The sequence below is a fragment of the Peromyscus eremicus genome, chromosome 14 (genome assembly GCF_949786415.1).
Source record: "Peromyscus eremicus chromosome 14, PerEre_H2_v1, whole genome shotgun sequence".
NCBI classification, from domain to species: domain Eukaryota; kingdom Metazoa; phylum Chordata; class Mammalia; order Rodentia; family Cricetidae; genus Peromyscus; species Peromyscus eremicus.
In genome coordinates this window covers 73,455,693-73,599,871 of record NC_081430.1, presented here as the reverse complement: position 1 = coordinate 73,599,871, position 144,179 = coordinate 73,455,693, and the positions used below count along the sequence as shown (strand labels likewise).

The 144,179-nt window shown below is 43.4% G+C and overlaps 2 protein-coding genes and 2 long non-coding RNA genes across 5 annotated transcripts; 3 read left to right on the top strand and 1 right to left on the bottom strand.

Moving 5' to 3' along the window:
* The first annotated feature begins 1,721 nt into the window (after positions 1-1,721).
* On the top strand, positions 1,722-19,974 carry Sgpp1 (sphingosine-1-phosphate phosphatase 1). The gene is made up of 3 exons (XM_059279710.1): positions 1,722-2,496; positions 13,795-13,884; positions 19,120-19,974. Exons 1-3 carry the CDS (start codon positions 1,840-1,842, stop codon positions 19,669-19,671), a joined length of 1,299 nt encoding a protein of 432 aa, XP_059135693.1. The 5' UTR covers positions 1,722-1,839; the 3' UTR covers positions 19,672-19,974.
* Positions 19,975-27,501: 7,527 nt separating this feature from the next.
* On the top strand, positions 27,502-27,962 carry LOC131924406 (uncharacterized). Its single transcript, XR_009382889.1, has 2 exons — positions 27,502-27,598; positions 27,687-27,962. It is a non-coding gene; the product is annotated as an uncharacterized LOC131924406 (long non-coding RNA).
* Positions 27,963-41,206: 13,244 nt separating this feature from the next.
* LOC131924387 (uncharacterized) lies at positions 41,207-66,763 on the bottom strand. Of its 2 annotated transcripts, XR_009382876.1 has the most exons (4): positions 66,651-66,763; positions 45,647-45,734; positions 45,167-45,273; positions 41,207-42,069 (listed from the first exon to the last, which is right to left on the bottom strand). It is a non-coding gene; the product is annotated as an uncharacterized LOC131924387 (long non-coding RNA). The 2 variants fall into 2 exon arrangements; XR_009382875.1 differs by lacking the exon at positions 41,207-42,069 and having other exon boundaries at positions 44,403-45,273.
* A 375-nt stretch (positions 66,764-67,138) lies between these two features.
* Positions 67,139-111,865, top strand: Wdr89 (WD repeat domain 89). Its single transcript, XM_059279373.1, has 2 exons — positions 67,139-67,207; positions 109,938-111,865. The coding sequence occupies exon 2, from the start codon at positions 109,968-109,970 to the stop codon at positions 111,126-111,128; it is 1,161 nt and encodes a 386-aa protein (XP_059135356.1). The 5' UTR covers positions 67,139-67,207; positions 109,938-109,967; the 3' UTR covers positions 111,129-111,865.
* Positions 111,866-144,179: the final 32,314 nt, after the last annotated feature.

The following is a 144,179-nucleotide window of genomic DNA, read 5'->3' as shown; positions in this document are numbered from 1 at the left end:
AAATGCTAAAGTTTATAATGATGGTCTATATTCTTCAGAAACATCAACACTATTCTCTCTCTCTCTCTCTCTCTCTCTCTCTCTCTCTCTCTCTCTCTCTCTCTCTCTCTCTCTGTGTGTGTGTGTGTGTGTGTGTGTGTGTATGTGTGTGTGTGTCCTGGAACCGAATTCAAGCCTCCTGCTTGCTAGGTAAGCAGTAACACCCTCCGTAAACAGTGGTTACTTTGTACCCTACCCTACAGCCCCAGGATCTCTCTTTTCATACTTTGTCTCCTTTACTGCGCTGTGAACACTTTTACTTACTTGTTTTGATACAGTATCTTGTTATGTAGCCCCAGTTTGCCTCCAACTCCAAATCCTCCCATCTCCACCTCCGAGTGCTGGGATTACAGGTGTGTACCATCACCTCACGCTCCACACTTGCAGCAATTCCAAGGCCAGGGCAATGAGGAATTCCTCTCTCTGTGACTTCAGCAAGCGGAATGGAAGGAGGTGGGAGTAGTCTTTCTCGGGAAATAAAAAGTACAGATGCATGTATATTTATACACACGCACACACACACATTTGGTTTTTGGAGACAGGGTTTCTCTGTGTAGCCCTGGCTATCCTAGAAGTCACTCTGTAGACCTAACTAACCAGTCACTCTATGGCCTCTAACTCAGGGATCTACCTGCCTCTGCCTCTCAAGCGCTGGGAGTAAGGTGTGTGCCACCACCTCCTGGCTTTTTGGCAAATGAAACTATTTCTAATGACTTACCAGCATGGAACATTTTTCAGCCTGTTTCTTGGAAGTAGTTCAGTCTTTAATTATAGGCATTCATTTGCCTTGCCTAAAATAACTTTCTGGAATTAAAACTTTGAAATCTTTTAATAAAATTGGTTCCATCTAGACGTCAAGTTTGTAACTTGCAAGACAGAAAAGTTAAGATTCTAAATTCTAAATAAGCCTCTCCAATTCAAAATTCAAACCTGAAATGGCGACACGTGCCTGTACAAGCTCTTGGGAGGATCAGGAGTTCAGGGCCAGCCTCACCTCCACTGCAAAGTTGAGACCAATCTAGGCTAGACTACACCATGGTTCAAAACAAGAAAAACAATGACAACAAAAAAAGAAAACAAAACGAAAAACCACCCTCAGAATTCCCCATGCTGCATTCCCCCATAAATTATATGCTCTGTGCAATCTTGGTAGGTGTTAGAATTCATTTAGAAAATTTTACACTTAAGTTCACTTAAGGTACATACGTGATGAGTGACGACAGAGAGCCTGGTTTAACTTTGTAGGCGACTGGCTTTTCACTTGCAGACCACAGCTGTATGGGCGATCACATACCCAGGCTGTGTCCTGGATATCTACATCTTTCTAATCTTGCCACCCCTGGTCAATTGGCACGTGGCTTTCCGGACATCAACCATCCGAGACAACTCTGAAATTAGTTGCTAATTAATGACGTGAGTCGGACGATTCCGGTTGCTCGGCGGTTATTTACCTCCATTCATCACGCCCCAGTTGATTCCCGACCAATAAAACCTGCGGCTCCTGGGTCACCAGCCCTGCCTAGGACCGTGCTGATCTACGCACAGCAGCCCGCGGGGAACCCGGGCGGGAGACCGGGAGGCGTGACTTCGGCGAAAGCTCCGGGCTGCGCGCGCCTCCGTGAACGCGCGGGGCGGGGAGCGCGCCAGGGGAGGGGCGCGCGGGGCGCAGGGCGCGCGCGGCGGCCGCTGCGGCCTGTTGGCGCGGTCGCCGGCAGCCTCGAGCGAGTGGCGCTAGGAGCCGTGGCGGCTGTGACTGGCGGGGAGCGCGTGTCCCGATCAATTCCCTAGTGGCCCGCGACCATGTCCCTGGGGCAGCGGCTGGCGCTGCTGGCTGTCCGTCTGCAGGAGCCGCAGCGGGTGGCGAGCTTCCAGCGACTGTGTGGGGTGGAGGCGCCGCTCGGCAGCCCCGCGGAGGGCGAGGATGGGGAGAGCGAGGTTCGCGGGGCCGCGGGGAACCCTCGGCGACGGGGACAGCAGCCGGGCGCGGAGCGCAGCCCCGGCCCCGCCAAGCCTGACTGCCGTGGCGCCCCCAACGGCGTACGCAACGGGCTGCCTGCCGAGCCGGGCCCAGCCGGGCCCCGCCGCGCGGGCTCGCTGCGCCGCAACTCGCTGACGGGTGAGGAGGGCGAGCTGACCAGGGTGAGCAACTGGCCGCTCTACTACCTGTTCTGTTTCGGCACCGAGCTGGGCAACGAGCTCTTCTACATCTTCTTCTTCCCCTTCTGGATCTGGAACCTCGATCCCTTTGTGGGCCGGAGGCTGGTGATCATCTGGGTGCTGGTCATGTACCTGGGCCAGTGCACCAAGGACATCATCCGCTGGCCGCGGCCGGCCTCGCCGCCCGTCGTCAAGCTGGAGATCTTCTACAACTCAGAGTACAGCATGCCCTCCACGCATGCCATGTCCGGCACCGCCATCCCCATCGCCATGGTCCTGCTCACCTACGGCCGCTGGCAGGTACGCTGCGCCCCTCGGCTCAGACCAGTTCCTGGTGCTCTCTGCACTTGTTTTAATTTGCCTCTTCCAATTTGCGAACCCCCGGGTTCGCACAGTACCCACAAGCAGGCCCTGTCAGAGTTCTAGAAAATTAAGTGATGGCGGAAATCTAGGGACTTGACCACTAAACCGTATTAATACAGTTAAATATAGTTTCTTAGCCTCCCCACCCCCAACCCAGGAAACACTTTCCGTGCTGTGCATTTCCTTGAGCTTCGACTGAGTTTTTAAACTTAGTTCGTCTGATGCGTAATAGTGATGCCTTTTTCTTAAAATGAAACACTCGGTAACCAAGACCCAGTCTCGCTGCAAAACATGGTGTTTCAGATGTGAAGTCGTTAACTTACTTAGACAGTGTTTGCAGAACAGTAATGTAATTCCGACACAGGCACATTCCAGCAGTCAAGCACGAGGAGTTAAAGAAAAGCCAAAAGGGAATGGAGCAGAGTCTTGGTGAGTTCGTTCTTTAAAGGATTGGTTGCTGGTTTGTTGAGACACGTACTTCACTTTTCTCTCGGATCTGGAGAGCCGATTGTTAGTTGCTACACTGTTTCTGTGGCGGTAACTGTAACCATGCACCGTTTCGCAGCCAGAGGAGTTGGATTGATTATAATCGTATATGACAGACAGCGGGAGCAACTTGACCATCAAGGTGTTTTTTAACGGTAGTCATTTTTATTTTGCCTGCTTCCTTTGGCTTCCTCATCTTGAGCTCCCTAGGGTGTGCAAGTGATACTTGAGTCTAAAAATCTAATCTTAAACATGGAAGCAAAATATAGACTACTGCCCTCCATTATCTACCTTAAATTGTATTGTTTGTTAGTCTTTCGGACAACTCTCTTAAGAATAAAGTACACAGTTCTGGAGACTCTGGGGAAATTCATTTCCTCTTTTAACCTTTCATCACACGGAATTGGGAAATGCCCACTGTATTGTAAAACTCCTTATAGGCCTGCTTTGCCCACGCTGAGTTTCAGTATGAGTAAATCTTATCTGAAATCCCCGCCTCCCTCTACTGTTCAGAGCATCTCTTTTATAGTAACAGAAATCAGGCATGCACCCAGGAAGAATGACGGATGGAGGAGGGAAGCCTAGCATAGAAAGTTCTTTCCTACTTAACCCCTCCCTGGTGATCCTTAGTCACACTGAGATTGCAAAGCATTGCTGCCTGTTCTGGGTGGAAAAAATATCTAAAAGTCCCCATCGGATCTAAATATTCCAGACAGCAAGATTGGCAATGTGTTTGGCATGCTGTTTACTATGTACATGTGTGCTACTGTTTGTCTTAGTGATCAGGGGACTTTTTACTGCCTCCTCCCTGAGTACTTTTGCTGCTAATACTGCCGAGAGAGAGAGAGAGAGAGAGAGAGAGAGAGAGAGAGAGAGAGAGAGAGAGAGAGAGAGAGAGAGGTGTTGGATTTTGCTCTTCAGTTATTCAGGACACATGCTAATAGGAAGTCTGAAAATAGTACTGCTGAATTGTTTATGAGATATAGCTTTCAATCAAGGCCATTTGAATAATCAGGCTAAGCTTATAGTCTAGTGTGTATTTGTTTGTTTTTAGGCAGGGTCTCACTGTGGCTCTGGCTGGCCTCCAACTCAGAGATCTGCCTGTCTCTGTCTCCCGAGTGCAGTTGGACAGGGTTATAGAAATCATCTAGTCTCAAACAGCTCTAGGCAACTACCATCCCACTGTATGTATATAGGTTTTCCTATTGTGAGCATTTTCATACTAGTGGAAACATACGCTATGTAGCCTGTTGTGACTTTTTTCACTTAGTATTCTTAAGATTCTTTTAACAGTTTCATACATGAGTATACATTTTTTTAACAGTTCACCTCCCCAGCAGCTTTTTTTTTTTCTTTTTTCTTTTTTTCTTGAGACAGAGTTTCTCCGTGTAGTTTTGGTGCCTGTCCTGGATTTCGCTCTGTAGATCAAGCTGGCCTCGAACTCACAGAGATCTGCCTAGCTCTGCCTCTCGAGTGCTGGGACTAAAGGCATGCGCCAGTGCTGCCCAGAATCTCAGCAGCTTTTTAAAGTTCATATTGTGGCATATATCCAGGACTTCTTTTTTATTAGTGAATAATGTTTCATTAGATGCATGTATTGCCTTTACTTATTCTTTCATCAGTTGGAGGCCATTCAGATTTGTTTGTTCACTGATTGATTAATTGCGTAGCCTGACTGGCCTGGAACTCAGTATAGAGGAGGTCACTCCTCAACCTATAATCTTCTTATATTAGCCTCCAAATGCTGTGATTACAGACAGGCATGTGTCACTATATTTGGATGGGTTTATTTATTTTTTTTGATGATTTATTTTATTTTGTGTATGTGTGTGTGTATGTATGTACATGTGTGTATGCAGGTGCCCCTGGTAGTCAGAAAGGGCCATGAGATCCCTTGGAGTTGGAATTGTAGTCATCTGTGAACTATTATGATAAAGGTGCTGGGATCCAAACCCGGGTCCTCTGATAGAGCAATAAGTGCTCTTAACTGCTCAGTCATCTCTCCAGCGCCATTTTTGGTTGTTTTGAGGAACGCTGTTTCTAATAATTTTTATACAAGATTTTGTTTGGATGTCTATTTTCGTTTCCTTGGTCTGTTTATTGGGGTTTGTTTTGGTTTTGAGATGGGATCTTGCTGTCTCTCAGGCTGACTCTGAACTAGACTTGAGCTTCTTCAGTAACTGGGACATGGGGTACACACCACCGTGCCTGGATATTTATTATTATTATTATTACTATTACTATTATTATTATTTTAAGACAAGGTCTTGCAGTGTAGCTCAGGCTGGCCTGGAACTCATGGCCCTACTATCTTAACCTGTTGGGTAAAGGCACCCAGTGACAAACCTGATGATCTGAATTTGTTCCCAGGGCCTGTATGGTGGAAGGAGAGAGCCTATGACCTCCATTTATGCTTTTAACATTTCCTCCCCTCCCCATTGATAAACATAATAAAAATATGGAAAAGTGCAGGGTGATGGTGGCGCATGCCTTTAATCCCACCACTTGGGAGGCAGAGACCAGCAGATCTCTGTGAGTTCGAGGCCAGCCTGGTCTACAAAGCAGGTCCCAGGACAGCTAGGACTGTTACACAGAGAAACCCTGTCTTGAAAAATCAAATATGTATATATTTGTATATGTATATATATATATATATGTATATATATATATATATATAAATAAAACTAAAATCACCATCATTATTGTTATTCTTGGTACTAGGAATTGAGCTATTTAATTTATTTTTCATTGGTTTTATTTGAGAAATGAATCTGGTGTAATTTCTTCCACATAGATAATTGACTGCCCTAGTATCAATTTTGAGTAGCTTATCTTTTTTTCATCTATTTGTAATGCCACATCCATTGCTAATCAAGTTCCTTGATATGTGCGGTTTTGATTCTGGCTTCTCTGTTCTATACAACTGGTGCATTTGTCTACTTCATTATCAGCCCCTTTATCTTACTTCCTTCTATTCTTTTTGACCATATCTTGATACCAATTCAAGTGAAGTATCTTATCGGTCTATCTTTGAGTTTCTCGTTGCTAATTTGAATCTTTGCTTTCCGTTTATTTTGTTTGTTTCATGGTACTGAGTGTTGAAACCAGGGCTGCGTCTATTTAGTGTTGCTTGTGTGAGTGTGTGTGTGTGTGTGTGTGTGTGTGTGTGTGTGTGTGTGTGTGTTTTAGGTCTAATCCTTTTCCATTTTGAGGCAGGATCTTGCTAAGTTGCCCAGTTAGCCTTGAACTCACTCTGTAGCTCAGGCTGGTCTCCAACTTGGAATCCTCCTGTCTCACCCTCCCAAGTCCCTACAATTACAGGTCTGTACCACCATACCCAACTCTTAGTATATATTTTAAAGAATTGCCCCCCAAGATGTTGAACTTTATTGAAGTTGCAATGAAATTGTAAGTTGAAGATTATTGATAGTGTTACACTAGTGAATCTGAGCTATGATGAGCTATGAATAAGGCAGATATACTCATTACTTGTTTTTTTTTTCATTATTTTTTTTTAATAGTTCCCCCCAAAAATTGAGGTTTACTTCTAGTTACTTCTTTTTTTGTTTTGTTTTGTTTCTCTGTGTAGCTTTGAAGCTTTTCCTGGAACTCACTCTGTAGCCCAGGCTGGCCTTAAACTCACTGCTTCTCAGTGCTGGGATTAAAGGTGTGTGCCACCACCACCCGGCCACATTTTTGTTACTATCATGAATGGTATAAAAATATAAGAGATTATATTATACATTAGACTCAGCTACAGTGTCCTTATTGAACTTTCCATTAATTTATTAATTTGTACAGACATTCCCATGTGTTCATTACAGAGGAAATCATGTCAACTGAGTAATGACAAATATATTTCTTTCATTATAATTATATATATTTATTCTCCTGTTCAAGAAAGAGCTCTAATCAAGATAATGCTAGATTTAACAAATAAAAACTTATCAATTTGTCATCACTTCTATGCAGTATGGCAGGCTCTGCACACAGGCCTGGGAGACAACAAATATGATTGTTATATCAAGTGGAGTAGGTTGGTATTTTGGGAAGAATCTTCTGTCTCTAGCCCAGGGAAAGTTCTAGATCACTGGGGACAGGGAAAGCAGCTCACAGAGAAGGTTGTTTTACCAGCTCCAGGGAGAGATGATAGGAATCTGTCTTGCTGTCAGTTCTTCCTAGCAAACAGTGGCCTGCTGCCCGGCTTTGCTCTGTTTTATTTTGGCTTTGATGATATTGGAAATTGAACCCAGGGCCTCATGTGCTAAGCATGAACTTGTGCTGTACCCCAGTTCTGCAGTCTGGTGGTTGTTTTTTTTAATGGCCTGTGAAGTATGAACGGATTTTATGTGTTTAAAGAATTAAGAAGGAAATCCAGGTGGTGGTGGCGCAGCCTTTAATCCGAGCACTTGGAGGCAGAGGCAGGCGGATCTCTGTGAGTTCAAGGCCAGTCTGGGCTACAGAGTGAGTTCCAAGAAAGGCTCCAAAACTACACAGAGAAACCCTGTCTTGATCCCCCCTCCCCCTGGAAAAAAAAAAAAGGAATTCAGAAGGAGCCAAAAGTGTATTTTATGACATGAAAATTGTATGAATCTCAAAATGTTCTTGTCTGTAGCTAAAACTTATAGGAACTGATCACACCCCAAAAAGCCCACAACAACAATAACAACAAAACACCACCACAACAGAAACATCTCGTATTGAGGAGAGGACAGCTGTCACCAAGGAGCTGGAGCCTTTGACATCTTTAACACAGCCACCTGCAGTGATCAAAGAGGCAGTTCTGTCCGTGAAAGATGCGCACGGATTTGGTGCCAGCACTTAACCTACACGTAGAATCACGTGAGTGGAATATTGTCCTGAAAGGACACACAATGAGAAGAATGCAGGGTCCAACCAAATACCTTTTAAGATACCAATATTTAAGGACTCTGTAAAGTGTGTATCAAAAGCAAGAAGGAAAAATGGTCCAGCCATCAAGAGCTCATACTGCTCTTGCAGAGGACCCAACTTATCCCAGCTTCTCCAGTGTAACTCCAGCTCCGGGGGATCTGGCGCCCTCTTCTGGCTCCCAAGAGTACCTGTACTCAGGTGCAAATCCTTTCAGGCAGGCATATGACTAAGAAATACATCTTAAAAAATAAACACCCTGCCGGGCATGATGGGTAAATTCAGCACAAGCAATAATCTCAACACCAGGAAGACAGGCAAGTAGATCTCTAGAACCCCCTGGCCAGCCTGTAAGCCCCTTGGTGAGTGACAGGCCAGTGAGAGCAGTATCTCAACAAAACATAGATGGCTGTCCCGAAAATCAGCGTCCATGGTTGTCCTCTGGGTTTCCCCATGCAGATGCAGATGCACACATACATGGAGAGAGAGAGAGAGAGAGAGAGAGAGAGAGAGAGAGAGAGAGAGAGATCAACATTTAAAGAGTAGATAAAGAAAAAAAGACTCTAAGTGGCCGTCTGAGAGATAAGAAGATATCTTAGGGAGTTGCAGAGATGGCTCAGCATTTACGAGCACTTGCATTATAATTATGAAGACCACAGTTTGGATCCTAGCACGCACAGCAGCCTGGGCATCCTGCGCATGCCTGTAACCCCAAACTCCTAGCGGGAGCAGAGACAGAATTGCTAAGGCTTGCTAGCTTCCACCTTGGCTGAGAAAAACATGAGCCCCAGGTTCAGGGAGAGACCCTGCCTCAAAGAATAGGCAGAGAGTGGTAGAAATTAATGACACCCTCTTCTGTTCTCCATATGCATGTATAGGCACTTGTCCCCACACAGACAAATTCTCTCACACATAAAATAAGTAAAGTCTCTTTGAAAAAGCTGCCTTAGAAATATCTAAGGTAAGGTAGACATGGTGGTACACTTCCTTAATCCCAACACTCAAAAGGCAGAAACAGGCTGATCTCTGTGTATCTGAGGCCAGCCTAGATTATATAGCTCGTTTCAGGCCAACCAGGGGTGCATAAGGGAGTACCTTTCTAAAGAGAGAGAGAAAGTGAGGGGAGGGGGTGTAACTAGGTGTGTGCATGCATGTATATGCAGGGTTCTCATAACAAATGCATCTGGACTAGGTTAAGCAAAAGGAGGAAGTTGATTTTATAGAAACCAAGATCGAGGAAGTGCTGCTGGGCCACTTGAGAGGTTGAGGCCAGGCTGTGGAAGGAGTCTCTGCCTGTACTTGCATGTGTCCGCCTCATCCAGCTCTACATTATTTACAAGTTCTGTCAGACCGCAGACTCTCCAGCCACTAGCTCCACCTAATCGGGGCCAAGCGTCCACACTAGACTCAAATATTGATGGTCAGGGGAGTGGCATGAGCATGCCTCTAGGGCCACACCGTGGGTGTGCAGGGCACAGTTAGATGAGACGGTACTGTGAAAAGAATACGCCACAGACAAAGCCAGAAGTGAAAGCAAGAGAGATGGAGGAGCTAGGAGCATGGGTAAATTCAGTACAAGCGCTGAGACTCACAGGCTGGCAGAGGCTAAGAAAAGATGGCTGACTGCTGGCATGCCTGTTTCCTTAGGATTTGGAAGCGGTTGGGACCATATTGTATATCAAGTTCATGATTCTACATTTAATATCATTAAGACCACATTATATGTCGTGCTTACTGCTTTTGTTCCATAGAATGGGTGATGCTTAGTTTCCTATGTCATTTTGCTATGCCACTGTGTACAGATTTTTGACCAGTGATCTAGATGCTTCTGTAAAGGTACACTTTTAGATAAAATTAATGTTTTTATTTCCAGTAAACTTTCACTAAAGCAGATTATTTTTTATTTATTATTATTATTATTATTATTATTATTATTATTATTATTTTATTATTGTATTTTCTGACAAGGCTCACTTTGTAGCCCAGGCTGACTTCAAACTTACAGAGACCCACCTGCCTCTGCTTTCTGAGAGCTAGGGTTAAAGGTGGGCACCACCACACCCAGTTTCAGATTACATTTTGTGATGGGGCTGGCAAAAGACTGGCTTTTTTTTTTTTTTTTTTTTGGTTTTTCGAGACAGGGTTTTTCTGTGCAGCTTTTGGAGCCTGTCTTAGAACTCACTCTGTAGACCAGGCTGGCCTTGAACTCACAGAGATCCGCCTGCCTCTGCCTCCTGAGTGCTGGGATTAAAGGCGTGTGCCACCACGGCCCGGCAAGACTGATTTTTTTTTAAATTCTTATTTTATTTACTTCTTTTGACAGAGTTTCTCCATATAAACAGCCCTGGCTGTCTTGACACTCACTCTTTAGGCCAGGCTGGCCTCAAACTCAGAGATTCGCCTCCCTCTGCCTCCCAAATGCTGGAATTAAAGGTGTGCACCACCAATGCCCGGGTATTTTATTTATTTATTTATTTATTTATTTATTTATTTATTTATTTATTTATTTTAAGGCAGTGTTTCTCTGTGTAGCCCTGGGTGTCCTAGAACTCACTCTATAGACCAGGCTGGCTTCAAACCCAGAGATCTTCCTGCCTCTCTCTCTTGAGTGCTGGGATTAAAGGCACATACCACCACTGCCTGGCTTATTTTTATTTTTAAATTTATTATTGTTGTTGTTATTTTGTGTTTTTTTTGTGGGGCTTTTGTTTGTTTGTTTGTTTGTTTGCTTTTGAGATAGGCTCTTTCTACATAACTTTGCCTGTCCTGGTACTCACTGTGTAGACCGAGCTGGCCTTAAACTCACAGAGATCCAATTGCCTTTGCCTCCTAAGTGCTTGGATTAAAGGCATATGCCAGTACACCTAGCTAAAAAAATTTTCAAGCATATGTATCTATTAATTTATTCATTTGTTGTGTGTGTGTGTGTGTGTATTAATGTGTGTCTGTGGAAGTCAGAGAACAACTTGGTGGGAGACAGTTCTCTCCATCTGTAGGTTCCAGGTTTTGAACTCAGGAAGTCGGGCTTGCCCTGTAAGAGAGAATTTTGCTACCAGATTCCTTCAAATTTGAGCCACATCTCAGTTCTTCCTTGGATCTGGACTTGTGAGACTCCACAGTAGCTTGAGCTAGCTCCTCAATGTAAATTTCTTTCTATATTGTAATGTATACACATGTTCTATAGGTTATTTCTCTGGAGAACCATGGCTGAAGCATGTCACGAAACTGTTTAATTCCTACACAGTGCTATAGAATGAACCAGACCTCACATGTGCCAGGCAAGCGCTCTACCACTGAGATAACTGTGGCCTTCTCCCCCCCCCCTTTTATTTTAAGGCCTTTTCTTGCTAATTTACTTCCTCTAGCCCAGACTTACTTTGTGCAATCCACCTGCACCAGCTTCCCAAATAAAATATTTTTATATTCCTCAAAGATGATTTTTACACTGTAGGCTTATTTCTGTCCTAAATATTAGATCCCTCCATTTAGACAGGAAAAGCCTGAGATGGAAGAATATGCTGTGGCCACCCCAGGGTCCCACAGCTGAAGAAACAGACGCAGTCAGCCTAGCTCACAGCCCTGTAAAAACCCCTTACCTATCAGGTAGCCCTCTCTTCCCCAGGTCAGCTTGCTCCTGGGCGTGTAAGGACATGGAAGCTGGTCCCTGCACCTGGGAAGAGGCAAACTCAGAAGCCTTCCTCTGCCTTGTGGACTCGAGAGCCCAGAAGCTTGTCTCAGGAAAAAAAGAAAATGCAGCATTTATGTGGGATATGGCTGTGCATACAGCTGGTGTCTCTTCCGAGCGAGGGTTCTCTGGGATACTCTGGGACTTTGCTATAGCTGCTTTTTCTCGTCCAATACAATTTAAGTTGATTTTCGTCGTTCACATTTGAGACTTCCAGTAAATGCATTTTGTAAATGGCAGGCAGTGGGTCTGTGTCTGTGACCAGTGAGTGCTGTTGACACTGTTCCCATATACAGACAAAGATAATGAGCCCCTCTGTGTCTACCACTCCGCAGCATGGTGTAAATCATCTTGTGACAGTTTTGATAAGTGAGTCCTTACCCACATTTCTGTCCTTAGTGTAGACTCCGAGAATTGCCCAGTCATTGTCTGTGAACGTGTGTATTGTGTATGGTCTCTCACATACTGACATGCTTCCCACACAGACTACAACTTTCACTTCATTAGCAGAATACAAGAACAAGAGAAATCTGTCCTTGGTGAGCCACCGTTGCCCTGCTGTGTGATAGGCTGTGTACTTACCAAAACTCAAAACTGTGTTTTTTCCCCCTGCTGTCTGTCTTTGTCCCATACTGCAATTATTCTGAACAAATTAAATTGTATTTAAAAGGGTTGGAGTGTAATTCATCGATAGAACGCTCCCTGGTACTCAGCCGTTGGTTCAATCTCTGGTGTCTCAAAAAAAGAAGTATTTTTAGAGACAGTTTTTGAAATTGCTTTAATTGCAAGTCGTTTTACTGGCTCTTTTCGCTCCCTCCCATGGAAGGCGCCACAGTGTACCAGACAGTTCTGATCATGTGTGATAAGCAGCCAGGAAAGCGTGTCCGGCTGAAGAAAACCATTTTGTAGAATAACTGAAGGAAACGTTCACTTGGGTTTCCTTGTTATCAAGGCCGTGCAATGAAAAAGTTAACAGTGTTGTGAGATGAAAAGGCCCTAAACCAGGCTGGCGGCTCACGCCTGTAATCCCAGTACCTGTTATCGGTCCGTCCACAGTGAGTTTGAGACCAGCCTGGGCTGCATGAGACCTTGTCTCAAGAAAACAAAACCAACCAACCAACAAATGCATCTGGGAGAGCCAGGTGTGGTGGGGCACATGCCCTGCTCGGCCAAGGCCCTGGGGTCTATCCCTAGCCCCGTAAGAAAAATTGTTTAGGGTGTCATAGAATCTTTGGGCACACATCCGTGTGCACTTGGAAATAATGTAAGGGACTTACTAATTTGTACTTTGGTCATCCCCCCTCCCCCTCAGCCCTTTTTAAAGACAGCATCTCACTATGTAGCCCAGGCTAGCTTCAAACTTCAGCAACCCTCCTGCCTCAGCGTTTTGCGTATTGGAATTGAACCCCTTTGCACTCTGCTCCTCCAGCCACTGCTTGTCTTCAGTTTCATTGAGGAACGCGAAGTCATGGGGCACACACACCGCCCAAATACGCTCTTCCCGGGTTAACTCTGCTCCCCGTCATCCCGTCATCCCGTTTCCCTTCCCACAGCCAGCTGATTCCAAGAGCAGCCTGCTCGCCATGTAACCCTGGCTGGTCTGCAACTCACTGTGTAGACCACCAGGTTGGCCTCAAACCGGTGCTGAAATCACAGGCATGTGTCACCATGCTCGATTCCCACCAACATTTTCCTCAATGGGATTGCCATTTGAAATGTAATGGAGAGCACAGAAGTTGAAAACTAATTGGGGAGGGAAAACACCACACTGCAGCTTGTAAATGGCAGCCACTCCTGGGTGGGAGAGAGTGAGAGTGCCAGTCTTCCTCCCAGGGAAGTCAGGGTGCTTATATAGACCGGATTCGGGTGGTGGTTAAGGTGTCTCCTACCTGTCCTCCAGGTCTGGACAGTCAACCAGGATGAGCCACTTCCCACCAAGAGGGATGGGACAACGGGACCTGTCATTGACTTCATTGGCTCAGCCATCCTTGCAAAAGCATTTTGTCAGTGTTGCCGTGGGCCGCGCCTCCTTAGGCACTGGGAACGACAAGGGGGATAGAAAGCCTACAGTATTGATAGGGTTTTATAGCATGGTGGTGGTGTTTTGTTGTTTTTTTTTTTTTTAATTTGCTTGTTTGTATCTGTCTTCACTTCATTTTCTCTCTCTCCTTTAGTACCCTCTTCTGTACGGGCTGATTCTCATTCCCTGCTGGAGTTCTCTGGTTTGCCTGAGCAGAGTCTACATGGGAATGCACTCCATCCTGGTAAGAAAAGAGGCTGTCCTTCATAGTTGTTCTTTTCTGACCCTGGCAGAAGAAAACTTTGCAAACTGAAGACCAATGATGATATGACCTGTTGTCGTACAAAGGAACACACGGACAGAGCAAGAGTACCTTGGCACGGCAATGTCTTTCTGTAAAAAGAGTGTGCCAGAACCCAGACCAGCTGCTGAGAGTTCACTAGGTTTTTATTCTGACCCAGGTGTGGCTGTGTCTCCCCGCACTGGCTGGGGCACCATCTCTGTCTTTCGGCATGGGCTGATCTCAACACTGGTTCAAAGGAAATGGGGGAAGGAGTCAGGCCCTCCAGGCCATCAAGGTCCAGGAACGGGGGAAGGGCTTTGTGTAAACAAGAGTTTTACTGGCTGTGGGAGATTAAAAGATCTACATGAAATTTTTACAAGACAGGCATTAATGGAACCTTGGCTCTTGACGAGCGAGCTGCTTTTGATAGATAGGCAGGAGAAAACATTTCTGACAAAGCCGGAATGAGAAAATACAGCTTGTAAGTAGTCCTCATTTTGTAAAACTATCAGCATAAGGACCTGTGGCGTGCCGATATGTCAGACCTTGTATTTCGCTTTTCCCTGCAATGCTGAGCATGCTTCAGAAGCTTCAGGCATGCGGAACCCTTGGTGGGATGCCTCTCCTGTCTCCTGCCTGCTTCCCTGTCCCATGTGCTCCGCTCTCTGTAGGTGCTCCTCAAAGCCTTTCATACCTCTCCCTTCTCTTTCTCAAGAGCGGTCAGGTGCCTCTTCTCCCCTTCGCCCTGAACTGGACTCCTTCTGCCTTTCGGCCACCCCACAGTGGACTGTCAGTTCTTCAGATCATATCAGTGTGTTTGTCTCTCCACCCTCAGGATCCAATAAGACATTCTAGGGATTTATTGCATATTAGCTTGTAAATGGAGGATCAAATAAAAAGATGGCAAAAGTGAACTAATTTATGAAATCATACATTTTCTGATGGGTTATACTGATTTTTTTTTCTTGTTATTTTTAGAATGGTCCATTTACAGCTCTAGTTGATGTCGTGAACCTGGGGGAGTGGGGCCTAAAATTGAGGCAGATGAGCCTGGCTGGGCTCACGCCTTTAATCCCAGCACTTGAGAGGCAGAGGATCTGAGTTTGAGGCCAGCCTGGTCTACAAAGCGAGTTCCAGGACAGCCAGGATTGTTACACAGAGAAACCCTGTCCCGAAACCCGCCACCCTCAAAAAAAAAAAAAAAAAAAAAGAGGCAGACGAAAGTCTCATGAAGTAGCCAACTTTATTCAGAGGGAGCACCAGAGGGCTAGGAAAGGTCACCTGATTAACATGTTTGGGAGTCCACGCTGTCTCTAAGCAACAAGGACAAGCTAATTGTGTCAGAAACCTGTCTCTCCTTAGAGGCGCGTGAATAGCAACAGCTGAAGTCAGCGCACTCTATCCACCACACCTGGGAGGAGCGCAAACACATTCCAAGAACCATTCCGTGTTTTGAAGCAACTGAGGTCACAAGACTTGTTTTCTCGCAAGCACGTAGAATTCTCACATGGTTCCATTGTTGCTCTGTGTTCTGACAGTGCTCTACTTGTAGCAAGATCTCCGTAGCTTATTTCATGGCTGTAGAAATATTGGTATTCTCCCCACTCTGCCTATTTTATAATCAGACTACACTTGGTTTGTTTGCTTGTTTTGTTTTTGTTTTTTGAGATAGGGTTTCTTTGTGTATGTAGCCTTGGCTGTCCTGGAACTAGGTCTGTAGAACTCACAGAGATCCACCTGCCTCCGCCTCCCCAGTGCTGGGATTACCTGATATTTAGAGTGTTTTTTTGTTTTTGTTCCCCCCCCCCCCCCAAACAAGGTTTCTCTGTGTAGCTTTGCGCCTCTCCTGGAACTCACTTGGTAGCCCAGGCTGGCCTCGAACTCACAGAGATCCGCCTGGCTCTGCCTCCCAAGTGCTGGGATTAAAGACGTGAGCCACCACCGCCCAGCTTAGAGTGTTTTTAATCTTTTTGTTGTACTGAGAGTTGAACTGAGGGTCTTGGACATACCCATCAGGTACTCTACGAACAAAGCGTATCTCCAGCCCGGGTCACACATTTTTTTTTTTTTTTTTGTTTTGTTTTGTTTTGTTTTTTTTTCGAGACAGGGTTTCTCTGTGTAGCTTTGCGCCTTTCCTGGAACTCACTTGGTAGCCCAGGCCGGCCTCGAACTCACAGAGATCCTCCTGGCTCTGCCTCCCGAGTGCTGGGATTAAAGGTGTGCGCCACCACCGCCTGGCTTTTTTTTTTTTTTTTTTTTTAGTGAAGAAAGTGAATTGCTAATATTTCTTAGGGAAAGTTTACTTTTCTCTCTAAATTTATTATCATTCCAAGAGGAATAAATATCTGATTATTGAATATATGATCTCAAAAATACTGTTCTTTAAAATTGAAAATATAGCCATGCGTACATCTTTAATCCTAGCACTCAAGAGATAGAGACAGGAAGATCTCTGTGACCATCCTGGGTCTGCATTGTGAGTTACAGGCCAACCAGGGCTATATGAGGAGACCCTGTCTCAAAAACAAAAATGTTTAGTGATTGATCAAACATTTCTGCTGAGTCCAGTGTACTCTTTATATACCAGATTACATCTATTCTTGAATCATCTGGGGTAAAAATAATATTGCCATTAGTTTTATCTTTTTTAAGATTTACTTTATTTTTTTAATTATGTGTATGTGGGGGGCATGTGTGCGCACATGACTTCAGGAGTCTGCAGAGACCAGAGACCTTAGACCCCTGGAGCTGGAGCTGCAGGCAGTTATGAGACCCCTCCATGGGCTAGGAACTGAACTGGGTCCTCAGCAAACACAGTGCATTCTTTTAACTGCTGAGCCATCTCCACTTTTCAATTCCTGAATCGGCAGGCCTAACTCTTTATGTATTTGATTTTTATGTTACTTTGTTTTTACGTATTTCAGCACCAAGAATTAAACCTAGGGACCTCACATGTAGCCAGGCTAGCTACATGCCAAGACCTTTCTTTTTTTTTTTTTTTTTCTTTTGAGACAGCGTCACAGACAAGTTGTCCAGGCTGACCTTGAACTCCTGTAGCCACAGCTGGCCTTGAACAGTCAGTCCTCCTGCCTTAGCTTACTTAGTCCCCCAAGCAGTTGGAATTGTTTTCCTGTGCTATCATGCCAGGCACCCCTAATTGTTTAATTACTCAATGACCAGTTTGCCCCCAAAGAACATATAACTTGTCTTATTGAAAATAGCTGCAGGGTGGGGTTCCATTATTCAATTCCCAGCACCCACATATCCACTCACAAGTGTCTAACCCCAGTTCCACAGGGTCTGTGGCCCTCTAATGATCTCCAAGGGCTCCTCCTACATATGTGTGGTGCACATGAACTCATGCAAACACATACACACACATACATATAAAGAAGAGTAGCTACAGGGGCCAGCAAGATGGCTCAGTGGGTGGATACTGAAGGCGTATACCACCACGCCTGGCAGTTTTCCTTTTCATAGTAACGTCAGGTATAGCTTTCAAGTATTGCAGATAATAATTCTGTGCAGTAACTATGACTGTCACTACCAGTCAATAATATATTGCTTGATGATATTCAGCAGTTGGCGTTTTGTTTTTGAGACAAGGTTCCACGTAGCTTAAGTTGGTTTTGACCTGTGATGCTCCTGCCTCTGCCTTCTGAGTGCTGGAATTATAGACATGCACTACCATGCCTGGCCCAGTTCTGTAACATTATGAATCTGATAATATTTCTTCAATTTGTACTTCTCATTTATGTTAGTGTTTAAAATAGTTATTGTGTTTTGAATTTTTTTTTATAACAATTGGTGTCTTCACTGTTAACTATGAAACTAGTACGGACTGTAGGTAGAGTGTACCCCACAGACTGCTCTCAGATACTCATATACAACCCTAGGCTGCCCTTAATGTCACTAGCATTAAGGGCATTCTAGTAATGTTCGAGAAACAATTTGTAAGAAATTCTTCATTCAGTGCCTGACATAATTTGTTATCAATATAACTCAAAAAGCAAACACTTTGTTTTTAATATCTATTTCCCCAACTGTCTTTCCTAGTCCTCAAAAAAGATTAGTATATCTGCTTGTTTTTTTTTCAGTCATTACAAAACATAGCTTTCAAAATTCGATTTCTTAATACACTTTTTTTGTTTTGTTTTGTTTTGTTTTGTTTTTTGGTAAAGGTGTATTTGTGTGCGGGGCGGTGCTGGGAACTGAACCTGGGTCTTCTGGAAGAGCAGCGAGTACTCTAGACCACTGAGCCATCTCTCCAGCCTCTTGTTTTAAACCTGTTTGTTTTGTTTTGTTTTGTTTTTTTTTTTTTTGATACAGAGTCTTGCTGTATCTTGCTGTATCTTGCTCTTGAGTGGCCTAGAATTCTCTATGTAGCCTAAACCAGCCTCCAATTCACGGTTTAAAGAAAACACACACAAATCCATTGTGACAGGAGACTTTGATTCTAGTCTTAACATCACTTACAGCTGTCTAAAACTGTAATATTTACAGTTTTTCTTACTAATATTGTTATTTCCAGTCTTCCCCCCAAAACATAAGCTTCACGACAGCACACAGCATCATTTCTTTGAGTAATAAATATAGTCTTCCTTCTGCATGTAAACATCACGATAGCCAACACATTGTTCAGAACCTGACTATAAATATACATACATCGTCCATGTAGTTAATGAAAGAGCAGAACTAGAAAAACCGTCTTTTATTAACAAATCCTTCTTATTGGCCAGGTTGTGCTAGTGCACGCCTTTAATCTCAGCACTCCGGAGGCAGAGGCAGATGGATCTCTGTGAGTTCGAGGCCAGCCTGGTCTACAGAATGAGTTCCAGGACATCCAGAGCTACACAGAGAAATCCTCTCTGAAACAACAAAAACAAAACGAACTAAATAAATAAATCTGATTCCGTGGATATCAGTGATTAGAACTAGAGCAAAAAAGGGAAAAAAAAATTCTGATCTCCTGCCTCTACTTCCTAAGTGCTGGGATTATGGGTGTATACTACTCTGCCTGATTTTTGCAGTGCTGGGGATCAAGCCTAGGCTTCATGCATGCCAAGCAAACACTCTACCCACTGGGCTACATCCCAGCCCAAGTTCTAGTACTATGCCGTGGTTGGTTTGTAAGGTTTATTTTAAAGTTAAACACCCAAAATAGCATTATACTAACTGTACTTTTATCTTTTCTAGGACGTTATTGCTGGGTTCCTCTATACCATTTTAATCTTAGTTATCTTCTACCCACTTGTGGACCTGATTGACAACTTCAACCAGACTTACAAATATGCTCCGCTCATCATCATCGGGCTTCACTTAGCTCTGGGCATCTTTTCCTTCACTCTTGACACCTGGAGCACATCCCGAGGAGACACGGCTGAGATTCTGGGCAGTGGTGCTGGAATTGCGTGTGGCTCTCATGCTGCTTATAACCTGGGTCTATTATTAGACCCTTCTCCACACACATTACCCTTAGCCAGCCCCCCCCTCACCGCAACTCTATTTGGAAAAGCCATATTAAGGGTCGCCATAGGAATGATACTTGTACTGATCATGAGGGATGTAATGAAGAAGATCACCATTCCTTTAGCCTGTAAACTCTTCAGTATTCCGTGTGATGATATCCGCCAAGCGAGGCAGCACATGGAAGTGGAGCTACCGTATCGGTATATCACCTATGGGATGGTTGGTTTCTCCATCACGTGTTTGGTTCCTTACGTGTTTTCCTTCATTGGTATCTCTTGATGGGGAAGTGTTGTTTATTATAAGAAAGGAGGCTACCAGATATACCTAAAACTATTCTCCAGGTAACACTCGGGTCAGAGGCTTTTGCAAGAATTTAACTTAAACAAGTAAATTCTGCAGCCGGTGCATTTTCCCTTGGCACATCCAGACGTTTTGGGTGGGTTGAGCTCTTTCAGCACTGAGAAGTGATATGGCCGTTTAGAATGTTCACAAAATGTTTGGAGAGTTCTGTGCTGTTACAAATTGTAGTTATATATAATATATATTAAGGTATGCAGTGTGCAAATGTGTATCTAGTATGTATTATATATATAATATATATATATAATATATATAATTATTTACCTAAGAACTGTGGGGTGTGTTGAAAAATCAATAACAGTGTGCAGTTGTGCCTGCATTTTGGGGATTAATGCAGGCACGTTGTTATTAACAAATGGGTTTACCGTTTATTTCCTATGGGAGCCATTTCCTAGTTGAATTGATAACTACCAGACAGAATCCATATGCTACCACATACTGATTTACCACCTCTTTTACACTGCCATCCCCTTCCATGTTATCCATGATGTTGAACATGGGAGGCATTTTTAATGGACCAAGTTTTCGGGAAAATTTGTTCTTTGGATTTCTTTTTTTCTTTCTTTTCAAAGTTCTGTACACTGTGTTGAATGTACTTTTTTTTTTCCCCTCAACTGTTTTGGTCATCAGTTTAAGAATTCAGGTACTGGATTTTATTGCTTGCTAACTGTGCCTTTCTTTTGCTGAATTCAGAGACACTATGTATACTGTGATGTAAAAGTAAGACTCTAATTCTATCTTAAGCTACATAATCAGGCAAATATTTTAAAAATATATATCAAACTAACAGATAGAAGTAAATGACCTATAACTCTTCAGTGTTTTTTTTTTTAAAGAAGAAATGTGGAATAGCTAAATTTTCTCACTAATTTATTGGAAAGTTAAATGGATACGTATTTCCACTTTTGTAGGTATTTTTCTGCGTGTTGCAAGTTATAGGAACAATATATATCTTGATTGTTTATAATACAGGTAAATATTTCCTGTGAGTGGAAATGCAACTGAAATTTATAGATGAGACAATGTACACCGTTTCTATGTAAAGAAGCCATTTTTCTAAATTATTTGGCAAGGATTGGGTTTCCCACTGTTAACTTTGAATACCTTCTCTTTAGCAACCCACGGTAGATGATAAAAATCCAAATGTGAAATATCAGTAGTTTAGATTCTATTATTTTCCCAACTTATTATTTTTACAGTGGAAAACTTTAGTGTAATAGTAAACTATTTTTTTTCTGTCTGCCTTTATATTTTGAAGTGTGATTGTAATTAGGTTAACATTACATTTATTTATAGTGAGCTTTTCATAAAGAAGAGAATTAACTTTCCATATAAATGAGCATCAGGTATGGAGTTAATACTTTAGTGCAATATCTCTTGATTATTCAGAAGGAAAATGTTTCTATTTTGGACAACATAAGTATTTGAGCTCATATTTTTATAATCCTGATTGAAAATTTAGGGGCCTGGTAATTTTTACCCAAAAGGAATCTGATCAATGTAAGCAAACCAATTTGGGCCCCTTGGCTCCCGGGAGCAGAAAGTGGGTGCTTAGGAAGCGATCGGTACGCTGGAAGCCTGGAAGCCGGCAGAAGCACAGCTTTCTTGAAAGGTGTACTCAGCGCGTTGAATTATAAGGAGGGTCCCATGCTTTGGGTCTGTTATCCTATTAATTTTTTTGTGTAGCTTAAAAAGAATTTGAAAATAATCTATTTCTTTGTGTGATATTATTTTTTGTTTGATGACAGTTCTATGCTAAATGTATTTTAAAATAAAAGCCAAATTCAAGATTGAAAGGACCTCCATTTTGTTTGCCTTTTGTGTACATGTCTGGGTTTTTGTGGGGTGGGAGGGGAGAGGTGATTCGAGACAGGGTTTCTCTGTGTTGCTCTGGCTGTTCTGGAACTCACTGTGTAGACCAGGCTGGCCTCGAACTCATAGATCTACCTGCCTCTACCTCCTGAGTGCTGGGATTAAAGTTGTGTGCCACTATGCCTGGTGACAAGTGTCTGTAATACCTGGTGAGATTTTAAATAATATTTCTCGGTTTTCACAGCTTTTCCTCTAAAGCATTTTTTCCCCCAAAATTAGTGAATTCTATTGTTTTTAGAAATGAATGACACTGAAGAATTTTTTGTTTGTTTGTTTTTTTGTTTTTCGAGACAGGGTTTCTCTGTGTAGCTTTGCACCTTTCCTAGAACTCACTTGGTAGTCCAGGCTGGCCTCGAACTCACAAAGATCCCCCTGGCGCTGCCTCCCAAGTGCTGGTATTAAAGGCATGCGCCACCATCGCCCAGCCTCGCTGAAGAAATTTTTAAGAGTCAAGCTTTTCCTTAAGTTTCTTATTCATTATGTTTTTGAGGCAGAGTCTCATGTATCCCAGGGTAGCCTTGCACTGCTCCTCTGTCTCTACTTCCCAAGCACCGGAACCACAGGCTAGGCCACCACACCCGACTGCTCTGCATTACTAAGCTTCCTGAAACTCTACAGATCTTATGAGGAAACACGTCTTCCTTGCGAAAAACACACAGAGGGAAACTTCGAAGAACAATAAAAGATTTCCAAAAATGCTTAAGGGAGGAAACAATAATTTCATAGTTTCAGGTGAGTTAGTTCATGCTCGTCAGTCTGACTGTGCCTCCTCCAGACACAGAATTCTGTATCCAGCAGCAACAAGCTGTGAGCGAGCGAGTGGCACCCCCTGTGTCCTGTCCAATGCAGAGCTTCATGGTTCTGTGGCTTACAGCTCCCAACAGCTGGAAGGACCACAGCTGTCTCTTCGCCATGTCAGTCTTGGTGCATTTTGCACAGATGTTTAGAAATTCTGTCCCTGGTTACAACAAGGGACAAACACGACAGAATCTTTTTGTTTCCTAAGGTGCCTCTTCAATTTTCTTTAAGCAAATGGTTTTTTTTTTTTTAAGATTTATTTATTTATGTATATGGGTGCTCTACTTGGGTGTAGTGCCTGCATGAGAGAAGAGAGCCTCAGAGAGAAGAGCAGGGCTTCTCATCCCATTGTAGATGGTTGGGAGCCGCCATGTGGTTGCTGGGAATTGAACTCAGGACTTCTGGAAGAGCAGCCAGTGCTCTTAACTGCTGAGCCATCTCTCCAGCCCCAAAGCAAATGGTTTTAAGTTGTTTATTTATTTAAATTTTTTAAAAAGATTTATTCATTTATTATGTATATAATGTGTTCTGCCTGCGTGTATTCCTGCAGGCTAGAAGAGGGAACCAGATCTCATTACAGATGGTTGTGAGCCACCATGTGCTTACTGGGAATTGAACTCAGGACCTTTGGAAGAACAGCCAGTGCTCTTAACCGCTGAGCCATCTCTCCAGCCCTTAAGTTGTTTATAGCTTTGGCATCTTGTCTTATTATTTATTCATTTGTTTATTTTGAGACAGGGTCTCTGAGACCTGGCTGTCTTGGAACTCACTAGGTAGACCAGGCTGGCCTGAACTCACAGAGGTCACTCTGCCTCTGCCTCTCTTCTGTCTCTCCCTCCCGAGTGCTGGGATTAAAGGCGTGCACCGCCACTACCACCCGGCACCATTTGTCTTTTATAAAAATGGGTATTGGTGGTTTGTCTGTGCACCCGTGTGTGCCTAGTGCCTGAGGAGGCCAGAAGAAAGTGTGAGATTCACACACACACACACACACACACACACACACACACACACACACACACTCGGAGTTACAGGTGGCTGTGAGCTGCTACGAGGGTACAGGGAATCGAGTGAGTTCTGGTCTTCCGCAAAAGCAGCAAGGGCTCTTAAGTACTGAGTCATCTTTCCAACCAAAATGTATTCATTACTTTTCCAATTTAGCATAGTCCCTAGATGACTGTGATCCCCCTTGCCTGTAATCCCAGCAACCAGGAAGTGGAGGCAGGAGAATCAGGAACTCAAATTCTTGACCACATGACAGGTGGGAAGGCCAACTGGGCTACAAAACCCCATCTCAAAAAGCAAAAAAATAGGGCTGTGTACAATGGGAGACCATCTGCCTAGCATGCATGAGGCCCTGAGGTTCAACCCCAATATTTCAAAAATGAACCAAAAATAATTCATTATCTTTCCTCTGATGTCATCTCCATGGGGAAAAAAAGGTACTTGTTTATCTATTTCCGCCATTGCTGGGACAGCAGACATTCAATAGACATACTGTGGATTGTCTAGGGATTGATTATGCAATCCCTAGACAAGCTTCAGTAAGTGTGTGTGTGTGTGTGTGTGTGTGTGTGTGTGTGTGTGTGTGTGTGTTAGTGAGGAACATTTGTAGCATTCTGCAGATTCTCAAAGATTTGATAAAAGTTTAAAATTGCTTTTTAGCATTTTATTTTTTCTTTGTCTTGTTTTTTTGAGACAGGGTTTCTCTGTGTAGCCCTGGCTGTCCTGGAACTCACTCTGTAGACCAGACTGGCCTCGAACTCAGAGATTCTTCTGCCTCTGCCTCCTGAGTTCTGGGATTAAAGGCATGTGCCACCAGGCCTGGCTAAAAATAGAGCGCTTACATGTAATATATTTCCCTAAAAATTACTTTCACCATCTTGAGACGTGTGCAATTATAGAGTGATGGAGTATTTTAGGGCTATTTGGGATCTTAGAACAGCTTGTAAGACCTCCTTTAGAGTATTAGTAGATAACCATGTGCAATATCCTGTTTGTTTATCCCTAGAGATAGGATCTCCTTGTTGCCCAGGCTGGCTGGTAACTCACTATTTAGCCCGAGCTGACTTTGAACTCCATTCTGCCTCTGTCTTCCAAGTGCTGGGATCACAGGCAAGGCATGCACATCGCACTGGCCCTGGCTTAGAACATTAATTTTAAAAAGTACTCCATCAAGTCATTTTAGCTCTTGGATGAAATTACACTAATTTGAAGGCAATGAAAACTATTGTTTGATAAACATTTAAATATTTCTTTTTCTGCTTTTTAAAAAATCTGTAGTAAGGGAAAATATACATTTTGAGTATTATTTACCATTTTTTTTATATTAGTCGTGGACTTGGGTGACATACCATGGCTGCTGTAACTGCAATTACTTAGAAGAGGAGCCCCAGGGAGCAAGAGGAAGCTCTGACAGCCACCACCTTCGAAACTCCTAGAAGGTCAGATAGCAACTCAGCGACACACCCATGAACCTACCCAGAGAGGGTGAGGAATTGTGTCAAGGGGTTAAGGACCTTTGCAGACGAGCTACAAAGGTCCTGTGTTTTGCGAAGAAGGCTCCCTCTGGGATTTGCTGGCATGCCCTGGGAAGGAAGTTCAAGTTTATTTCGTATGCTGCTGCACTTAAAAAACCATGGGACTTCCTCCATGCATTGAAATAGAAGCCGGCCACACATCTGGCTCATCTGACTCCTGGAGACATGAAGGTTCTGGTTGGGAAGGGTGTTTGCTGACTGAAGCACAAATACCAGGAGTTTTGCCTGTATGTGTGAAATGTCTGAAGCACACAAATGGTTTTCTTTCTTTCTTTCTTTCTTTCTTTTTTTTTTTTTTTTTTTTTTTTTTTTTTTTTTTTGGTTTTTTGAGACAGAGTTTCTCTGTGTAGCTTTGCGCCTTTCCTGGATCTCGCTCTGTAGACCAGGCTGGCCTGGAACTCACTAAGATCCGCCTGCCTCTGCCTCCCAAGTGCTGGGATCAAAGGCGTGCGCCACCACCGCCCGGCGGTTTTCTTTCTTAAAAAAATTTCTTGCACTTTATTTATTGGAGTGGGGAGGTGGGCATGTGGGGGTCAAAGGGCAACTTGGGGAAATCAGTTCTCACTCTTTGACAAGGAGGTCCTGGAGATTGTTGAACTATGATGTTCTGCCTCTCAGCAAGCACCTCTACCCACTGAATCATCTCACTGGTCCTGTTGTTTTAACATTTCTAAGAAGACGCTTAGCTTCACGAGGTTTTCTATTTCTTAGAAAAGACTTGATGGCCACATTGTCGTGTGTTGATCTTCTAAGTAACCCATAAAAAGTAACCAAATACAGACATTGCACACAGTATCACACAGACATCTGGAACTCCACTTCAGGGGGTCTGATGCCAAATTAATGCCTCTCTAGGCACTAGGGACTCATATGGTGCATGTCCATAAACATGCAGGCATAATTTACATGTATAAAGAATAAAAACATTACAAAAGAACTGGGTATGGTGGCACATGTCTTTAATCACAGCATTCTGGAGACAGAAGCAGGCGAATATCTGAGTTTGAGGCCAGACTGGTCTACAGAGCGAGTTCCAGGACATCCAGGGCTACCCAGAGAAACCCTATCTCAAAAAAAGAAAAGAAAAGAACATTCAACAATGTAATTAAATAATATATGGAAATTGATTGGGGCTGGAGAAGCACATATTGCTCTTCTAGGACCTGGGTTCAGTTCCCAGCACGCACATGGTAGTAATCACCTTAGGCACCAGACGTTTTTGTGGTAAAGATACATGTGTAGGCAAAACACTCAAAAAATAAGATAAATCTAAACAATAAAAAGATCCATGATAGCTGGGTGATGATGGTGCATGCCTTTAATCTCAGCACTGTGGAGGCAGAGGCAGATGGATCTCTGTGAGTTCGAGGCCAGCCTGATCTACAGAATGAATTCCAGGACAGCCAGAGATACACAGAGAAACCCTGTCTCAACAAACAAACAAACATCCTTAAAATGTAATCTGGATGTTCCTGAAACAGTCTTTACAAAGATTTCTTTTAATATCCAAATAGTGACTTAATACCCCACCCCTTAAAGAACACCCAAAACCAAAACGCACCAAACAAAAACAGCCACTGAATAACGTCTCAAGTGAGCAAAACCAAAGGGCTTTTGTGTTGTTTTTAACTAAGTTGTTCTATTTACCAATAAAGACTCAGGAGTCAGATGTTGGGGTGAAAATGTACTAGATCAGGGAAGCCAAAAAGCAGCCAGCTGACCTTCCTTTTTGGCTGGAGACGCAGCAACAGAGCTTCTCTCCACACTGCCCCAAATCAAAAAGACCTCAGATCTCTAAGTCCCTCCTTCTCCTTCCTGTCAGCTAGTTGTTGGCTCTGACCCCGATTCAAGGTTGATTTAATTAACACAGTCCAGTCTCAGAGAGCAATCAAATATCCTACGACACTTTTGTTTCCACATCTTTTTATTTAATGCTAATTGGCAACTTGGAAACTTCTTGTCATGTAAAGAATTGTATGGGGGATGGAGAGATGGCTCAGAGGTTAAGAGTACTGACTGCTCTTCCAGAAGACCCAGGTTCAATTCCCAGCACCATATGGCAGCTCACAATTGTCTGTAACTCCAGTTCCAGGTGATCCAACACCCTCACACAGATATATATGCAGGCAAAACACCAATGCCACATGAAATAAAAATAATTTTTAAAAATTATGTGCATTGTTATAGTACATGTCTCAAAACTATATAAAAGGGTAAAATCTTAATGACATTTCCATCTTGTAGCTGTCAGAGAACTTTTACATACTATTGATGATATTGTATAATGGGTTCGAAGCCAGCCTGGTCTACAGAGGGAGTTCCAGAACAGCCAGGACTACACAGAGAAACCCTGTCTCAGAAAATCAAAACAAAAACAAAAAAACAACAACAAAGAGAGAGAGAGAGAGAGAGAGAGAAAGGGAACCTTTAAAGACACAGTTAAGTCCAGTCTACATTTATGACAGAGTAAAGTCAGTTTCCATTCCAACCCTTTGTGATGAATTACTTTTGCCATCTCTGCTGGAAAGAAGCAAGGTTTCTCTCCCTCCCTCCTTTCCTCGAGATTGACGTTTGACAGGACCACATCATGAGAAAGCTCAGCGTTTAATGTTTGCTTCGGGTTAGGCCAGGCCAAGGTAAAGATCATGAATAAATAACCAGTTTTTCAAGAGATAAAAGGAGGAACCCTGGGAAGATTAATCTTATCAACTTGACTCTGTTTAGGAGCATCATCGAAACACTCCTCTGGATGTGTCTGAGAAAATTTCAAGAAATATTTAACTAATGAAGGAAGACCTGCTCTAAATATGGGTAGAGCCATCCCATGGGTTCAGGTCCTGGGAAGAATGAAAAAGAGACAGTCAGCTGAGCACCACTATTCACTCTTCTGCTTCCTGACCTTGTTCAACAAGCCACCTTACACACTTGCTGAGGTGCCCTCCCCACCATGATGAACCATACCCTCAAGCTGCGAGTTCACATAAACCCTGTCTTCTTTAAGTTGGTTTTCTTTTTCATGTATTTTGTCCTAGCAATGAAATAAGTAATTCAGGAGACTGGTACCCACAAGTGGGTCTGTGGTCGTGATGTCCCTCTGACTATGTAAACCACAGGGTTTTTAAATGTGTCCACTGACCTGTTCGATAGAAAGGCCCTAGAATGCAGTCAGCAGAGCTTACCAGGGAATTCTAGGAGGAGTCTGGAAGACCAGAGTGCCAAGGGAAATGTGAGAATGGAGTGGACCCAGGATTTTCAGACTAACAGGAGAATTGAGAGAACAGGAAGGTGGAGGGAGACACTGCCAGCCGCTGCCATGACAAGCAGCATGTGAAGATGCCGGTAAGCCACAAACCACGTGGCAAAGGTATAGATTTATAGAAATGGATTAATTTAAGATGTAAGAACTAGATAGCTAGAAGCCTGAGCCATTAGACCAAACAATTTAAATAATATAAGCGTCTGTGTGTTTATTTTATAAGTGGGCTGTCGGACTGCCGGGGCTTGGCGGGACCCGGGGAGAAAACTCTCCAGCTACAGAGTGGACCCAGGATTTTCAGTCTCAAAGCCACCGAGGACTCTATCAAGGACCAGGCTAGATGCCATCTCCACTGGGACAATAGGAAAGGTGGCCCAACTCGTGAAGACGCAAATTCATTTTTACAGAATCCTTAAAATTCCGAGTATCTGTTTAGTGTGTGTGTGTGTGTGTGTGTGTGTGTGTGTGTGTGTTTGGGGTATGTGCATGTGTGCCATGGTGTGCACCTGGAGGTCAGAAGACAATATGGAAACTGGTTCTCTTCTACCACGTGAATCTAGAGGATTGAACTCAGATATTCAGGTTTGCTGGCAAACACTTTATTCATCTCATCAACTATCAAAAATGTATGTTTAATGAGCTACATTTCTTCTAAATCAAACTGAACAAACATAGGGCTGGAGAGATGACTCAGTGGCTAAGAGCACTAGCTGCTTTTCAGGAGGACTCAGTTTTGGGTCCTAGTACCCACATGGTGGCTCACAACTCCAGTTTCAGGATATCTGCTGCCTTCTTCTGATCTCCTGGGGCACCTGGCACACATGTGGTCCACACTCATACATACAGGCAAAACACTCAAACACAGAAAATAAAAACAAGTGTGAGAGCTGAAGTTACATGGTAAGTTTTATTTACTGTGTCTTGGAAATCCATTGAGGCAGATAAGGCCCACACACCAGATGAATGGGCTAAGCCTCAAGTAAAAAAAAAAAAAAAAAAAAAAAAAAAAGCTATGACATTTGCAGTAGCACCTTGACTCAAAGAAGTCTGAAACTGGACCTCCAAGGTGACAACTGCTGATGTAAGACCCAGGGCCAAATCAAGAAACATCACAATAGCCGGGCGGTGGTGGCGCACGCCTTTGATCCCAGCACTCGGGAGGCAGAGCCAGGTGGATCTCTGTGAGCTTGAGGCCAGCCTGGGCTACCAAGTGAGTTCCAGGAAAGGCACAAAGCTACACAGAGAAACCCTGTCTCGAAAAACCAAAAAAAAAAAAAAAAAAAAGAAACACCACAATAGCCTTAGAAGCTAAGTCTGCCAAACAGCCCACACATAAATATCTCAATCCTTTGTTTAATAAACAAGCTTGCTTGCGACCCCCAGAGTCTGTGTCGTTGACTCTGGGTCTTCTCATCCCCTGCCCCCAGGGTACCCGGGTTGGTAGAGCCAGAACAGCAACAATCCATGAAACAAAAATGCCTCAGAGCTGCAAGCCCCTTGTGCAAGGACAGACAGTTCCTGAAATGCTGGAGGCCATTGTTTATGGAAGACAACAAGCCACGTGTTTTCACACCCCTCAACAAGTCTGTTTGACTCATCTGATGGGCTTGATCACACGTGGGCCGGAGGTTCACAGGCAGCAAATACGTTGGGATGTATGCTTGCTCGTGATTGGACCTGATAGGAAGGACTTAAGCTACTGCAAACAATGCCATTTCCCAGGAACCTGGGCATGGGCGTGGCCAGAGCCCATCCACCTAGACAGTATTTAATTAAAGCTTGCTTCAAATTTGGCTTTAAACTGTGGTAGTGGTCTTATTCTGGACTGGTGGGATTAACGTAAGTAAATCTAGCTGTGGTGGTTTGAAAGAAAATGGCCCCCAAAGGGAGTGGCACTGTGAGGAGGCGTGGCCTAGTTGGAGTAGGCGTGGTCTTGTTGGAGGAAGTGTGTCACTGTGGGGGTGGGCTTTGAAACCTCATGTGCCGAGGGCGGTGGGAGTATACAGCAGGTGACAGCTGGAGTTTGACAAGTTGACCCATCAGACAGATAACTCCCCGATGGGGAGCCCCCCCTGGCTAAGCCGTGGGGTCACTGGCCATGGAAACCGATTGTTTTCTGTCTGTGGCTTTCTCAGGTGCCACCATCAGACCTCCCTGTAAGAACAGCTGTGGGGTGCTCTCCACAGCCCTGTGGTGGTGTGTTTTACGTCTCTGGGCACACATTTAGCTGTGGATTTCTGTTCAAGCTGTATAATTCGGATGAACAGAAATATTACCAGACTATTCTTCACTGACACAGGAAAGTAACAGAATTCTCAGTCTCAAAGACAGCCTTTTACACATTTTACAAAGACCGTAGAACTAGTCCCAAACAGACTAAGCTGCTTCTACAGAATATTGCAAAGACTAATTCCCAGGTGTTGTTTATTGCTAAATCAAGGCCAAGCTGTTTACAACAAGACACAGTCCTTGCAGTAGCTCCCTTTCTGCACATATCCTGACTGTACCCTGACCGCTCAAGGTTCCGTCAATTGTTTACTGTCTGGGACCCCTCACCAACTTAGAGTTATGTGCGTGGGTCAACATGACATTACTAGCCTAAGAAAAACTATGTGACTGATCTTGTGTTTTGAGAATGGGTAGGGCCCTGAAAATGTAACTTAAAATTGTCTAGAGTTTGGCTGAGAAAGGGGCAGCAGCAGCAGCAGTGGCAATGTGGAGAGAGACCGCTGTGTAGAGCTATGTGAGAGCTGCTGTAGAATGTGAGTGAAGTGTGTGTGCGCGCGCGCGCGTGCGCGTGTGCGCGTGTGTGCACGCGTGCGTGTGTGCGCATGCGCTGAGGGAGAGATGATAAGAAGCAGCATGAGAGAAGTGTGAGGAAGTGAGTGGGTGAAAGAGTGAGTGAGTAAAGAGTGAGTAAATAATGTAGAACTGTGTGTGTGAGTGAGTGTGAGTGTGAGAGAGCTGTGTAAAAGAGCTGCTGCTACATAGAGGAGCTGTGCCTAGGAACCGTGTAAAGAGCTGTGTGGTGAGAGAGCTGTGTAAATGAGGTGTTCAGCTGTGGCTGTGTAGAGATTTGTAACTGTGTGGAGACAAGGAAGATGAAGCTGTATGGAAAAGATGTAGAAGAGAAATGCATGTCAAGGACAGGTGTGTAGACATGTGAAAACAGATGTAACTGTGTATAGAGATGTATGGCCATATGTATGTAAGAAAGACATGCAACCGGGTGGTGGTGCCAGCACTCGGGAGGCAGAGGCAGGTGGATCTCTGTGAGTTCGAGGCCAGTCTGGGCTACAGAGCGAGATCCAGGACAGGCACCAAAACTACACAGAGAAACCCTGTCTCAAAACAAAACAAAACAAAAACAAAAACAAAAAAGAAAGAAAGGAAACATTTCTAAATACCCTCAGATAGAAAAAGTCTAGCTCTCACTGCCTTTGTGGATTTTCTTGCATTAACCTGGCGGTGGCCTTGGAGCAGACTCTCCAATAGGCCCCAATACTCACATGCTCAAAATACTTCCTAGTGTCTTGGAATACCTCCTGTTGCCTGCAAGATATAGACTCTCAGTTCCTTCTTCAGCACCAAGTCTGCCTGTACGCCGCCATGTCCCAACAAAATGATAATGGACTGAACCTCTGAACTGTAAGCGAGCCACCCCAATTAAATGTTTTCCTTTACAGAGTTGCTGTGGTCATGGTGTCTCTTCACAGCAATAGAAACCCTAACTAAGACAGAAGTACTCACCTTTAATCCCAGAACTTGGGAGGCAGAGGCAGGCGGATTTCTATGAATTTGAGGCCAGCCTGGGCTACATACTGTATTCCAAGACAGCCAAAACTACATAATGGAGACACCCTGTCAACAAACAAACAAACAAATAATAAATAAAATAATTAAAAATTTTTAAGTTAATAAAAAATGATCTTGAGGCTAGTAAGGCGGCTCAGTGGAGAGAGGTACTTACTGAGTAAGTCTAGCAACCTGAGTTTGATTTCTGGAACTCACATAAAGGTGGAAGGACAGAACTGACTGTAAATGTGTTGTCCTCCGACTTCCATATGTGAGCCACATGTTCTGCCCCCACATCATGAAAGCACCCCCCAAATAATATACAATGAAGTTTTTTTTTTTTTTACTTGTTGGACTTAAAATATTTGACTTTAAGAAAGTTCCTAGGCGCCGGGCGGTGGTGGCGCACGCCTTTAATCCCAGCACTCGGGAGGCAGAGCCAGGCGGATCTCTGTGAGTTCGAGGCCAGCCTGGGCTACCAAGTGAGTTCCAGGAAAGGCGCAAAGCTACACAGAGAAACCCTGTCTCAAAAACCAAAAAAAAAAAAAAAAAAAAAAAAAAGAAAGTTCCTAGGCCTAAGAGGGGATGTTCACTTCTATTGCAGAATAAAAACATACTAATTATAAACTTGTGGTGATATATTGTGTACCCTAACAAAATTTGCCTGAAGACCAGAGAACAGAGTAAATTACTAGATTAAACATAGAGGCCAGGCAGTGGTGGCACACACCTTTAATCCTAGCACTCGGGAGGCAGAGATCAGTATGGATCTCTATGAGTGCAAAGCCACCCTGGACTACATGAGATTCACTCAGTCTAGGAGAGAAAACAGAGTCAGGCAGTGGTGGCACACACCTCTAATCCCAGTACTGGGAAGCACACATACCTTTAATCCCAGGAAGTGACGGCTGGGCAGAGAAAGGTATATAAGGAGTGAGGAGACAGGAACTAAAGGCTTTTCGGCAGAAGCATCCCTTTCAGCTAGTGGCTTTTTCGGCTGGAGCCTTTTGGGTGAGGACTCAGAGGATTTTTGGTCAGAGGATTTGTGGAATTGGTGAGGTGAGATGTGGCAGTGGCTTGTTCCTTTGTCTCTCTGATCTTTCAGCATTTACTATAATGTCTGCTACAGGTATTTTATTTAGAAAGAATTTGACCCCACTACAGATGGTTGTGAACCACCATGTGGTTGCTGGGAATTGAACTCAGGACCTCTGGAAGAGCAGTCAAGTGCTCTTAACCACTGAGCCATCTCTCCAGACCCTGTGTTGTATTTTGAGACCCTGGCTTAGAATAAATAAAGTATTTGTTTATTTATAGGGCTGGAGAGATGACTCCATGGTTTAGAGCACTGGCTGCTCTTTCAAAGGACACAGGTTCGATTCCCAGCACCCACATGGAAGCTCACAACCCTCTCTAGCTCCAGTTCCAGTAGACCTAATACCCTTGTCTGACCTTTGAAGGCACCAAGCATCAATGTGATGCACATTTATACATGCAGGCAAAAAGCCCACATTAAAAAAAAAAAACAAATTAATCTAATAATAAAAAAATTCAATATAAGTCTTCATTTGGAAGAATTTCCAGGAGGTTCAACAATTTTGGTTCTAAATGTCAGTGCACTTGAATTTTTAATGCACTCAAGGCCAATCTGGTCTACAGAGTGAGATCCAGGACAGGCTCCAAAGCTACACAGAGAAACCCTGTCTTGGAAGAAAAAAAAAAAAGTGGGAACTATTTTTATAATGAAAGGCATTTGGTCTCTGTTTGACTATACATTAAATGGTCTGAAAATGGAACAATCAAATGAGAGGATAATTAATGTGGATGGGATAGATATAATGTCAATTATAAATACTATTTGTTTGATCATTTTTGTTTTATCATTAAGAAATTGGTTAATATGAGTGCCAAGATAAAAGTTTTAGAAGAACCTGTTAAAACAGATCATAGAGATATTCAGACCCAGACAGAAGAATTTAAAGGAGAACCAACACTAATTAGTAAACTAAAATGATAAAATTACACCTCTGTAATGCTACTGAGTTTAAGACTCCCACAAAATCTCATCTGCTCAAGGGCCGTGCAGAGCTGAGGGCCATTGGTCCAGGTCTGAAATAAGTCAATAACAGGAGGGTGACTTGTTAATTATTAACTCCCAGGTCAAATGCTAAGGGCCTAAAGTATTTTTCCCAGCTTGGAAATTAACCTCTGCTGTCAGATGTCCAGCTTTTCCTGCTCAAAGAGCCTAGGTAATGCTGTGGCGGCCCCTTCCCATTCGAAGTACCATCCAGTGAGTGCTGGGAATGTCCGTGGGACGTTCACCAGCATCTCTGCCTTTCCCCACATTCCCATTAAATAAATATTTCTCAAACAGGTGTTCAATAGAAACTCTTCTGATAGATGTTGGCATGTCTTAAAAAGATTCCATTCAAGCCAGGCAATGGTGGCACACTCCTTTGATCCCAGCACTCAGGAGGTGACTCTGTGAGTTTGAGGCCAGCCTGGTCTACAGAGTGAGTTCCAGGACAGATAGGACTATGCAGAGAAACCCTGTCTCGAAAAACAAAACAAAACAAAACAAAAACAAAAGTCCATTCTCTTTCTGTAGACGGTATTTCTAGACTGAGAATGTCAGTCTTGAGAAGAGTGTTCTGGACGTAGTAAAAAGTACATTTGCGGTTTGAAAAGTCAGTGATGTGTGCACATAGAAAAGAACTGTAGTTCTTTTCCCCAAAGAACAAGCTTTTGGAAGCCAAGTGTCATGGCATAATCTTGCAATCACAGCACTTGAGGTGCTTGAGGCAGGAGGCTTGTCATAAGTCTGAGGCAATATGGGTTATAGCCTGAGTTCCAGGCTACCCTGAGGCTAGAGAGCAAGCTCTGTTTCAGTATACAACATCGGAGTAGAGAGAAAACCTGTTTCCCCATTCACCATCAACACTGGTAGGACAGCATTAAACTTTCTCATTTTTTTTTCCATTCTGAATAAAAATGCCTCAGGCTAAAAATTATGTTACTGCCAAAATGTGTGTCTTTTATGTGCTCTGTATGTCTATGTTTACATTAATTTTAAAAATGTGTGTGTGTGCACGTGTGTGTGTGTGTGTGTGTGTGTGCAGGTGTGTGTGTGTGTGTGTGCAGGTGTGTGTGTGTGTGTGCAGGTGTGTGTGTGTGTGTGTGTGTGTGTGTGTGTGTGTGTGTGTGTGTGCAGGTATGCATGTGTGCATGTGGAGACCAGGGATCAATGCTGGGTCTGTCTCACCACTCTGCACTTTAGTTTTTGAGACAGGGTCTCTCACTGAACCTGGTACTCAACAAATGGCTAGGCTGGCTGGCTATTGAACTTCAGGGATTCACCTGCCTCTGTCCGAGAGTATGAGGATTACAGATGTGCACTATCATACCTAGTTTTTATGTGGGCCCTAAGGATCCCAACTCAGCCCCGGCTGTCCTGGAACACTGCTATATAGACCAGGCTGGCCTTGAACTCATGGAGATCCACCTGCCTCTGCCTTCCAAGTGCTGGTATTTGTATAAAGTAGGGGTGTCAGCACCAGCTATATAGACTGAGGACATGACTGCTCCAAGGTAGGCTGAGGAGAAGGTCTTTATTGTAGATATGAGGGAGAGAATGGCCAGAGGCATCTGGAAGAGTCCAGAGCAGGGAGAGAAAGTAGTAGACTGAACACAGCCAGTAGATGTAACCAGGCCACAAGAGGAGGGGGAGAGGCGACAGAGGAGGAGAAGAGAGAGGGAGCGAAGGAGATGAGAGCCGAGGGTGGAGGACCAAGAGAGAGCCAAGAGAGCCAAGAGGGCAAAGCAGGCGCATGGCCGAAATGGCAGGCTTATATAGGAATGAGAAGCTGGAGGAAGGGAAGCCCATGGGCTGGAGAAGTTTAGGGTAGGGGGTGGGGTGTGAGGAGCTGAGAGAAGCCAGGATGCCAGCATAGACTCCATAACAGGTGCTTGCTGAAATAGCCTGGAGGCCCACGTGCTCTTTGGTATGTTAATAAGCACCACAGTTAGCCATTCTTCCTGAGTTTCTGTTGGCCTGACAGAACTAAAAGCATGCACCAAGCTAACTCATGTTAGCTTCTAACTGAGTTTTGTTTTAATTATAGGGAAGGTATTGAACTTTGTGCATTAAAATTATAAATAGCTGCTTTTATGATTTCTTTTTTTCTGAAGAAATCTATTCTGTGTATTTTTCCATTTCCCAATGAGATAGGCATGTCTATCTTGCCTGGCCCATGGGCACATGCTTATAATCCTAGCACTTGGAAGGTGGAAAGAGAAGGACTGCAAATTTTGGAGCCAGCCTGGGCTACATAGCAAGAGCTTATCAAAAACACCAACAAAATAAAACAAAGCAAGTTTAGTACACGAGCTCATGCCTGTAATCCCAGCACTCTGGAAGCCTCTGCAGGACGTTTGCTTACATTTAAACCCACAGTGATTACCAGGCTAGGTAGCAAAGCCTGGTCTCAAAAAAATAAAGGCAAACAGGGCCAGGTGTGATGGTGTATGCCTTTAATCCCAGCACCAAGAAGTCTGAGGAAGACACATCTCTGTGAGTTCTAGGTTAGCCTGGTCTACACAGATTTCCAGGCCAGCCAGAGCTAGGTAGTGAGACCCTCTTTCAACAAACACACAAAAGGCAAACAAACAACAAAACCTCCACAACCACAACAAAATAGTCATGTCTATCAAAGCATTCATCTTTCTGGAATGATTTTTTCTTTTCTTTTTTTAAGCAGGCTAACTAGTATGTAGTATGGCTAACTAGTGGCTAGCTTTGCCCTCTGATCATCAGGTAAGCTTTATTTGTTAGCTGATACACAAAATATCATCACAACTGTATACAAACTAAATAAATAAATCTTTAAAAACAAAAACATGTCAGATGCAAAGCTACTTGAAGATCTGGTTTTATTTTGTTTTAATTAATTCATTCTGTAATTTTATATGTGCATGCAGGTCAGAGGATAACTAGCAGGACTTAGTTCTCTCTTTCTACCATGGGGGTAACCAGGGATTGAACTCAAGACATCAGCCTTGGAGGCAAATGTGTTTTCCTCCTGAGCTAATGTTAACTCTGAGATTCACAAGAGAAAAATCAGTTCCACCATTTTGAGCCAAATTTTAAGCAAGCTTTAATTAAATACTGACCAGGATGGACTTTTTGGTCAGGACCACTCCCTGGAGTTCCCAGCTGCGTAGAGACAAGACTGCCTTGTTGTTGTGTTGTAGAGGCTATTTAAGGACAAAGCCTTAAACAGCCACTGTATTTTCCCATGCATCTTGGCTGTTATTTTCCAAGAACTACAACTCCCAGCATCCCAGGAAGTTTCTTGGTCCTTGGGCAGTTAGGGCTTACAGATTAACTTTTGGGTCTTATATATCTCACCGGTCCTAAAGGTCTGGCTTTATATTTAATTCCATTCTTGATTTCCATGTCCACCACAGATGAAAAACCTGCTTCCAAAAATCGCAGAAGCTAGGCATAGCAGTACTCCAAGCATTTGAGAGGCAGAGGCAGAAGTCACAAATTGGAGTTCAGACTGCATTGTATATTTTTTTTAAAGATTTATTTATTGATGTATTTTATGTATACACTAGAAGAAAGAATTTGATCCCACTACAGATGGTTGTGAACCACCATGTGGTTGCTGGGAATTGAACTCAGGACCTCTGGAAGAGCAGTCAAGTGCTCTTAACCTCTGAGCCATCTCTCCAGCCCCTGCATTATTTTGGTTAATGATTGATGTGGGAAGGGCCAGCTCAACTGTTGGCAGTGCCTGGGCAGGTGGTCCTGGGAGGTAGAAGAGACTGAACATGAGCCTGGGGAGCAAGCCAGAAAGCAGGACCAACATTCCTTCCTGGTCCTTGCTTCAGTTCCTGCTTTCTGGTTCCTGTCCTAGCATCTCTGGACAATGGACTCTGATCCAGACTTGTAGGCCAAAGGTAACAGTCTTTACCATAGCTATAGGATGCTAACTAGGATAGTAATCCATGATGAATTTCTTTAATTTGTTCTGCCCTTAATTCTTTTCAGCTAACTGATACAGGCTCACTCAGATATGTAAGATAATCTGCTCTGAGTAAAACTACAAATAATGAGGAGCTGAAGAAATGGCTCCTAAGTTCAGAGCATGTACTGCTGACCCACCCAAGTTCATTTCTCAGTGCCCATGTCATGCAACTCACATGTAGCCCCAGCCCCAGGGGATTTGATGTCCCCTTCTGGCCTCAATGGACACCTGTACGAATAAATAAGAATATTTTCCTAGCCGGGCGGTGGTGGCACACACCTTTAATCCCAGCACTCAGGAGGTAGGGGCAGGCGGATCTCTCTGAGTTCAAGGCCAGCCTGGTCTCCAAAGTGAGTTCCAGGAAAGGTGTGAAGCTACACAGAGAAACCCTGTCTTGAAAAACCAAAAAAAAAAAAAAAAGAATATTTTTCTAAATCCCGATTGTTTGAGATTTAATGACATTACAGCTGTCTGGCCAGTGACATGTAGATTCGTGTTTAGGGACTGAGGACTGTGGGCATGCTGACACTGGTTGTCCTAAGGAAGAGCTGGTCTTGGAACTCATTTCACAGAACCGTGTTTCACATTTTGTCTTAGGATTGTGGGTCAGAGCTCCCGGAAATGTCAATAAGACTGACCTTGAAACTAGAGGTTAGGTTGGAGGAGCAAGTCAGGTGCCGGCTTGCTGTACGCTAGTCACTGTGACAAGGTTCTTTTCAAGATAAGAAGCCGGGAATTGGGAGCTACCAGTGTTAGACCTTAAGTTAACCTGTAAACACTACCTTCCCAAGGACCCGGTAACATCCTGGGGTTCTGGGAGTTGTAGTTCTTGGGAAACAACAACAAAGCCTCACCTCATGGAGAAGTGTGGTGGCCTATGGGTTTTGTCCATATGCCCTGCCAACATGTGTCTCAAGGCCACTCAAGAAAGTTTCCAGATGGTGGTCCTGACCAAATTCCATCTTGGTCAGTATTTAATATTTTAACAAAAATTTGCTTTAATTTGGCCAAAATGGCGGAACTGGTTTTTCTCTGGTGAATTTCAGGATTAATACCTGTGGGACCTTTAAGGAGGAAGTTGGGGTGTATATGATCAAGATATATTGTTTACATATATGAAATAATAAAATATATTAAAGTTGGGTATTTGCTTTGTTGGGTGGTACTCAACCTCCATCAGTTTTAAGGCAAACTTTACCCCACCAGTTCATACAAATGGGAAAGAGATAAGGCTAATCCTGCAAGTGACAATTGTGCCCGTCAAGACTACCACCTACATCTTCCCAGAAAACCTTTTCATACAGCTGTTCTGAATTACCAGCACTCAGCAGAGTGAGACTGTCTTGAATATTAAAAACAAAACAAAAAAGCCTGAATTAGCTGGTTTAAGTTTCATTTCCTTTTCCTTTACTGGAAAGTTAAAGAATGAACAAGCAGGAAAATAGATACAATAAGTTGAGTTAAGAGAAAAAAGAGGGCCCGGTGGTGGTGGCACACACCTTTAATCCCAACACTCGGGAGGCAGAGGCAGGCAGATCTCTGTGAGTTCAAGGCCAGCCTGGTCTACAGAGTGAGTTCCAAAACAGCCAAGGCAAACAGAGAAAACATGTCTGGAAAAACCAAAGAGGGCGAGAGGGAGGGAGGGAAGGGAGGAATACCAGAGCATTTGGTATACTAGTGTTTAGTCTGCTGGATCTATTTAAGAATCGGGGTTGGAAAGATGGCTCAGCAGTTAAGATTGCTTCCTGCTCTTGAAGATGGAACTTTAGTTCCCAGCACTCATGTCAGGTACCTCACAACTGCCTCCAGCTCCTCCTCGTTATCTGATGTACACACACACACACACACACACACACACACACACACACACACACACAAACACACACATCTTGACAGAAAGAGAGAAAGAGAGAGTCAGCCAGGACCAGAGAGATGGCTCAGAAGATAAGAACATTGGCACACAAGTCTGATAAGGAGAGTTCAACCCCCAGAACCCACCATGGAAGGAGAGACTTTACTCCCAAAAGTTGTGTGCTGACCTCCAATTGCATACTGTGGTACATGCATGACCACCCCCGTACACAATATAATTTTTAGAAAAAGAATCAGAGCTAGTCATGACTGCATACGTCTAACCTCAGCACTTAAGAAGTAAAGAACCAGACCCGAACATCACCTTCCTTGCCCGGTGTAGTATTTCAGGCCTTTAATCTCAGCACTAGGGGCCAGAGGAGATGGATTACTGGGAGTTCAAGGCCAGCCTGGTCAACATGTGAGCTCCAGGCCAACCAGAGATACATAGTGAGACTCTGTCACAAAAGGGGGGGGGGAGGTTCTCTTCCACTACATAGGGAGCTTGAGGTCAGCCTAGGCTACCTGAGACCCTGTCTGAACAAAAAAGAGTTAGAACCAAATGTGATGTCTGATTCTTGTAAGTCTAGCACCCAAGAGGCAAAGGCAGGAGGACCCCTAATAGTTCAGTGCCAGCCTGGGCTACATTAGTGAGTTCCAGGCCAGCCTGACAAACATAGTTCCAGACTAGCCAGAGATACATAGCAACACCAGGTCTCAAAAACAAAACAAAAAACCCATAGTTTTATTTCAAATCCTAACGCAACTTTAATTCACAGCCTATCTTATTTATATCTCAACCTACATTCCCATGTTTCCTATCATATCATTTACAAACAAATCTGAAATGTTTATCTTTTGAGAAAGGATCTTGCTCTTTAACCCAGGCTGACCTCATCTCATACTCATGGCAGTCTTCCGATCTCCACCTCCTGAGTGCTAGAATTATAAGGTGTGAGTCACCTCGTATACCTTGTCACATATACTCCCTATCTCTAAATGGTAGGGACTTACATAATACGGGTAAGGAGTTGAGATTGTGACTTGGTGGTGGAACCCTTACCTAATGTTCGCATGGTTCAATTTCTAGTACAGGGAAGAAAAGGAAACAAAAAATCAGGGTCAGTGAGATGGCTCAGTGGGGCCAAATGTGGCAACCCTGAGTTCAGCGTCTGGAACTCCATGGCACAAAAAGAGAACGAACTCCTGAAAGTTGTCCACATATGTGCTGTTGCATGCATGTGCATACACCCACACACTAAATAAATGTATTTTTTTTAATTTGTAAAAGTTAACTCATAATAGGCAGGTTTTTCTTTTAAACAAGGACCCTTAATCAAAATGTCATTAGGAATAAGTAATCTCTCTAAACCTCAAATGACTAGTCAGGTGACTGGATCTCTCATATAGGAATTTTATTAATATTAAATAGCTGTGTAAATAAGATAACCAGTACAAAGGAGATATTCAAGGTTATAAGAGTGAATTCCAACCTTTATTCCTACTGCAGGGCTGACTCACAGGTAGGGTGTCAAAAACCAGCTCCTGTTTGCAGAGTTTATCTGCTGGGGTTAGCCCTGAAGAAAGCAGAGATGTTCAGTGTTAGCACTGGAATTGAGGAAGGGTGAATGTGCTGGGCGTGGTGGTGCGTGCCTTAAATCCCTCCCCGCCTGTTTCCTTGGAAGGTTTTTGTTTTGTTTTGTTTTTCTTTTTTGTAAGATGGTGTCTCACTATCTAACCCTGCTGCTGGCCTAGAAGTCACAGAGCTATGCCTGTCTCTACCTTCCGAGTGCTTAGATTAAAGGTACATACCACAACTGGCTGGCCTTAGGGTTTCTATTGTTGTGAAGAGACACCATGACCATGGCAATTCTTTTTTTGTTTTGTTTTGGTTTTTTGAGACAGGGTTTCTCTGTGTAGTTTTGGTGCCTGTCCTGGATCTCGCTCTGTAGACCAGGCTGGCCTCGAACTCACAGAGATCCTCCTGGCTCTGCCTCCTGAGTGCTGGGATTAAAGGCATGCATCACCGCCACCCAGGCAATTCTTAAAAAGGAAAACATTTAATGGGCAGTTTACAGTTTCAGAGTTTTAGTCCGCTGTCATCATGGAGGGACATGGCAGTGTGCAGGCAGACGTGGTGCTGGAGAAGGAGATGAGAGTCCTACATCTTGATCTGTAGGCAGCAGGGAGAGACTATCACAGTGGGAGTGGCTTGAGCATATATGAGACCTCAAAGCCCACCTCCACAGCGACACACTTCCTCCAACAAGGCCACACCTACTTCAACAAGGCCACACCTCCTAATAGTGTCACTCCCTATGGACCATGCATTCAAACACATAAGTCTTTGGGGGCCACACCTGTTTAAACCACCACATGACTCAAGATTTTTTTTTTTAAATTAGTTTTCTTTATGTGTATATGTGAGTGTCTGCATATACATATGTGCATCACATGCACTCCTGGTGCCTTGAGGAGGCTAGAATGACTTGTACATGATCGTGAGCTGCCATGTGGGCACTAAGAAACTAAATCTGAGTCCTCTATAAGAATAACAAGTACTGTTAACCTCTGTCATTTCTCCAGCCCTACAGTTTCAAGGTTTCAGACACATTTTGTCCCAGCATCAATTACCAATGATACCCTTCTCATTGTCCATTATTTAGTTATTTAGTTTTTTCATTATCCACTATTTATGTAGTTAGTTTTTCAAGACAGTCTATTCTCTGTATAGTCCTAGCTGTATAATTTCCTCTATAGACCAGACTGGCCTCAAACTCAGAGACCCACTTGCTTCTGCCTCCTGAGTGCTGGGATTAAAGGCATGGGCCACCACACCTGACTTAAAGATTAATTTATTTATGCATTGTATGTATACGGGTGCTTTGCCTTCTTGTAGATCTGCATACGAGAAGAGGGCATCAGGTCCCACCATAGACAGTGGTGAGCCACCATGGGAATGTTGAGAATTGAACTCAGGACCTCTGGAAGAGCAGCTAGTGCCCCTAAACTGTGATGGATCCCTCCAGCTCCTCTTTATTTTTTTATTTTAGAGGACTTTGTTTGTTTAGCTGTTTTTTTTTGGGGGGGGGGGTGGAGTTGTTACTGCTATTGTTGGTATTTTTGTTCATTTTATTAGAGAACGGATCTTGATGTAGCCTAGGCTGCCCTTGAGTTTCTGACCCTTCTACCTCTCTTCCTCCCAAATTCTGGGGTTACAGGCATAGGCTACCAGGATTCTTTTGGGAGTCACATATTATTTCACTCTTATTGTATGTTCTGGAGTAGTATGTAAAGTGGTTATTGATTGCAATTTTCTAAACCCTATCTGTTTGCCAGACAACAGGGCATCCTGAGATGTGCTGAGCTTCATAAACCTGGATCAGATCCTGATTGCCAAGAGCTTAATACAGGAGCAATAACAATAATCTCAACATTGCGGCCAGGCTGTGTTTGCCTTCATTTTAAAAAGCGTGCCGAAGAGTGACTCTTCTGATTACGAAAGAGACAAGATGACAACTTGCATAAATTTGTAATCAGAGGACCACAAGTGATTACAGATCATCAGCGTCCAGCTCCTGAAGTGAAAGCCAATCCTAGGTGTGAGGGAAGATAAAGGAACCACTAAACAGACGTCTGTTTCAATCATGGACATTTATCTAATGATTTCAAATTCCCCATACTTACATCTAAATATTTAAAATTAATAAATGGTAATTACTGATGTGTGCTACAAAATATATTACCTTTGGTAATCATTTCTCCTGTAAACTCACACCATGTAATGATTTTTTTTTTCCAAGAAATGCTCTTCCACGTTGAAAAACTCATTGACTACTATTTAGATGGAAAGGCTGCAAGGAAAAGAGAACAGCTTCTTTCAAAGCAAATCATAATGCTGGGGATAGCTCTGTGACAGAGCACTTCCCTGTGCTAAGATCCTGGGTTCCACCCTAATGCCAGTATAAATGTGCTACCTCATACCCTTTCCTCTCAGCCCATGGGAAAATGCTCTGGACAGAGATAAGCAAATCCCATGTTCTCCTTTGTCCAGCAGAGATAAGGAAAAGGAAGGATTTCAGAGCGTTGCTGAGTCTCAGAATTGCTGACTATAGTCCTGGAGATAAGTCACCGTGTAACAGGAAATGGTCGGGACTGGTTTTGGTTTCTCGGTCTCTCTCTAGGTAGCCCTAGCTAGCTTTGAACTCAAAACCATGCGTCTGCCTCCTGACTGCTGGGATTCTGAGCTTGTGCCACCATGGCCGGCCTTCTCTTTTTGTTTGTTTGATTTGTTGCTAGAAGTGGAACCCATTGCCTGCGGCCTAGAGGCTCTTCCCGTGCAAAAGTGCACACACACCCAGCCCTGAGCTTAATTTCTATGTACAAGAAGTACTCTGCTGGGAAGCAGGAAATGGAAGGTTAAAAAAACAAGGAAGAGGAACCAAGCTACAAAAAGAATGTAAACTATTACTTTTCTTTTTCTTCTAGACAGACTCTTGCCTTGTGGCACAGGCTAGCCTTAAACTCACCATGTAGCCCAGGCTAGCATGGAACCCCAATCTTGGTTTTAAAGTACTGCATCTCTTATGGCCAGGAATTTGCATATAATGTGTCGCCTTTACAATTATGTCTCAGGCAGGGCGAAGTGGCACACACCTTTAATCCCAGCACTCAGGAGGCAGTGGCAGGTGGATCTCTGTGAGTTCAAGGCCTGACTGGACTAGAACTGACTATGTAGAATATGCTGGCAGTGAACTTGAGATCTGGGGTTATAGGCATGCATCCCACAATGCCTTGTTCTTTTTGTCTCTTTGTTAAAATTCTACATCAGCACAGCTTTTTAAACCATGGAAGAAGTACTTCTCTAAGGATTATAGGTGTTTTCTACTTAGTTGATTTCCTTGTCCATTCATTATTAACCATGATAACGAATAACAAGAAATGAAAGTATCAGCTCTGTAAATATTTAATTTAGTGAAACTTTACCCAGTTGCATATGCATACTGATGCATAGTTCTCCAATACTTTGCTAAAATGTGATTTTTTTTATGTTATCTGTAGCTTATCTGTCAAACTGCTGTAGTCACTAAGACCAGCTCCAGTTAGTCTTCTTTAAGGCTTCAATTCCTTTTGCTGTCTTCTTTCTAGAGCTTACTAAACTACCTCATGTGTCACACATTTTGGCTAAGAAGAGAATGGACTAGAATGGGGAAAGAGTGAGTTCTCTGCTTTGTCCGGGGTCAGTGATCTCAGTCACCTTCTGTACGTACATGACGACGTTGACATCTCATGTTCACTGTTTAATCCCAGTTCCCTGGAAGCAGAGTCCAACATAGCGGTTCTTATGGAAGTTCTTGAGAGTGATCTCAGCTGAGACCTTTAAGAGAGAGGAAACAAGCTGAGTGGTGGTGGTACACACCTTTACTCCCAGCACTCAGGAAGCAGAGGCAGGCAGATCTCTGAGTTTGAGGCCAGCCTGGTCTACAGAGTGAGTTCTAAGACAGTCAGGGCTACAAAGAGAAAATCTGTCTCAGAAAAACCAGAGAGAGAGAGAGAGAGAGAGAGAGAGAGAGAGAGAGAGAGAGAGAGAGAAAGAGAGAGAGAGAGAGAGAACACAATAGAATGGGGGAAAGACTAGGCAAAAATGCAAGGTCAGTCAGGTTGTCTTTGTGACAGTTCTATTGCTGTGAAGAGACACCATGACCATGCCAACTCTTATAAAGAAAAACATTTAATTGGGGCTGCCTTACAGTTTCAGAGGTTTAGTCCATCATCCTCATGGCAGGGAGCATGGCGGTGTGCAGGCAGACATGGTAGCAGAGAGTTCTACGTCCAGATCTGCAGACAGCAGGAAGAGAGACAGAGAGCAACTAGGACTGGCTTAGGTTTCTGAAACCCCAAAGCCCACCTCAGTGACACACTTCCTCCAACAAGGCCACACCTCCTGATCCCTACCAAGTAGTGCCACTCCCTGAAGACCACACATTTAAATATATGAGCCTATGGAGTGGATTCCTATTCAAACCACCACATAGGTCTATACTAACTTTGACCCCAGAAGAAGCTCTGGGCCTGGTTAGGACTGGGGAGTTTATCTTGACTCGAGGCAACCCTTTTGCAATCTACAGTCATTCTGTCATCAACCTATAGTCTGCCAAGGAGGTAGAAAAGTAGTGGGAGATAAAACCTTCCAGTTGAGTAGCTCCCAACCTTCAAGGTCAGTTCACCCAAGTGGAGGAAGATGGGCATGCGCTGACGGCAAGTCAAGGGTCACAGTCTGTGAAGAGCTGGGTAATGACCATGAAGTGAGGTGTAGGCAGGGCGTTAACATTGGTTTAGATTAGTTAAAGTTAGACAGTGTAATTGGTAAATCTTTTATTTAACCACCGTGCAGTGTGCTCATAGCCTGATGAAAAGAAACAAACACCCAGACTCACATTCTTGTCCTTGGATGTCCCTAACTTGCATAATCATCTGGCCTTCAGACTAGTGAAGATAGATGGAGGCCTCAATCTGTATACTATTTGTGAAAATTAACTTCCTCTTTTTACATGTAAAAAGGAAACACAAATAGAAACTCTATTTTTTTTTTTTTGAGACAGAGTTTCTTTCTCTGTGTGGCCCTAGTCATCCCAGAACTCACTCTGTATACCAGGCTGGCCTCAAACTCACAGAAATCCGCCTGCCTCTGCCTCTTGAGTGCTGGGATTAAAGGTGGTGCACCACTACCGCTCCATTCAATAATTGTTTCTAATAATTTACAAAGCACTATCATTGTGTGCTTATAAAAACTCAAACAATATGCAAAATGAACAGGTAGCGTTATTTGCCATGATGAAAGAGAAAAGATTAGACAATTATGCTTTATGCACAACAGGTAGCATGGTAAGGAATGTGTGCTTTGTATGTATATAAGCAAATGTTTAATGGTAACTGAAGGAAAGCAAATGTAAAGCATTTGTCGTACGCCAAATGCTAGCTGGTATAACTAGAACGTTTCTGGAAGGGACGATAAGAAGCTGGTGTCGTGGTTACCTGTTTCCTGAAAGGGAACCTGGCTGACTGACAATGGAGATAGAAGGGAGATTTTCCTTTTTAACCCATGCCATTGAATCGTGGGTGTGAAGTACATTTTCTACAAAAAGAAAGAAAGGAGGAGGGTACTGGGTGTAAGGGAGCTTGGCCCCCCAGAGCTAGTATAGGACACATCCAGACACCAAATTCTCAGCAGAGAGGAGATTTATTACCCCCAGAAGGGCGTGTGTGTGTGTGTGTGTGTGTGTGTGTGTGTGTGTGTGTGTGTAGGGGTGGGGGTGGGTGGGGGTGGGGGGCGCTGCCAAGTCAGACAGTAAGCAGCAGCAAGCAAGCAGGAGATTTTTCACAAGCGGGTTTTTAAGGGGAAAAAGGGGAGTCTGCGGTAGTGTGCGCTGGTAAATTCTGACTGAACATGTTAGCCAAAATATGAGTTTTGATTATTGAACTTTGGTGTTTTGTCTCAGCAATGACTCAGTGGCCAAATAATAGACTAGACCTTGGGGGCTAGCTTTAGGAATGTAGTCTCACGGTTTTTAGAAGGGCAGGGAAAGCGAGAAAAGGGCAAAAACCTGTCTACAAAGTTTGCCATGCTTGGGCCTGCAAGAGCCTTTCACTGGGGCTACAGCTCAGTGATGGGGCTCTTACCCGGAATGTGTCAGGCCTTGATCTGATTCCCAGCCTTTCAAAATTAAACAACAACAACAACAACAACAGAAAACTATGTGGCTGCTGCTGAATGGATTCACAACCTTCCATGTTACTTACCTAAAATTCTAGTCTTTAAGACCTAGGAACTGGATGTATGGTTTTTCCCCACCATCTCCTTCTCTTCCTCCTCTTCTTCAGATTTTATTTTCAAGGCTGGAAAGATGGCTCAGTAGTTAAGAGCACTGGCTACTCTTACAGAGGACCCAAGTTCAATCCCATCACCTACATAGAGGCTCACAAGCGTTTGTAACTCCTGTTCCAAGGAACATGTTGCCCTCTTTTGGCCTTTGTGGGTACTGCACACACACAGTGCACAGCTATGTATGCAGGCAAAGCACCAATACACATAAAAAAAAATAATTTTTAAAAATTAAGACAAAATATTATTGTTTTTGTGTATGTGGGGGGAGGAGTCTCCACAAAAGACAAGAAGCGGGCTCAGATCCCCTCAAGCTGGAGTTGCAGGTGCTTTTTTGCAATGCTGGGAATTGAACCCAGGGCTTCCAGTTAAGCTACATCTGCAGCCCCTGCTCTGTCTGTCTGTCTGTCTGTTTGTTTGTTTGGTTTTGGTTTTTTGAGACAGGGTCTCTCTGTGTAGTTTTGGTGCCTATCCTGGATCTCACTCTGTAGACCAGGCTGATCTCGAACTCACAGACATCCGCCTGGCTCTGCCTCCCAAGTGCTGAGATTAAAGGCGTGCACCACCACGGCCTGGCCGCCTGCTTTGTTTTATAACCAAAAGTCTGCTGAAGCCTCGAGGAGAGTTAAGGGGATTCTCTCTCTCTCTCTCTCTCTCTCTCCTGCCTTTGTAAAACGCTGGTGACTGTTAAGAAAATGCTGGTGCCAGGGAGGATGCAGGCAGAGGTGCCCTAAGAGCTCCTGCAGAGTCCGAGTGGAGTACGGTGAGGCACTGACGGCGGGGGTAGGGGGAGTACCAGGGGAGAAGGCATGGATCCAGGAAACCGCGTTTTCTTCCCTCTGCACAGGCCGCTGAATGCAGTTAGTGAAGAGACTGAGGCAGTGCCGTCCTGTCCTCACTCCAATTTGTGCCTTCTTAGAGCTTCCCATTCCCAGTACCACCACACACACACACACACACACACACACACACACACACACACACACACCCCGGCCTCCACACCTCGCCAAGGCCTGGGCAACACATGTGAGATTTCCAGGACCCTGACCATGGTCTGGATGTAGTAGTCAAAAATATTTAATGTTTACACAAACTAAACATAAACCGAAAGAGCCGAGAAGGCTACAAATCAAAATTGTCATATTGTATCCGAAATAACTACTGGGTTCTGTTGAAACAAATGTTGCAAGCTTACTCTGACCCTCAACCAACATTGACGTAATTATGATTTTTGTGGGTTTTGCCTTAAAAAACACTGTACCCCTGAGCTTCGACACTGAGACTCTGAGACATTAGTACAGTCTTGGTTGTCGCCAAAATTAAAGGACTATTATACTCTTTTTAAAAATTTTATGTGTTTAATTGTTTTGCCTACATATATATGTGCACCATGTGTATGCCTGGTGAGTACAGAGATCAGAAGAGGGTGTTGAGTCCCCTGGAACTGGAGTTACAGATGGTTGTGAGCTGCCATGTGGGTGCTGGGGATTGAACCTGGGTCCTCTGGAAGAGCAGTCAGTGCTTAAAACACTGAGACATCTTTCTGCCCCCTCCCCCAGGACTCTTATACTTTTATTATTTTTTTTTTTTTGGTTTTTCGAGACAGGGTTTCTCTGTGTAGCTTTGCACCTTTCCTGGGATTCACTTGGTAGCCCAGGCTGGCCTTGAACTCACAGAGATCCGCCTGGCTCTGCCTCCCGAGTGCTGGGATTAAAGGCGTGCGCCACCACCGCCTGGTTCGGACTCTTATACTCTTAATTAGCTTCATCAACACGGTTGTATTTTTCTCAAGTGGATTATTTCATTAGGTTGAGGGTGAAATATGGTAAAGCTTTAATGTGGTTGACCGTGATGGTGAAGCCATGAAAAGAAGGACTATATAGCCAGGTGGTAATATCACACACCTTTAATCCTAGCATTTGGGAGGCAGAGGCAGGCAGATCTCTGAGTTTGAGGCCAGCCTGGTCTACAAAAAGAGTTTGAGGACAGCCAGGACAGTTCCAGGGTGACACAGAGTGTCTCAAAAAAAAAAAAAAAAAAGAAAGAAACGGAGAAGGAGGAGAGGAGGAAGAGAAGATGATGATGAAGAAGAAGAAGAAAGAAGAAGAAGAAGAAGAAGAAGAAGAAGAAGAAGAAGAAGAAGAAGAAGAAGAAGCCATTAGAGTAAGTGCATTTGGGGGAAGCGGGTCCAGTGTTGTTAACACATGTGAAATTTAGTCACTATATTCTTGTTTAGTATACAGTTCTGTTCATACTAATTTGTCTTTATTGACAGATTATAACATGAAAGTTGAAGACTGCTGTATCATCTGCATTACAGTACTAAGCTAATTTTCTATTTTTTAAAAAAGTTAATGTTCATTTTATATGTATGGGTGTTTTGTCTGTAGGTACATCTGTGCACCGTTTGCATGCAGTGCCTGTGGAAGCCAGAAGAGGGCAGCAGATCTCCTAAAGCTAGAGCTACAGACAGTTGTAAGCAGTGCTCTTCTGGGTGCTGGGAATCTAACCGGATCCTCGGTTAGAGCAGCCAGTGCTCTTAATATCTGGGCCATCTCTCCAGCTCATGGGTTACTTATTTTAATGAAAACAGTACTTAAAAATTTTGGCAGAGTCATTTTGTAGTACTTTGTTGTTTTGTTTTTTGTTGAAGCAGGGTCTCACTATGTAGCCTGGAATGGCCTATAATTCACTATGTGGACCAGACTGGCCTCACAGAGATCCACCTGCCTTTGCCTCCGAGGCCTGGGATTGCAGGCTTGAGCCACCCCTCAGCTGGCTATTTTGCAGTATTTTTTTTAAATGTGATATTAAAGTCATACTAAATTGTTTGCATGAAACAGAGAGGTTACTGGCATATTGCTGTGGGATGGTCTGTATGTCAAATGTGTTGCTGATTGGTCAGTAAATAAATCACTGATTGGCCATTGGCTAGGCAGGAAGTATAGGCGGGACAAGGAAAAGAATTCTGGGAAGTGGAAGGCTGAGGGAGAGACACTGCCAGCCGCCATGAGGACAAGGAAGATGTAAAGTACCGGTAAGCCACAAGCCATGTGGCAAAATAAAGATTAATAGAAATGGGCTAAATATAAGAGTAAGAGCTAGACAATAACAGGCCTGAGCTAATGGCCAAGCAGTTTAAATAATATAAGAGTTTGTATGTTTATTTTATAAGTGGGCTCTGGGACTGGCGGGACTTGGTGGCGGGAGCTGGAGAGAAATTCTCCAGCAACAAATGGCGCCCAACGTGGGGCACGAGTTTCCACCTAAAAACTGAAAAAAAAGATTCTAAAATGGAGCTAAAAACAGCTTCCTAATTGTCTCTCTCAAATGAGCGGCAGCTGCTGGTTTCAGCTACTGGTGGGTTCCTGGCGTGCGTGCTCAACCTGCAGTATGGCGGGAATCAGGCCTCTGCAAGTGGCACATTAAGCTGCGTGGTGGATTTAGCCTTTGCAGGTACAAAACAAAAAAAGAGGTTTTTGGGCTACACGCTGCTTGGATAAAAGCATAGACCCAAGATAGCTCCCAGAGCTGGCGGTAAACGTAGCCATGTTGGGAAGCTGAGGTGGGCGGAGCCAGCAGCCACAGCTGCTGCAGTTTAAGGCAAGAGATTCACAATAAGACAGATTCAGATGTAATAGTTTACAATGTATGTAAAAGATACGTAGGCTTGAAAGAGACAAAAAAGGTGATATATAGAGTTATAGAAACAAATACATAGTTTTAAAAAATAAAGTCATTAAAGAGACAGTAAAGGTAGTATAAAAAATAAGCCACATAAAAATGGATATTACACAGAGAATCTGAATTGTGTTGTCTTTGGGATTTTTAACTGCAGAAAAACATTTGATGGTAAAAGCTGTTGAGTTATGCCAAAATGTATATTTTAAAGGTACCTTGACTTCAAAATTTGGATATAAGGATATGTTACTTTGGAAAGGAGTCTCTGCTTTTGTTTCCACAGAAAGCCAGAGACTATGGATTTGTTCCAGATTAAGATACATCAGGTTTGACCAGCCCAGACCCCCTGAAAGGTCTCCAATGACACCATGGCCCAGATGATTCAACATTCAGAATGGTTTCAAGGCAACTGGCTCAGACGATACAGCCTCACGGACTACTCCATGATCCTAAAATTTTCTTTGTGTCCCCATAAGATACAGCGCCCCCCTCCAGCAGGAAGTAGTAAGAGAAGCTACGCCCAAATTCCCAAATATACCAAGCTGGCTTTAGAGATGGAATTGGCTCACTCCCCCTCTAAACCCAGACATATTGCTCAAAAAAAAAAAAAAATGGTTAAGAGATTCTTATGTCCCAAATCAGAAGAGCCCTCTGGTGAGGGACAGAGAAAAACCAATATTTTTATTTAAAGCAGGTTGATTATAAATACAATCTCTTTCTAAAGAAAAAAAGGGGATAGTTTAGATATGATAGGATGAAAGGGTAGATTAATGAACTTACTTTTAAAGAGTAACAACTTGTTTAAAATGTTTTACATCGCTATAGATTTTAGTTTATTGATACAAGTTTAAACTTAATTTTGTTATACTGTATATATATTTCTATTCTTGTTTGAGGTATTATGTTTATGTAACTCATTTAAAATTATAATGGATAATTAAAAAATAGATTAATAATTAGTCATCTATGATAATCATATTTGTAGCCATGTTAGTTAAGTCTTCTAGGTATACATAGTTATATTTCAGATAGATAGGTAGTCTTCAAACACTTCAAAGACCTACAGAATATGGCATTTAAAATGTTTTAAAAATTTAGACTTTCTGGACAGTGAGACATGTCTGCTCCTGACAGCACCGATTTACTTCAGAGAGGAGGATGGGCATCGAAGACACTCCATATGGAGTTTATCTTCACCTTGACAAAAATAGCCATTTGGGCAAGAAACTGTTCTTGCCTGGACTGCCTGATCAACTGGACATGCAGGACCCATACAAAGGTGACCACTGAACTTTGCTTGACAAAATGGTCCTTCAGGTTCCTGCTTTGCAGAGAAAACTGCCAGACATTCTACAGGACACAGAGAAAAGTGAATAAGAGACTCTAGGCCTGTGGGCTGAAGACAGATGCCCCAACTTTACAAGAGAACTTTGAATGACTGTCCAGGCTGCCAGCTGTCTCTGTCTACCCTACAAGACTCCTAAAAGTTGCTTATATCCTTCTCCATTTCTCAGGTAGTAATATATCCTTCTGAGGTCTTTGATGTGGTTAAAGACTAGATACTTACAATTTTCCTTAATTATAATAAAAGATAAGTTAGATATAAAACCTTAAACTCACAAATATAAGATAGATAGGATCTCTTCTTTAATATTGTAACTGTAATTCTTGCTTGATAATTGTTTTGTTATATGTAATTTTACTATGTTAAAGTTAAAACCTTCCTTTTTAAGAAAAGAAAAGGGGAAGTGCTGTGGGATGGTCTGTATGTCAAATGTGTTGCTGATTGGTCAGTAAATAAATCACTGATTGGCCATTGGCTAGGCAGGAAGTATAGGCGGGACAAGGAAAAGAATTCTGGGAAGTGGAAGGCTGAGGGAGAGACACTGCCAGCCGCCATGAGGACAAGGAAGATGTAAAGTACCGGTAAGCCACAAGCCATGTGGCAAAATAAAGATTAATAGAAATGGGCTAAATATAAGAGTAAGAGCTAGACAATAACAGGCCTGAGCTAATGGCCAAGCAGTTTAAATAATATAAGAGTTTGTATGTTTATTTTATAAGTGGGCTCTGGGACTGGCGGGACTTGGTGGCGGGAGCTGGAGAGAAATTCTCCAGCAACAGCATATTGTATTAATATACTTAAGAATCTGCCAATGTGGATACATTATGCAATTTCCTTTTATAAAAGGTGCTTCATACTTTAGTTAGCACTGAGTGTTCCAGACCTAACAAGTGGTTCTCAGTAGTATGCAGTGTTGACTGATAGTATTTGGATTAGGAAACAAACAAACAAAAAAAAAAAACAGAAAAACTTAGGGGCTTAGGAGCTTAAGGGAGTGGGAGGTTCAAGCTGGAATGGGAACAGAGTAGGAGAGCAAGGAGAGATACCATGATAAATGAAGACACCATGGGAATAGGGAGAAGCAGAGTGCTAGGGAGGTTCCCAGGAATCCACAAAGATGACTCCACTATAGACTCCTGGCAATGGTCGAGAGAGTGCCTGAGCTGGCATATTCTGGTGATGGGATGGCTGAATACCCTAACTGTCATCATAGAACCCTCATCCAGTGACTGAAGGAAGCAGATACAGGAATCCACAGCTGGGTCCCAGGCAGAGCTCCAGGAGTCTAATCGGTGAGAGAGAGGAGGGATTCTATGAGCAAGCGACCATGACTGGAAAAAGTACAGACAACCAGCCAAACTAGTGGAGACACATGAACTGTGGACCAATAGCTGAGGAGCCCCCATGGTACTGGACTAGGCCCTCTGGATAAGTGAGACAGCTATTTAGCTTGAACTGTATAGGGGTCCCCCAGACAGTGGAACTAGGACCTGTCCCTAGTGCATGAGCCGGCTTTTTGGAGCCTAGTGCCTATGCTGAGAGACTTTGTGAGACCTTGGTGCAGGGAGGAGGGGCTTGGACCTGCCTCAGCTGAATGTACCAGGCTCTGCTGACTCCCCTTGGGAGACCTTGCCTTGGAGGACGTGGAACGCGAGTGGGTTGGGGGGAAGGCTAGGGGTGGGAGGAGGGAGGACAGGGGAATCTGTGGTTGGTATATAAAATGAACAGAAAATCTCTTAATTAAAAAAGAAGAAGAAGAAGAAGAAGAAGAAGAAGAAGAAGAAGAAGAAGAAGAAGAAGAAGGGCAGTGGTGGTGCACACCTTTAATCCCAGTTCTTGGAAGGCAGATGCAGGCAGATCTCTGAGTTTGAGGCCAGCCTGGTCTACAGAGCAAGTTCTAGGACAGCCAAGGATACAAAGAGAAACTTTGTCTTTAAAAAAAAAAAAAAGCCGCTGCCTCCTCCTCCTCCTCTCTGTCTCTGTCTGTCTCTGTCTGTGTGTCTCTCTCTCTCTCTCATTCTTTTCTCCTTCCCTCCATTTCTCTCCCCTCTCCCCAAACCCCAAAATAAACTTGCCATGTGGGCATCATGTCTGCCGTCTGACTGTTACAAGACCACCATCAGCCATCAGCCATAGAGTTGGAGGCACTAGGACCACCAAATATACCCAGGCGGGAGTTGGGAAGGAAAAAAAAAAAGAAAGAAAGAAAAAAGAAAAAATAGGAACTGTTCCTCTAAGGTAATGGTGATCTTTCAACAATTAATGGAAGATAATTGCTTATCCAAACTAAGTACAACTGAAATAATTCCATAGTTCTCTGATTTTATTGCTGTAAGTGATATGTCCCCATTAAAAATTCAAGTGCACTGACATTTAGAACCAAAATTGTTGAACCTCCTGGAAATTCTTCCAAATGAAGACTTATATTGAATTTTTTTATTATTAGATTAATTTGTTTTTTTATGTGGGCTTTTTGCCTGCATGTATAAATGTGCATCACATTGATGCTTGGTGCCTTCAAAGGTCAGACAAGGGTATTAGGTCTCCTGGAACTGGAGCTAGAGAGGGTTGTGAGCTTCCATGTGGGTGCTGGGAATCGAACCTGTGTCCTTTGAAAGAGCAGCCAGTGCTCTAAACCATGGAGTCATCTCTCCAGCCCTATAAATAAATAAATACTTTATTTATTCTAAGCCAGGGTCTCAAAATACAACACAGGGTCTGGAGAGATGGCTCAGTGGTTAAGAGCACTTGACTGCTCTTCCAGAGGTCCTGAGTTCAATTCCCAGCAAGCACGTGGTGGCTCACAATCATCTACAATGAGATCTGGTGCCCTCTTCTGGCCTGCAGGCATACATGCAGGCAGAACACTGTACACATAATAAAAAAATCTTTAAAAAAAAATAATGGTCTACAGGACAAGCTGATGGAGGCATTTTCTCAGTTGAGGTTCCCTCTTCCCAGGCAATGACAGTTTGTATCAAGCTGACAAAAGAACCAAGCAGTACAAAACAGCACTGTCCATGAGAATGCCACGGCCCTTTCCTAACGGCTGCTCCGCTGGTTTGAGATGGGCCGAGCCAGATCCCAACAAATCCCAAATTCATTTAAAAAAAAATTATATATCTCCTACTGATGTATTCCTTTGGTTTAGTCCTGACACTGGTTAATCATGAAAGCTTGCAAGTAACATGTACAGTTTAGGCTAATTAATATATTTCCTTGTTTTCATATAATTATTTTAATAATACTATATGTGCCTATATATGAAGGTATATATATATATATATATACACACACACACACACACACACACACACATATATACATATATATATATATTTATAGCAAAGAGATTTTGTTGTTTTGAAGACAGGATCTCATGTAGCCCAGGCTGCCCTCAAATTCATTGTGTTGACCTTAAACTCTTAAACTCCTGATCCTCTTGGTTCTACCTCCAGAGAGTTGAAATCATGGGTACCAACACACCTACCCATTTGGGGGTGGAGGTGAAGGGAGGGTTCGACATGGTTTCTCCGTGTAGTTTTATCTGTCCTGGAGCTCACTCTGTAGACCAGGCTGGCCCGAACTCACAGAGATCTTCCTGGCTCTGCTTCCCAGAGTGCTGGGATTAAAGGCGTGAGCCACCACTGCCCGGCACACCTACCTATTTTTATTTTAAACAGCAGTTGTCTGTCATGCCTTAATCCACTGAACTCCAGTTGTTTTATTTATTTAGTTATTTTAGTCTATGTGTGTGAGTGTTTTCCCTGTACTGATAACTGTTACCCTCTAGGTCAGAGAATGTTGGATCCTTTGGAACTGGAGTTATAGACGGTTGTAAGCTGCCATGCAGGCACTGAGAACCTAACCCTCCTACTCTGAAACAGCAACAAGGCTCTTACCTGCTTTGCCATCTCTCCAGCCCCCTCTAGTGCTTTTGTAAAAACCACATATTTGACAATTAGCATTAGCCAGACTTGGCGGCCTACATACATCATCCCAGCACTTGGGAAGCAAAAGGAGGATTACTACAAATTCCAGGCCAGTCTGGTATATATAGTGAGTTCCAAAACAGCCAGGGCTATTCAATGAGACCACATCTCAAAAAACAAAAGCAAAATTTTATCATTTACTGTAGTACAAGCACCTTGTATTACATATACATTAAAGTTTATCCTATCATATCATTAATATTTTAGAATTACATTTATTTGGTACCAGAGAGATGACTCGGTGGTTAAGAACCCTTGTTACTCTACTAGAAAATCGAAGTTTGGTTCTCTGCATCCATACTGAGAGGCTCACAACTACTTACAACTTCAGTTTCTGGGGATCTGATTCTCTCCACTGGCCTCTTCAGGCCCACACATGTGGGTACACACTCACACATGTATAAATACAAATAATAAAAACAAGTCTTAACAAACAGACAGATGAAACATCCATTGTGTGCCACGGCACACTTGTGGATCAGAGAACAATTTATGGCAGTTAGTTCTCTCCTTCCACCATGTGAGGCCTGGGCATAGAATTCAGGTCCTTGGACATGGTAGCAAGTGCTTTTACTTTTTTTTTGCTAAGCTATCTTGCAGGCCTGGTCATAAATAAATTTAAAATACAGAAATAATAGCAAAATGTTAAGCTATCAACAATAAGTATATAAGTGCAAATATGATTTAAATATATTTTTGAGACAGTATCTCATTGTGTACCTCTGGCTGCCATGGAACTCACAGATCCCTAAGCCTCTGTGTCTTTTTAAAAAAATTATCATTATATAATAATAATATAATAATTACTATTATATCATTTTATTATTATTATTGGCTCCTTGACACAGGGTTTCTCTGTGTAGTCCTGGCTATTTTGGAACTTGATCTGTAGACCAGGCTAGCCTCAGTCTCAGAGCTCGTCCTGACTCTACCTCCTAAATGCTCTGTTTAAAGGAACATGCTGCCATACCTGGGCCACCCTGAATGCTGGGATTAAAGGCATACCCACCAGGCTTGGCCTATGGATTTAAATATTTTCTTGCATCTCAATAGTCATTTTGAGCTGGGTATGATAGCACATACTTCTAATTCCAGAATTTAGGACCCTGAGACAGAGTGCTGTGAGTTCAGGGCCAGCCTGGGCTAAAGGGAACCCTGATGCAAACAAAGGAACAACGGGGCTGGGGAGATAGCTGTTGGTGAAGTGACTGACTGCTATGAGAGGACCAAGTTTGATCCCCAGAACCCACATGGAAAAACTGGGCACGGTGGAATGCACTTTGAATCCCAGAACTGGGAAGGTAGAGGCAGCAGGATCCCCGGGGCTCCCTGGCCAGCCAGTCTAGCCTATGTGACAAGTTTCAGGTCAGTAAGAGACCCTGTCACTGTAGCTAGAGTTTTCCTGCCTTGCCCACAGTCAGGACAAATTTTTGTCACCCGCCAGTCCCACAGCCGCTCAGACCCAACCAAGTAAACACAGAGACTTATATTGCTTACAAACTGTATGGCCGTGGCAGGCTTCTTGCTAACTGTTCTTATAGCTTAAATTAATCCATTTCCATAAATCTATACCTTGCCATGTGGCTCATGGCTTACCAGTACCTTCACATGCTGCTTATTATGGTGGCGGCTGGCAGTGTCTCCCTCCGCCTTTCTGTTTTCTCTGTTCTCCTCTCTGTTAGTTCTGCCTATACTTCCTGCCTGGCCACTGGCCAATCAGTGTTTTATTTATTGACCAATCAGAGCAATTTGACATACAGACCATCCCACAGCACTGTCACAAAGAAGACAGACAGACAAAAGCAGACAATTGGATGGCATCTAAGAACACCTGAGGTAGTCTTCTGGTTCCACACACACACACAATCATTATTTTACTTTGAGGTCAACTCCTTTTTTTTTTTTTTTTTTCCAAGACTGGGTTTCACATTGTCCTTGAACTCCCAATAAACCTCCTGCCTTAGCCTCCCACATGTTGAGATTATAAGTGTGAATCACTGTCTGTTTTGTTGTTGTTGTAGTTTTGAGACCGGGTTTCCTGTAGCTCAAGCTGGCCCTGTATTTACGATGTAGCTTTTATCTATTGTGTAGTTTTTGGGGTTTTTTTTGGGTTTTTTTTTGAGCTGAGGACCGAACCCAGGGCCTTGTGCTTGCTAGGCAAGCACTCTACCACTGAGCTAAATCCCCAACCCTACTATGTAGTTTTATGTGCATGGGAATGTGGCACACATCGGCTCAAGATCATTCCTGGACACGATGGAAGAGCACTCTACCAAATGAACTACACCCTCGGCTTTATTTCAGTTTGGAGACAGGGTCTTGTTAGATATCCCCAGACTTAGCATCCTGAGTTTGGAATTAATGGTGTGTGGCAGCATGCCCAGCTTCTTGAGAAGATACACACTGCCTAACCGGCAGCACACAAAGGTGCTGCAGAGAGGTTCACACTTACACGCAATAATTGTGCCTGTTTTCATTTCAACTTTGAAATTCTCAACAAACAAAATGAAACTTTCTTTAACACGGAGCACTCTGTGGTGGTTTTGATGAGATATCTTCCACAGTTTGGGGCATTTGACTATTTGGTTTTCCATTGGTGGCACTGTTAGGAAGTATGGCCTTGCTGGAGGAACTGTAAAAAGAAATCCTTCCTTCCTTCTATAAATTGCTTTGGTCATAGTGTTTTATCACAGCAATAGAAAGGTAACAAAGCTGGGCAGTGGTGGCACACACCTTTTATCCCAGCACTCAAGAGGTAGAGGCAGGTGGAACTCTGTGAGTTTGAGGTTAGCCTGGTCTAGAGAGTGAGTTCCAGGACAATCAGAGCTACACAGAAAGAAACCCTGTCTCAAAAAAAAAAAAAAAAAAAAAGAAAAGAAAAGAAAAGAAAAAGAGAAAAAAAGGGTAACCAATGCACATTTCAAAACTCAGAAGTACAGTGGTTAAACCAATTGTCTTAGTTAGGGTTACTATTGCAGTGATGAAATACCATGGCCAAAGAAACTTAGGGAGGAACACTTCCATATCATAGCCCATCACTGAAGGAAGTCAGGACAGGACCTCAAACAGAGCAGGAACTTGGAGGCAGGAGCTGATGCAGAGGCCATGAAGGGGTGCTGCTTATTGGCTTGCTCTCCATTGTTTGCTCAGCCTGCTTTCTTATATAGTCCAGGACCACCTTCCTGGGGTGGCCCCACCCACAATGGTCTGGGCACTCGTTTATTGATCACTAATTAAGAAAATGCCCTACAGTCTTGCCTACAGCCCATCTTATATAGGCATTTTCCCATTTGAGGCTCCCTCATCTCCAAGGATTCTAGCTAGCTTCTGCCAAGCTGACATAAACTAGCCAGAACACCAATGTTTAGTATTTAGGATACCTCTATTAAATTCTCTCCTCCCCTTAATGTAGCTTTAATCATAAAGTTTACTTAAAGTCTAGAAACACAGGGGTCTTAAATAGCCCAAATTGTGTATTTTTACATAAATGAAAACTTTGTCTTATATGTTGTTCTAGTGATTTTGTATCTGTTTTGTTTTGATCTTTTTGGGGGTAGGGGTTGAGACAAGGTTTCTCTATGTAACAGCCCTGGCTGTCATGGAACTCACTCTCTAGCCCAGGCTGGCCTTGAACTCACAGAGATCAGCCTCCCTCTACCTCCCATGTGCTGGGATGCTGTGAAATGTCATTTTGCATGCTATGCATATGTGTTGTTCTGATTGGTTGATAAATAAAATGCTGATTGGCCAGTAGCCACACAGAAAGTATAGGCAGGATAAGCAGACAAGGAGAATTCTAGAAAGAGGAAGGCTGAGTCAGGAGTCACCAGAAAGACACAGAGGAAGCAAGATGTGAAGGCAGAACTGAGAAGAGGTACCAAGCCACGTAGCTAAACATAGATAAGAATTATGGGTTAATTTAAGTGTAAGAGCTACTCAGTAATAAGCCTGAGCTAATGGCCAAACAGTTATAATTAATATAAGCCTCTGTGTGTTTACTTGGGGGACATGAATGGGAGAGATTTGTTCTGACCACTTGCTGGGCAGGACACAGGAAAACTTCTGACTACACTGGTATTAAAGGCATGCCCCATCATGCCTGGCTTTTGATTTTTTTTTTTTTTTTTTTTGTCGATTTGACACAAGCTAGAGTTAAATGGTAAGAGAAATCTCTATTGAGAGAACTGCCTTCATCAAATTGCTTGTAGGCAAGTCATTGGGGCGTTTTCTTGATTACTATATTGACAGGGAAGGGTCTAGCCCACTGTTGGTGGTGGCATCCTGGGCAGGTAGTCCTGGGTAGGATATGAAAGTGGGCTGAGCAAGCCATAGAGAGCAATCAGTAAGCAGTGTTCCTTCTGCTTTAGCTCCTGACTCCATGTATCTCCTCCAACTTCCCCCAGTGATGGACTGTCCTGTCCTGATTTCCCTCAGTGATGGACTGTCCTGCCCTGAATTCCCTCAGTAATGGACTGCCCTGCTGTGATTTCCCTCAGTGATGGACTGCCCTGCTGTGACTTCCCTCAGTGATGGACTGTCCTGCCCTGACTTCCCTCAGTGATGGACTGTCCTGCCCTGACTTCCCTCAGTGATGGACTGTCCTTTCCTGACTTCCCTCAGTGGTGGACTGTTACCTGGAAGTGTAAGATGAAATAAACTCCTTCCTCTCCAAGTTTCTTCTGGTCATGGTCATTATCACAGTAAGAGAAACCTAACACATACTTAATAAAAGAATTAAAACTTGTGAAAAAAAATCTACAAAAGGAGTTTTCAGTATTCATAAATTGGTCTTTACAATTGCTAGGCACAAAAACATTCCTAAAAGGGTTCGCAGATGTTCATGAGTCATGAAAGGCAGGGAAACTGCCCTAAACTGTCTTTTAAAAGGCTAAAAGTGGTATTCAAAATTTCATCTTTAATTATATACATATATATGCTCCTTCTGACACTGGTCTTGGTTGACTTTCTATTTTTAAATATTTTACCTTATTTGGTGTTTTATTTCAATTGTTATTTTAAGACATGGTCTCATTGTGTCTCTACAACAACTGAGACTCAGCAGAAGACAAAAGGCTTTTAAAAGAAAAGTCTAGGCCTGGTTCTTCCAGATATCACCAAACCCTTCCACCTATATATAGATGCAGCCCAGGGAATTGCAAAGAGAGGTCCTCACTCCATCCCTGTGGGCCCTTGTATTCAGGCCGAAACTGCTTTTCCTGGTGAAGGAGACTGATAAACTGACTTTGGGGCAGGAACTGTTCCTCACTCTCCACATTCAGTTGAGGTCCTGTGATGATTTGAATGAAAATGGCCCCATAGGTCCATAGGGAGCAAGGAGCTATTAGAAAGTGTGGCCTTGTTAGAGTAGGTGTGACCTTGTCGGAGGAAGTGTGTCACTGGGGTAGGCTTTGAGGTTTCAGATGTCAAACCAGGCTCAGTGTCACTCTGTCTTCCTGCTGCCTGAAGATCTGGATATAGAACTCTCAGCTACTTCTCCAGCAATGTCTGCCTACATGCTGCCATGCTTCCCGCCATGATGATGATGGATTAAACCTCTGAATTGTAAGCCAGCACCAATTAAATGTTTTTCTTTATAAGAGTTGCCATGATCATGGTGTCTTTCCACAGTAATAAAAACCCTAAGTGCCTACGAGGCACTTCAGAAAGATGGGTGTCAGGTACCCAGGTAACCCATTACCAAACATTACTCCTGGACCAGCTCCCACATCTGGTTCTGCATAACATCAGCCCTTAACTCTCATCTTGTACCTAGAGTTTTCCTGCCTGGCCCATGGTCAGGACAAATCTCTCTCACCCGCCAGTCCCACAGCCACTCAGACCCAACCAAGTAAACACACAGAGACTTATACTGCTTACAAACTGTATGGCCGCAGCAGGCTTCTTGTTATCTAGTTCATATATCTTAAATTAACCCATATCTATTAGTCTAAAGGTTGCCACGTGGCTCATGGCTTATGGGTACCTTACATCTCGCTTTTCATGGCGGTGGCTAGCAGTGTCTCTCTCACTCAGCCTTCCACGAGCCACATGGCAACTTATAGATTAATAGAAATGGGTTGATTTAAGATATAAGAACTAGATAACAAGAAGCCTGCCATGGCCATACAGTTTATAAGTAATATAAGTCTCTGTGTTTACTCGGATGGATCTGAGCGGCTGCAGGACTGGTGGGTAAGAGAGATTTGTCCTGACCCTGGGCCAGGTAGGAAATCTCTAGCTACATAGTCTCTTACCAGAGGATGACCCTGCAGAATCTCTCTCTGCACAACTGCCTTAAAATAATGTGCCTGATTCACGGATCTCTGTGAGTTCGAGGCCAGCCTGGGCTACCAAGTGAGTCCCAGGAAAGGCGCAAAGCTACACAAAGAAACCCTGTCTTGAAAAACCAAAAAAAAAAAAAAAAAATAATGTGCCTGATTCAATCTGTCAGGCCTGACCTGACCAATGCCCCACTGCAGGAGGCAGACAAGGTTATGTATACTGATGGGAGCAGTTTTATTCAGAATGAAATTAGGTGTGCTGGGGCTGTAGTGATAAGCCAGGATAAGACTACTGGAGTTCAATCACTTAACTGAAGGACCCACAGCTCAACAAGCTCTGGCACTAACTCAGGTGCTCCCTGGGGGAAAAACAAGGTCATCACTATAGACACTGATAGCCAGTATGCTTTTTGCTTACATACATACATAGGGCCCTGTACTGAGAAAGAGGGCTCCTTACCTCCATCAGTAAGGAAATAAAAAACAAAGAGGAGATCTTGGCACTGTTGGAAGCCCTCTGACTATCCCCCCAAAATGGCCAGTGGACACCAAAAGGGAAATTCCCCCAAAACACAGGATAATAGGGTTGTGGACTTGGCCACCCAGGAGGCAGCCTTAGAACCCCTCCAGATTTGGTGACAGCGCCTGAACCTAAGCTGCTTCACTGCTCAGACTATACATGGGAAGATAGCTGGTAATGGAGTGCCACCAAGCCACTCCCCTAAGGGACACCTAAACTCCTGAGCTCCTTAGGCTCAGATACTGCATCTCCCAGCCGGAGTCTTGTCAAGGACACTGCTTCCAGGTCTGTCATCTGTGGACAGGTCAACCCCAAAGGAGAGGGAAGAGTCCCAGGTGGGGTCCAGGTCCAGGAACAAACCCAGAGAGGACTGGGAACTGGACTTTACTGAAATCAAACCTACTGCCGTTGGGTACAAGTACCTCCCAGTGTTTGAAGACACCTTCTTGGGATGAGTAGAGTCCTACCCCGAGCAGGATAGAGACTGCCTCGATAATCACCAAGAAGCTTCTCCAGGAGTTAGTCCCTATGCTTAGACTGCCCATATCCCTGGGGTCTGATAATGGATTTGGGCCTTCATAGTCCAAATATCCCCCAAATCTTGGAAAGGCATTAAACATTAATTAGATAGGCCACAAAGCTCAGGACAGGTAAAAAGGTTAAAACGATAAAACTTTAAAAAATATGGCCTTGATAGTGGCAAAAATTGGGCCAACCTCCTACCTTTTGCTCTGAGGGCCAGATGCACCTCAGATTAAGTTCATGAGACAGAAATTACTAACCATCCCTTCCCCAAGTCTTTACAGGCCCTGCAACAGATCCAGAGGGCTGGCTACTAATCAGACAGCTAGAAAGGCTGTGCCCTTCCCCATGTCTGAGCAGGCCCACAAGTTCCAGCCTGGTGACCTTCTATAGGTAAAGAGAATCTGGACTGGAATGCTGTGGATATCGCTCTATATAAATAAAGCACTGGCCGGGCGGTGGTGGCGCACGCCTTTAATCCCAGCACTCGGGAGGCAGAGCCAGGTGGATCTCTGTGAGTTCGAGGCCAGCCTGGGCTACCAAGTGAGTTCCAGGAAAAGGCGCAAAGCTATACAGAGAAACCCTGTCTCGAAAAACCAAAAATAAATAAATAAATAAAAATTGGCGGGCTGGAGAGATGGCTCAGAGGTTAAGAGCACTGAATGCTCTTCCAAAGGTCCTGAGTTCAATTCCCAGCAACCACATGGTGGCTCACAACTATCTGTAATGAGATCTGGTGCCCTCTTCTGGCCTGCAGTCATACATGCTGTATACCTAATAAATAAAATAAATCTTGAAAAAAAAAATTAAAAAAAAAATAAAAATAAAAATAAATAAATAAAGCACTGATTGGCCAGTGACCAGGCAGGAAGTATAGGCAGGACAAGGAGAGGGGAGAATTGGGGAAGGAGGAAGGAAAGGGAGACCAGCTGGAGCCACCGCCAAGACAAGGAAGATGTAAAGTACCGGTAAGCCACGAGCCACTTGGCAAAGTATAGATTAATAGAAATGGGCTGAATATAAGAGTAAGAGCTAGACAATGATAGGCCTGAGCTAATGGCCAAGCAGTTTAAATAATGTAAGAGTCTGTGTGTTTACTTTATAAGTGGGCTCCGGGACTGGCGGGACTTGGCGGTGGGAGCTGGAGAAAAATTCTCCAGCTACACTGGAACAGGAATGAAGGCTACCTCACTAATCTACCATATCCAGCTGAAGGAGGTTGCAGAAAGTAATGAGAGATGGGTCATCACCAGGTCTTCCAAACAGTTGTCCTAGTGTCTTTTTTTTTTGTCCCTGTGGGAAAGGCCCCAAACTTCCTTAAGACAGGGTCTTGGGTATAAAAATTTAAAAAGACCAGAACCAGGGAGCTCTTAGTCAGTCTATCCACTGAGACCCAACTTACCTTCCAGGTAGATTTCTGTAAAATATTACATCCAGAGGGGAATGGTTTATTCACTGCTGGGGAGAAGCATGCCCCTGGGGCTGTGGGTCCACCAGTAAAGAGAAGGGGCTCCAGTCTATCCAATACTATGCCTGCCCAGTTGATACCCCTCCCCAAGCAATTGTGCTTGGTATGATTGCAAAACTGAGTCCTCCTGGGGTTACACTGATCCCTTCATAGTCTTAAACAGGAAACCATCACCACCTGTCTCTGATATATTCATAAAGAGTAGGGCCTGGCAAAAGCCAAAAATTATTATTGGCAAGTCAGTGAAACCTAGGAAGTCAGGTTATGAGCCCCCTAAAGTGGCAAGCCCCCAAACTCCAATTTCTCTAGGAATTTATTTGGTAACCTCAAAATTAAAGGTCCAGGAGGCAGCAGACACCAGTCCCTCAGTGTTTGGGATGCAAGTTTATCAGTTCCTTAACCATTCTCAACCGGACATAGGTCTGGACTCCCCCAGGCCCCACATTACGTTGGAATTGAAACTAATCAAACAATAAACTCTACTTCCAACCCTAGTAGTTGTAAATTCACCCAGGGAGAACTCCAGGGGAGGGTCCCTATTTAATGACACCAAGATACTTCTTAGATAGTTAGTTCCCCCCTGCAGGTTCCTGTAGACATGCACAGCAGGTTAATTGCAGGAATGGCACTTGAATGTATTTCCAGGCCCCAGAGCCTACCTGACTTGCTTGCACTAATGGCTTAACCAAGTACATGTTTTCTGAATTGTTTACACTGGAGGAGAACCCACATCTTGGCGTCCTCATGCATGTTATGCCACAGGTGTTCATCAATAAGGAAAAAGAGTGCAGAGTCCACCTAAATCTAGACTCTGAGCTTCCCTGTGCACAAGGATGAGCTCATTCCCCTATTGGGAGGGGCAGATGTCATGGGCTCCATTACCATTGGAACATCAAGCCTGTATCAAAATAAATTTTAAAAAAAGACAACGAAGCAATGCGTGGATGAGACAGGACCAGACCATCACGGACTATATAAAACCCCCAGTCCTCTGGGGTCGAGGCAAAACTACCTCCAAATTTAGTAACTGTTTTATCCCGGACAAAGGGAGCGCCCCTGTTACCTTCAGTATGACTGAAAGCCCGGTACATTCAAACGGGCCTGTACCGGAGGCTTTAAGATCACGTGGTTACTTCAGGTCTATCAAATCCTGCCTCACCCCCAGGCGAAGTCCCCTAGTCTTGGGTAACAACTTCCCGCTCCTGTCTGAGGAAGCGAAGGAAGTGCTGGAAGCACCAGCGTCATCTTAAAGAAACCGGCAAAGCCACATCCGTACGGAAAGGCGGAACCCACGTTGTTCTCGTCGTTGATTGGCCACACATCCAGGAAGCTGGGTGGCAGGGACTTCCGTTAACCTGACCTAGGGGGCGGGGTTGTATGGCGCGTCCCCCCATTGGCGAGCCACGCATGCGCAGGCTTCCTGCCCTCGTCCAATCGGAAAGAAGCCGCTCTGCTCCCGTGGCTTTGGCGCCCGCGGTTGTGGACCGCCTCCTGGCTCTGGACCAATCCGCTGCAGCTTCCTCTATGATTTTAACCAATCAGAGGCGGAGGGCGGAGATCCGGCCGGCCGTGGGCAGAGCGTGGTTTTTCTCCAGCTCCAGTGTGGGGTGTGCTGCCGAGGTACCTTCTGCTGGGCCGGGCTGGGTGACAATCCCGGACGGGGAGCTCTCTCGAGCCCGCCGTCGTCGTCGTCGTGCGGGATGCGCGTGGAAAGCTCTGGGTGGGGGAGCGCGGAGGGGAGAGGGTGGTGCGGGAGGACGGAGCACGTGCGCGCACGGGAAGCCGGGTGGGTCTCCGAGTGAGTGTCAGGCTGTGTGGCCCACGCCACTGAACGCTTGCTTCCTCTGCGTCAGTTTTCGGTGAAGGGTAGGTAGCCCCTGCTCGCTCATGCCTGTCCTTCCTCGCACTCATTCCGCACCCACCTCCTCCCGGCTCTGGCCTTTTTCCTTGTCAGGAAGCAGACTTTTTCACTTAGGACGCGAAGCCAAGTAATACACTGTGTGCTGGGATGCCAGCCACTATGCCAAGTGACTTCCGTGTGCCGTGTCATCTAGTGCACACAGCTCTGCAGAGCTAGGTGCTGGCCTGGTGTGGTGGTGCACACCAGTGATCCCAGCACCGACTGGGACGCAAGAGGATCCCCGAGCTGCAGGCCAGCCAAGGCTTCCTAGGGAGACTTTACTACACACGCAACAGTAATCTGCGCGCGCGCACACCCCCCCCCAAAAAAAAAACCCCAAGAGGTAGGTGCTGTCAGCGTCCTCATCTTCATTAAAACAAAACAAAACAAAACCCCATTTTAGGTATTAACTGTCTCTACTAGGTTAACTCTTAATAACTTAAATTGAGGGAGTTCAGCTTTCATGAATATAAAATTTAAGGATGGTACAACTAGCAAAACACTGCTGTTTTCTTTCTTAACTTGAAATTATTTAAAAAACCAAAACAGTGTGCCTGGAAACCAGTTAATTGATTATTGCTATTCACATAATAAGATGAACTGGTAGAAAGGCATCGGGCTAAGGTTCTGGTTCCTAACTTCACGTGTGTGAACCCCAGCTTCTTCACTTGCACGATTAAAATCAATACCAAATTGCTTCTTAGTGTTGTGATAATCCAATGGGGGAAAAATGGACTTAAAGTATATGTTACTGGTATCACCTCTACCGGTTTCTGCTTGTTTAACGCGTGTGCACAGGATAAGACTGTAACAACACGCAACCTAGGAACAGTGTGAGTGTGAGATACCTGTGTGGACCACTTACTGGCCTATCGGGTCAGGACAGTATTTATTACCTAAAGAACAAACTGAGAAATGTCTGGTTTGTATTTTTACCTTAGATTTTATATAACATAAGGCAAAAATAAGTCAGTTCACATTACTTTCTGAGTTTTCTTTTACTTCTCATCAGTGCAGTTTTGGAGTTCTGTCTTTGTTTAGTCTTTGTTTAATCTAAGTCATGACTATGTTTTCTGTGACTTTTTTTTTTCTTCGAGACAGGGTTTCTCTGTGTAGCTTTGGTGCCTGTTCTGGATCTCGCTCTGTAGACCAGGCTGGCCTCGAACTCACAGAGATCCACCTGGATCTGCCTCCCGAGTGCTGGGAGTAAAGGCATGCGCCACTGACGCCCAGCTGGTGTAGTTTTTTTTTTTTTTTTTTTTTTTTTTTTTTAAGAAAGCATTTTTTTAAAGATTTATTTCTTTTGTATATTCTGTCTGCATGCCAGAAGAGGGCGCCAGATCACATTACAGATGCTTGTGAGCCACCATGTGGTTGCTGGGAATTGAACTCAGGACCTCTGGAAGAACAGTCAACGCTCTTAACCTCTGAGCCATCTCTCCAGCCCTGGTGTAGTTTTTTTGAGACAGCTTCTCTGTGTAGCTATGGCAGTCCTGGAACTTGCTTTGTAGACCAGGCTGCCCTCAAACTTAGCTTGATGTTCTCTTAAATACTGGAATTATAGGCCTTTACCATCAACCCAAACTGCAACTTCTGTTTATTACAAATGGAACTGAAGACATTGCTTTTGTTGTTGTTTAAGAAAGGGTCTTAAACTGTGTAGTTTTGGCTGGCCTGGAACTTTGTAGACCAGGCAAGCTAGCCTGAACTCAAAGCTCCACCTATCTCTGTCTCCTGAGTGCTGAGATTAAAGGCCAGTGCCATCACATGAAGCTTAAAACATTGCTTTTTTGCTTTCCCACTCTAATGCTAAAGAAAATTAAAAAAAAAATTAAACAAACAAAATTCAAACCCTATATTTTCAATGGTCTCTTTAAAAACAAAAAACAAAGGGAAAAAACCCCCAGGGTCTCATGGTACTCATTCTAGCCTAGAGCTCACTGTATAGTTGAGGATGACTTTGAATTTAAGATCCTCCTACCTCCCTAACTCTGGAATGTTGGGATTGCAGGTGTATACCCCAATAACCATATTATATGGTCCTTCGGATTGAACCCAGAGCTTTGTGCATTGCTAAGCACACTATACCAACTGAGGCACATCCTCAGCTCAGGTGATTTCTATATAGTTACTGACCTGATAATAAAAAAATGAGAATATGTGTATTTCTGAAATGGGACCATTTCATGCTAGTTTAGGTTAATATCTTAGAGTGGATGATATAAAAGTCACTGCTAAGCTTTCTTTTTTAAGATACTTTATTAAATTTATTGGGGGGGGGGGGCAGGGCCTGATACTGCAGCTGTGGAAGCCAGAGAACAACTTGGGAATCAGCTCTCTACTTCTGCCATGTAGGTTCAGGGGGTCAAATTTAAGTCGTTAGATGAGTAATCTCACTGGTCCTCTTGTTTTTGAGACGTTCTCACACTATACCTCAGGCTGTCCTGAATTCACTGTTTATCTTAGGCTGGCCTCAAATTTAATCCTCCTTCCTCATAAACCTCCATAGCTGACTACTGCTACACTTTTGAAAGGGCTTATTAGTTTCATAGGGCTGCTGTAACCAATTACCACAAGCTTGGTGACTTCAGACAGCAACTGGGCAGTGGTGGCGCACACTTTTAATCCCAGCATTCAGGAGGCAGATGCAGGCAGATCTCTAAGTTCAGAGCCAGCCTAGTCTACACAGTGAGTTCCAGGACAGCCGGGATTACACAGAGAAACCCTGTCTCAAAAAAAAAACAAACAAAAAAGACTTCATGAAGGGCTGGAGAGATGGCTCAGTGATTAAGAATGCTTTCTGCATTGGGTATGGTGGTGCATTCCTTTAATCCCAGCACTCTGGAAGCAGAGGCACCGGTAGAGGCCAGCCTCATCTACATAGTGAGTTCTAGGACAGCCAAAGCTACAAAGAAAAACCGAGTCTCAAAAAACAAGACAAAACAAACAAACAAAGCCAAAAAACCCGAAAAATTTACTGCTCTTGTAGAGGACCCAGGTTTGGTTCCCAGCACCCATATTGGGCAGTCACAAGATCTTTCATTTCAGCTCCTGAAAATCTGAAGCTGTTTCTGGCCTCTTCAGGCACTAGCACACAGGCCTGCATAGACATGTGTGCATAGGTCAAAATAAGCAGCACAAATGTATTATCTTTCAGCTTGGTCTAAAATTGTTTACTGGGCTAATGTCAAGGTATCAAAAGCCTTTTGGACGTTTAAGAGGAAGATGTGTTTTTTCTAGCCCTTTTCAGCTCCTAGTGACTGTCTATATCTGTTGGCCTGTGGCTCTTTTGTCCTTTTAAAGACGATTTCACACTATAGCCCCGGCTGGCCTTGAATGTGTGGTAACCTTCCTGCATTACGCTTCAGGTGTGGAATTACATGTGTGGACTGTCCTGCTAGGCTCAGTTTTAGCTCCTTCTTCTGACAGTCATCTCTGGTGGCTGTTTCCATCGTCACCTCCCTCTGTAACCAAGTCTCCATCCACTCCCTCTTCTGAGGAAACTTGTGATATGTCCGGCTTTCCCAGATAGCCAGAAATTATTCGCTCCATCTCAAGATGTGAAGCCTTTTTGTCATAATGAGGAATGCTGATGGGTTCTAGGAAGTAGGTGGGATTTAAGTTTCTTTGGGAGCCATTAGTGAGCCCTCCACAAAGGCTCCGATGGGTGAAACACTCTGACGGAACTGAACTTGCAGTAGGGACTTTAAGAGAAAAGGTTTGTCAGGTACCTGGTAAGTTAGACTTCCAAACAGCTGTGAGAGAACTGAACATCTCTTCAACAGCAAAGGTAAAATAATCCTCTGCTATAAAACTAGGATTAATCATTTAGAAAAGTGTCATTGGATTCTAACCTACCTTAAGAATTCATGGGGCTGGAGAGATGGCTTAGCAGTTAAGAGCACTGGCTGCTCTTGCAGAGGACCCAGATTCAACTCCTAGCAACCACATGGCAGCTCACACCTGTCTGTAACTCCAGTTCCAGGGGATCTGACACCTTCACACAGATACACATGCAGGCAAAAACAACTATGCACATAAAATAAATAACTTTTAAAAAGGAATTAATGTGACTTGCATTCAGTTCATGATGACTCTGATTGATGCCATTTTGAATTATTTATGAGATCATAACATTACTGTTGTTGGGAAAGACTGCGATTCATTCCGTGGCTTCTTTCCCAGTTTACTGCGATCATAGTTTTGTATATCTCCCCTGCTTTAAGTAGCGTGATCGTAGGTGATGGGAATTTATGATAAGGAAACCAGCCACTCAGACAACCAGATTTGGGAGTGGTATTGCATGGCACAGGGGAGGCAGGATTTTGAGAGTAGGAGGAGAACTGGAAGCTCCAGAGTTCAAGGCCTAGTATCAGCTACACAGTGAGTTTGAGGGCAGCCTAAGCACATGAGATCCTGTGTCAAAACAACGACAAAACCCAACCACTTCAGACCTCTGGGTCCTGTTTGCTCCTAACAATATACAGTAGACTTTATGGAGAACTGGACTGATGGGGTTCTCTCTGGTCTCTCAGCAAAAACCACAGCAGCTCTGATGACCAGATTTCACCCCATCTTCACAGAAAGATGCTATCTCTTGCTAGAATTCATAGTTTTTGAGAGACGTGGGCTTGCTTTGCTAAGTACTAGTACAGATACACTGGAATACGTGTATGAAAAGCCAGCTCCAGAGAGGCATTGGTTACATTAAAAACTTCATAAAGATTTGTGTTTGTTTGCTTTGATTAGGAGGGAAAGGACCAGGAGGAGCACATGTGAGGCAAGTTTCTTGTGGGTCAGGCCTGGAAGTGGCCTTCATAATTTTCCTTCACATTCCATTGGCTAGAAGTCTTGGGCATAGCTACATATAACTTACCTGGTTTTTGCCTAGCTGTTGATCTCTTGTGCTAGCAGTCAGCTAAGACAAAGGCTCATCTAGCCAGCTAAATTCTCCACTGTGCTGGACACAGTGGTGGTCGCCTTTAATGCCAGCAGAGTAGGTAGTTCTGTGGGCACAAGGCCAACCTGATCTAGGCTAGCCAGGGCTCCATAGCTCCATAGGCCCTGTCTCAAAAACAAAACCAAAATGGAGAAATTCTCCGTTGGTATTTGGTTGTCTTTAGACAACACTATTGTGCACACACACACACACACACACACACACACACACACACACACATCCACCCCAGCTGATGTTAGACCCATGTTACTGTTAGATCCACAGCCAAAAGCTGCTCTGTTCTGTTTCCTGGCTGAGTAGTGTATGAAGTGAAGACATGACCTCTTCAAGGTAGTAGACTATACAGGACCAGTGGACTGAACAAGGCCTGGGGAGAGGGAGCAGGGATGCGAGAGAGGGAGAGAATAGAGGGCAAAGAGAACCAAAAGCAGAGGACCAAGAAGGCGAAGGGGAGAGAGAAAGTGTGGCCAAAATGCAGGGTTATATAGGAATCAGAAGCTGGGGTAAGGGAAGCAAAGGGTGGGTTTAGGATAGGGGATGGGGTGAGAAGAGCCTGAGAGGAGCCTGGAAGCCAGCATGCGCTTTGGTATGTGATATACCACAGTTAGCCCTTTGTCCCGGGTTTCTTTTGGACCTGATCAGAGTCTCTTCAGTGTTTCCCATTAACTTTATTCAATGTTTTTTTTTTTTTTTTTTGGTTTTTCGAGACAGGGTTTCTCTGTGTAGCTTTGCGCCTTTCCTGGAACTCACTTGGTAGCCCAGGCTGGCCTCGAACTCACAGAGATCCGCCTGGCTCTGCCTCCCGAGTGCTGGGATTAAAGGCGTGCGCCACCACCGCCCGGCCAACTTTATTCAATGTTATTAACTGTTAATGCGACATAATAAACAGCTAGAAGAGAGAATGGTTTACCACTGGGTTGTATCCTTAACCCCTTCCTATTAAACTATTTATTTACTTTTGACATAGGGTCTCATGCAGGCATGCCTCATCAAGGCTGGCTGGATTGTGATTGTGTACCTGTCCCTTGCCCCCCCCCCCCCAAGATCTTCCTGCTTCTGACTCTCAAGTGATAGAACTAAAGGTGTGGGCCACCACTGCCCAGTCCTTTTCTCTTTTTTTGCTTTTTTTTTTTTTTTTTTTTTTTGGTTTTTTGAGACAGGGTTTCTCTGTGTAGCTTTGCGCCTTTCCTGGAACTCACTTGGTAGCCCAGGCTGGCCTCGAACTCACAGAGATCCGCCTGGCTCTGCCTCCCAAGTGCTGGGATTAAAGGCGTGCGTAGCCACTGCCCGACGCTTTGTTTTTTTGAGACAGGGTTTCTCTCTCCGTGTAGCCCTAGCTGTCCTGGAACTCGCTCTGTAGACCAGGCTGGCCTCAAACTCAGAGATCTTACCTGCCTCTGCCTCCCAATTGCCGGGATTAAAGGCATGCGCCACCACTGCTCCAGCTTCTCTTTTCTTTCTCTGACTTTAAACCCACTTCCTAGCCAAGGATGACCTGCTGGGTTTACAGGCATCCATCACCACGCCAGGTTTCCGTGGTGTTGGGTAATGGACCTAAGGCTTTGTACATGCCAGGCAAGCACTCTACAAGCAGCTATACCCTCAAGCTCCTATTTCCTCTCTCCTTGAAACATGGTCTTACTTTGTAGCCCAGGTTAGCCTTGAACTCACTCTCCTTCTGCCTTAGCCTCTGGAGTGTTGGAAGCACAGACATGTGATCAGTCCCTGAAGTAAGGGGAGGGAGTAGTGGGACTGCAGGGCAGAAAGGCTCTGCTGAGCAGGTCCGTGTTCATCCAGGAGCCCTTTGCCTTTTCCTCTCTGGCTAGAACACTGCGATCATCCTTGGTGTAGGGATAGTCATGAACCTTATATTCCTTCAAGTTACATATCTCAGCAGTTGACATACTTCCTGTTAAATGATGCACAGAATTGAAGAATAGGGGAGGGCTACTACATATTCTGGATGTTTTCTGAAAGTCACTCTGGGTGTTCCATCTTTCTATAAGTTTGAAAAAGTTAATTAATAGTTAACATTTTAATTTTGCCAGTTTTCAGGATTTAAAATGTTAGGCAAGGGAAAGGAGGGAAAAGACACTTGTCTTCAGGGACTATTAAGTGTAAGTGGATGCATATTGAAATAAATAATGGCTATAATCTCTATTTATTTGATTATTCATTTATTTGACAAACTTTTTGTAGTCCAGGTTGGCTTCTAACTTGTTACCTTCTGCCTCAGCTCTCTCTCTTTTTCATGCACACACATACACACACACAGAGGCACAAACATGCATGCTCTTGCTCTTTCTTGATTGCTTTCTCTGGCTGCTGAAGATTGAATCGAAGGTCTTATGCACACTAGATGATCCCACTCCCACTTCACAACATCCCCAGCCCTACGGTTTGTCCTTTTAGATGTGCTGGTGATGGAATATGGGGCCTCACACATGCTTGAGTAAGTGATTTTCCACAGAGCTACATCTCAAGCTCCTTGCTGTCTGAAGAAAAAAAATTCTGGCTGGATGTGGTGGTGCATAGTCTCAGGACTCCAGAGGCCAAGGAAAGCTAATCTGTGTGTTCAAGGCCAGCCTGGTCTACACGGTGAGTTCCAGGACAGCCAAGGCAGAACACAGAATTTTAGTGAAACTGCTTGGGTTACTCCTGTATCTTCACTGCCTTGCAACCTTGGTCTGTTTATGCTTCAGTTTCCCCAGCTGTGAAACTGAATAGCAATAAGCACCTCTTAAGATGTTGTGAATATTTGAAGGGCTTAACTGTGCTTGACAAACACTGTTAATTGAATAAAATTCCTCCCCCTTGACTTTATTTGACATTATTAATTATTAATGTGATAAAAGATAGATGGCTGATCTATTTATTTTTACATTTTATTTTGTGTGTCGGGACAACTTGAGGGGGTTAGTTTACTTCTACCATACAAGTTCTAGGGGTCAAAGGTTACCAGGCTTGGTGTCAAGCACTTTTACCTACTGGACTGTTTCTCTGGCCCGCTAATTTTAATTATATCTCAAAATTGATGGTGTGTTTGCTTATTTTGTTTTGTTTATTGAGATGGGGTCTTTCTACATAGCCCTGGCTGTCCTGGAACTTTCTATGTAGACCAGGTTGGCCTTGAACTCAGAGGTCTGCTTGGTTCTGGGTAAGCATTGCAGCTTGGATAGAAAGGTATCCTGGCAGTCAGGAGCCAAGAAATACCACAAAGTCTCAGTATGTGTAGCAGCTTCCATCTCTGCTCCAGGGAAAGGTTCTCCAATGCAAGTGTAACAACTCTGTTCTGTTAGGGGAAGAGTTTCTCCGGAGAAGTTGTTACAGCTCTGCTCCTCTAGGGGAAAGCTTTCCTAGCGGAAGTGATACAGTTGGAAAGTGTTACAGTTCTGCTCCCGCTCTGCTGAAAGTTGTTACAGCTGAGCTTGGCTCCATGGAAAATATCACACGGCACAAACAAACCTCACTCATGATCTTTATCAGGAAGGAAGAATGGGAGGGTAGCTGCTTCTAGGGTGAGAAGCAGCAGCAAAGTGAACAGGGTACAGAGCTTTTATATTGGGGGGAGGGCAGGGCAGTGCTTTCCAAGGTGCCTTGGGATTGGTGGGTTTTTGTAACCTGGTTCTGGGGCAAGATCAGGGATTGGTGGGATTTCCCGCTTAGGGATTGGTGGAATTCTGCAGTCTGCCTTGGGGGAAAGCCCAGGGATTGGTGGGATTTCTTGCTCAGGGATTGGTAGGATTCTGCAGTCTGCCTATGGGGAAAGCCTAGGGATTGGTGGGATTTCAAGCCCTGGTCCTGGACAAGTGTACTATCTTGTTCAGCTTCCCCTTACCTTTTAAGCTTTTCTTCACTTAGTTATATGTAATACCCAGATGTGGTAGTGCACACCTGTAATCCAAGAACTTGATTGAAAGTTTGAGGCAACCCATATGATCCTGTCTCAAATGACAAAACAACCAAAAGAAAAAGTAAAAGTAATGCGATTAAATCTCTACCAATCCACAGAAATAGCTTAATGATTATAGGAATTTATGGGGGGGGGGCGTTAACTCACAATACAGGAAATAGGGATTGTAGCAGAATCCTGGAAAGGTGAGGCACACAAAAGAACTGGTAAATAACATAAGTGGGAATTAAAAAAAAAAAAACCAGGGTCCAGGGAAGATCTGAGATTTGAGTAAGCCAGGGTAGTCCTGTACAGACGTTTTCCCATAAGGCCAGCTCCTGTTATCTGTGATACTGTCGATCCAGCTCATATGGAAGGCTCTGGATGGTGCCTCCATTTCCTACTGTGTTGGCTTATTTTTGTGAGCACATACTAATTATACTTACTTATGCATGGCTTTCATCATGACATTGTCATTGCTGTGGGATGGTCTGTATGTCAAGTATGTTGCTGATTGGTCAGTAAATAAATCACTGATTGGCCATTGGCTAGGCAGGAAGTATAGGCGGGACAAGGAAAAGAATTCTGGGAAGTGGAAGGCTGGGAGAGGGGACACTGCCAGCCGCCATCAGGAGAAGGAAGATGTAAAGTACCGGTAAGCCACAAGCCATGTGGCAAAGTAAAGATTAATAGAAATGGGCTAAATATAAGAGTAAGAGCTAGACAATAACAGGCCTGAGCTAATGGCCAAGCAGTTTAAATAATGTAAGAGTCTATGTGTTTATTTTATAAGTGGGCTCTGAGACTGGCAGGACTTAGTGGCGGGAGCTGGAGAGAAATTCTCCAGCAACAGTCATGAACGTAGCTATGCTGTATTTAACTTCTCCCATTGCCCTCTGTTGCCCCACTGCTGTAGACTCCCGTCCTCACAACTAGTCCCACCTGCATTTTTCAAGACCATGGAAAACCGAATGAGTTCAATGAATTGCTGACATGAGCCTGGGTGAGGCATTATTTATAGGGGCATGAGGCCCTGTTGATTACATCACTTAAGTAAATGTCTCTTCCTCACCCATGTTGTTACTTCTTGGCTGCTGTCAATCTTTTTATCTTGGTTCTGATTCTCTTAGAACCCTTCTTCTCCTTGGACCTTTAGTCCTGTATTATTCAGACCTAAGGTTGTTAGCACGCATAACGTCAATCTGTTTTCAAGTAAGGAAGAAAGAAAATAAATGTTGAAGCTAATTTTTTCATGTTTCCCCCTACCTGTGATGCTTCTAGCCTTAATTTAGCACTGAATTATTTTTGAAGGTATTCTAAACTTTCTCTTTAAGATTATAAAGTATTTTCGAGTCTTAATTAAGACCTAAGAAAGGAATTTGAGACTAACACAGTCCTCTGAGCCATTCTCAAATAATGCAACTTATGAGTCATTGGGCTATTTTTATCTTAAATGATTAATGTGTAGGTTTGTATTTTACATAAAAATATAATGTTATAAAGTACTGCATTCTGGAAATTTAAGATCATCCTATCCTTTTTGTGAAGTAAAAGTAGCATTTTGAATACTTGCTAAGTTTCTCAAAGTAGCTAGAGAGTACATTAGTGTTTAATATTGAATGCTCTCTGCAGATAGAGAACTTTGTAATATTGAAATCTGACCAATTCCTTGGCTTCTTGAGTTCTGTCTTCCTGGAGTGTACTGGTCAGTTTATGTCAACTTGACACAAGCTAGAGTCATTGGAGAGGAAAGAGCCTCAACTGAGAAAATGCCCCCATAAGATCAGGCTGTAAGCAAGCCTGTAGGGCATTTTCTTAATTAGTGATTGATGTAGGAGGGTCCAGCACATTGTGGGTATTGTGGGTCTGGACTGTATAAAAAGGCAGGCTGAGCAAGTTTTGAGGAGCAAGCCAGTAAGCAGCACTCCTCCATGGCTTCTGCATCCACTGCTAGGTTCCTGCCCTGTTTGAGTTCCTGTCCTGACTTCCTTTCCTGATGAACAGTGATACAGAAGTGTAAGCTGAATAAGCCACAGCAGTAGTAAACCAAACTAAGACGTGAAGTTTTATGAGAATGAAGGAGGTTGGCATGAATTGACAGTCTCAAAGCTGTGATTGTGGATGGTTCATCAAGATGTTACTTTTTAGTTTATTTCTTATTTCTTATGTAGACCTGCTATATATAGAGAGAGTTGATTGGTTCTTCTGAGGCTTTAGGGTAGTTTTGTGAGCTTTCCTGTTTAACCTGCCATTGTTACATATATGAGAGTACGTCTTACCTTTGTCTCCTTGTTCTCCTCTACTGAGTACATTTTGTGTCTGTATTTGCAGGAAGCAGGGTTGCAAGCCACAGATTGATAGAATGATTGACACACACCTGTGATCCCTGTGTTTAGGAGGCAGAGGCAGGAGGATTGCTGTGAGTTCAAGACTTGGCAGGAACACATAGTGAGTGCCAGACTAGCCAGGGCTGCATAGTGAGATCCCATCTCATAAAGATACAAAATGTTTTCTATCCTTATAAAGTTTATACTTTATAGTAGGCAGAAGCAATGTAAAACACAGATAATTAACACATCAATTTACTTAGCATATTGCTGCATGAATATCACAAGATATTGATATTTAGAGGAAGTTGAAATTCATTTTGTTCTGGATTAATAAGAATTTTATGTAACCAATAGAAGTTGAAGTCAATCTTGAGGTATAGATAGGAGCTAGGTGACTAAAAGGATGTGAGCTTATTTATTTATTTATTTATTTATTTATTTATTTATTTATTTATTTATTTATTTGGTTTTTTGAGACAAGGTTTCTCTGTGTAACATTCCTGGCTGTCCTGGAACTTGCTTTGTAGACCAGGCTGGCCTTGAATTTACAGGGCTCTGCCTACCTCTGCCTCCCTAGTGCTGGGATTAAAGGTGTGCGCCACCACCACCTGGCCAGGATGTGGGATTCTTAGGGAGAGTAGCAATCCTTTTTGTAATTCCGTTGTTGGAAAAATATTTTCCTGACTAATGAGTTTTACCCACTGGAATGTTGATGGCTATAAAATGCAGTCTTTTTTTTTTTTTTTTTTTTTTTTTGGTTTTTTGAGACAGGGTTTCTCTGTGTAGCTTTGCGCCTTTCCTGGAACTCACTTGGTAGCCCAGGCTGGCCTCGAACTCACAGAGATCCGCCTGGCTCTGCCTCCCAAGTGCTGGGATTAAAGGCTTGCGCCACCACCGCCTGGCTAAGTGCAGTCATTTTTAAGTTCAGACTTTCATTTAATACCTGTAGTTCATACAGAAACAACAAGAGAATTACTATGATATTTATCATTATTAAACATTTTGTTAGCCAGATGTGGTGACACATGCCTTTAATCTTAACACTTAGGTGGCAGAGGCAGCTGGATATCTGTGGGTTCAAGGCCAGACTAGTTACATAGTGAGTTCTGGGTTGGCCAGGGCTTCAAATTGAGACTTTGTCTCAAAAAAAAAAAATGTTTTTCTTTTTGTTTTATGTATTTAAGAAATAATTATGTTTGGGTGTGGTGGTTCATGCCTATTATTCTCAGCATTCAAGAAATGGAGGCAGGAGGATTGCTAGGAATTCCAAGTCAGCCTTCACTTTGTGTGAGACCTTTCCTGTGAAGATGTAAACAAATATTTATTCAGTCGAAATAGGGTACAACAACAGATCAAATTAATGATCCTACCAAAGTCCAGCTTGGTGAGTCAGTGCCTTTATTGGGGCTACGTACGGGAGTATGAGTGAGTGGTTACTTATAGAAACTGACAGATACAAGTGAGAGGCAGCTTGCATCATTGCAAAGCCTACCCAGCCTGGGTGCTGACTAATGAAATCTAGCTAATGCTATCATAGAGCTCTGTGCACCACATGGAAGCAGTTTGTGGAGCAGAGTCTCTTCTCTTCAGCAGTCTTTATTGCTTTTATAACCCTGGGGAGGGATGGGCCTTGTGAATCTGGTAAGTTTCAGGGATTTCCTGAGACTTGTGAGTTGAATATTTCCTGAGTCTTAAGTAGTGTCTCTCCTGACTTCCAGGCCAGCCTGGCTATAATGTCTTAAAACTTACCCCCTTCCAAAATAAAGAGAAAGGTTTATGAACTATGTATATGTTTATTTTCTAGTCAGTGCCACACTGAATTTCAGCACTTTTCATCACAGAAAATTAGTTTCTAAGAACAAAACAATTTCAGAATTTCTCCACTGGGGTGGGTGTGGTTATGCACACCCACCATACTAACACTTGTAAGGTGAAGCTGAAGAATCAAGTTCAAGGCCAGATGAGGCTACATGAAATCCTGTCTCAAAAAAAAAAAAAAAAAAAGTGTGTGTGTTTCTCCTGTGTGAAGTAAGAATTCCTTATCTTGTATTTTCAATCTTGCCATCTTTGTCCAGGACCAGTCTAGGTGCTAAATTAAGTGATTCCTGGCCTCTGTGTTAGGAGCAAGGTTGCTGCAGAGAAGTGATAGGAAGAAAGGCTGATAATGGAAAGGTAAATACTGAAGGGACACCAAGGGCCATTATCACAGTAGCGCTCATTACCTAGTTTATTCTCATCTTTTCCTTCATCAGAGGTGATTTGATTGTGAGTCTAGATGAGTAAGATTTGAAGTTAAGAGAAACAAATCATAGGAAAGCCCGTTTTGGATATATTTGAAAGTTTGGCAGTGTGTACAGGAAGGTGTAGGGATTTGAGCAAACCCTAGAGTAAAGGGATTGGAATTTGAAGAGAGATCCGAGTTGAGGTGAAAGTCTGGATGCTCATGTGGTGGAAATAATTTATCTTGTTCAGGGAGAGAGAAACGTCTGAGAAAAATTCAGTTCCATTTCAGTTGTCAGAGTTGGCTTTAGAAACACCTGTTACTGTGAAAATGCTGTTTGGAGACTAGAGTTCCGTCCCGAGTAATCCTGCATTCTCTACTGTAGGATCTGGAGACTAGAGTTCCTTCCCGAGTAATCCTGCATTCTCTACTGTAGGATCTGGAGACTAGAGTTCCTTCCTGAGTAATCCTGCATTCTCTTCTGTAGGATCTGGAGACTAGAGTTCCTTCCTGAGTAATCCTGCATTCTCTGCTGTAGGATCTGGAGGCTAGAGTTCTGTCCTGAGTAATCCTGCATTCTCTACTGTTGGATCTGGAGATTAGAGTTCTTCCTGAGTAATCCTGCATTCTCTACTGTAGGATCTGGAGACTAGAGTTCTTCCTGAGTAATCCTGCATTCTCTACTGTTGGATCTGGAGATTAGAGTTCTTCCTGAGTAATCCTGCATTCTCTACTGTAGGATCTGGAGACTAGAGTTCTTCCTGAGTAATCCTGCATTCTCTGCTGTAGGATCTGGAGACTAGAGTTCCTTTCTGAGTAATCCTGCATTCTCTACTGTAGGATCTGGAGACTAGAGTTCTTCCTGAGTAATCCTGCATTCTCTACTGTAGGATCTGGAGACTAGAGTTCCTTTCTGAGTAATCCTGCATTCTCTACTGTAGGATCTGGAGGCTAGAGTTCCTGAGTAATCCTACATTCTCTACTGTTGGATCCACTGCTAGATGGCAGTATTAACCAGCGCCACAGGCAAGGAAGGCAGGTATTGAAGTGATGGGGCCAGTGTGAGGCAGCGAAGTAGCAATCAGCAGGTCAGTGTCTTCACTCCTTTTTATCCTTCACATCAGATCTATAAAGTAAGTAAAGTGTTCTTTCTCTTAATAGCGGGTGTTTACAGGATGATTCAAGAATTACACCTCTGTTGTTTCTCTGTTAAGCTCTTTTACTGTGTTCAGAAGAGAGGAAATGAGTTTAGAACTTACAAGATTCTGATCTTATGATATTGAACAAATGTTTAAAGCCTTATTGCATACATATTAGAAAAGACTAAATATAAAGTTTTACCAGTGTTTTTTAAATGTTTATTATTATTATTATATAATATTTACTTTTTATTTATTTATTTATTTATTTTGAGACAAGTTTTCTCTATGTAGCCCTGGCTATCCTGGAACTCACTCTGTAGACCAGGATGGCCTTGAACTCAGAGATCCACTTCCTCTGCCTCATGAGTGCTGGGATTAAAGGCTTGCACCACCACCGCCCAGCTATTTTTATTATTTTTAATTATATGTAGGTGTGTGTTCACATGAGTATAGATGCCCATGGAGGCCAGAGGCATCTGATTCCCTGGTGCTGAAGTTACAGACACTTGTGAGCCATGTTATATGGTTTCTGGGAACCAGACTCAGGTTCTCCAGAAGAGCAGCAAGTGCTCTTAACCACTGAGCCATCTCTCCAGCCCCACCACTTACCGTTTTGATTTACATTTCAACATACTCTTAGGGTATTCTCCTAGCTTGGAGTGTTAAATAGTGAGCCTATCTATGAATGCAAAAGAAGGCATCACTAGCTGTCGGTTTGGAAAGGTCTTACGATTCTGTCTGGTCTGAAGGACTGTGCTTACTGTGCCTATTTGCCTTAGATTTGATCATCCCTAGTGTTCAGAAGTCTTGTCTCGCCTCATCTTAGTCTCTGGTTAACAGTGGACCATTTATCATCAGCATAAACACATTTCTGCTTGGTTACTTAGGTAACATTTTAGAGTAACATTGAGACTGAATGCACCTGGAAAGTATCTAATTGTGTTTGCAGGTTATGCTGACTAGTTTTATGTCAACTTAAACTGGAGTCATCTAGGAAGAAGGAACCTTAATTGAGAAATGTTCCCACCAGATTAGCCTGTGGTGCATTTCCTTCATTGATGATTGATGTGGAAGGGCCCATATCATGTGGTCAGAGGGCATTGGATCCCCTGAGAATGGAGTTACAGCTGGTTTTGAGTCACCATGTGGTTCCTGGGAATTGAACCTGGGTCCTCTGGAAGAGTAGCCAGTGCTCTCAACTGCTGAGCCGTCTTCCCAGCAACTTTGTACCAGTCTTGTTTTATGTATATGCATGTATGCTGTATGTGTTAAAGTGTACTGTTTGTGTGCAGTGCCTGCAGGGGCCTCAGAAGAGGGCCTAGGACCCCCTGGAAGTGGAGTTACTGACAGATATGAGCCACTGTGTGGTGTAGGGAAATGAACCCAGGTCTTCTGTAAGAAAAGGAAGTGCTCTTAGCCATTTCTCCAGCCCTTCTACTTTATCATGGTACTGTGTTTCCATCTTGTGGAGTGGGCCTTAAGTCAAATCAGATGTGATGGCTATTCTTGTCAACTTGTATATCTGTAATGAACTACAATCCAGATATGGAGAACATACCTGTGAGAGATTTTCTGCTTCGTTTGGAGTGGGTGAACTCACTTCTAGTCCAGACCTTTGAGGAAGGAAGATACACCTTTGACCTGGGCCACACCTTCTGCTGGAAGTCTATGTGAGGACATGGAAGAAGGAAGCTCTGGCTCTCCACCTGCTTGCCCTCACCTTGTCAGTCCATCCATTCCTTTGCTGGCATTGGAGCCTACTTCTTCTCAATTCCAGCATATACAGAAGACCAGATGAGACACTCAGCCTCATGGGGCTGACCAACTACTAGATTCTTAGACTTTCCATTCACAGATAGCTAATGTTGGATTAGCTGGACTGAAGCCTGTAAGTCATTTCAGTAAATTACACACACACACACACACACACACACACACACACACACACACACACACACACATTCCATAAGTTCTGTGACTCTAGAGAACCCTAACCAATACATCAGGTATTGGTTGGTTACTCCTACAAGCTTTGTAGCTTTGTGCCACCATTAACACTAGCCTGTCTTGCAGGCAGGGCACCATTGTCAATCCAAGGTTTTGTGACTGGCTTGGTATTTACATTTCTCTTTAGGTAGCATATAGAATACCTTTCTGTACCAAAGATGCTAGAACATAGGAATCCTCGCTATGTAGACACCAACTCGACTTCTCCATGTTCCGTGAGTTGTGTAGGTGCTGTGGAATGTTCTGTATGGCAAATGTGTTGCTAATTAGTCAATAAATAAAACACTGATTGGCCATTGGCTAGGCAGGAAGTATAGGCGGGGCAAGGAGGAGAATAAAGCTGGGAAGTGGAAGGCTGAGTCAGAGAGACACTGCCAGCCGCCATGATGAGAAACAGCATGTGAAGATGCCGGTAAGCCACAAGCCATGTGGCAAGGTATAGATTTATAGAAATGGATTAATTTAAGCTGTAAGAACAGCTAGCAAGAAGCCTGCCACGGCCATACAGTTTGTAACCAATTTAAGTCTCTGTGTTTACTTGGTCGGGTTTGAGCGGCTGTGGGACTGGCAGGTGATAGAGATTTGTCCTGACCGTGGGCCAGGCAGGAAAACCCTAGCTACATGTAGGTGTTGTCTTTAGCAGTGGAGCTTTGCTGTCAGTTTGTGCAGAATAACCTGTAGTCTTGGCAGCAGCCTGGGTTGTTTGGACAACAACTCAATTAGATGTAACCCATCCCAAGGATAGAAGTTTTATTTGGTGACAAGAGATATCCAGGTGGGGCCCTATCTCCCCCATTTTTTTGCGATTTCATTTAAATCACCTTCATATATGTATGTCTTTTAGGAAACTTCTGTTGTATTAGATTTTCATAATGCCCTTCCTATGGCCCCTAGTTTTAGCTGTCTCTCCCCATATTACCCACAACTTGTCCTCTGCTTTCAGCCCCCACACCCCCATCCAATCATAACTAACTATTCCACCCCCCCCACCCCCCAGTCCCTTACTCTATACCTAACTTCTGTGATTCAATGGATTGTAGCTTGGTTATCATTGATTTAACAGCTAATATCCACATATAAATGGATACATACCATAGTTCTCTATCTGGGTCTGATTACCTCACTCAAGATGATTTTTTTCTAGTTCCATCCAATTACCTGTAAATTTCATGATTTCATTCTTTTTAAAGGCTGAGTAATACTCCATTGTGTAAATGTACCACTTTTTTTTTTTTTATCCATTCTTTTGTTGAGGGAAATGTAGGTCCCAATTTCTGGCTATTATGTATAGAGCAGCAATGAAAATGGTTGAGCAAGTGTCTCTGTGGTAGGGTAAAGCATCCTTTGGGTATATGCCCAAGAGTGGGATAGCTGAATCTTGAGTTAGATCGATTCCCATCTTCCTGAGGAACTGCCACACTGATTTCCACAGTGGCTGTACAAGTTTGCACTCCCACCAACAATGGAGGAGTGTTCCCCTTACTCCACATCCTCTCCAGCATGAACTGTCACTTTTTTTTTTATTGATGTTAGCTATTCTGATGTGGTTTTGATTTGCATTTCTCTGATGGTTAAGCATGGTGAACATTTTTTAAAGTGTTTCTCAGCCATTTGAGTTACTCTTTTGAGAATTGTCTGTTTAGATTTGTAGCCTATTTGTTTTTTTGATAACTAGTTTTTTAAGTTCTTTATATATTTTGGATATTAGCCCTCTATTGGATATGTAGTTGGTAAAAATCTTCCCACCTTGTAGGCTGCTGCTTTGTCCAAATGATAGTGCCTTTTGCCATGCAGAAGTTGGGCAAGCTTCTCAGTTTCATGAGGTCCTGTGTATTGATTGTTGATCTTAGTGCCTGTGCTGATGGTGTTCTGCTCAGAAAGTCTTCTGGTGCCACTGAGTTCAAGGACATTCCCCACTTTTTCTTCTATCAGGTTTGGTGTATCTGTTTTTTTTTTGTTTTTTTTTGTTTTTTTTTTTTTGGTTTTTTCGAGACAAGGTTTCTCTGTGTAGCTTTGCGCCTTTCCTGGAACTCACTTGGTAGTTCAGGCTGGCCTCGAACTCACAGAGATCCGCCTGGCTCTGCCTCCCAAGTGCTGGGATTAAAGGCGTGCACCACCACCGCCCGACGGTGTATCTGGTTTATGTTGAGGTCTTTGATCCATTTGGAATTGAGTTTGTGCAAGACAATAAGTATGGATATATTTGGATTCTTCTTTTTTCTTTTTTCTTTTTTGAGACAAAGTTTCTCTGTGTAGTAGCCCTGGCTGTCTTGGAACTATCTCTAGACCAGGCTGGCCTTGAACTCACAGAGATCCACCTGCCTCTGCCTTGCGAATGCTGGGATGAAAGGCATGCACCACCACTGCCCAGCTGGGTTATTGTATTTGCAGCCATCCAGTTTGACCTGCACCATTATTGAAGATGCTATTTTTTTTCTGGCTTCTTTGTCAAGAATCAGGTGTCTATAGGTATCTTCAGTTTGATTCTCTTGATCAACATGCCTGTTTTTGTGCCAATACCACTTTTTTTTGTTTGTTTGTTTGTTTGTTTGTTTGTTTTTTTGGTTTTTCAAGACAGGGTTTGTCCGTAGCTTTGGAGCCTGTCCTGGAACTCGCTCTGTAGATCAGGCTGGCTTCAAACTCACAGAGATCCACCTGTCTCTGTCTCCCGAGTGTTGGGATCAAAGGTGTGTGCCACCACTGCCCGGCACCATCCTATTTTTTATTGCTATAGCTCTATAATACAACTTGAAATTGGGCATGGTGATATCTCGTACAATTCTTTTATTATTCAGGATTGTTTTAGCTATCCTGGTTTTTGTGTTTCTAGATGAATATGAAAGTTGTCCTTTCAAGATCTGTGAAGATTTGTGGTGGAATGTTGATGAGGATTGCATTGCGTCTGTAGATTGCTTTTGGTAGGATGGCCCTTTTTACTTCTGCTCCTTGAACATGGGAGGTCTTTCCCTCTAATGATGTTTTCTTTAACTTCTTCAGTGTCTTAAAGCTTTTATCATACAAGTCTTTTACTTGGCTAGAGTTACCCCAAGATATTTTATATTATGTGAGGCTAATATAAAAGTGTTTCCCTCCTTTCTTTCTTGTCTGTTTGTCCCTTGTGTATAAAGGGGCTACTGGGTTTTGTGAGTTAATTTTCTTTTTTTTTTCAAGATTTATTTATTTATTATGTATACAGCATGTATGACTGCAGGCCAGAAGAGGGCACCAGATCTCACTACAGATGGTTGTGAACCATCACGTGGTTGCTGGAAATTGAACTCAGGACCTCTGGAAGAGCAGTCAGTGCTCTTAACCTCTGAGCCATCTCTCCAGCCCCATGAGTTAATTTTCTAACGAGATGCTTTGCTATAGGAATTTTTAGGGTCACTATTGTATCATCTCTAAATAAAGATACTTTGACTTCTTCCTTTCCAATTTGTATCCCCTTGATCTCCTTCAGTTGTCTTATTGCTCTAGCTAAAACTTCAATACTATGTTGAATAGGTATGGAGAGAGTAGACAGCTTTGTATTGGTCCCCATTTTCATGGCATTGCTTTGAGCTTCTCTCCATTTAAGTTGATGTTAAAGCTATAGGCTTGCTGTAAACTGCCTTTATTATGTTGAGGTATGTCCCTTATATCCCTAATCTCTCTAGGACCTTTGTCATGCAGGGGTGTTGGATTTTGTAAAAGGCCTATTCTACATCTTATGAGATGATTATGTGGTATTTGTCTTTCAGTTTGTTTATATGGTAGCTTACATTTATTGATTTATATGTGTTGAATCATCCCTGCATCTCTGGGATGTAGCCTACTTGATCATGGTAGATGATCTTTTTGATGTGTTCTTGGATTAGGTTTGCAAGTATTTTATTTAGAATTTTTGCATCTATATTTATTAGGGAAATGGGTCTGTAATTCTCTTCCTTTGTTGTTGCTGTTGTTTTCTTTATCTGGTTTGGGTATCAGGATAACTGGGCAGTGTAAAATGAATTTGGTCAACGTTCCTTCTGTTTCTGTTTTGTGGAATAGTTTGAGGAGCATTGCCATTAACTCTTTTTTAAAAGTTTGGTAGAGTTCTGTGCTGAAACCATCTGGCCCTGCACTTTTTTTGGGAGTTGGGAGACTTGATTACTGCTTCGATTTCACTAAGATTATAAATCTGTTTAAACTGCTTGTCTGATTTGATTTAACTTTGGTAAGTGGCATGTATTGAAAAAATTATCCATTTCTATTAGATTATCCAATTTAGTGGAATGCAGGTTTTTAAGTCTGTCCTTATGATTTCCTTGGTATCTGTTGCCTCCCCCACCCTCCCCCACCCCCACCCCATACCCCTTTTTCATTTCTAATTTTGTTTTTTGGATATTCTCTCTCTGCCTTTAGTTAATTTACATAAGGGTTTGTCTGTCTTACTGATTTTCCCAAAGAACCAACTCTTTGTTTCATTGATTCCTTGTATTTTTTTTTTTTTTTTGGTTTTTTGAGACAGGGTTTCTCTGTGTAGCTTTGCGCCTTTCCTGGAACTCACTTGGTAGCCCAAGCTGGCCTCGAACTCACAGAGATCCGCCTGGCTCTGCCTCCCAAGTGCTGGGATTAAAGGCGTGCGCCACCACCGCCCGGCGATTCCTTGTATTTTTATTTGCTTGTTTCTATTTTATTGATTTCAGCCCTGAGTTTGATTATTACTTCCTGTCTATTCCTTTTGGGTGATTTCTTCTTTTTTGTTCTAGATCTTTCAAGTGTGTTGTTAAGTTACTAGTATGAGGTCTCTCCAATTTTGTTTTGTTTTGCTTTGTTTTTCAAGACAGGGTTTCTCTTTGTAGCCCTAGCTTTACTGGATCTTGCTCTGTAGACCAGACTGCTCACAGAGATCTGCCTGCCTCGGCCTCCTGAGTGCTGGGATAAAAAGCATGTGCCACCTCCCAGCTCCAATTTTTTATGTAGGCATTTAGTGCTGTGAACTTGCCTCTTAACACCACCTTCATTGTGCCCCATAAATTTGGGTATGTTGGGTATTCATTTTCATTCAGTTCTAGAAAGTCTTTAATTTCTTTACTTCTGTCTTGACCCATTTTTCATTCAGTAGATTTGTTCAGTTTCCATGACTTTACAAACTTTCTGTTGTATTGATATCCAGCTTTAATCCATGGCGGTCATATAGGATGTAGGGTATTATTTCAGTTTTCTTGTATCTATTGAGATTTGCTTTGTGTCCAAGTATATGGTCAATTTTGGAGAAAGTTCCATGAGGTATATTCTTTTGTGTTTGGGCAAAATGTTCTGTAGACATCTGTTAGATCCATTTGGTTTATAACGTCAGCTCCAGCATTTCTCTGTTTAGTTTTGTCTAGATGACTTGTCTATTGGTGAGAGTGATATTGAAGCCTCCTACTATTGGTGTGTGAAAGGCAATATGTGATTTAAACTGTAGCAGTGTTTCTTTTACAAACTTGGATGCCCTTGTGTTTGGTGCATAGATATTAAGAATTACCATGTCTTCTTGGTGGGTTTTTCCTTTGAGTATATAATATCCTTCCCTGTCTCTTCTGATTAGTTTCAGTATGAAGTCCATTTTATCAGATATTAAAATGGCTACAGAAGCTTGCTTCTTAGTTCCATTTGCTTAGAATATCTTTTGCCAACCTTTTACCCTGAGGTAATATCTATCCTTAAGGTATGTTTTTTGGATGCAGCAGAAGAATGGATCCTGTTTTCTCATCCATTCTGTTCACCTGTGTCTTTTTTATAGGAAAATTGAGACCACTGATGTTGAGAGATATCAATTGAGAGATAACAGTGATTCCTGTTGTTTTGTTGTTGTGAGGTGTGTGTGTTTCTCCTTGACTTTCTGGTCTGGGATTATTTATTCCTTGTGTTTTCTTGGGCGTGGTTAACCTCTTTGGGTTGGAGTTTTCCTCCTAGCATGTTCTGTAGGGCTCAATTTATAGATAGGTACTGCTTAAATTTGGTTTTATCATGAAATGTCCTATTTTTCTCTGTCTATTGTGATAGAAAGTTTTGTTGGGTATAGTAGTCTGGGCTGGCATCTGTGGTCTCTTAGAGTTTGTAGAATATCTTTCCAGGTCCTCAGGTGTTATTCTAATAGGTCTGCCTTTATATCTTACTTGGTCTTTTTCCCTTGCAGCTTTTAATCATCATCATCATCATCATCTCCTTCTCCTCCTCCTTCTTCAACTTCATCATGTTTAATTGTTTCAATCATTATGTGCTAAGGTTTTTTTTTTTTTGGTCCAGTCCATTTGCTGTTTGGTGTTGTGAATGCTTCTTATAACTTGATGTGCCTCTTTTGTTAGGTTAGGGAAATTTTCTTCTATGATTTTGTTGAAATAGTTTCTGTGCCTTTGATCTGCATTTCTCCTTCCTCCATTCCTATTATTCTTAGATTTAGTGTTTTCATAGTATTCCAGATATCCTGGATGTTTTGTGCCTGGATTTTTTTTAGATTTAACATTTTCTTTGACCGAGGTATCCATTTCTTCTGTCATGTCTTCAATGCCTCTTCTGTCATGTCTTCAATGCCTGAGAATTTTTCTCTCCCATCTTTTGTATTCTGTTAGTAAGGCTTGCCTCTGATTCCTGTTTGAGTTCCTAAATTTTCATTCCCAGATTTCTCTTAGTTTGAGTTTTCTTTAGTGACTCTACTTCCCCTTTCAGGTCTTGAACTGTTTTATTCATTTCCTTCCACTGTTCGTGTTTTCATAGAGTTCTTTATTCATATTCATCTATCACATTCATAAAGGCTATTTTAAGGTCTTTTTCTTCTTCTTCAGCTATGTTGCAATACTCAGGACCTGCTGTTGTAGGGTTGCTGGGCTCTAGTGGCATATTGTCCTGTCTGTTATTGATTGCATTTTTACACTAGCATCTAGGTGTCTGGGTTTGGGAACATAGTAATTCTAGGTGCTGATATCTGGTCTTGTCTTTCTTTGAGTGGGTGTTTTGTTCCTTGGTTTCTGTTGTCTTCTCTGGTTCTTAGGAGAATATGATAGCTGTGTGTTGCCTGGTAAGAAATTCTTTTGGGATCCTGATAGGTGTGGCCATCGGAGGTTCTAGGTAAAATGTGGGTTTTTTGTTTTTTTCGAGACAGGGTTTCTCTGTGTAGTTTTGGTGCCTGTCCTGGATCGCGCTCTGTAGACCCGACTGGCCTCAAACTCACAGAGATCCGACTGGCTCTGTCTCCAGAGTGCTGGGATTAAAGGCGTGTGCTACCACTGCCAGGCAGTAAAATGTGTTTTTAGGTGTGGTGATTTGAATTAAATGGCTCCCATAGACTCATAGGGAGTGGCGTTATTGGAAATGTAGCCTGTTGGAGGAAGTGTGTCACAGGGGGGTGGGCTTTGAGGTTTCAGAAACTCAAACTAGGCCCAGTGTCTTTCTCTTTCTGCTGCCTGCTGATCTAGGTGTAGAACTCTCAGCTACTTCTCTAGCAGCATGTCTGCCTGCGTGCCATCCTGCTTCCTGCTGTGACAATAATGGACTAAACCTCTGAACCTGTAAACCAGCTTCAGTTAAATGTTTTCCTTTATAAGAGTTGCTGTGGTCATGGCATCTATTCACAGCAATAAAACCCTACCTAACTAAGACACTAGGTATTGGGAACTTACACTTGTGTAGTCGGGAGTTTTTCTGTGTCCCGCCTGGCCCAATGGTCCTGCAGTCCCGCAGCCGCTTATAAAATAATCACTCAGAGGCTTATATTAATTACAAACTGTATGGCCAGTGGCTTATGTTTCTTGCTAGCTAGCTCTATCATCTTAAATTAACCTATTTCTATTAATCTATGTTTTGCCACATGGCTGTGACATTAGCAGTCTGCTGGCACATTGCTCCAGCAGCTTATTTATTAACCAATGGGAACAACATATATTCACAGCGTACGGAAAGACATTCCCCAGCATACTTGGGAATGGGAATGAGCTGAGGTAAAGGTGCTAAGGAAGTCCATAGGAAAGAGGAAATCAGGGTGCTCTACTACTCCCCTGAGAATGGAGGCAGTGAGTGAGAAGAGTCCTTAGCAGGTGGTCCTTACAGAGCTGGTGATGAGACTGTGAGATTCAACTTGGAGGAATGGAGGGAGAGGTGAAGATCTGATTAGTTGGCTGGATTGGCTGATGTTGAACTTCTGAGTGCTGGGATTACAGGCATCCTACGCAATGCTCTATTTTATGCTGTGGTATAAAAACTAGGACATGTGGTCTACCCTTGGAACCACATCTCTAACCCTCTCCTTTTCCTCTTTCTTTCTTTCTCTCTTTCTTTCTTTCTCTCTTTCTTTCTTTCTTCCTTCCTTCCTTCCTTTCTTTCTTTCTTTCTTTCTTTCTTTCTTTCTTTCTTTCTTTCTTTCTTTTTTTCTTTTTAAAGACAGGGTCTCATATAGCCCTGCTAGCCTCAGACTTGATGTATAACCAAGGCTGGTGGTGTGGTTTGAATGAAAATGGTCCCCATAGGCTCATATATTTTAATGCTTGGCTCACAGTTGGTGGAACTGTTTTGGAAGGATTAGGAGGTATAGCCTTGTTGGAGAGGTGTGTCACTTGGGGTGAGCCTTGAGGTTTCAAAAGTCCATGCCATTGCCAGTTAGCTTTCTTTCTGCCTAATACATGTGGATCGAGCTCTTAGCTACTGCTCTATGCCGTGCCTTCCTTCCTGCTCCCCATCATGATGATAATGGACTCACCTGTTGCAAGAATTTTAAATTGTCTTATAGTAAAAACTCAAAGCCAGATATTGGAGTAAATGCTGAAAGATTAGAGATACAAAGAAATAAGCCACTAGAGAAACTTCTCACCACTACCAAATCCTCAGGCCAAATGGAAGGCAAGAACCTATCTCCATGAATCCTCTGACTGAAAGCCTCTGAGTCCTCAGCTGAAAAGCTCTAGTTCCTGTCTCCTCACGCCTCATATACTTTCCTCCACCCAGCCATTTCACTTCCTTCCTAGTGCTGGGATTAATGGCCTGTGTGCTTCCCAAATACTGGTAGCAAAGGCATGAGATCTCAAGTGCTGGGATTAAAGGCGTGTGACTTCCAAGTAAAGGTGTGTGCCACCACTGCCTGGCTCTGTCTCTGCTAGACTGACTCAATCTCATGTGGTCCAGGGTGGCTTTGAACTCACAGAGATCTAGATGGATCTCTGCCTCTTGAGTTCTAGGATTAAAGGTGTGAGTGCCACCACTGAGACTACCTGGCCTCTGTTTAATCTAGTGGCTGGCTCTGTCCTCTGATCCTCAGGCAAGCTTTATTTGATATATAATATCAAATAATATATCAGTACTATATCATCACACTCACCCTCTGAAACTGTAAGCCTCCCGCCCCTGTAAACTCTTTCTCCTAAGAATTGTGTTGGTCATGGTGTCTTATTACAGCAATTAACAACTAAGACAATTATCCTTGAACTCTGATCCTCCTGCCTTTATGCTAAATGCTAGGATTAGAGGACTGAGCCATCACATAAGACTTTGTTTCTCTTTAAAAGTAAATTCTGGACACAGTGTGTAGAATAGCAGAGTATTTACCCTGGGGAATGAACACTTTTAAGTACTCTGTCAGGCTGTGAAGTCTAATCAGGTTTGGGCTCTGTTGTTGCTATAGTTACTTAGTCTACTATAGACTTTAGATTCTTCGAGCTTCTGGCTATTTCATCTGGTATGTCGCATGGCCATAGTTTTTCTCATTGGCCATGCCCATTCTGAGTTCCAACAGGTACTGCCTGCCTTAGCCAAGTAGGCTTCTCTGTGTGCTCTTCCTTCTGTGATACAGGCCTTGTTCTTTCCTCATGGAGACTCGCGGAACAGGGGATCATTCTTCTCTGGGATTTCTTTGGGGTGGTGAAGTTATTTTTTTTTCATATGAAATGTCTTTATTTTCACATTTAATGGTTAATTATTCGACTAAAAATTTCGAAGGAGAGAAATTTTGCAGAGATGGCTCAGTGGTTTAGAGTTTATGCTGTTCTTCCAGGGGACTTCATTTCATAGCACCCATATCAGGTGGATCACATCTTCCTGTAATTCCAACTTCAGGGCGCCCAACTCCCTTGTCTGGCCTCTGTGGGCACATGCACTCAAGTGTGGATACCCACTCATGGGCACATACACAAAACTTTTTTGTGGTGATATTGTGTTCCTGAAAATATCATGTACCCTAATAAACTCATCTGGGGTCAGAGAACAGAACAGCCACTAGATATAAAGGCCAGAAAATGGTGGCACACACGCCTTTAATCCTATCACTTGGGAGGCAGAGATCCATTCAGATCTCTGTGAGTTCAAAGCCACACTGGAAACAGCCAGGCATGGTGACTCACGCCTTTAATCCCAGGAAGTGATGGCAGAAAGCAGAAAGGTATATAAGGTGTGAGGACCAGGAACTAGCCTGGTTAAGCTTTTAGGCTTTTGAGCAGCGGTTCAGCTGAGATCTATTTGGATGAGGACTCAGAGGCTTCCAGTCTGAGGAAACAGGATCAGCTGAGGAATTGGCGAAGTGAGGAAGCTGTGGCTTGTTCTGCTTTTCTGGTCTTTCAGCGTTCACCCCAATACCTGGCTCTAGGTTTGTTTTTATTAATAAGAACTTTTAAGATTCATGCTACACTTTTTTTTTTTTTTTTGAGATAAGGTCTCACTATTTAGCTCTAACTGTCCTGGAACTCTATGTAGACCAGGCTGGCCTTGAACTCACAGAGATCCACCTGCCTCTGCCTTCCTAGTGCTGGGATTAAAGGTGGGCACGTAAAACTTTTTTTAATCTTTGATGGGTGTTTTTTTTTTTTTTTTTTTTTTGGTTTTTCGAGACGGGGTTTCTTTGTGTAGTTTTGGTGCCTGTCCTGGATCTCACTCTGTAGACCAGGCTGATCTCGAAATCACAGAGATCCGCCTGGCTCTGCCTCCTGAGTGCTGGGATTAAAGGCATGCGCCACCTTGCCTGGCTATCTTTGAGGTTTTTAAATACCTTTTTAAAATGTCTAAGTTAGAAGTCACCTTGATGGATAATTTTGAATGCATTGTTTGATGGCTAGGGTTGCTGTTGAGAACCCTGATGCTGCTATGATTGGACCCTAGAGCTGTCTTCTGTTTTCAGCTTTCTGAAATTTAGTCTTATGCTTGTCCCCTATGTGTCCCTTCCTTGCCATCCTAGTTGGTACTCTCTCAGCTTCTGATGCTCCAGCTCTGGTCTGCGAAGCTCTTACCTGGACCAGGCTACCTCTGCAACCCAGTCCTGCACTCTGCTTTTCCTTATAAATCTGCCTCACCTCCCCTTCCCCTCATTCATTTTTTTAAGACAAGATCTCATTTCGCGTACAACCGAGAGTGGCCCCAAATTTCCAGATTTGCTGCGTGTCCAGACTGGCCACCAGCTTGAGGTGCTCCTGCTTGTGCTCCCCAAGTGTTGGACTGCAGTGTGCAGTGCCCTGTCCAGCTCTGGCTCAGCTTCAGCTATACAGATCTCTCTCTCTCTCTCTCTCTCTCTCTCTCTCTCTCTCTCTCTCTCTCCCTCCCTCTCTCTCTCTCTTTTTCTCTGCCTAAGACTCAGTTCCCCCACTGCTGTTTCTCCCCACTGCCGATTGAATCTGGAGTCCAGAAAGTGCCCCACCACTGAGCTTTAGCCCTAAGTCTGTTTGGCTTTGTCTGTCTATCTATCTATCTATCTATCTATCTATCTATCTATCTATCTATTGGATGGCAGGGTACTAGATATCCAAGATGGCCTTGAACACATTCGATAGCCCAGGCGAGCCTTGAACTTGTGATCCTCTTGCCTCAGCTTCCCACGCATCTTGAGTCTGCAGCACCAGGCCCATGCCGTCAGACCCAGCTTGCCTAGGGGACGCTTGCTGCACATAGTCTAGTACCTTCCTCCTTCCTTTCATTCTGCTCTCAAATGTCACTTCGTAGGAAAGCTTTTCAACTAAAGATTTCATCTAGGAGATTTCCTGCCTCTTTTTCCTTCCTTATTCTAATTACTTTTTATAATACTCAGCACCAAGTTGGCTTTTTGTTTTGTTTTGTTTTTCTTTCCATTTACTCAGTCTTTAATGAAAGCAGAGTGTAGATCAAACATTGTACTTCTGTCTCAACTCCTTGGAAAAAGGAGAAGACATGATCTTCCTCCTAATGTGAGAGGTGCGTTGAAATGATGTTTACGGTTCTTGCTTGGTCAGAAGTCACAAGGGGATTGCAGTTCATTATGGCAGCTGCCATTCCAGCAGTGGCCGTGGAAAGGTAGCACTGAGAATTTGTTTGTTTCGTTTTTTTGTTTTTTTGAGACAGGGTTTCCCTGTGTAGCTCTGGCTGTCCTGGAGCTCACTATGTAGACCAGGCTGGCAGAATTCAGGGATCCGCCTGCCTCTGCCTCCTGAGTGTTGGAATTAAAGGTGTGTACCACCATGCCTGCCTGTGTTTGTTTCTTTTAAAGGTTATTTGAATGTTATGTCTGTAACTCAGAAGATAATCTTGCATTGTATGAGAAAGTGTTTGCTATTTTCCCAGTTTATCCTCCTTTCCCTTGGATGGGAAAAATCCTGCACCTTAAAAACTGCTTTTTGCAGGGTATGGTGGTACACGCCTTTAATCCCAGCACTCAGCCAGGTGAATCTCTGAGAGTTCAAAGCCAGCCTGGTCTACAGAACGAGATCCAGGACAGGCACCAAAGCTACACAGAGAAATCTGTCTTGGAAAAAAAAAAAAAAAGAAAGAAAGAAAAAAACCCGAAAGACCCCGTTTCAAAAACAAAAAAAAAAAAAGTGTTTTTCCTATAGTATGTTTAATACGTGGGATCCATAGGTTGATGTAACCAGTATCTTGAGCATTTTCTTTTTTTAAAAAATATATTTTAATTTTTTATCTCTATTTTTTAAATGTGTGTGCGTGTGCGTGCGTGCGTGCGCGCACTTGAGTGTGCCTGTGAGTACTTATGTTCATGAATGCCAGAGGCATCTATTTCCTGAAGTATGGGCAGTTGGAAGCCACTCAGTGTGTGTGCTGGGAAATGAACTCAGTTCCTTTGGAAGAGAGTTCAAGCTGTTAACCACTGAGCCATCTCTCCACCCCTAGTATCTTGAACATTTATGTGAATAAAATAGCATATTCAGTTTCACTAAGCTAGATTAATTTACAAAGGCATTAAGTCTCAGTCATTAATGAATGTGAAATTTAAAACTATATTGGAATTGTAGCAGATGTCAATTTAGCATACTTTCCACTAAATATTCAGCACTTCTTCCCAGTTTAAACCAAATGGTTCCTTGGTAATTGTTTTAAAGCCAGTTCCTTGTTCATTTAAAGCATACACACAGATTTTGCTAAATTGTTGGCATATTTTCCGGGAAGGGTTCTAAAGTTGAGCTAAGGTATGCTTTTTATCCTGAGCTAGTCATCCTACAAGACATACTGCTCATGTGTGTGAGTGGTCATTCCCATTCAGCCTCCCACTGATTCTGAGATGCTCCCACCCTGGTTCCTAAGCTGTAAGTACCTGTGTGTTTTGTTTCAGAGAAGCTACCGTGAGATTTTCCAGGGTTGCCACTGGCCTTGGTGCAAGTCCATGCCATTAGGCATTAGAAGCTACTGTTTCCAAATGCTCTGCTAGTGTTTCCTCCTTAAAAAATCAATAAGGTACATACTTGTATAGAGGCAGCATAGTACACCTGATTTTAAAATGCTAACAGCAACAGTGTTGTGTAGGAGTTAAGAACATGGGCTCGGGAACACGAAGGTTTAAGTTCAGAAAACAGCTCTGTCGTATATTGGCCATGCTTTTCTCATTGGTAGAACGGACATAATCATTCTTGGGATTGTTATATTTAAGCTAGGCATGGTAGTGTTCCCCTGAAGCCCTGTAATCTAGAGGGAACATCAGGAGGATCAAAAAGTCAACATTATTCTTGACTACATAGTGCGTTTGAAGCCCACCTGGGCTACATGAGACCTTGTCTCAAAAAAAGTAGAATTCAGGGCTAGTTCAGAGTCCCAGAACCCACATAAAAGCCAGCGGGACATGGCATGGTTCCTGTGATTCCAGCCCTTAGAATAAGCTGGCTTCCTAGACTAGCAAAGGGCATAATTCTGGGTTCAACTGAGAGCCCTTGCCTCAATGAGTAAGGTAGAGAGTAATTGAGGAAGACTCCTGAAGCCAACCTCAGGCTTCTGCACACAACATACACATGCTTGTGTACCTACACGCACATATGCCAGACATACACATGCACACTCACACACCTGTACACATTGCAGACCTCCTCCTGGGCACTTGAGGTACATATGTTCTTGTGCATGTATCAGATAGGACGCATGAGCATGAGTAGAAGTAACTCCATTGTGTGCTGATGGTGTAGTTCTGCTGGTAGCAGTGCATGATCAGCTTGTAGTGGCCCACACCTGTGTTCCTCAGCGTTTAAGACTTAAAGGCAGGAACATCAGAATGTCAAGGGCGTCCTTGCAAGTTTGAGACCAGCCTAACATAAACAATTTTTTTTTTTCATTAAAGTGGGATAGTATGTTATACACTTTTTCTTTTCTTTATTATTGTTGTTGTTGTTGTTGTTGTTATTGGTGGTGGTGGTGGTGGTGGTGGTGGTGGTGGTGGTAGTTTTTTGAGACAAGGTTTCTCTGTGTAGCCCTAACTATCCTGAAACTCACTCTGTAGACTAGGTTAGCCTTGAACTCACAGAGATCTGCCTGCCTCTGCCTCCTGTGTGCTGGAATTAAAGATGTGCACCACCTCCCCACTACTGTTACACACTTTTTCTAGGAAACATTATATTAAAGAGAAATGTATTTAGTTTAAGTTGGATTCAGTAAATCAGAGAGAGGGAGGGAATGAGGATGAATGGACTCTGGTTAGATGTTAAGGATTTGCTTCCACTTTTTTTTTTTAAGGGAGGTAGTGGAAATTCTTTTTTTTTTAAATTTATTTATTTATTATGTATACAATGTTCTGCCTGTATGTATTCCTGCAGGCCTGAGGAGGGAACCAGATCTTAGATGGTTGTAAGCCATCATGTGGTTGCTGGGAATTGAACTCAGGACCTCTGGAAGAGCAGCCAGTGCTCTCAACCTCTAAGCCATCTCTCCAGCCCCCATTGGCTGTTTAAGGCGGGGTCTCATGTGTATGCCGAGCTGATCAGGAACTTGTGATAGCCTTGCTTTAGCTTCTGGAGTGTGGGGGTTCACAGGCGGGGTCTCATGTGTATCCCGAGCTGATCTGGAACTTGTAGTTTTTGGAAGTTTGAGTTTTACTCTTTAAAAATGGATGTCTGTCTGTATGTGTGTGCAGGCATGTTTATGAGGGTGCATGTGTGTGTGCATTTACACTTGAAGGCTAGAAGAAGGTAGTCTTAGGTGTCCTCCTCAGAGAAACCAACCACCTGCTTTGAGATAGGGTCCTTGATTGGCCTGGAGCTTACTGATTGGGCTGGCCTGGCTGCTTGGCCCGTGAGCCCCAGGGATCTTTCTGGTTTTGCTTCTCCAGCATGGGGATGAGAAGCCTGTGCCCCCATGCCTGGCGTTTCTTCAGCTTCAGGTCTAAATTACTTTAAATAATGCATAGTATTGAAAGTTGGAATGCAGCTGGGAGGTGGTGGCCCACAACTTTAAGTTTGGCACTTGGGAGGCAGAGGCAGGCAGATCTCTATGAGTTTGAGACCAGCCTGGTCTACAGAGTGAGTTCCAGGACAGCCAGGGATATACAGAGAAACTGTCTATAAATAAATAAATAAATAAATAAATAAATAAATAAATAAATAAATAAATAAATAAATAAAGTTGGAATGATTATAGTTTGGAGAGCAGGCTTTTTGTTGTTTGTTGTTTTTTTTTTACCACATTTATATATATATATATATATATATATATATATATATATATATATTCAAATGATGAACTGGTAACAATTCAGTGTAGACTTATGCTTTCTCTGGGGCTGTGTTGAGAAGACACAGCCTCCTTTCATCTCTGGCTCTGCCATTTTGTCCTGAAGTCCCCTGTGACCAACCAGCAGGTAGACAAAGAGAAGGTGGAGAAGTCTTCTCTCTGAACCCTTCACCCTCTGACCCAGATGTGACATGCATCTCTCCCATTGGCAGAATCTTAGCTAGGACTCTAGTGTCTCAGCTGAGATCCTAGTAAATGCCCTGTGCCATGTCCCACTCTGCTAAGTCCCAAGTCATTCCTTTAGTGGACCGCTTCTCATTCCTCACACTTTGCTTAAGGACCTTAAAGAAACAGCAACCTTTGCAGCCGCTACCGGAGCTGAGCTTGAGTGTTTATGCCTGAGTTTTCTGAGGCTCCCTACCCACTCCTCAGCTTACTTCTTCAGGCCTGAGAATTAGGGAGAGTTGTTGAGATTTTATTTGGGCATTGGGAAGGAGGATTCTTTTGTGCTGTTCGCTTATTGTGGCAGAGAGGGTTTGAAACTAAAAGAGTTGTTTTGTAAACCTATTGCTTTTTGTTGTAACACACTGGCAGGTTTTTATTGAGCTAAAAATACTTCCCTGCAATATTTACATTAAACTCCAAGTTGACAGTTTCTGAAAGTATTCGTAAGAAACTGGTAATGTTTATTGCCTCCTGGGAAAAGAAAGAGGCTTGAAGATATAAATATTCCAAAACAATAGATGTGGAGTCTTGAATTTTGAACCATGTTGACAATATCAGATAGTCAAAAGTATGTATGTATTGTTGGAATATTCAGAAACTTAACAGATGGAATTCTATGTAAAGTTTAAAAAGTATATAATTTCAGTAGCTTGTTTTTGTTTTTGTTTTCTTTAGTACCAGGGAGCTATTATTCCTGAGCATATTTATAAAGAGTTTTCTAAAATTCTTCCCTGTCTTCTTTTCCTCTTTTATTTTAAACAATTAAAAAGAGAAGTAGGAATTGAGAGAATAAAAGACCAGAGTTCCTCCATTCCATATCAGTTAAATTTGACTTTTAAAAACTATGCTCCTGATTTTTTCTCTTTCCTTCTGATCTGAATTTCTCTTTTGAAAACTGTCTTACACACGTAAGACTTCGATTATTATCTCTGAACCTGAGTAGTCTCAATCCTGGGAAGACAGTGGCAGCAGGTCTCAAGTGTGAGGCCAGCCTCGGCTACATAGCAAGTTCCAGGCCAGTCAAGGCTGTACAGCCAGAATCTGTCTCAAAGCCCCCTAATCATCGTCAGCATCATAATGTTAATTGATCAGTTAACTAATTAATAAGTATTAATTAAAGTTGCTTCTGTCTATGTTAATAAAAATTCTGAGGCAGCTAGCTTAAATAATGAGGAAATGTTGAGTCTTTCTGTATGGTAAAGTTGCTTTTATCATTTGGCTTTGCTTCATGTTGGAGGTATTGTTCCATATATAGATCCCTTGTAGTCAGGCAAGAGTGCTTGTACAGACTGGTTCAGAGGTTTCTGAGCCAGTTATTCCGAAAAGGAGGGGATTGCTGTTACTGGATTAGGGTAATCAGGGGTGGGCCCTGGAGCTGAAGTCAAGGCCAGAAACTGTATTGATGCTGCATGGAGGGTGGGGAGGAGGAATTTGAGGAGTTATCATTCTGTCCATTCTCAAATAAAATATGTGCAGTTGATTCCTCCATTTCTAATAACTTTGAGTACTATGATTGTGCTGGGTAAAAGGTACAGAGGAAGTGGGGGGGCATTCTTTTTACTGTTCTATACTTTATATAGATCCTACCGCAAGAAAGTTTTTAATTAATTTATTTACTGATATAACATCTTATATGGACCAGATTGGCTTCAAACTTTCTAGGTGGCCAGTGATGATTTTGAACCCTTTCTGAATTTCCTGTCTCCACTCCCCAAGTACTAGGATTTTAGATGTGACCATACTTACATTTTAAAAAAAATTTTTGAAAGAGAAAAATGGGACTAGGGGTGTGGCTCAGCTGGTGGAGCACTTGCCTGGCTTTTATGAAACCCTGGGTTTGATCCAGCACCACATGAAGCTGGGTGTGGTGATGCAGGCCTGGAATCCCAGCGCTGGGACATAGAGGCAGTAAGATCAGAGATTTACGTCATCCAGACTGAGTTTGTGACCGGCCTGGGATGCATGAGACCCTGTCTCAAAAAAATAAAAGTAGAACACAAGAAAAAAACAAAAATTAAAGGGCTGTTGCTATAGTAACCATTCTTGCCTTGGTTAAAGGACAGTTACTATAGTAACCATTCTTGCCTTGGAACGTGTTTTTTTCTACCACCCTGCTTCCTTCCTTTCTCCTCTGTCATTATGTAGAATTAACTCACTGTTTCTTTTAAAAGCCTAATGTGGGGCTGGAAAGATTGCTCAGCAGTTAAAGTACTTGCTGCTCTTCCAGAGGACCTGGGTTCAGTTCCCAGCACCCACATGGTGGCTTACAACCAGATTAGACTCCAGTTCCAGGGAATCTAGTGCCCACTTCTGGTCTCTGAGGGCACTGCACACATGTGGAACACTTAAAATACATGTAGGCAAAGCATTCTCAAACATAAAAATAAAAATAAAATCTTTTAAAAGAATAAAAGCCTAATGTGGACCGAGTAGGGGTAGTGCATGGCTTTAAATCCCAGCACTTGGGAGGCAGAGGCACGAGGATCTCTGTGAGTCCGAGGCCAGCCTGGTCTACAGAGTGAGTTCTGGGACAGTCAAGGCTACACAGAGAAACTTTGTCTTAAAGAACCAAAAAGAAAAGAAAAAAAAAAGCCTACTGCAAATATTCTTTTATGTATATATAAATAATGTGTATTTTAGCAGATAGCAGCTATGATTTTCACAGGCAGTGAGTTTCACTAAGTAAGGTCTCGTGTAGCTCACATTTGCTGTATAGCCAAGGATGTCCTTAACCTCCTGTTCTTCTTGATTTCCTGATTCCACCTCCCAAGTGTTAGGATTACAGGATTGTGCCACCATATCCTGGAGGTGTTGCCAATTTATTTCATATAGAAGTGATTTGCAGAAGATGTCATATACCACCCTTTGGAGTTGGTAGAGTTTGTTGTTGGTGTTTTAAGTTTTATTATGCAGCTCTGGTTGGCCTAGAACTCAGCCAATGTGGTGGGCTGGAGAGATGGCTCAGCAGTGAAAAATGCTGACTGCTCTTCCAGAAGTCTTGAGTTCAATTCCCAGCAACCACATGGTGACTCACAACCTTCTATAATGGGATATGATGCCCTCTTCTGGCATGCAGATATACATGCATATACAGCACTCTTACATACAATAAATAGATCTAAAAAAAATTATTAGAAGGCAATTTGGCAACATGTCAATTTAGCAAAGACCTGCAGTAGGTTCCCCCTGTTAGGAAGGAGTCTGGTGGAAGATCCACCTCAACTCCCCTCCCCATCTCTTTCCCTAAACCCGCCCCTTTAAAGCCCACCAAACACAGGTCCTCCCCCAGAGAGGCTCAAGACCACTCCCACAGGGTATATAAGTGGCATCCCAGAAAACACGTGGTTCTTCCAGTCTCACACTGGAAGCACTTTACCCATTAAACCTGGGCTTTTCCAATTCTGTCTGATTCGGTTTGTTGCAACAGGGAGAGGCCTTCAGGAGGCCTAAAACTTATCACCCCCTAGGACCTAGAACTCCACAGCCAGGGGATTTTTCCCAAGTTTAAAATATTATGAATGAATTCCCTCCTGTAGATCAAGCTTACTTCGTTCTGTTCTGACATAAGAATGCTGTGACAGGCATTGCTAGGTTTCTACTGTTTCTTTTACTTTCTAATTTTTAAAATTATTTATTTTACTTTTTGTGTGAGTGAGTATTATTATTTTGCCCGTATGTCTCTATGTGTACATGTGCATGCTGGATGTCATTGGAGGCTGAAGAGGGTGTTGACTCCTCAGAACTGTAGTTACAGACAGTTATGAGTCACCATGTGGGTGCTAAGAATCAAATGCAGGTCCTATGGCAAAGCAGCTCGTGTGCTTAACCAGTGAGCTATCTCCCCAGCCCTTCTACTGTTTCTTGATCAGAACGAAGTGAATTATGGGTCGAGATGAGCTGGTAATTGCCTGTCTCCATTCCCAGAACACTTAGGCCTGAATTTAAATTGATTTTGACTGCCTGCTGCATCCTGTAGCTGAGGGACAAAGCAACTTCCTTTGGGTGAAGAAAAATTGTGTGTTTTCAAAATTGCATTTATTTATTTAAGCATATGTCTCTGTGTGTGTCGGTCTGTATGTACACACACGGCACAGAATGTGTGTAGATATCAGAGGACAGCTTGGGGAGTTTGTTTTATACTTCCAGGTGTAGGTCCTGGAAATTGAACTCTGGTCTTCAGTTTGGTGGCAGGAGCCCTTACCGGCTGAGCCATCTCACTGGCCCTGAAGAAATGTTTTTAGCCAATCAGACTGTCACAGCGTTCATTTCAGTGCTTTCCCCTCTACCTGGATCCACTCCCCCACCCCCACCCTCACCCCCACCCCCATCTCTTCTAGTCCTCTTGGGTGTTCTGAAATCCCCTCCCTTAGCATTGCTGTTTTCTTTTCTCATTGCTGTTTTCTTTTCTCGATTGCTCTCTCTGCTTCCTAGAACTGCTACGTTCTTCACATGAAAGTTCAAACAGTTGCCCATTGACTCTTCCCATGATTTTTTTTTTTTGGGGGGGGTGTCACTGGGGATCAGGCCCAGACCCTTGTGCAAGTCTTCTACCCCTGAGCTGTGCCCAAATCTCAATGATTAGTACCGCTGAGCGCCTGCCTCCTGCCAAGTTTTATGCAGCAGGTTTATGCGGCAGTGGGGATGGAATCCAGGGCTTTGTGTCTGTAGACAAACACCTTACCAGCTGAGGGTGTGTGTGTGTGTGTGTGTGTGTGTGTGTGAGAGAGAGAGAGAGAGAGAGAGAGAGAGAGAGAGAGAGAGAGAGAGAGAGAGGTGGTGTATTAGCATGTACTGGGGTGTGTACATGGAGGTAGGAGGACAGTTTATAGGAGTTGGTTTCCCTTTAACCATGAGTTCCAAGAATGAAACTCTTGTCCCTAGGCTTGTTCAACAAGTGACTTTACTTGCCAAGCTTTTACACTGACCCATTACTGACCTTTTTTTAATTGATAAAGAAAAAAAATAAAGAGTCAGGTAATAAGTTCAACAATAAAATAAAGTTTTGTTTGTTTTGTTTTTAATAATGTTGAATGGATAGAGCAAATTTCTGAGGAGGTATGTATGCAAAAATGTGATGGCATTTTTACATATTCTTATAGGAGTTATGTTTTAGTTCTAATTTTTCATTTATTTATTTATTTTTAATCCGAGGGCTAGCAAGATGGCTCAGTTGGTAAAATGGCTTGCCACCAGGCCTGACAATCTTAAGTTCAATTCCCAGGACCTACATGGTGGAAGGAGAGTACAACTCCTACAAGCTGTTTGTGACTTCGGCATATGAGCTCCACTCTACTCCATACACACAAATGGATAAATAAATGTAATTAATATACCAAGCAAATATGGAAGATGTTAGCATCTGTTAAATCTGGGTGTTACATAATTTGGGTGTTCTATTTTTTTCTACATCTCTTTGCACATGTAGTTATGAAAATAACTACACATTTAAATTGAATAATTCAGGCACCGGCTGTGGTGACACACACAGGAGGCAGAGGTGAGCAGATCTCTATGAGTTCGAGGCCAGCCTGGTTTACATAGCAATTTCCAGGACAGCCAGGGCTACTTAGAAACAGCCTGTCTCTGGAACCCCCAAGGAAGAGGAAGCAGAAGGAGTTATGGGAGCCAGAGGAGATGGAGGACACCAGGAGAATAAGTCTCTCTAAATCAACCGAGCCGCGCTCCTATGAACTCTGGGGGACTGAAGCAGGAAGCACAGGGCCCGCAAGAGTGTACCAGGTCGTCTGTGGACACGTTATAGCTCTCACTTTGTATTTTTATGGAATTTGAGTATGTGTACAAGTAGGTCTCTGATTCTTGTATCTTTTCTTGTGGATCTTTTCCTTCTGTTGGTTTGCCTCGTCCAACTTCAGTGTGATGGTTTTTGTTTTATCTCATTATGTTTTGTTATGTTTTGTTATCTCTTAGAGGCCTGTTCTTTCCTAGTGAGAGACAGAAAGGGAGTGGATCTGGATGAGAGGGGAGGTGGGGAGGAACTGGGAGGAGTAGAGGAAGGGGAAACCGTAACCAGGATATAGTGTATGAGAAAAGAATCTATTTTTAATAAAAGGGAAAAATTTGGTAATAATAAACAAAAATTAAAAATAGAATAGTGTTAAAAATATTGATAAACTTAACGCTACGGAAGCTAAAAATCAATGATTTGCAGCTGTAAGTGTGTGATTTTATCATGAAGCTAAGAATGGTCAGAAGGGTCCACATTATTCTAATGAATATCAGTCAAGCCCCAAAGCATTTGTCTACCATTCCATTTCCCCTACTCCATCTAAGATGGTGTCGTTAATAATTATATTATTATCACTTAAAATCAGTTCTTTTTGGAAACGGTATTGAGAACGCAATGGGTATAGTTGTCTCTCAGTGGAGAAGGCAAAGCAGTCTAGGATTCCCTGCAGATGCCAACACCCAGAGGGCCTTTCTGTTTCCCTTCCTTTTGGATGGAAATGTTACATAAGTCATTGTTAAATCGTCATAGCAATAATGACAAAATGGTCTATAATAATTAGTATAAAATAATTGTTTTCTAATAAAGAGGTGTCTCAAAAATAAATCAATACATAAATATAAAATTGACCAATATAGGTGATGTGTTAGGGAGCCATAGGGACTTCTTTGGAAGGCTGATGGGAAGGATGTCTTGGGGGATGACTTACATCCACTATGACCTGAATAAGAAGGAGTGACTTACGTAGAAAGTGTGGGGAAATATTCTAGCTGAAAAGGTAATGGCTTTGATAGTTCCGAGGTAGCGGCAAGTATGACATTCACTAAAGCAACATAAAAAATGCATCTTAAGAATAAAAATGTGAGAGCTACCTGCAGTGATAGCCACCTGTAATCCTAGCACTTAGGACTCAGAGGCAGGAGGATCATCAAAAGTTTTAGGCCAGCCAGGGCTGTGTAGTGAGACCCCCGTCTCCAAAATGAAAAAGAAAATGTCAATTTGTAAGACAGGCTACAATATTCATTGGTGAAAAATACCATGGAAAGAGTTCAGACAGCTGGATATGGTGGACTATGCTTATAATGCTTGGAAGGCAGAGGCAAGAACAGAAGTTCAAGGCCAGCCTCCACTACATCGTAAAATTTGAAGTCATCCTGGGCTACATGAGAGCCTTGTCTTGAAAAAAGAAAAGAAAAGAAAATGAAAGCAAAAAGTATGCACATTTTCTGGCTTGAAGTTGTTCTACATGCAGCCTACTGTAGGGAAGTCATCCAGATCAGTGGTTAAGAGCATGTTTTCTGAGCCAGGCGGTGGTGGCGCACACCTTTAATCCTAGTGCTTAGGAGACAGAGTCAGGTGGATCTCTGTGAGTTTGAGGGCAGTCTGGTCTACAGAGTTAGTTCTAGGACAGCCAAGGCTACACAAAGAAACCCTGTCTCGGGGAAAGGAAAAAAAAAAAAAAGCATATTTTCTGAAGCCAGATTGTTTAGGTACGAATCCCAGTTCTAACATTTAGGAGCTGCTACTGTCTGAAGGCCCTTCAGGATTCTCCACCACGAACGTATATTTTATTAGTTTCCCACAGTGTTGCAACGAGTGACTGGACTCTGGGCGCTTGAAACAGTACAGGTACGCTGTTTTATAATTTCAAATGTGAGAAGTCTGGGCTAAAATTAGGGTATAGGCGGGGTGCATGTCCACTGGGAAGCTCTGGAGAGAAGTGCTTCCTTGCTTTTTCCAGTTTCTTGAGCTTCCAGTTTCCATTCCTTGGCATATGTCCCCCCTTTTTAAAAAATTTCTATTTATGTGTATGTATATGTTCATGTATATGCATATATCATTTACGTGTGTCTGCCAAGGCCAGAATGTGTGGGATCCATTGGAGCTGGAGTTTCAGGTGGTTGTGAGCTGCCCTGAGTGAGTATTGGTAACCAAACTCAGTTCTCTGGAAAAGCAGTGTCTTAGGGAGGGTTCTATTGCTGTGATAAAACACCATGACCAAAAGCAACTTGGAGAGAAATGGGTTAATTTCATTTTACAGCCTGTAATCCACTGACCAGAGACACGTGTCACGAACCTGGAGTCAGGAGCTGATGCAGAGGCCATGGAGGAGTGCTGCTTCCTGGCTTGCCCCTCATGGCTTCCTCATTCTTACAGCACCCGGGAGCACCTGCCCAGAGGTGGCAGCGCAGTGGATGGGTGGGAGGCTTCCCCATCAATCATTAATGAAGAAAATGCCCTATAGACTTGCCTATCGGCCAATCAGGTGGAGACATTTTCTCAAGATTTTTGTTCCCAGTTAACTAACTTGTGACAAGTTGACAACAAACTATCCGGGATAAGCCTCAGGTACTCCTAACTGCTGAGCCATCTCCCCAGTCCCAGCGTGTCCCTTTCTTCGAAAGCCATCAATATGGTGTCTCCCCACTTCCCCAGTGCTTCCCCCACCTGCTTCTGCTTTTAAAGACACTTGTGCTTATGCTGGTTTGACTCAGATAATCCAGGATAATCTTCCTATTTTAAGGTCAGTTTTAAATTAGGTTGATTAGCAAGCAGCCTTCATTCCATCTGCAACCTCAGGGCCCCTTTGTCATGTAAGCTAACCTGTTCTCAGGTCCCAGGATTAAGTCGTGACCATTTTGGGGGGATTGTTTTTTGCCTAGACATCTCTATTTAAATTTAAAGCAGCATGCGGCAGCTGGGGACAGGAGATGATGCCAAGCCTGGCTGATGGGAGCTGGGTCAGTAATTGTGTTTGAACTCAAAGGGACTACTGAGGATAAGTGCCTATGCTTTCTAATTTTCTCATTAGCATAAAACATTATGGTAAATACTGTAGTAAGAATGATGGGGTAAAAGTCAACTGTGTTTTAGTTACATCATGGAAGGGGACGGGTTAAAATATTAGAGAAGATTTATTTCAGTTATTTCATTCTAAAATGTTATAGGACCATTTGTTAGTGTTTCAGACAGGCAAGTTGACAGATCTGCAGGAGCTGCCCAGGAGGAAATGGGGGTGGGGGGTGGGGGGAGAGAGAGAGAGAGAGAGAGGGAGAGAGAGGGAGAGGGAGAGGGAGAGGGAGCACCATGGCTTTTGGAGCATGGGAAACAGCAGCAGAAGTGGCTGTGGAGATAGGAACATCAGAGAAAGAGAGAAAAAGCCCAGGGAAGCGTGCCCAGGCACTAGCTAGTATCTGAAAGAAAAGGACCAAGTGCACAGGTGCCTTTCTGAGTGACTCAGGAAAACGTGCAGGTCCCAGGATGACATAATGGCAGCTCAGCTGGCATATACCTATGGTGATATTTTATTTGTATTAAAATGTTATTTGTATGTTAATAAAGTTGCCCGGGGGTCAGAGCTATTAGCAAGCCATAGGAAAGCAGGGCAGTGGTGGCATACGCTTGTAATCCCAGCACTTGGTAGGCAGAGCTAGGTAAGTCTCTGTGTGTTCAGGGATACAGCCAGTATTGGATACACATGCCTTTAATTTCAATACCAATCATAGAAAACCTGGAGGCCTATACAGACAGGCTGTGATGAGGCGGTCATGTGGTTGGGTTTACAACCAATGAGAAGGCAGAACAGGAACTCTATATAAAGACTTTAACACAGGGGTAGCTCCTCCACCGCAGGAGGAAAGGTAAGGTTTTAGCTCTTAGCTCTGACCTCTTGGCTTTCTTCTTTGCATTGGTTCTGTGTTTCTTATTTAATAAGAAGGTTGGTTACATCTACATATACCCCAAGTGTTTGTGACTCAGTTGCGCTTTCATCGAAGCTTGGAGTGTAATTTTGACTTTTCTGTCTTTATTACAGAGCTGTATCACTGCGGATGTTGCTGCTGGCATGGAGAGGATCGAGGAACAATTTGCCAATCTACATATTGTTCGACGTTCCTCGGAACCGGAAGAGCCCACTTACCTGCTTGGTATAGACACATCGAAGGCTGTCCAAGCGGAACAAAGGAGCTTGGTTGCCGTTCTGTGTTCCAATGGGTCGATAAGAATATATGATAAAGAAACGCTAAATGTACTGCGAGAATTTAGTGGCGCTCCCGGACTTCTTAATGGAGTCAGGTTTGGGAGTTCCTGTGACAGTGTCTATTCTGCGTGTACAGATGGCACTGTGAAATGTTGGGATGCCCGGTTAGCCAGTGAGAAGCCCATGCAGCTGTTCAAAGGTTACCCTTCCAACGTTTTCATCAGCTTTGATGTCAGCTGCAACGATCACGTCATTTGTGCTGGTACAGAAAAAGTTGATGATGACGCATTGTTGGTGTTCTGGGATGCAAGGACCACATCTCAGGATTCGTCTACCAGAGACCCCCTTGGTGCCTATTCAGAGACACACAGTGACGATGTCACTCAGGTACGGTTCCATCCCAGCAATCCCAACATGGTCGTCTCTGGTTCAACTGATGGCCTGGTAAATGTGTTTGATATCAGTGTCGATAACGAAGAGGATGCCTTGGTTGCCACCTGTAACTCCACTTCATCAGTGAGCTGTATTGGTTGGTCTGGAAGGGATTATAAACAGATTTACTGCATGACACACGATGAAGGATTTTGTTGGTGGGATCTGAACCATTTGGATACAGATGAGCCAATTACATGTTTGAACATCCAGGATGTGAGAGAAATAACTGATGGAAAGGAAGGTCTTTTGGACTACCTGATCGGTGGCCTGTATCATGAAAAGATGGACAGGTTGTTTGTTATTGGAGGAACCAACACAGGAAGGATTCACTTAATGAGCTGCACCGTGTCAGGCCTGAGCCGGGTGACCAGCCTTCAGGGGGGACACGCAGCCACTGTTCGCTCTTTCTGTTGGGACGTTTCTGAGGACTCTCTGCTGACAGGGGGAGAAGACGCACAGTTGTTGCTCTGGAAGCCTGGAGCTATGGAGAAGACCTTCACAAAGAAGGACACCTTGAAAATAGCTTCCTCTGTGCAGCAGCGAGTCCGTGTCCACAGCAGCAGTTCTTACAAGAGACAGAAACAGCAGTGACGTCGCCGTGCTGGGTATTTGCAGGCTCTTCCAGTTTCAGATCATTTTTGCTACCTGTAGCAAATGTTTTTAAAGCTTATCTGTAAAAACAGCAATTAGCAAACAGTCCCAGACAAATATTGAGAATGATTTAGCGTGTGTCCTGACATACTCTATGATGTTTTTAAAGCTTCCAGTTGAGTATAAGAATCAGTGATTTGCCAGGGAAATTACAAGCCAAGTTTTGAAACCCATGTGTTGAGTTAGTCAATGTTGGGTTTGAAGAAACCTCTCTGAAATGGACTCTTAGATAGGTGGGGAGACTATGAAATGGCTGCCTTGGGCTATGTCTTTTAAGCTCAAACCTTTTACATTTGAAATTATCTTCATTGTTCATCCAACATCAGACTGTTGAGTAACTTGAGGAGCTTGTGCTTGCTCACGGCACCTATTCCATCAATCAGAGTATCGACTAAGCCTTCTAGTGAGTCCAAACAGAATTTTATTTTTTTAGGAATGAAGGATAGTATTTTCCTAAAATGAGAGAAATATATTTAGTAAATACTTGCATTTGTACTTTAATACACTCTATTTACACTTGGGTAACTGACACCCAGGTGCTTTGCTGATGAAAAATTATCTCACTAGATTCATTTTGAGACTTAGAGTAAGACAGAGAAATGAAAATATAATAGCAGGGCTATTCTGTTTCAAATTTCCTTTCAATATGTGATTAAACTTTCTTATTTCACCCATGATTTTAAACTTGCAGCTTTGTTTACTGCCTCTGTGTGTATGTGTGTGTGTGTGTGTGTGTGTGTGTGTGTGTGTGTGTGTGTGTGGTGTATGTAGATCAGAGGACAACTTAAGAGTCAGTTTTCTCCTTCTACCATGTGGGTCCCAGGGATCGAACCCAAGTTTTTAGGCTTCACAGCAGGTGCCCTTCCCTCCTGAGCCACCTTGGGGCGGGGTTGCATTTACTGCTAATTTTGTCATTCTTCCTCTTCAAAAATATTTTTGTAACTGCCTTAATAAAAGAAGTTAATACTTCTTATTTGGGGGTGGGGTAGGGGTTGAAACAGGATTTCTCTGTGTAGCCCTGGCTGTCTTGGAACTCTCTCTGTAGACCAGGCTGACCTTGAACTCAGATATCCGCCTACCTCTGCCTCCCAAGGGTCGGAATTAAAGGTGTGTGCCAGTACGACCCAGCAGAAGTTAATACTTAGAAAGTTTAGGGAATCTTGTCTTACACTTAAAGGTAAGAATATCTTTTTCTAGATTTTAGAAATGTGGTTATGAAAAATGTTTTTTAGAACCTTTTATAATTCTCTTTTAAAGGTTTATTATGTTTTAAAATGTGTACATGTGCATGACACATATGTGCATGTGTCTGTAGAGGCCAGAAGAAGCAAAGTATGACAGTAGCCAGCATAGACACACTCACCAGCAGGAGTCAAGAACAGTAACCAGCATAGACACACTCACCAGCAGGAGTCAAGAACAGTAACCAGCGTAGATACACTCACCAGCAGGAGTCAAGAACAGTAGCCAGCATTGCTTCTTCCTCAGTCCTCTTTGTGCTGGGGTCACTTCCCATCTCAGGTGACACTCACTGTGGGGAAGATCTTCTCTCCTCTGTTCATCCTTCCCCAAAATGACCTCGCAGACCTGCCCAGAGGTGTTTCTCAGCTGATTCCAGATCCCATAAGGTGATAACAGCGATCATCACAGCCTCCACCGTTCATTCCTTACAGTGAAGAGGGGGTGGCCCCTTTCTGTAGGGTAGCACACTGGAACTTCTTACTTCTCTCTAAAGTATAACTTACTATCTAGCCGGGCGGTGGTGGCGCACGCCTTTAATCCCAGCACTTGGGAGGCAGAGCCAGGCGGATCTCTGTGAGTTCGAGGCCAGCCTGGACTATCAAGTGAGTCCCAGGAAAGGCGCAAAGCTACACAGAGAAACCCTGTCTCGTAAAAAAAATAAATAAAAAAATAAATAAATAACTTACTATCTATCCAGCAACCTTAACCAGATCTTCCCCTCCATTTTAAGTATGTAAATTATATCTCACAGTTGTTGGAAAAAAAGATACTAAATATCTTAGTTACTATTCTATTGCTATGAAGGAACACCATGACCGGGACTATTTATAAAAGAAAACATTTAATTTGGGCTTGGCTTACAGTTTCAGAGAGTGAGTCCATGACCGTCATGGCAAGGAGAGTGGCAGCAGACAGGCAGGCATGGTGCTGGAGCAGTAGCTGAGAGCTTACATTTTATCCACAAGCCTGAGGCAGAGTGAAAGAGATACTGGGCCTAGCATGGGCTTTTAAAACCTCAAAGCCCATCCCTAGTGACTGCCTCCTCCAACAAGACTGGACCTTCTAATCCTTCCTAAAAGAGTTTCACCAACTAGGGACCAATTATTCAAATATATGAGCCTATAGGGCCATTTTCATCCAGACCACCACACCAGGGAAAGCAGAATTGAGGTATAGATCCTGATAACTGGTGAGATGGAATTTAAGGCTATATGATTTCAAAACTAGGTAAACATTGGAAAAGGATCTACTCTTATTAATATATGCATATCTACAATTAAAATACTAGATAACCCAGCCCAATGAATTTTTGTATTAAAAGTATGGCCCAGGCTGGGCAGTGGTGGCACACACCTTTGATTCTGGCGCTAGGGAGGCAGAAGCAGGTAGATCTCTGAGTTCAAGGCCAGCCTGGTGTACAGAGTGAGTTCCAGGACCGCCAGAGCTACACAAAGAAACCCTGTCTTGAAAAAACAAAAACAATAACCATGACCCAATATATTTATCTCAAGAGTGTCAGGATAACTTACCAGTAGAAAGTCATTGACAATGATGGACATGAAAGAGAGAAATCAAAGTGCTCTTAATTAATACAGAAAAATCCTCATGACCCTTAACATGTTTTCCAGTTTCACATTTATTTATAAAAAAAAAATGTAAACATCACATAAGGAATAGAATACTGAATGGGTAAGGTACAAAACCAGATGGTATGCTATGTTTGTGTCCTAAAACAGGAATCCAGTCTTTTGCAATACCATGGATGGAACTGAAGGGCAGCATGTTGAGTGAGATAAGTATTAGACATGCATCCCATGGACTTGTGAGGACTCTAAACACATTTGTCTCTGAAGCCTGAGACAAGAATGGTGGTTTTTAGAGGCTACAGTTGTAGAGTCGATGGTGGATACTAAGTTACAGTTAGGAGCAAAAAGTTCTAGTTGGGCTGGGGAGATGGCTCAGCAGTTAAGAGCACCTGACTGCTCTTCCAGAGGTCCTGAGTTCAAGTCCCAGTACCCACATGGTGGCTCACAACCATCTGTAATGGGAATCAGATTCCTTCTGGGGTTGGGGATTTAGCTCAGTGGTAGAGCGCTTGCCTAGCAAGCACAAGGCCTTGGGTTTGGTCCTCAGCTTAAAAAGAAGAAGAAGAAGAAGAAGGAAGAAGAAGAAGAAGAAGAAGAAGAAGAAGAAGAAGAAGAAGAAGAAGAAGAAGAAGAAGAAGAAGAAGAAGAAGAAGAAGAAGAAGAAAGAAGTTGTTCTAGTGTGCTATTGCGTAAGAGAGTGATTCAGAAGGTAGAAGACAGTCTGGAGAAATGACTTGGAGCTGAAGTGCACTGGCTTCTCTTCCAGAGGACCTGGATTCAATTCCCAGCACCCACATGGCAGTTTACAACCATCCATACATAACTCCAGTTCCAGGATATCAGATGCCCTCTTAGGGCCCCCATGGGCACCAGGCATGTGTTGCACAGACAATACATGCAAGGCAAAGTACCCATACACATGAAATACATATTAAAAAGTTCTAAGAGAGTTGGTGCAATGGCTCAGTGGTTAAAGGGATTTGCCATCAAGCCTGACAACCTGAGTTCTATTCCTAGAACCTTCATCATGGATGGGAGAACCAACTTCCTGACCTCCACACAGGCACCTTAATGTGCATGTGCGCACAAAATAATTAAATTATTTTTAAGAAGTAGATGAAAGGTTCTTTAGTGTTTTAATATGAGAGTTTAATATGGTGGCACACTCCTTGAATCCCTTGCCCCAGCACTCTGGAGGCAGAGACCAACCTGGTCTAAAGAGCTAGTTCTAAGCCAAGACTACACAGGGAAAACCTGTCTTGAAAAACCAAGTAAATAAAATTAAGAAATATTATGCCAGGTGGTAGTGACACACACCTTTAATTCCAGCACTTAGGAGGCAGAGGTAGGCAGATGTCTGAGTTTGAGGCCAGCCTGGTCTACAGAGTGAGTTCTGGGACACCCAGGGCTACACAGAGAAAGCTTATCTCAAACAAACAAACAAACGAACGAACAAATGTAGTTTTTCTGTCAGCTTAGTGGCTGTACATGAATCTACTGATATTTTAATTATCCTATGCAGCCCCACATCCCCGAAGTCAATGCCCTGCCGACCACTCAGGCCACAGCCTGGCAGGGCTTCTGGTTCCAAGGCCCTGGCTCTGCTGTATGTAGAATTAGATTAAGTCTCTATCACTCTGTTTATCAATAAGACTCGGGAGTGTTATAAAGCCTGGGGTGAAAACCTGCTAGCTCAGCGAGTTTGAGTAACAACTAGCTGACCTTGTTTTTGGCCTGAGACACTGCAAGAGACATGTCTCTTCCCTCGTCTCAGAACCAAACTCTAGTCCCCACCCTTTCCTTCCTATGTGTCTTCTCTATCCAGATTGCTGGCTTCTCTATGGCTAATTCCAGTCAGCTAGTCACTGGCTCCGCCTCCCTGATTCAAGGTAAACTTTAACTGTTACTTATTTTACAGTCTCCGAGTGTCACAGTGTGATCCAAATATCCCACAACAAACAAAAGACACAGAAAAGGAAGTACTAAACACTAAACAAGAAAATGTTTATCCTGATTTAAACATTGCACAATGTATTGCATAATTTGCATAATTATTTTTTTATGAATCAGTTTTAAAATTAATTTGAAAAAGTAATGTCAACAGACAAATCAGCAAAGAATATGAAGGGCAAATTCCAGAAGACTCCAAAAAGATGGTCAAACACCCACGTGATTTAATGAAATTGCTGGGCATGGTGGCGCACACCTTTAATCCCAGCACTCAGGAGGCAGAAGCAGGCAGCCTTCTGTGAGTTTGAGGCCAGCCTGGTCTACATAGTAAGTTCTAGGCCATCAAGGACTGCATAGTGAGACCCTGTCCCAAACAAATAAAACAAGAGCTGGAGATAGGACCCTGGTTAAAAACACTTGGTGCTGTTGCAGAGAACCTGAGCTCAGTTCCCAGCACCCATGTCAGATGGCTTGCAACTGCCTGTAGCTCCAGCTCCAGGGCATCCAATGCCCTGTTCTGGTCTCTGAGGGCACCAGTATGCATGTGACATATACTCCAGACACAGAAATAAAAATAGGGAGTTTTAAAAATGAAAACATGAAGTGATATCTATTATTTTTTTTGTTTTTGTTTTTGCTTTTGCTTTTTTGAGACAGAGTCTCATATGTAGCACTGGCTGTCCTGGAACTCACTCTGTAGACCAGGCTGGGCTTGAACTCACAGAGATCCGCCTGCCTCTGTCTTCCAATTGCTGGGATTAAAGGTGTGTGCCACCACACCCGACTTAATTTAAACCACTTGGCATGACAGAAATTGGAAAGCTGACATCAAGTGTTGGAGGTGTGTGGGAACTCTTCTGGGCTGCTGATGCCAGCATGACAGAGTCCGCTGTGCCAGACAGCGAAGACGGGTCTTTGACCTAACAACTGCACGGTCTGGTGTGGTAGCCTAACGGCCTTTTCCTTTTCTCTTTTTCTGCTTTTATTATTATTATTTTACATTTTATGTATGTCTGTGGGGGTTTCGTGTCTGAAGTCAGCCAGGGGGTGTCAGTTTTCTCCTCCATGTCATTGGATTTGGTGGTAGTTGCCTTTATCCATTGAGCCATCCTGATGGACTTTGTTTCTTCTTCTTTTTCCTTCCTTCTTTCTTTCCTTCCTTCCTTCCTCCCAGACGGGGTCTCAGTATATAACCCTGACTGGCTCAGAACTCACTGTGTCAGTGGTTCTCAACCTGTGGGTCACAACCCCTCTGGGGAGGTGTCAAAAGAACCTTTCACGAAGCCACCTAAGACCATTGGAAAGCACAGATATTATTTACATCATGATTCATAACTAGCAAAATTACAGTTACGAAGTAGCAATGAAATCATTTTATGGTTGGGGGTCCCCACACCATGAGGAACTGTATTGAAGGGTCACAGCATTAGGAAGGTTGAGAACCACGGCACTATGTAAATGAGGCTAGTCTCAAACTTGCCTCTGCCTTCTGATTGTGTGATTACAGGTATGTGCCGCGGCGCCCAGTTTCTTTCTTTTTCATTTTCTTTTATCTTGTTTTATCTGAGTTTATTGAATTTGTAAATTAAATGTGGTTCTGAGGGTGTGAGAGGTGGTTTTGCCAGTGAATTAGTCAATTGCATAATAAAAAGACAGAACACAGCATTGATGGTGACAGGAGTGGATTCTGTGGAAGATTTGCCAAATGGACAGCAAAAATCGCAGATTCTCTCTTTACTTTTTAGAAGTATTTTTATTATTTTATGTGTACGGGTGTACACATGTATGCCTGTGTACCATGTGCACATCTGGTGCCTAAGGAGGCCAGAAGAGGGGATCACATTCCCCTGGAACTGGAGTCACACACAGTTGTGAGCCACCTTGTGGGGGCTGGGAATTGAACCTGGGTCCTCTGGAAGAACAATCAGAGCTCTTAACCACTGAGCCATCTCTCCAGCCCTCCTGCTTGCTTTTCTAGGAGTTGCACTTTGTGTTTTCTATTTCTCTGAACTAAAACTTATGTTTAAGAAATTAAGCCCAAGCCAGGTGGTGGTGGCGGCGGCGGCGGCGGCGGCGGCGGCGGCGGCGGCGGCGGCGGCGGCGGCGCACGCCTTTAATCCCAGCACCTGGGAGGCAGAGGCAGGCAGATCTCTGTTGAATTTGAGACCAGCCTGGTCTGAGTTCCTGGACAGCCAGGACTGTTACACAGAGAAAGAATTAACTCTGTAGAAGTGGGAAGGAGTGAAGAGAGAGGAGGGTCCTAAGTACTTACCCTGCAGTGCTGCGAGGCTCCTGAGTTCTTCAGATAGTCCCAGGAAGCAAGCGTCATGTTATTTGCAAGTAAGGAAACTAGACCCAGGAAAAGTCAAATTGATTTTTATTTTAGGGACAGGGTTTCATGTAGCCCAGGCTAGCCCAGAGCTCAATATTTTAGCAAAGGAGGACCTTGTCTCTTGATCCTCTAGCCTTCGCCTCCAATGTTGGCTAATTACAACTATAAGTGAATTACAGGCATTCGCCACCATTCCCAGTCTTGAGGGTTGCTGGGAATTGAACCCAGGGCTTCAAACATGCTAAATAAACACTGAATCAACTAAGCCAGAGCCCAAAAAGTTTTTGTACATGTATGTATATTTTTTTACGTGCATGCATGCATGTATGTATGTATAGGAACTTAAGGTGCAATTGGGTGTCATGAGGCAGGATCTCTCACTGACCCTAGAGCTTACCAATTCAGCTAGACTGGCTGGCCAGCAAGCTTCAGTACACCTATCTCCACCTCCCTGGTGCTGGAGTTACGGATGTATGCGCCACACCCAGCTCTTAACCACTGAGCTATCTCTCCTCTTGATGAAGTCCAACTTATCCGGTTGGCCTTATACAGGCTATGAAAATTCTGCTACTGGGCTACCTCACTGGCCTCCTTTTTTCTTTTTTCTTAATACTTTTGATGTGAAATTGTGGCTCTTTTGATGAAGAACATCTGATGATGGCACTTTGATATATTGTAAAATGACTCTGTCATCTTCTGTATCCCCAAATCACTTACATGGGATCACCAAGAATAAATACTTCTTACAACCAGTTCCTTAAAATAAAATGTATCTGTTGTCTCCGAACCTGTAATATCTTGTTGCCATCTGTCCAATCATTCGTCGGCTAACCACAGCTTACTATGAGAATAAATTACATAGCTAGAAGAGATTTTGAATGTTCTCACCACAAAGAATGATAAATGTTTGAGGTGATGAATATGCTAATTACTCTGGTTTGATCATTAAGCAATGTATACACATATGGCAATATCACACTGTCCCACGTACATATGTATAATTACATGCCAGTTTAGAAAGTTAGAGAGGGGGCCAGAAAAATGGCTCAGTGGGTAACGACACACTTGTCATCCAGCATGGTGACCTGAGTTGGACCCCTGGAATCCACGTAATAGAAGTAGAGAACCAACTCCCCCAAGTTGTCCACACACATATACACAAAAATAAATAAATAAAGGTAAAAAAGTTGGGGAGACGGGGAGATACTTTAATAGGCAAAGTGGTTGCTATGGGGAAATGAGGGTCTGAGTTTGGCTTCCCAGCACCTATGCAAAAGCTGGCCGTGGCCATGCACCTGCTCTCCTGGCACTGCCTAACAGGAGAGTTCTTGTTAGCCGTTATCCAGAGGCAAGAGAATTCTAATTCTTGGGGCTTACTGGCCAGACAAGCCAAATCTATGACTTCAAGGTTTGGTGAGAGACCCTGCATATTTGTTACTGTTTCTGTGATAAAATACTATGACCACGCAACTGGTAGAGAAAGGAGGTGGTGATATTTTAATTGTGCTGAAATGTGATTTCATTGGTATGTTAATAAATAAAGTTTGCCCTGGAGGTCAGAGGTCATCGAGCCATAAACAGAAGTCAGGCAGTGGTAGCCCATGCCCTTAATCTGATCACATGGCAAGCAGAGTCTCTGTGTGGTCAAGGACACGGCCAAGCTGGTGACACACGCCTTTAATCCCAGTACCAACCGTAGAGACCTGGAGGTCTATATGGACAGGCAGTGATGAGGAAGTCATGTGGCTGGGCTTAGAGCCAATGAGAAGGCAGAACAGGAAGGCAATAAAAGCTCAGTTTAGACAGGAAGAAGCTCTCTCTGGGAAAGTGATGGTAATGAGGTGGTAAGATAAGGTAGTTGTGACTCTTCGCTAGTTCTCTGATCTCTTTGGCTATTACCTCTGTATTTGGCTCTGTTTTTCTTATTTCATAAGACTGTTTAGAAATTGGTCTACAAAAGGAGTTTGTTTGGGCTTACAGTTCCAGAAGGAGAGTCCGTACTGGCTGAAGAGGCATGGCAACAGGTAATCACAACAGGAAACCAAGAGATTACATCATCACCACAAACAGAGTGGAGAGAGTGAACTGGAAGTGGGGCAAGGCTATAAACTCCCAAAGTTCCCGTCCCCATAATGTGCTTCCTCCAACAAAGCTGCACCTCCTAAGAAGTTCTGTTGTTCAGATCTTAGATGGTCTTTTAATAAAAAAAAACAAAACCAGAGTCAGATATCAGGGTGAAAGCTGAAAGATCAGAGAAGCAGAACAGCCAGCCACCGACTCTTACCTCTACAAAATCCTCTGCCTAAAGAGAGCGTGAGTTCCTGTTTCCTCACACCTTATACACCTTTCTCTGCCCTGCCATATTACTTCCTGGGATTAAAGGGATGTGTGCTTCCCAAGCAAAGGCATGAGATCTCAAGTGCTAGGATTAAAGGTGTGTGCCACCACTGCCTGGCTCTGTTTTTCTCCTAGACTGGATCAATTTCATGTAGCCCAGTGTGGCCTTTAACTCACAGAGATCCAGAAGGATCTCTGCCTCCTGGGTGATAGGATTAAAGGTGTATGCCATCATTGCCTGACCTCTATGTCTAATCTAGTGGCTGGCTCTGTCCTCTGATCCCTAGGCAAGTTTATTAGGGTACACAATATATCACCACAGGTTCTGTAACATCCACCAACTGGGGACCAAGAGGTCAAATACTTTACCTTATGGGAGACATTTCTCATTCAGACCACCACTCCCTCTCTCAAAATACAAGGTGGAAAGTGATGAGGAAGGCATCTGATCCCTGGCCTCCAGATACATGCACAGATATGCATCCACACATGTATCACACATGTACCAAGATAAGTTAGAACACCTGGGGTGAGTTTGTTATGAGATTAATAGAGTCAGAGAGGTAGTGTGACTGTGCTTAGGGCACAGTTACCTTCCAGTGTACCTGATGATGCCTTGATGCAATGTACCATTAAGACATGGAAGGGCATGGCCAGGAGTTCAAGGCAGATACCTCTCTTGGGGACAGGTAGCTACAAGTTTCTCCTCTTCCTATTTGAGCTAATTCCAACACCCCCCCCACCCCCCCCCACCCCCCCACCCCCCACCCCCGGCGCACTGGGTTTCAAGAAATACCTTCTTTTTTTCATTTTACAATAAAAAAAAAATGCTTCCTTACTGGTCCAGTAGCACTGCCATGTGACCAACCGTTGGGCTTATCTGGACTGCTACATACACATAGCAGGTGCCAGGAAGGGATTTACTGTACCAAATCATGATTCGGTTGTCTTTTGCTCCCAGATTGTCGCTTCACGATCATGCTCACAGAACCTTGTCTTTCTTCCCATTTTGCTGCTGTTGCTTTGCATCTGAAGAACGAGGAAGAGGAGGAATGGAAAGATGGGCTGTTTCTCAACCTGCAGCCAGTAGCACTTTCTACTTCCTGCCGTCTCCAAACTCAACACGGGAATCCCTCGAATGCTGAGTCATTGCAATTTACCCTCAGTAATACACAGGCAATACACTTGTGATCTGATCTCTTGATTTGCTTTCTTGATCTCTCTATTTCTCTTCCTTCCTTCCTTCCTTCCTTCCTTCCTTCCTTCCTTCCTTCCTTCCTTCCTTCCTTCCTCCTCCTCCTCTCTCTCTCTCTCTCTCTCTCTCTCTCTCTCTCTCTCTCTCTCTCTCTCTCTCTTCCCCTATTCTTGTATGACACCATAAAAATAAGCCAAGGATAAAATTTCCTGAGCGCACCATGAAAATAACGTGGCCACTCTTTGCATTAGTTTTGTTATCTAAAGGGTGGGGGGAGCTGGGCATGGCGGTGAAGAACACCTTTAATCCCAGTACTCAGGAGGAAGAGGAAGGCAGTTCTCTATGGGCTTAAGTCCAGTGATCTACATAGTGAGTTCCAGAACAGCAAGACCCTGTCTCAAAAAAAAAAAAAAAAAAAAAAGTGGGGCTGAAGAGATGGCTAGGTGTTACACTCTTCTTCTAGAGGACCCAAGCTCTGTTTCTAGCATCTATATCAAGCAGCTCACAAATGCTCTAACTCTAGCTCCAAGAGATCTGATGCCTTCTTCTAGATTCTGAGGACAGCTATACCTACTTGCACAAACACAATATGGATACCGGTGGCACATGTCTTTAATCCTAGCACTTGAGAAGCAGAGGCAGGCAGATCTCTGTTTTATCCTGGCTAGTCCCTGATCATGTCCATGCTTTCTATCCATATATTTCTGTCTGGGTCTCACTACCGGATACCGGATCACTCTCATTTATTTATTTATTTATTTTTGTGGGGGTTCTTTGAGAGAGGGTTTCATTGTGTAGTACTGGCTGTCCTGGATCTCGCTCTACAGAACAGACTGTCCTTGAACGCACAGAGATCCGCCTGGCTCTGCCTCCCGAGTGCTGGGATTAAAGGTGGGCATCATCACCGCCCGGCTTTGGATGACTCTCTTATATTTAACAACAGCAACTACAACAAAGCATAGGGTGACGTTACAGGAGAGGCTGTGACAGGAGCATTGTGAGTCTGAGTTCCAGAGCAACCTGGGCTACATGGTGAAACCTTGTCACAAACAAAAGTCAACCCCTCCCTCAACCAACAGACAAGAGTGTGGTGATATTTTATTTGTGCACCCCAATAAAGCTTGTCTGAGAGATCAGAAGACAAAGCCAGCCAATATAGTAAACACAGAGGTCAGGCAATGGTAGCACATGCCTTTAATCCTAGCATTCCGGAGGCAGAGATCTATCCAGATCTCTGTGAGTTCAAGGCCACACTGGGAACAGAGCCAGAGGTGGTGGCACACACCTTTAATCCCAGCAATAACCATAGAGGTCTGGAGGTCTGTACAGACAGACAGGAAGTGACAGAGCTGGCCAGAAAGAGGAAGAGATGTAGCTGGGCGGAGAGAGGAAGTGAGATGGCAGGGACAGAAAGGCATATAGGCGTGGGTATACAGCCTCTTTGGAGGCTGAGGAATCGGTAAGGTTGGCTGTGGCTTGTCCTATTCCTCTGATCTCTCGGTTTTAACCCCAATATCTGGCTCCGTGTTTTGTTGTTGTTGTTGTTTTGTTTTTTGAGACAGGGTTTCTCTGTGTAGTTTTGGTGCCTGTCCCGGATCTTGCTCTGTAGACCAGGCTGGCCTCAAACTTCGTGTATTTTATTATAAGACTGTTTAGCAATTTGTCTTACACCAGAGTCCTCTTTCAATGACCCTAAAAATATTGTGACTTATCAAGATTCTGCTCCTGACCTTGGAGCTATTACAGTGTTCCATTTGCCAACGCTGCAAACTGTCCTTTCTTACATGAGGGTTCTAGCACGCCTTAGGCTAGGTGCATCCCTGCTCCCCTCTCCCAGTCTGCTCAGTTGATCTGAAGGCTCATGTGTAGAAGCTTGCTCCTCAACATGATGGTGTAGAGAAGCAGCTGCTATAGTTTGGGCTGGAGTGTTCTCCCAGAAGCCCATGCACTTCAAGGCCTGGTTCTTGGCTTGATGCTATTGGAAGGTGGCAGACTGTACAAGGTGAGGTCTGTGGGTGTTTTTAAAGCATTGGGGCAGTGCTTGAAAGGGGCTGTGGGATGCTAGTCTCTACCTCTCTTTCCTTCTCAACCACCATGAAGTGAATAGCTTGTTCTACCACCGCATAGTCCCCAAACAGGAGGGCCGCCTTGACCATGGACTGAAACCTCTGAAACTGTGAGGCAAGATGCCCTTTTTCTCTTTCTCACCAGTTGTTTTAGACATTCATTACATAGAAAGCTAACACTGTGGTGAAACTTTAAGAAGTGGACCATAGATGGGCACAATCTCAGTACTTGGGAGGCTGAGGAAGGGGGATGCTAGTTCAAGGCCAGCCTGGGCTACTTAGTGAATTCTAGGGTAGGTGGGCTGTGGAGTGAGCCTGCTTCAAAAGCAAAGAAAACAAAGGAGTGGAGCTTGGAAGAAGGTCATTAAATAATGGGGCAGCTCTCTAAGGGGTTAATGTGTTCCCTTTGAACTTTGGTTAGTGTTAGGATTCTGCCACTCCTCCAGCTATATGACCACACATTCGTAGTTCAGTAGCTAAGCAAGGGGTCTTATGTCTTATGTCATCAATATGCTGCGTGATCACTCAATCTGCGCATGCGTGGTGTAGCTCCGTAAGCCCACATGCATATGTGTAGGGAAATCCTTAAAAAGCTGGTCACAGACTCCTCCCTTTTCTTCTGCTTTCTCCTCCTCACCCCTGCTCCCTGTACGTGTCTTTCACAGGCCTGGTCACTCTCTTCTGTCCCCCCTCCCCATGCTAATAAAGCTCTGATACTGGGTTTTGTCACACCTTCTGATTTTTCTGGTACAGTAACAATGCCTCTTATTATTTAAAACCAACATTTAGTTACCTCGAGAGAGGGTTGATATAAAAGCCTGAGCCTGGCTTCTGACCCTCTTTGGCTTCCTGTGTCTCTGTGAGATCTAGTCTACTCCTCCTCCCGCTGTTGTGATCCTGTCTGCCATAGCATCCGAACTAGAGGCCACACTGAAGGTCCCACCCAATGCAGGCTTTTCTGTCTCCCTAAACTGAACTCTAAAGTACCCAGCCTGGGTCATTTTGTTACAGCATCAGGAAATGAACTAATGCAAATACCTCTTGGGTAGGCACTTTGGTAGGTGGTGTTAGGAAAAGGTTTGGTGTCCGGCCCTCAGTGTGCGAGGTGAGACCAGCCTTCAGGTAATGGCAAGAAACACACAGTGCAGAAGGGGAAGGGATGAGGAAATGATTCATTCTTTTTCAGGCACGGGTAAGGAGACTCCGACACTTGGACTGCATTTTAGAAGAAAAACTAGTTTCCTCGACAGAAAGAGAAGGGAAGGGTAACTGAGGTGGTTTGAAGGAAAATGGCCCCCAAAGGGAGTGGCACTCTTAGGAGGTGTGGCTTTGTTGGAGTAGGTGTGGCCTTGTTGGAGGAAGTGTGTCTCTGTCCAGGCTGGTTTAGAGGTCTCATATATGCTCAAGCCACTCCCAGTGAGACAGACCACTTCCTGTTGCCTGCAAGATGTAGCACTCTCAGCTCCTTCAGCACCGTGTCTGCCTGCCTGCATGCAGCCATGTCCTATGATGATCATGGACTGAACCTCTGAACTGTAAGCTGCCACCCCGACTGAATGTTTTCCTTTCTAAGAATGGCTGTGGTCATGGTGTCTCTTCACAGCCACAGAAACCCTAACGGAGACAGTGACAGGAAATAAAATCGACAGAAGGGACAACATGTGCAAAGCCCAGAGGCATAAAGTATGCGGTTAATTTTAGTTCTGATCCTTGGACTCAGGCCTTCCTAAGTTTCTCTGCAAATACATTCATAAAGCATGCCTTAGGGTGAGGTACCTCCACGATGGCTCATCTCATCTCTTGTGTCTTCATTTTTTAACTGTTTGAATTTTGAGGACAATGCCTCTCTAAGCTGTTTCCTCAATTCCGTACTATTGGGTGATTGCTGAAATTGTTTATATGATTACTCCTGGGAAATCGCTCTTAAAAAAAAATTGCCAGGCGGTGGTGGTGGCATACACCTTTAATGCCAGCACACAGGAGGCAGAGGCAGGCAGATCTCTGTGAGTCCGAGGCCAGCCTGGTCTACAGAGTGGGTTCCAGGACAGCCAGGACTGCTTCCCAGAGAAACCCTGTCTTGAAAAACAAACAAAATTACATTTATTTATTTATTTATGTGTGTCCATGCACATGTGAACATGTGCCACAGTGCCTGTGTGGAGGTCAGAGGACAACTTGTGGAAATTGGTTCTCTCCTTCTAGCAAGTGGGTCCTAGGGATGAAACTCAGGTTGTCAGGCTTGATGACAAGCCTTTGCTGCCTCTCCCTCCACGGTGCTCTTTGGTGCCTGTTCCCAGGACCCTACTGACTCATTCTGCAGCCCTGTCTGCTCTTGAGCTCTCCTTCCCTTTGTCTTAGCCCCTAGCCTAGGGCCAATGCTGTCTAAATCCCGCCTGAGCTTGTTGGCTGGGTCCTCCCTTATTGATGAAATCAGACTTTAAGGAGGAGGCTGAATTCTGTGCCTACATTTCTCTAGGAGAGAAGCCTTACAACTTGGTCCAGGAGCTGGATGAAATCCTTATGTGTTTAACCCCAGACTCTCCCTGAGACCCATGTTAGGGTTCTCTAGAGGAACAGAACTAATAGGGTAAATAGATAGGAAAAAATGTCCTAAATCAGCGTTAAAACTGTAACAACAGCAGAGTCAAACCTGAGGGCTGAGACCCGGGGTTACATGGCCCTTGGTGAACGACTCAACAGTAATTCCCACGATGGCTGTTTCTCTCTGGAGGGATTAGAAGAAGCAACCTAGGAATGGGAAGTAGATGGCTCCTGTGGTGACCAGGACTCTTCCTCAGGCTCAGATGTAGGTGGTAGTAGTTTCAAGTGATTAACCTGTTCTGTTTTGTTTGAGGTCCCAGGGATCAAACCCAGGCCTTGAACATGCTGTAGAGGCTTTCCATCTGAGCTAAATTTCCAACTGTCCGTGAAGTGCTTATGAGCATGGACTTGGGGACTGAAGATGCAGATCAGTGGTAAATGGCTGGCCTGGCATGTGCAAGGCCCTAGGTTAGACCCCAGGACCATGGTGAAAGAGTGTGTGAGAGTCTTAGTTAGGTTTCTATTGCTGTGATAAAACATCATAACCAAAAGCAACTTGGAGCTGGGCATGATGGTACACGTTTTTAATCCCAGCCCTGGGGAGGCAGAGGCAGGTGGATCTCTGTGAGTTCGAGGCCTGCCTGGTCTACATAGTGACCTCCAGGATAGCCAGGACTATAGAGAGACCCTGTTTAAAAAAACAAAAACAAAAACAAAAAAACAACAAAAGGCAACTTGGGGAGGAAAGGGCTTGCATATCCTGAGTCATAGTCAGTTGAGGGAAAGCCAGGCTGGGAACTCCAGGCAGGAACTAAATCAGAGGCTGTGGAGGAACGCTGTTTTCTGACTCACTTTCCATGAGTTCCTCAGCTTGATCTCTTATATAATCCAGGAACGCCTATCCAGGGGATGGCACCACCCACAGCGGGCTGAGCTCCCTCACATCAGACGTTAATATTAGTCTGATGGAGGCATTGTCTCAAGTTCCCTCCGCCCAAATGACCCAGCTTGTGTCAGGTTGACACTAAAACTAAACAGGATAGAAAGTGAGAGTAAGAAAGAGAAAGTGAGAGATAGAGAGAGGAGAAAAAGAAAAAATGAATGGAAGGAAGTAAGGGAGGGAGGGAGGGAGGGAGAAAGGGAGGGAAGGAGGGAGGGAGGAATGAAGGAAGAAAAAAAGAAAGAGCTGTGCATTTGAATGCCAGATTGCTTGGGATTTCTTTTTTTTTTTTTAATGTATCATTATTGTGTATGGTATGAATGGAGGTGTCAGCTGGGTGTAGTGGTGCACACTAATCTCAGCACTCTGGAGGCAGAGAGAGAGAGTGTCAGGTGCCACCACCACTGCCACCATCATCATCATGAAACAGTTTGACAGGTAGTGACTGCCAGAGAAAATCATGCCCAGGGCTGTTGGACAGCATCACACCACTGTGCCTACATGATGCTTTCCAGTGTCAACAGCCTTTGAGTTCATTATCTGGCATGATTCCATCTCCAAAAACCTCAGGCCGCTTAGCTGTATCACCTTTGCCTTATGAGATACATTAACCTGGCACTCTTCATTATTTTTTAAAATTTAAATGTATGTGTATGGGTGTTTTGTCTGTGTACCACATGCATGCCTGGTGCCCAAGGAGGCCAGAAGAGGCATCAGATCCTGTGGAACTAAAGTTACATGTGGTTGTGAGCCACCAGGTAGTTGCTGGGAACTGAGTGAGAAAAAATTTCACATAAATTACTAAGCAAACTAATTTCGTCTTTTTTTTTTCTTTTTTTCCTTTTTTGTGGAGGGGTCATGGCAAACCTATGAAAAATAATTTCCCTCTTAAAAAAGATACATTTTACGTATAAGAACATGTGTCTCACTGTGTGTATGACGTGAGCGTGGGGGTGGCTGAGGAAGCTAGAAGGCAGCATTGGGTGTTCTAGAGTTCCAGACAGTTGTGAGGGGCCTGTTGTGAGTTTCAGGAATAAACTGGGGTCTTCTAGAAGAGCAGCAAGTACTCTTAACTGCTGAGCCATCTCTCCAGCCCTTTGACTCCAGCCTCTTTGATTTAGTTTTTTTCATTTGAGTAGAAGTACATTTACAATACAGGTCACTGTGAGTTTGAGGCCACCCTGAGCTCTATAGTAAGAATCTCTCGTTCATAGACAGACAGACAGACAGACAGACAGATGATAGATAGATAGGTAGATAGATGATAGATAGGTAGATAGATAGATAGATAGATAGATAGATAGATAGATAGGTAGGTAGATAGGTAGGTAGATAGATAGGTAGATAGATAGATAGACAGACAGACAGAGAGATATTTACACTGTGAAATCAGGACAACAAACAGTGGGACCTCTCATATATCACTTTATAGACTACTGAAGTTAGAATGAAAAGACTTGAGTTTGGGGCTGAGTTTGTAGCTCAGCTGGCAGAGTACAATTTAATTCTTAAAATAAGCAAGAGTTTTCACTGTGGAAATAGCTCCGTCAGTAAAGTGCTTGGCTCACGATTATGTAGTCCTGAGTTTGAATTTCTAGCATCTATATAAAAAACCAGTTGTGGCATGTATCTGTAATCCCTGCTCTGAGGCAGGGGATGGGAGATGGGCAGATCCTGGGGTTCACTTGGCCAGACAGTCTAGCTAAACAGTAAGCCCCTGCTTCAGTGAGAGTCCATTTCAAAAACTGGAGTGCAGAGCAACTGAGAGAGACATCCAACATGAACTGCCCTCTGCATGTGTGTGCACACATGTGGATATGTGGACATACCACATAGAGTATAATTTCCCAGAGGATGTTGTTCCAGGACCTACACCCTTTATAAACCAAGTGTGATTTTTTTTTATTCAATCTAAATTTAATTTTTCAGATTTATTTTATTTTATGTGTTTGCATGTTTCGACTGCATGTATCTCTGTACACCATGTCCCTGGTGCCTGAAGAGACCAACAAGAGAGTATTGGATCCCCTGGAACTGGAGTTGCAGATGGTTGTGAGCTGTCATGTGGGCACTGGCAATTAAACTTGGGTCCTTGGCAAGATTAGTCAGTGCTTTTAACGGCCGAGCCATCTTCCCAGCCCTCAAATTTAATTTTTATTGATACAGTTTAAGCCTATTTCCTCCATGTTATGTCTTAAAATTGTTCACCAAATCCAGAGCTGTAGGGACAATAGAAGACCTAGCTTTCCCTAAGAGACTGTAACCACACTGGGTGTGTGGAATCCTATCTCTCTCCATATCCCCATCCCTCCAGAAGGCTCCAGCCAGCCTGCATGTACCAACCTGGTGAGGAAGGACTCTTCTACTTGGTGTGATAATGGCTTTGCTTCCACTGACGTCCCCGAGGGTCCACACTGCTAGAGCTGGAGAGAAGGGAAATGCTGTCCAGCCTTTGTAGCAATCTCTCTCGACTTTTCTTTCCCAGGAGATAATCCTATCAACCCGGCAGGACTTTATCATTTAAATTCTCTGTGTTCCCAGGCTTTAATGTTCCTCCTGGTTGGTATGATGACGTCACAGCCCCAGAGCTTTAGTCTGAATGTGTCTGAGGCATGGTGTCATCATTTTGGCAACACTCAGGCCATTGAATACCATCTGTGTTACTTCCTGCTTGCTGGAACAAGAAGAACTACAGTCATCCAAACTACACTCAGCAACACGGTCTTATACTCACGCACACAGCCGTTTATCGAGTGCCTGTTACATACCACCATATCATTCACTGGGGCACGGGTCCTTCTATCCCGTGGCTAGTGCTCCCATGACCCCGGTATCAGGAGAAAGGGTTGTTAAATGTGAAGAACAGCTTGTTAACCGAGACTGGGAGGAAATGGAAGCGTCTGCAGCTGCCAACAGTGTAATTGATGCATCTTAAGTAAGAAGTTTAAACATATTTTAATGGTTAGATAGGAGCATGACTGCTATTTTCAATTTAATTAGAGGGAAGGCAGCATGCAGCCTGTTAACGTATTGCGAGAGAGTCCACGGAGATGGGGCTATTTGTTTAAAAGTGAACATAATTTCTCCAGAAGCTAAAAATAGAATCACCATATGACTCTAACAATCCCACTTCTGAGCATTTATCCAAAAGATTTGAAAGCGAGCTCTTAAGGAGATACTTACACACCCATGTTTACGGTAGGATTCTTTCTAAGTGCTAAGAGGAGGGCATGACCCAGTTGTCCAAAGACAGATAAATGGAGAAACCAAATGGGATATATACATACAAACATATATTATTCATCCTCAAGAAAGAAAAAAAAAAACAAAGAGGAAATTGAAGCACACAGGTAGTCTAGCTACTTGAGAGGCTAAAGCAGAGGAACTGCTTGGACCCTGGAGTTGAAACTAGTCTCGGCTCTGTAGTGAGAGATCCTGTATCCAAAACAAAATAAACACACACAAAGAGGAAGTCCTGTCTTCTGGTATAATATGAACAAAACTTGAGGCAAACTGCATGAAAACAGCCATAGACGATATTGTCTGGTTCCACTCAGAGTCAACATCATGGGAACAGGTTTTCAGGGTGGGGTTGGGGGCAGGTACAGGATGGTATATTTAATGGTGTGGAGGTTCAGGTTTGTAAGACGAAGATGATTTGTTTCACAATGTGGTTGACATGGTAATATTAACTTAAAAGTGGTAAAGGGTCCTACACTTAGGAGGTAGAAGCAAGAAGGTCAGAAGTTTAAGGACCAACAGCAGCTATGTAGCAAAGTGGAGGCCAGCTTGGGAGCTGTTTAAAAGGAAAAGGTGGGGGCTGGAGAGATGGCTCAAAGGTTAAGAGCACTGACTGCTCTTCCAGAGGTCCTGAGTTCAATTCCCAGCAACCACATGGTGGCTCACAACCATCTATAATGAGATTTGGTGCCCTCTTCTGGCATGCAGGCATAACACTGTGTACATAATAAATAAATAATTCTTTAAAAAAAAAAAAAAAAGGAAAAGGTGCTGGGCGGTGGTGGCCCACGCCTTTAATCCCAGCACTTGGGAGGCAGAGCCAGGCTGATCTCTGCGAGTTCGAGGCCAACCTGGTCTACAGAGCAAGTTCCAGGACAGCCGAGAAACCCTTGTCTAGAAAAAAAAAAAAAAAAGAAGAAGAAGAAAAGAAATGAAAAAGGTTAAGGTGGTCAATTTTATATGCATTTTAAAATCTTTATTTATTTACAAATCTGGGGCCTGAACCCAGGGCTTTGTGCATGCTAGGCAAGTGCTCTATCACTGAGTCATGTTCATAGCTCTGTGTATTTTTTTTTTCCTACTGTGACTAAAAATAAAAATAAAAATGTGAGATTATGTTATAGGGCTGAGGACATGGCTCAACGTACTTGTCTAGCGTCCACAAAGCCCTGGGTTTGACCCCAGCATGAATAAACTGGTCATGGTGGTGCACACCTGTAGTTGCACGCTCAAAAGGGGAAGATCGGTAAGGTCATCTTTGGCTACATAGTATAGAGTATAACATCAGCCTTGTCTACATTAGACCTGTCTCAAAACAATAAAGATAAACATGGAAGCAGATGTGCTTGTTCTAGAAAGAGTGGTGAACAGGGTCAAGTAGAAGGTCATGCGGCCAGTCTGCCACTCAATTTCTAGCTGCATGATCTGCGATTAACCTCTAAGCCTTTTGTCCTGACTGGCAGCATAGAGATCATTCCATCTATTATGGAGTTGTCCAAAGGTTACATGAAGTGATGTGTCTAAGTCTGGAGACAATCGAGAATGCGTTCTCCCATTACCAGACTTTGCTGCTGTGTGTCTGGCTGCACTGTGCTCTTTAAAAAAAAAAAAAAAAAAGTTTATTCATTTACTCATTAATTAATGTGCATGAATAAGTATTTTGCCTACCTATATGTCTGTGCACTGTGTGCGTGCCTGGTACCTGTGGAGGCCAGAAGTAGGCATTGGACCCCCTGGAACTGGAATTACAAATGGTTGTGAGACACCGTGTGGGTGCTGGGAGTGGAAGCCAGGTGCTCTGTAAGAGTAGTGGGTGTTCTAACCCCTGCGCCATCTCTCCAGCCCCTGCGCCGTCTCTCCAGCCCCTGCGCCGTCTCTCCAGCCCCTGCACTGGACTCTTAAGCTGTTGAGACAGCAGCATCGGTTCCTTGTTCATTTGGCGCCCGGCTTTCTTCACGTGAGGGTACAGATATTGAGAGCGGCGAGCCTCGCGTGGCCCTGCACCTCCTCCTAGCTCTTGCCTTTCTGATTCTCTCTACGTCACCCCTGCTCACCCCTCTCTCCTTGTTTAATTAAACTCAAGCAGAACACAAACCTTGAGGGAAGAGGAACCTCCGTGGAGAACAAGCCTCCATCAGATCGGCCTGTAGACATGTCTGTGGGGCATCCTCTTGATTAGTGATGGATATGGTAAGGGCCAGCCCACTGTGGGCAAAGCCATCCCCTAGGCTGCGTAGGAAAGCAAGCTGAGCAAGCCCTGGAAAGCAACCCAGTGAGCAGCGCTCCTCCACAGCCTCTGCTTCAGCTCCCGTCTCCAGGTTCCTGCTTCGAGTTCCTGCTCTGCCTTCCCTTCTAGACAGACCATACACTGTAAGATGAAATAAACCCTTTTATCTCCAAGTTGCTTTGGTTATGGTATCTTATCACAGCAATAGAAACCCTAACTAGGCCAGTGACATAACTCCTGATGGGGACCTTGGAGCAACTATGACCTTGGCCAGCCTCTGAAAGGAGAAAATGGTTTAAATCATCATCATCATCATAAAAAGCAGGGAGTGGTGGGGAGGAAGGCTTCAGAGTTTTGGCAGGACGGAACATCATTCATGAACAAATGTTTCTAAGGGGAAAAAAAAATCAGTAAAGAAAGCTTAGGGGACAAGGAAGAGGATACTGGCCCATTTTGCATGGCGATCCTGAAGTATGAGGTAGGGTGGACATCAGCAGGAGGCCGCGGCTATGGAATGTCATACAGTAAGAAGTTCAGAATATGAGTACATTAGGTAAATGGACATTTAAACCCAAAATCATTTGTGGGCCTAAGGCAATCACAGTAAAGTCCCTGTGGATGACTGAGATGAACCATAAAATGACATTGAAATTCAGCTGGATGAATCATCAGGGGAGAGTGAAAGACTGAGAAGTGTGCAGTGAAGGACTCACTTTGTCAACCAATGGCAGCGTGACACCGGCTATTTATAAAATATTTTTGGTTCTTAGCACACAATGTGTTCCAAAATTAACATAATGCACATTAGAATTTAATGAAAAAAATACAATAAAATAAAAATTAGAACATAGTGTCTACTTTCCGTGTGAAGAAACTTGTTTTTTTCTTTTCTTTTTTTTTTAGAGCAATAGAATTCCATGTGTCAGGGCTGGAGAGGAGGCTCAGTGGTTAAGAACAAATACTGCTCTTGCAGAGGACCCGTGTTCTGTCCCCAGCACCCACATCTGGTGGCTCCCAATGACATGTAACCACAGTTACAGGGGACCTGCCATCCTCTCCTGGCCTCCATGGTCACCTGCATGCAGGTGATATGCATAAACTCATGCAGGCACATACATGTTACATAAATAAAAATAAATCAATCCTTAAAAAAGAATCTCAGTAGCCGGTCAGTGGCGGCACACGTCATCATAATCCAGAATCCATAATCCCAGCGCTCGGGAAGCAGAGGCAAGTGGATCTCTGTGAGTTCTAGGCCAGCCTGGTCTACAGAGTGAGTTCCAGGACAGTTGGGGCTACACAGAGAAACCCTGTCTGGAAAAACCAAACAACAACAACAAAAAAGAAGAAGAAAGAAAGAAAGATGGAGGGAGGGAGGGAGGGAGAGAGAGAGAGAGAAAGAGAGAGAGAGAGAGAGAGAGAGAGAGAGAGAGAGAGAGAGAGAGAAAGAAAGAAAGAAAGAAAGAAAGAAAGAAAGAAAGAAAGAAAGAGAAAGAATCTCATATATCATTGATGGGATTATGAATTGGTATAATCACTTAGGAAAGCAACTTGCCTGCTTCTTCTTTAGAAACACACTCTAGGGAAAGTTCCGGACACAAGCCGTGAGTCCAGGCATGCTGAGAGGACCACTGGAAGCTTAGTGTGCTGGAAATATCCACGCCTGTGCAGCAAGGGGTAAGTGAACTGCAGAACCTGCTCAAACTGGATTTGAAATAGCAGCACGAGGGAGGACCTAGTGCACGAGGGAGGACCTAGTGCACGAGGGAGGACCTAGTGCACGAGGGAGGACCTAGGGTTCGTGTTAGTATGGTTACATTAAAAGCACCGTCTTGGGGACTTGAGAGACCATGTTGATGTTGAGAGCACTTGCTGTTCTTACAGTTTCCAGCACACACATGGCAGCTCACAGTGGTCTGTCTGTAACTCCAGTTCTATAGGACACGATGCCCTAAAACAAACGGACAAATGGGAACAATATTGACTGAAAACCAAACTTCAGAAGCTCGTGTAAAAGCTCCATGTTGTGTATTGAGCAAAATTGTGACCCCATGGGAATGAAAAAGAACCAGATCCAGATTTGGGAATCTGTGGCAAAGGGAATATGATGGAAAATCACACTGGGAGCGTCATCTACATTTGCCACGCTTTATTTCGAGGGCTGTGTGGTGGGTACATGGCTTTTGTTATTGTGGCTCTCTGTAAGTCTAAGATGATTTGTGAAAAAAAATGAAAGTAATAATCCTTATAAAAATTAAAACAATATTTAAATATATAATCAATTTTTTGCCACTGACATCTCCAACCTGTGCCCAGAGCTATTCTCCAGTAGCAGTTTCTTGTACATCCACCCAGAGCCCTTTCTACATATTTACAAGGATTGCATTTCTTCCTAGCATCTAGATTTATTTTATAACACACCCACTAATACAAATAAAAGACCACTTTACCCATTATTCCGAGTTGCCTTTTTCCACTTTATATCATTGACATTTCTTCATATGACAGATAGTGCCCTTATTCTTAATGGCTGCACTACCTCCCACAGTATGGCTGAACTATAATTTAACTATCCTTCAACTAATACGTACTTAAATTGTTTCCATTTGTCATTAAAATTCTACAATGAACGTCCCTGGTGAACCTTAAAAGTATTTTTGTATGAAAGATTTCCAAGGGGATGAATTTTAAAAGAAAGACTTTCTGAGAATTTATATTTCAAAATGAAAAAAGTCCCAAAGGAAATATAGTATATTCTTCTATGTGAAATTAGTATATAAAATTCATGTACATAAATCACAACTGCACTAAAAGTATAATCAGAAAAATAAGCAAAAAGCACCAATAGTTTGCAGAAAAAGAACTATAAAAGACTAATTAATATATAGAAGTTATCTTGAATATTCTACCTGTGTAATTAAAACAAGTTACAAGTAATTTCAGATTTTTGGTCCATAACTTTAGACAGAATGAGAGAGTGGGTTATGAGACTGGTAATATGTCAGAACCTTATCAATAACTTAAAACATAACTTAGAAGCATGGCGGTGGTGGCGCACGCCTTTAATCCCAGCACTTGGGAGGCAGAGCCAGGCAGATCTCTGTGAGTTCCAGGCCAGCCTGGGCTACAGAGTGAGTTCCAGGATAGGCGCAAAGCTACAGAGAAACCCTGTCTTGAAAACAAACAAACAAACAACAAAAAACAAAAACAAAAACAAAAAAAACATAACTTAGGCCATAAATTCTACTATAAACTTAATTTGAGGAAATAAAGATGCTGTAGACAACAACTAGATACATGTCAGGGCTGTTGGTTTTTCTTTTTCCTCCTACAACACACTTGGGGATACCAGAAAGCCCCCCAACATCCCATTTGTACAATACAACTCCAGTACCGACTGAATCAAGTGTGGGTGTCTGAAGATTCCAGCCTTAGGTTCTGGCTGCTCTTTTCACTGGAGACATTGCAGAACCTAGAGTTTGATGTGCCGCGTTGTGTAACATAGTCCCGCCAGAGAAGAATGAAGTCCAGTCACACCAAGGGATGTGGGGAAAGGCCTGAGGGCTTGCACAGCCTGCTGCCAGTCCCTGCTTGGTCATATCTCTCATAACCTGTCCTCTTCTGCTTACGCCGGCTCAAGCAAGTCTTGGCTGTGGTGAGAAATACCAAATTCCACCATGTAGCTTCATATCCCTGAACATGGGATGTGAGGAAAGAAGGTTCATTGCTAGCACTGACGGTCAACTTGGAGGAAGAGGAGTAGAAAGGAGGATTTAATCCTGGGGAATGATTAGTAAAACGGAAATGCATGTTCCAGGTGGCCCATTTTACATAGTTCCTAGTACACAGCAGAGTCCTTCCTGCTCACTTCAGCAACACATGCATCCACTGAAATTGAAAGAGAATAGCATGGCCCCAAGCGAGGAGGCTGACACTAATTTGTGAAGCACTCTAGTTTTCTAAGAAAGGCAAATCCTGAATGTTTTTTTTTTTCTCATATGTGAAATCTGGATTTTAAAAATGATGATGACATAGATATGTGAAAACGGCATGATGAGGGGCTGGAGAGATGGCTCAGTGGTTAAGAGCACTGGCTGCTTTTCCAGAGGAGCAGGGTTCAGTTCCCAGCACCCACATGGCAGCTCACAGCTGTCTGTGACTCCAGTTCCAGAAGACCCAACACCCATGGCGAAATACCAATGTATACAAAAGAAAAAGAAAAGAAAATGGCCTGATGAAATGCAGGCTTTTCCCAAGAGCAGGGGCGTGAGCATTTGGAATGAATACACGATGGATGACTGAATAAAATAGTGAAAATTTAGTGCAGAAAGTTTTCTTGATTAAGTATGTGGGGGGCTTGCTAAAGTGTCCTGATCATCCCAGGATGGCGGTGACTCCTGAGGGTGACCATTGACCATCGCTTGCCTGTGAAGCCAGTGGGTTTTTAGCTAATTATTACTTTTTTTTTCTTCAGGGTCAAGATAACTGGCATTTTATGTTTCCAATGAGTCTCTTTCAATGTTTGGTTTTCTTTTTTTAAATTAGTGTGTGTGTGTGTGTGTGTGTGTGTGTGTGTGTGTGTGCACGCGTGCGTACATGGGAGCATGTGTGGCGGTCAGAACCTGCAGGGGTCAGTTCTTCCCTTCCGCTGTGGATCCTGGGTCTTGAACTCAGATCTCCGGCCTTTTACTGCAAGCCCTTCAACACTGAGCCATCTCTCCAGCTCCCAGTGCTTGTTTTTAGAAATACTTTTTTAAATAAATACTTTGTTCTTTTTGACAGTGGGTTTGCTAAATGGGTCAGCAACCTTTCCAATCTGAGAACATATACTTTCTTCGCTTAGAAATACCATCAAAAAGAACATTTTCAAATACTGTGACTGCAGCTTCTATCTTTCCTTTCCAGGCTCTTTAAACCCTACTTCTCCAGAAAGTCTTCTGTTCATTAGAAGGAGATTGACTGGATCCGTGCTGTGATCCTACCCCACCAGCCCAGAGTCCTTCTCACCAAAGACAGACAAGCATTCTTTGTGTTTTTAGAAAAAGGAATAGTAAGAGAAAGTAGCTGCAAGAACATCATGGTTTCTGGTTTTTTGTTTGTTTGTTTGTTTGTTTGTTGTTGTTTTTCAGTTTTTTGAAACAGGGTATTTCTATGTAATCTTTACTGTCCTGGAACTCGCTCTGTAGACCAGACTGGCCTCGAACTCACAGAGATCTGCCTGCCTCTGCCTCCTGAGTGCTGAGATTAAAGGTGTGCACCATCACTGCCCGGCACATCATGGTTTCTATATGTTTGACACAGCACCATGTACAGAGCAGACTGTGTAGAGCCTTGGGAGGGGGAGGCAACAACATGGCAATTCTAGTGTTTCTCTCCTACCCATGCACTAAGTGGATGTGGGACCCTGGAAATGAAGATTGTTTTCTGTCTCTTGGTTTCTGCGTCTGTAGGGCAGGACACTGGTGCTTCCACCGATGGGTTATTTTGAGGATTAGACAACACAGTACATACACACTGTAACTTGTCTGCTGAGGTCACTAGCTCATAGTGCTCAAAGAATATGTGGATGTTGGTGGGAGGTGGGACCCATCATTCCTGCTTTCTTTCTGTTACGATTCTCATATGGGATTTAACCTCTATGTCTTAGTAGTCTTCTTCTATAAGATGAAGAAAATAATGTTAGCCTTCTCTTCATTTACTTGCGTGTGTCGTCTGCAAATAGCCAGAGGCCACTTGATACAGTGTGAGGAGGTTTGGCTTTTGGAAGAACTGAGTTCCAATTATGATCCTATTGGTTAATAGCTGTCTGGCATTGGGAATTTTAAATGACATTTTAAATTTTAAATGACATTTAAATTTTAAATGACATTTTAAATGATAAAATGTCAAAGAATGTAACAGTGTAGTTCATTGAGTGGTGCCTATGAAGGTACAGTAAGTAGCTCTGCATGGTTGAAGCTATTATTACTGCTATCATACAAGATTATGTGTGTGAGCCAAGCATAGTGGCACACACATTTAAGTCCAGCACTTAGGAGGCAGAGACAGGCGGATCTCTGTGAGTTTAAGGCTAGCCTGGTCTACATATTGATACAGAGTGAGACCCTGTCTCGAAAACCCAAACCAAACAAACAAAATTACATGCATTGTTTTTATAGTTTTATTTTATGAAAATATTTTTATTTTATGTGTATGAATTATGTGTATGCATGCGTGTCTGTCACTACTTGTGTGCTTGGTACCCACAGAGGCCCAAAGAAGGCACTGAATCCCCTGGAAACTGGAGAGAGGTGGTTGTGAGTCACCATGTGGGTACCAGGAATCAAACCCCGGTCTTCTGCAAGACCAGCAAGTACTCTTAATTGCTGAGTCAATTCTACAGCCCCAAGTCCATAATTTTTAAGATATCTGCTTTGAACCTGAACTTGAGAAATTAATTGTGTGAGTAAATTAGGCTTGATGAATTATACTAGAAAAGAATTCCTGGCAGGGTTACTTTAACTGATTCCCTCATGTATAAGATCAGATTTCATCTAAATATTTCACTTATCTCAATGTGTAGAAAACGTACAATTAAGGATTAAAAGTAAAAAGAGGCTATGGTGGTTAACAGCTTCTCTTGTGTCACCAGTCTGAATTTTTTTTTATTATGTATACAGTGCTCTGTCTGCATGTATGCCAGTTGGCCAGAAGAGGGCGCCAGATCTCATTACAGATGGTGTGAGCCACCATGTGGTTGCTGGGAATTGAACTCAGAACCTCTGGAAGAGCAGCCAGTGCTCTTAACCGCTGAGTCATCTCTCCAGCCCTAGTCTTTTGAGAGTAATGAGCAGAAATTTAACTCTAAAGTGACTTAAGTAACGAGGGGATTTACTGGCCTGCATCCCTGAGATGGGCTTCAGGCATTACTGGATCAAGCAGTTCTAAGGTTGAAGCATGTTTGTAAGCTTCTTCCAAATGCTTGGCTTCTTGCAAGCTAGCTGTAAGGTAGGTCCAACTTAAGTCACTTCTATGGTTTATGATCCCAACAGTTAAAAAGCAAATGTTGAAGAAGATGTAATTGACCTCTGAGTCATGTACCCATTTCCCCAGAGAGAAAGAACAAGGAAGCATTATGGTCAACAATTCCTCCATGATCACATGAAGTGAGGGAGGGTGTGGTCCTCCTAGGGATACAAGGGTCAGGGAGGGAAGCAGATACCCGTCATAGTAAGGTTGGCTAGACTGTTGCTAAAGGTCAGTCTACACCTAGAAACCAGGGCCTTGGTTCTTTTTCCAAGACACAGTCTCTCTATGTAGTTCAGTGTTGTGTGGCTGTTTCCTTTGGGTTGAAGGTTCCCTTCTGGAGGGAAGAGAAATGTTTCTCAGCCTTAGAAAGTAAAATAAATGGTTAAAGTCTAGAAAGGAAACCAAACTCACTGGGCTCAGGAAACTCCTGGAAGTTAAGAGCCTCACGAGGCCCCTCCCCAAGGTTATAGTTGATAGACAGTTGATGCAAAGAGCAGAGCTTCTGGTTGTCTGTGCTGTCTGCGGATACTGCAGGGAGCTCCAGGGATGCTGCTGTGTGCTGTCTCCTAAGCTGGGGTGGGGTGTGTTGCTGATACAGCTGCTTTTAAGTCAACCAAGTTCTTATGACAACCCCTCACCCGTACTCCTGTAAGTAACCCCAATAAACTCACTGTTTTGCTAGGCTAGACTTGGGTGGAAAACAATTTAAATCTACATTTAATTTAATTTAATATCTTAAAATTGTCCCAGGTTTGTTGAAAATGCTACAGGACAGATGGAAACATCTCTACTTCATGTTTTGAAATTCATCTCAACTGTAGGCTGAGTGACCTGCAGGTTGGAGGGACTGCCAGAGTCCCGAAGGGACTTCCTCAGTGATCTGATCTAGGGGAGACCTCAGGAACACAATTATCCCTTCTTTCTCTCCTCCTGCAACTGGATAAAGAGACCTTCTGCAGGACCTCTCTGGATCCACTGCATTAGATGGGTGACAACCTGTTAGCTTGTTGCAGCGTTTCTTTCTGGAGATAATGGTGATCCCCTCGCACACACGCTTGATAGTGTGGAAGTCCTTACCCAGGTGCCTGTAGTACTTTGCAGTGGTGACCTGGGTCTCCTTCTTTATAGTCTTTGTGTGAATGTGGTCCATGATGTCAGGTCCCAGAAAAAGAGTGGATTAATTTCTTTCTAGAAATGCTTTTATTAGCAGGTATTAATTATACATAATGGATTTTATTATGACATTTTAATATATGTATATAATCCTATTCACATGTATCCCCACCCTTACCCTTCTATTCTCCCATTCCTGCTCTACCTCCTTTCTTTCCTCAACTAGACCCTCTTCTAACTTCATGTTTTACCTTTCTTCTTCTTCTGGTGACCCAGTGGGTTTCATTAGCATTGTTTTCAGGAGCATGGCCACCTTAGCAGAGACTATACCACTAAAGAAAGTGCCTCTCCCTTCCTCCACCAACTGTTAACTGTGTATATAAATCACCAGGAGTGTTGGGGCCCCATGCACCCCTCCTAATCCCCGATGGTGCAAACATCTGAAAGAGTGTAAGTGGACAAATACAGATGTTACATGGTTAACCACCTGACATGGCTTTATGACTCAGTGAAAAAATGTAAATGGGGTCCTGATGCTAGCATGACATTATTGGAGATAGGCCCCGATATGTAGTAGAGGATGTTTTTTTAAAATATAATCTTGCACATGCCATTAATCCCAGCACTCAGGAGGCAGAGGCAGGTGGATCTCTGTGAGTTTGAGGCCAGCCTGGGCTACAGAGTTCCAGGAAAGGTGAAACGCTACACAGAGAAACCCTGTCTCCAAAAACCCCAATATATGTATGTATGTGTGTGTGTGTGTGTGTGTGTGTGTGTGTGTGTGTATAATCTTTTGATTGCTTCTTTGAGAATTTTGTACATGCATACAATGTGCTGTGATCATCTCCACTCTCATTGCCCCATGGCTCCTCTAGATCCGCTTTCCACCATCCACCCTTCTACCCCATTTTCATGTCTCCTTTTTAATTTTGCTTATTTATTTTTTGGTTGGTTTTTCAAGACAGGGTTTCTCTGTGTAACAGCCCTCGCTGTCCTGGAACTAGCTCTGTAGACCAGGCTGGCCTCGATCTCACAGAGATCCGCCTGCCTCTGCCTCCTGAGTGCTGGGATTAATGGCGCGTGCCACCACCACCTGGCTTAATTTTGTTTATAATGCCACCGTAAGTATGACCTGTGCTGCTCATATACTCGTGGGTGTGAGGCTGACCAATGAAGTGTGGTTGACCTACCAGGGGCTACACCCTTGAAGAGAACTGATTCTTCCCTCCTCATGGAATCATTTCTTTGGCCTGTCCTGGTGCCCCACTTGGGGTAAATTTGTTTCACCTCTCCCTGGAAAAAGTCACACAGTATCTCAGGCTGGATTCAGACTCACACTCTGTAACACGAGCTGGTCTGTACTTACCATTCCCCCACCTAGAGCCTCGCAAGTGCTGGAATTAGGGGCCACCATGCCCAGCCTCCTAGTACAGTTCTACAAGTTACAGTAAGGAAGAGAAATAGGTGAGCTTAGAGCAAAAATAGTTTGAACCTCCTAGAAATGAAGAAGACAGAGACCAATTGATCTTTTTTTAAACTTTCAGAAATATATGGATATTGTAAGACGCAACCCTGCTGTTGCTAATGAATGCTCCCACACACATTCTATCACTTAGCGTGGAAGTGCATGTCTTTCCTTTCCCAGCTCCTCATCTTCTTCCTGTCACAGGAGGTGTGCCAGAATAAAATTAGGAAGGTCAGTGGGGGGAAACTTAAAAGTTTCCAGATGGGTAAAGAGTCTTAAAAAGGGAAAGGATGATTGTGGTAATCATTAATTATTGAACAGTTAACATGCCAGGCACTGTAGTAAATACAGAACCTCATTTAAGTCTTAAGACTAAGCCCTGAGTTAAGATTGAGTCTGCTTATTTATCTGTGAGGAAACCAAGGCTGGGGCGGAGCTGGATGACCTCTGACCCCAGAGTCTACATTCTCATTATGCTTATAATTAGGTATAGCTTCGAAATAATTTAATTGTGCAAACTGACAATTTCACAAGTGGATACATTATTTTGTGGTTTATTCTCTGTGAAATAAAGTATACTTGAAGCTTGCTTTTGTTTTCTTGTGTGTGTGTGTGTAAACATCAGGTCTTTTCTGGTATTTCCACCTTACCATTAGAGACAAGGTCTCAGTGGATCCTGCACTCACCAGTCGGCTAGACTAGCTGGCCAGTGAGGTCTGAGAATCTACCCATCCGCCCTTCCTGTGCTAGGGTTGCGGACACACATGACCATATACAGATTTTTCTTTCTTCTTTCTTTTTTTTTTTTTTTTTTATGTGGGTGTTGAGGATCTGAACTCAGGCCTTATACTTTCGGGCAGACACTTTATGGACTGACTCATGTCCCCAGCTCTTCCCGTCCCCTTCTTCCCCATTAGAGATAAAGCCTCTCTCTCCCTTCCTGGATCCATCACAGAACTCAGAATAAGACAGTGCAAAGGTCCTCAGACCGTCACTTCTATCAGTTTAGATTACAGCTCAGGCTGCTAAGTAGAGAACTAGGACACCTAACCATTTAAATCTTAAGCCATAATTAGCCACCCTAGCCACATAGAAAGCTGTAAAAGAGCTACAACCTTTGAAGTACATCTGAAAATGTAACTGCAGTATTAAAATTATGACTCAAGGAAATGGCATTGCCGAGGGTGTTTCCCAGTGGATAAAGGCAGCTCAAAGAAATATGACATCAGTTCCTTAGGCACAGTAGCGATGACTCCTGGCACTGCCGTCCTAAGAAAGCAGTCGGTACCACAGCTTTCCCAGGCTTCTCGCCTCAGGCCATAACCAGCTTCATGTACTCCTGCCCCCCCAATCCCCCCCCCCCCTGCAAACTAGATTAGTTTCCCTCCGAAGACATCTAATAGATAACCAGTTCTAGGATGCTGTCCTTCGCCTTAGCACTTCTGTAGTTCACTAGTTAGCTACCACTTGATACTCTGTGTCTTCTAATCACATGGTCAAGCTGCCAACAGCTTCCTGATGAGCTCAGCTTTGAGAGCTGGATAGTGAATGCTTCCATGTGGTAAAACTGCATTGAATTTTGTCACTTGATAATGTTGTCCCATGGAGGAACATTATCAAATGTTTTTCTTTCCCTATCTAGAATAGCAGTATCAAAATTCCTTTGTTCATGTGCTCCCATCAGCATATTTTTTGGGAGCACGTGTTCTAAATATATGTACATTTGTTCATACAATAGGCACACATTAG

Excerpts from the sequence above, each read along its gene's own strand:
- Wdr89 (XM_059279373.1), top strand. The coding sequence starts at position 109,968 with ATGGAGAGGATCGAGGAACAATTTGCCAATCTACATATTGTTCGACGT.
- Sgpp1 (XM_059279710.1), top strand. The coding sequence starts at position 1,840 with ATGTCCCTGGGGCAGCGGCTGGCGCTGCTGGCTGTCCGTCTGCAGGAG. Across the intron at positions 2,497-13,794 it reads TCACCTACGGCCGCTGGCAG|TACCCTCTTCTGTACGGGCT; the intron begins GTACGCTGCGCC and ends TCTCTCCTTTAG. Across the intron at positions 13,885-19,119 it reads TGGGAATGCACTCCATCCTG|GACGTTATTGCTGGGTTCCT; the intron begins GTAAGAAAAGAG and ends TATCTTTTCTAG.